Here is a 144,179-nt window from a genome sequence, read left to right as displayed (position 1 = left end):
ACATGTCCCCCCATGCCCATGCTGCCCATGCATGCGCGCGTAACTCTCTGCCCCCCATTTTGGGCCTAGCAGGCCTCCATGCAGCCTCATGGGTCCAAAAATGGGCTGTGGGGGGTGCACACTCCCCCCACCCCCGCACATGTGCACACAGACCAACATGCGTACGTGACCCCATGCACATGGGCAGGCATCTCCCACATGCGCCCCACTCCTGCACATCCTGAGAATCAGCTGGTCGGCGGGAGGCACACGCACACATGCACAGTGGAGCTGAGCTGGGTGACGGCTCACATGCACGCAGAGAAGGCTCTGCATGCCAGCTGTGGCACGTGTGCCATAGTCTGCCAACACGTCTCTATACCATTTCAGACAAATGGTTGTCCAGTCTCTTTTTGAAAGCCTCCAGTGATAGAGCACCAATAACTTCTGAAGGCAAGCTATTCCATTGGTTGATTGCTTTCACCATTAAGAATTTTCTCCTTAGTTCTAGGTTGCTTCTCTCCTTGGTTAGTTTTCATCCATTGCTTGCCTTTTGGTGCTTTGGAAAATAGTCTGACCCCCTCATCTTTGTAGGAGCCCTCAGATATTGATTCTAATTCTAATTCTTTGGCACCTAAGGAAAAACACCACATCAACTGCAACTACTAGTCCTTTCCTCTGTTTTTATGAATTTCTTCACAGTCTGCAAAAGAGGCATTGCTTGTCAACTTCTCTTGTAGGTAGCTGGGGAGAATTGCAAAGTAAGAATTGAAAATTGATTGTTCTAGCCATAGGAAGTAAAAGATGATTATCAAACACTGAGGAGAAACTATATTAAGTATACAAGGTGGTAAAGAATTTGGCCCTTTAACAAATTTTTCCTGGCAACATTGCAAAGAAGTTAGTCCAGGAATTTGGTGCCAGAACACAAGTGTGTGTGTGTGTGTGTGTGTGTGTGTGTGTGTGTAAAACCCTATGCCACTGCAAGGATATTTAGGAGATTTTTTAAAAAAAGACTGAAATGTCATCAACCACATAACTGGAGAAGAACGATTAAGTCATAAAGGTTTCAAACCTCCCTAAACAGTAGTATAGCTGGAAGTAGTATTAAAAATCTTTTCTATATAGATTAGATAATATTAGGCGAAGTTACTTTAATTAACTTTCCATTATCCACAGAGATGTCTTAATAATGAAGTGTCATAGTAAATAGATAAGTTTAGTATTCCTTGTTCCAGAGCTGTAGCAATCTGTTCTTTTCTCCTCCCATCTGCTCTAGTGATTGAAACTTAAATTAATCTGTTTTTTTTCTCCTTACAGAACTCTCCCTCAGAAACCTAAAGAAATGAAGCTTATATTAATAATATAACTGTTGGTACTCAAGAGCTTTGTCACTTTGGAAAAGAAAGATGGGAAAGGAAAGACTTTTGCAATATTAGCCTATGTGGGAAAAGATATGGGGACCCTGATTAAGATAGAAAACCTATGCATGTTTCTCTATAATTATTACTAACGTGAACATCCACACCTAGCAACTCTGACAATGCAAATAGCAAGGTAAACCATTTATCAGGATGGCATGCAATACAGGAAGTTCTTGACTTACAACCTTTTGTTTAGTGACAGTTCAAAGTTACAAGTGACTTACGACCGCTTTTCACACTTATGGCTGTTGCAGCATCCCCATAGTAACATGATCAAAATTTGAATGCTTGCCAACGCTCATATTTATGACGGTTGCAGTGTTCTGGGGTCATGTGATCTCCTTTTGCGACCTTCTGACAAGCAAAGTCAACGGTGAAGCCAGATACACTTAAAAACCATGTTACTAACTTAACAACAGAGGTGGGTTCTAATTTTTTATACTACCGGTTCTGTGGGCGTGGCTTATTTTGTGGGTGTGGCTTGATGGTCATGTGACAATTCTTTAGGATTTAGCAGAGGTACTGGTCTACCAGGCTTTTAACTGCTTGCAGAGCTGTACCAGTCTATCTATGTATTTTGCAGGCACTGATCTACTCATGTATTTTTGCAGGCACTGATCTACTCATTTGTTTTCTTTTAACATTGATCAGCTGTAGGGTGGCCCTTTGAAGTCCTACTGCAAGAGTTTAAACAGTTTTTTTTCCCTCTAGCCGTCAGCTGGGACTCAGGAGGCAGCAATAGATTGGGGGTGGGGCCAAATAAAAGGTAAGAATAACGCGGGGGGGCACTGGGGGTGGGGGGGCGTGGGGGGCAGAACCGGTTTGGTGACATCATATCGTCACCACTACCGGCTCAGGAGAACCGGGAGGAACCCACCACTGCTTAACAAGTGCAGTGATTCACTTAACAGCTGTGGCAAGAATGGTCGTAAAATGGGGCAAAGCTCACTTAACTGTCTTGCTTAGCAACAGAAATTTTAGGCTCAATTGTGGTCGTAAGTCGAGGACTACCTGTATATTTATTTTTCAAGTTAGAAGACAATGGCATATGTTAGCATTATGCCAATGTATCTTGCAAATACTGAATCTGCTATAACCATGATTGTATTGAATATATTTTTAACTTGTATTCACTCCATCTGCTTTTTGACTGTATGTATGGGTTGAAGAGGGATATTTAATTTTCCTAATTACATGTCAGACTTTACACTAGGCATTCAATAAAATTTGATTTTCCAGACACTCAAACCCATATCAGGAAGTTGCTTACAGTATACAAAAACTTTATAAGCAGAATACAGCTAGATAAATTGCTTTATTACAGACAAAAAAATTAAAAAAAGCATATACTAATTATCACTAGGTATACATTTTAGGCTTTTTCCTTCTGCCTTTTCAAACCAACTAGCTTTCGACACTTCTTAAGAATAGAAGACAAGATGCTTTATGATTACATAATGATTTTTTTTTTTTTTGGCCTGAGAATCATTGGTTCCTGCAATGCAATTTCAGCCTCTATATTAGACTAGCCTTTCTTAACTGTTTTTTTTTTTGTTTTGTTTGTTTGTTTGTTTTTTAACTATAGAGAAAGCCTTGAAATAATTTTCAGGTTTCAGAGAATCCTGCATAAAAATCATGTACAGCTCTTGGTACATTTGTATTGTAGTATTAGTATTACATTAGCAATGGGTGGAAACTAATCAAGGAGAGAAGCAACTTAGAACTAAGGAGAAATTTCCTGACAGTTAGAACAATTAATCAGTGGAACAACTGATGCTCCAACACTGGAAGTTTTTAAGAAGATATTGGATAACCATTTGTCTGAAGTGGTGTAGGGTTTCCTGCCTAAGCAGGGGGTTGGACTAGAAGACCTCTAAGGTCCCTTCCAATTCTGTTATTCTAGTATGATTAGTATGACCTACAGATACAACAATATGAAAATTTCAGCATACCATTCACTTCTAACCTACACAACCCATGTTTTCTAATGTTTACAGTGACAACAATGTCAGTCAGGCAACTGAGTCATAGCATGTATAAATTCCGATTTAGTACACTGCAAGTGCTACACTACTACTGCTTAGCACAAGAGGTTTTTTCCAGTCACAATCTCTAGCAGAACCCTAGCAACCTCTCTGCAGCATCCCAGTTGAAAAAGACTGCATTAGACAATGACAACATTGTTAGTATATATTCTTCTAGTTGTGGTTAAGATTCGATAATCAACAAGTCTTGAAAATAAATGGGGACTATACTATAAAGCAAAGTTGCTGTAGTATGTTAAAGTTTAGGAGAGGAGGAATAATTCAGAATATTTTTTTTTCTTGTTTATATATTTTAAGATTTGATATTTGAAAAAAAAAATCAGTTTTCACTATGTACCTATGTCATCTCCTCTTTCTTGTGGGCTTGCATTGCTTTAGATATTGTTAATTATTAAAATGCTAATTTCGCTCTTAAGTTGATAGCATCCAGTGGCATTGCAAGCTTGTACTGTAGTGAGGTCAGGTTACTTGTAGAGCAGAATTCCCCAACATTTCTGGTTTTGCAGACCGGCGGGAGAGGGGATGGTTCTGCACGTGCAGCCGTCAAGCGCGCACATGCATTTGCACGAGTGGCAAGCACGCACGCCTGCCACTCATGCAAATGGAGGGTGCATGCATTCACCTGCTCTGGCACAAGTCAGGATGCGAGTGCACCAGCCGTTTCCATGGCCTGGTTGCAATCCCCTCACGGCCCACAGGTTGGGGACCCCTGTTGTAGAGGATGAGATCAGCAAGGGGCTTACTGTATAGGCCATTTCAAGGTAATACAGGTCTTTATAGTAGTTCCTAGGCTGCCTGTCCTATTCTATTATATATGTTTTTCCATTGAAAGAACTGGACATAGGTAGTTTAGTATGGGAAAACCCCTTTGAGAAAAGTATTAAAAGATACTTTCTTAGTTGTGCAAAATGGTTGGTCTAACAATGGGGTCCCCAATCCTCAGGCCATGGCCTGCTACTGGGCTGCAGCCCATTTGGAACTGGGCCTCACAAGTGGTGGGTGAGCGTGTGTGTGATGCTTGCACTTAAGTGTGCCACTCCATTAGTATGAGCGGCAGGCACCCGCGCCCACAGCTTGCACAAATGGAGTTGCACACATTCACACATGCTCACACAGAACCTGCTCTCTCCCCTCCTGCCGGGCTGCAGGGCTCCCCTCCTGCCGGGCTGCCAAGGCAGAATAGTTGGGGACCGTTGGTGTAATATACTGCTTTTTGCAGTTAACAGGAAGATCTGGAAAGCAAGAGAAATAGCTTAGTTTCTCAGAGAAAACATTCTTCCATAAGAGAAAGTTGTTGAGCGGACCAACAAGAGAGATCCTTTTTTAAATTGTTCACTAGGAAGAACTTTTGGAACTGGAGGAAGATGCAATGGCAGGCAATCCAAGATGGATCTAGACAATGCAGTCTGCTGAATAATTGTTACTGGTTTTCATTAGCAATGTAGGCTAATGGTCTTGAGCAGGACTGGGCAGTGTTATATTTTTTAGTTCAAGTGGGGACTGAAGTCTCCTAAAATGGAGCTGAATGAGATCCAGAGAAGCTTGTCTACTCTTTGCAAAAGGTCTCTGGGGAGGCTGAAGTGACAGAAGGTATGAAGTTCTCTCAACCAAAGAGAAGCCTCAGCCAGCCTGGAAGAGAGTGCTGGCCACTATATTTAGCCTCTTTTTTTTTTTTACCTCAAAATAGAAAGTAGGTAAGGTATTTAGAAATAGGGCAGTGTACATATGCATTAAGTCAGTATTATGGGATGCATAACACACAGGCAGAATACACTTAGGCTGCACATTAGTTAGAAGTGGAAAGCATCCACTTTACAATGAATTTTAAAATTCAATCCATGGCTGTGGTTGTCCAGGCAGAGAATGGAACATAGTTACCTAGCTGTAAATAATTCTTGCCCATAAAGGTTGTGAAAGCCAAACATAAATGCCGTTTGATATCTTAAGGGGGAAAAAAAATCACGTTCTGATTTGTATCAAACCCTGGAAAACCCATTGCAGTCCCGTGACATGAGAGTTTCTTTCCTTTTGTCAAAATTCACGCTAGGACTCAGCAATAAATCATAAATCTTCAAATTGCCTCCCACCGACCAATATGCTCCCACAGAGAGGGCCTCCTCAGGGTGCCGTCAGCCAAACAGTGTAGGCTGGCGACCCCCAGGGGGAGAGCCTTCTCTGTGGGAGCCCCGGCCCTGTGGAATGAACTGCCCCCGGACATACGAAGGATCCCCGACTTCCGTGCCTTCCGTCGTGCTCTGAAGACCCTATTATTCCAGCAAGCTGGACTGACAGGATAAAGGTTTTTTAAATTGGGTTTTGATAGGGGTTTTAAAATGATCTTAGTTGGATGTTTTAAATTTGGCCGAATGATTGAATTATTTTAATAAGGTTTTAATTTTTGCTGTACATTGTTTTTATCGTGGCTTTCACCGCCCTGAGTCCCTCGGGAGAAGGGCGGTATACAAATATAATAAACTAACTAACTAACTAACTAAACATTTAATCCTTAATTCTGCTCTCAGCTAGGCTTGGCAAGTTTCCAGACATGACTTAGCTCAGGATCTTTCCTGCAGATGAGAATGAAACCTTAATGCAGCCATTGATTGCTTACTTCAGAACAAGAATGCAGGGCCTTTAAATATCCACGATCTAGTCTTTCTTCCTCCTGCCTTCTAAGTTAATGGGTATTTGGCAATTCACTTGGCGGTCTTGGGTGGTTGAGGTATGTTTACAGAATGGTTCTCCTAGCCTGGGAACAACTGGTTCCTTCCTTGCCAGCCTATGCTGTCTTTGCTTCCAGTTGTATTTTTACATTTTAGAAAGCAGTGCAAAGGGCAGCACATGGACTTGGCATTTCCACAGATGCCTCTGTTGTTTATGGAAGACTGGCAAGGAGCCACTGCTGCATAAAGCAGATTTGTGTGGTTGCAGGATTACATAAGGGTACTTGAGCTACCCTATGCTCTTAAGTGCACTCTTTGTATGTTCATGCAGTTGTGTAGATCCATGTGCAGCTTGACTCCCTGTTCATCTCTCAGAGGTTAATATTTATTGGTGCACAGAAGCACCTTACGCTAGTGAAATCTGAAGAAGGGAAAGAGTTTTCTGTCGCCTATGTTACAATTCAGCAGTTGGGAAAGACTCTTGAAATAGTTCCTGTGAAATTAATTACTTAACTTAATCAGGATTAACAAATTCCAGTGGTTTCAGGAATTGTATTGTTGTTTGGAGTTGCTTTAACGCTCATGTTAATTAAGGATTTATTTACTCCTGTGTTTGAAAACTTGAGGTCCCATCAGTAGAACACAGAATTTCAAAACTTGATATTCCTTTGGAGAAAGTTTAAGGTAGATTTTTAATATATGCAGATTTACATATAGCACCAAATCATCTTGATAAATTAATTTGACAGTTGATAGCACCCTTATATAAAGAGGTATCTTTTTAGTTTTGTTTATTGAAGCAAGTTCACATAAGGTCACATTAAGCAAACCTACACCTTCCTGTATGTGTCCATGTGTACCATATCTTCAAATCAAAACAGTATTTCTAATTGTGTCCCAGTTCCTGTTTTATTGCCAACCAACATGATAATAAACATAGAAGAACAGGCTGGGTGGAATAGAATCCCAATAATGTGTTTGACTTCTGCCATTATTCTTGTAGCTTCTGCTATTACTGTTAGTCTTTTTGTTTGACTCGAAATCATTGTGAACAATGGGATTGTTTGGCTCGAGTAGAGGAAGGAACAGAAAATGCTGGCCCCCTTCCAATGAATTCCATGAATGAAGTTTTTTTTCCATCCCAGCAGGAATAAAACCATTTGGGACTATTCCAATGATCCCATTTTACTAAAGCATTCATTACTGATGAATCAGAAGAACAGGATTGTTTGGTACATATAAAGACCTCAAGCATGGGTTCTAAAGGTAAAAGGTAGCCTCTTTATGCTCTGATGTGGATTTTTAAAAATTCATTATATAGAGAGAGTCTGGGCAGCTGAATGGAGCTAGCAGAGTCCTTTCAAGACAAAATATTTAGCATTTCCTTCCCTGATTTTTTTTTTCCTTTGCAACACTTTTGAGATACGTTGGTTTGAGAAATAGGATGCGTGATTTGTGGCAATCTGGTGGAATGAATATACAGAATGACCTTGAAGGTCAAAGGAAAGATTCATTACCAAGGCAATAATCAGATAAACGAGACTTGAGGATAGACCAGGAAAGTGGTTTGTGGAAATGCCTAAGACAGCATCCTCACTCCCATCAACTTACACAAAGATTAAAAAAAAAATGAAAAAGGGAAGCACATTCAGAACGATTCTGTTCATACAACGGTTCTTCTTAGCCTGGTCTACCTTATAGAATGGGCACCATAGTGCTTCTGTGGCAGAGGGTGGACTGAAGAACTTGGGTCTCACTGCTACTAGGCCAGCACCTTCAACACTGTAGCAGTCTGACTCTCAAATACCTATATTTTAGATACTTCTTGAGCACCTCTAAATGTGGGAAAAGATCCATTGGCAAGACTTTTGTCCTGGTGATTCCTGCTGTTCAAGGGAAAAATAAACACATTTTTTCCTACTCTATTCCATTATTTAGCATATTCCAAATGGAGCTTACAGGATGGGAAAAAAAACCACACACACATTAACCTTAAATGGGATGTTGACTTCCCTTACATTTGAGTATTATGGCTTGTGCCATACGCTTTTACAATAAACACAAATGATACAAAACATCAAAGTCATCCTGTCTTGTTGATAAGACAACTTCATAACAGAAACAATTTTAACACAATCTTTTTTGAATGTTTTGTGTGTGTCTAAAACTATACAGGTAATCCTCGATTTATAACCATTTGTTTAGTGACAGTTCAAAGTCATAATGGCACTGAAAAAAGTGACTTATGACCGTTTTTTGACTCTTACAACTATTGCAGCATCCCCATGGCCATGTGATCAAAATTCGGGCACATGGCAACTGGCATGTATTTATGATAGTTGCACTGTCCTGGGGTCATGTGATCAACACTTGTTATCTTTCCAGCTGTCTTCTGGCAAGCAAAGTCAAGGTAGCAAAAACATCATAAAATGGGGCACAACTCACTTAACAACTGCATTTCTTAACAATGGAAATTTTGGACTCAATTATCATCACAAATCAAGGAGTACGTGTTCTATTGAGAATGCCATTCCAAGATTTGATGTGGGGAATCATAAAAGGTTTTGTTGCTTCCCATTTGAAATGTTGGGTAGGGTAGTGTCAGCCTTTTGAGATAGGCCAGATCAAGAATCTATACCACAGAGATTCCAGGAATATAATCTTATTGTTGTAGAGAGTAATAACAGAATCTTGAAAACCTGCCCAAGTTTCTGCCTGTTCTCCCCTTAGAGCAATAAAATCAAGGCAGAATAATTCTGAATTTCTTTCTCCCACTTGCTTCATCTTCTGGCCTGTGTAATAGTTTTGCCAAGTGCCTCCTTAATGGTTCTTTCAAACCAAGGTCATATCAAAATTCTTTTACAAGTATAGGAAGAATCAAAGCCCAGAACATAAGGCGGACAATGAATAGAGACATCTATAAAACAGGATAAGCCTAAGAATTAATAAGCTCAGTCAACTTCTCGCATTAAAAAGTTGATAGGTAAGTGATTAATCAGAGCGAAGATTAATAGATTGATAGCAACCAAGAGATGGTTTATAGCAAAAGGTAGACCAAAGCACATATATATAGTTTGGTCTAGTGGTTAAGGCCCTAGGCTAGAAACCAAGGGAGTGTGAGTTCTAGTCATTGTGGTGGCGCCGTGGTTAGAATACAGTGTTGCAAGCTAACTCTGCCCACAGCCAGGAGTTCAATCTTGACCAGCTGAAAGTTGACTCAGCCTTCCATCCTTTCAAGATCAGTACAATGAGCCAGATTGTTAGGGGCAATATGCTGACATTGTAGGAATAGTATATAAGTCTAAGTGCTGCTGCTACTGCTAGTTTCACCTCAGGCCTGAAAGCCAGAGGGTGACTTTGCACCAGTAACTCTCTCTTGGCCCAACATACTTCACAGGGTTGTTGTTGTTTCTTGACAGTGAAAATACAGGATTCCAAGGAGGATTGCTATCTTGGATCGCTCCTATTCACTCCCTGCTCTGTCTTTCCATTCTAGAATATGTAGCAGACTATTTGCCTTTCTGCTTATCAGGAGCGAACAGCAACAAGAAGAAGAGCTGGAGAGAGTACTAATGTTGACTGTCAACCTTATCTTAAGATAAGATGCAGATCTGCAAATTGCAATGCAGGTGAGGATGTCATCTCTCTTGCATTTCAGTTATGCATTTCACTGCAGAAAAGATATGTGACGGGGCTGCCATATCAGGGCTGTAAAAATTCACATCTACTGCCATCTACTAAATGGCAGCAAGAAAGCAGAGTTTTCTCTACCATGCATTGACTGTCCAGTTTTGCAGCCAGGATCTCGTATCTCTAGGAACAGCTGCACTTTAGGACAAAATACTGAAATTACAAAAATCAAATGAGAAAGTATTTTGCAATATGTTACCCTTTCGTTTGTATATTCCAAAGTTGGGGAATCTTTGTATCCCCCATGACCCCAGGGCTAATCAGATTTAAAGCTCTTTGAACCTATCAAAATCAAAAGGTTCTATCATTGGGCAAATCTGAATTAAACCAAGTATTTGAAACCCAGAAGGAGCTTGGAAATCTTTACAGGGAACTCAGTTATATGGGCAGAGATAAGCTGCACAAACTAACAATAATACTATGCTACCTCAGGAAAAAAAGTGTGCTCTCATTAGCAATAATTTAGTTTTAGGGCTAGGGATGGCTACAGAACTATTTATCAGACAAAAGGTCAACATTTCTTTATTGGGCAGCAAGACACAAATCACATTATTGCTTCCCTTCCACTTTTTATTCTCCTTCCCTCCTCACTCCAGAGTATGTAGGGGTTCATATTGCTTGTTCAGAAAATAAACCTTCTTTGGCTCAGTTTAATATCAGGAATTAAAGACACTTCTGAAATGATACACATTCTTCAGTGCTGGTGCTCTTTTAATTAAACATAAAAGCATAGTAATTGTATAGAAAGTTTAAGAGATCTATTTGAAAAGATTCTATACTTGTCTTTCAGATGTAGTAGAGCCATTTGAACAGAGTTAATGTTGACAGGTTATGCTAAATGTCCCCAGATTTCTTTTATCTCAGGTTCAGAATTTCATCCTTCTGATCAGAGAGCATGAAGCAACATTTACAGGCTGAGCCAATCCAATCCAATGTATTTATTTTGAAATACCCCAGATATTATATAACCACTTGCAAAATTAGGTTGGTGACTTCGCTGTGATTGCACAGATATGCTGGTGACACAACAGAATTTGTGAAACAGTTGGCACCCTTTGTAACTTGGTTTTCCACAATACAAATCAAGGCACACTGCAATGTTGTAGAGCTGGTTTTTCAAACATCATCACAGGAATGTAGAAGGCATTCTCATACTGAAACTGCTGAGTATGCTCTCAGACTGTTCTCATTGCTCCAAAAATCTCTTTTAAGACCAGGCTCCTTTCATAGTGGCAGCACTGGCAACGGCTCCATGGACCTTGTTCTACCTGTCTAGCATTATAAACGAGGGCAGAAGCTACACTCAATGGAAGTTCTTCTTTAACAATGTATGTGGCAATGGTGCATATTATAAAAGGTTGATTAGAAGGCAACTGCAGAATTTATGTGGGGTGAAGACCATGCGTGCTTCTACTTTCTTAATAATATATAACAAGAGCTCTGGTGCAACCGTTCTTCAGATAATTTTTTTCACACATATTCTCTTCCTTTCTTATATATCATATACGGTCATAAGCACACAATGTCTCATATATGAGTTAGGTTTGTAGAAACATGTTACAGCATTCAACAATCATTTTAAAAAATAGTGGTAAACAACAGAAGTTTTAAGTGAATGGTGAAACTCAAATTTTAAGGAGTTACTAGCAGTTTAAATCAGCATCAATGCTAGCTTAATCTAACTGCAACTCAGAGTTCAACCAGACTCATCACTTCACCTCTGGTTCAAAAGGAGTTTTCCTACCTTAAATTAACAGGACTCTACTATGGTCACATTTTGGGATGGCTAAACCAATAGTGTTGCTCTAGGTCAGGGGTCACCAACTTTTTGGACCTCAGGGACCAAAAAATTCATAATTTTAAATCCCGCGGACCACTAATATGAATTTTTTCAAAAGATAAATAGTATTTAGTGCAATATAAAAATGCAAATAATTTTTCTGCAGACCACCAAAATTTTCTCACGGACCACCATGTGGTGGTCGGTCACCAGTTGGTGATCACTACTCTAGGTAAGTTAAGACAGCATGGTTATTGATACATGTCTATATATTATGGCTATACAACTTTTTGGATTTGATTTGGGAGATGTGTTTCAGAATGCATGAAGTGCAAAAGCAACTTTTGCCTACCATGGATAAGATGCAGCTGCTTTAATGATCCATATCGGTAGATAGATAATACATTGGCACTCCTGTATTTCCCAAAGACTCTTGCTTCAAATCCTTTCCTGCTGCATTCCTTCTTTTAAAATGAAACTTGTATGCGGTGTTAGTGCTTGACTGATAGTCTTTCTTTAATACTGTTTTTCTGAACAAAGAAATACAGTATGTATCATGCAATTAGGATATTTAACTGTATTCTTCCAATGTGCTTATCTTTCACTGCTCCACCATTAATCCAATGCATACAAGCACAATATCCCACTGCATCCCCTTTCCCAGAAGCAATGAAGTATAAAGTTAAGGAACAAAGAAAAGGAGAAATATTTCAAAATACTCAATCTCCTTGTCAGTGATGTTTCTTTACAAGCCCTGTCAAGTTCAATTTCTTCTTGAATATTTTAACCTTTTGCCTCCATGTAAACTACCATATCAGGGGTGGGTTCCACTCACCTTTACTACCGGTTCGCAACGGGAGTGTGTGCATGCACTCCTGCGCATGCACAGATCATCCACGATGATGTCATGGTGGGTGGGCGGAGCCTCCCACCAGTTTTACTACCAGTTTTATAGAACCGGACTGAACCAGGAGCAACCCACCACTACCATATGCCCCTAAAAACAAGATGGATGGTGCAGTAGTGGGTTTCAAATCCCATTGCTACTGGTTTGCTCGTGGGCGCTTGCGCACTCATACATGCGTGTGATGCTTCTGCGCATGCGCAGAAGTGTCCGGGGGGTAGGCAGAGCCTCCCGGGGTGAACCGGTAGCAACCCACCACTGGGACGGTCTCTATATTTAATAAATGAATGAATGAACAAACAAATGAATGAATAGAAAGGAGGAGAGGGAAACAGAAAGCCACTTTGGGGGCAAAATTATATAATTCTGCAGTGGCAGATTTGGTCAAAACTGAATTGGTGCAAAAATGGTGATCTGGTGAGGTGGCTCTATTACTATTAACATTCCTTCGCCTATTAATTTTGTTTTGGCTGTTTTTTTTTTACAATTTTTAATGTTTACATTTTTGTTATAGGTAATGATTTTCTGATATTTATTGCTTTAGCCTTATTGTACATGGCCCAAAATCACTTGCTCATGAGATGAATGAATAGATGAATAAAAGTGAAACAGCACAGAAGAAAAATGTTATCAAGGTTAGACACAGCAGGATTACAGCATTCAGATGTCTCCCTATATTTTTTTCTAGCAGGTGGCAATGACTAAGGGGAATAACAATTACACTCTAGGGGAGGGTATATTGACACATTTCCCCATGATAAGAGCACAGTTTGACCGTGAGCTGCTAAAGGTGCTCCAGTTCTGTGTGCAATGGATGTCTGGAGAACTTAATTTATGGTAGCAAGCTTTCTGCTGACACAGTGAATGGTAGGTGGCATTTTATATAGGACAACGTCCTCTGTGAACTATGTTCCTCCACCATTATGCAAGTCTCACTAATTGGGATCATTTATAAGGGCAATTAATTCACTACAGACATGTTGTCAATACAAAGCACCTGCTTTAACTTGAACCTGTGCAGCTGGGTTCACACATGGCACTAACCCACAGCATGCTTTGTTGACTAGATTGGTCCAGTATATTCTATGAACTAAAGCATTGTTACTGAATGTATTCTATGAACTGAGGCATTCCCCATATTGATTCACAACTGGAAAAAAAATTGACATAGTCTTCCCATTGGCATCCACCTCTTTGAGAGGACAATTACATGGTCTGACCATTTGCCGAGGTCCTGAATTTTAATCACATGACCATGGGGATGCTGCAACAGTCATAAATGCGATGTCTGGTTGTAAATCACTTTTTTCAATAGCGTTGTAACTTTGAACAGTCACTGAACAAATGGTTGTAAATTGAGGATTACCTGCACACACAAAAAGAATGGGGATTACTGAATCGTATTCATTCAGCCAATACTTCTCCCTTTGCAATCTAACCAGAGGTGGGTTTCAGCAGATTCTGACCAGTTCTGGAGAACCGGTAGCGGAAATTTTGAGTAGTTTGGAGAACCGGTAGTAAAAATTCTGACTAGCCCCGCTCCCATCTATTCTCTGCCTCCCAAGTCCCAGCTGATTGGGAGGAAATGGGGATTTTACAGTATCCTTCCCTTGCCACACCCACCAAGCCACGCCCCCCAAGCCACACCCACAGAACCGGTAGTAAAAATTTTTGAAACCCACCACTGAATCTAACCATAAACGGTTAGATCCATCCATAAAAAGGTCATCCATCCGTGCATATCCAACCTCTCGATCTCTTGCCAAAATAACAGTGTGGGACTTACAGGACAGGGTTCCTACTTTTGGAGAAATTTTGGAACTATAGTACAAGCAAATTTATCCCCAGAGCCCGACTGAGAAATTGCCACTAATTCAAAGTACAGTGTCAGCCAGTCTGTTGAAAAAGGTGCTTGAATGAGAATATTGGGGGGTTTTTTTTACTTGTTATTTGCGTGACAATGGCGTCGCAGGCACAGAAGGGTTTTTTTTTTTAATTGTTTTTGGAAGCTAAAGCTGAATGCCAAATCAGGCTGTCTGAACCATTTGAAAGGCTGAGGATACTGCTTCAAGTTATGAGTGCAGGTCTAGAGAACAGCATCACCCCCTGAGCTTTTCCTTCTCGCTCCCCCCCACCCCAGACCTTTCCTCTGCTCCATTGCCTTCCAATGAAGAGGAGGCCCTGGTCCACTCACCTTTATTTCATGCAGTAAAACTGATCTAGAGTGGATATGGAAATTAACTTTGTCCATGGATGCTTTGACCTTGAAATGGATGCTTATTTAAATCATAAGCCATGTGTTTTATATCACCAGAGTGCTAGAAAATTACAGTGCCTAACATCTCACACTCTATTTGCAATAAAGTCCAGTGATCCCTGGGCCATCCATAACAGATTTTAAGGCAATAATGTTGGCCCATAAGCATTTCTAGCAGCATACTGATGAATTTGCAAATGTAAAAAAATACCGATAAGTGCTAAACCTGTCTAGTTAGCACATTAAAAAAAATACACCACATTAAAATAAACAGTGTTCACAAGTTTGACTTTTAAAATGGCTTTAATTTGTTCATGCAGTGTACCTAGAAGATTATTGATGAACTTTAGGTCCTGAATCTGCAGTTGGGTTGAAGGTTTCTTGGCAAATGAAAACTATGTTGCTTTGCTAAGTAGCTGTCTTTCTGGCCCTTTTATTACAATGTAGGGGTTTGCCTCTTTCCTTGTTGAGCTGTTGTAACCCTTCCTTCATCCCTTTGCCTCTTTGAAATCATAGCCACTTGAAGGGCGAATGGGTTGTTTTTACTGAGTTTCTCCCATTGTTATGAGCTACACACTTTTTCCTCCTGAATTTTTTTTTAGGTTGCCCTACCTTCTACAAAAATCCCAGTGGTGAAATCCAATTGTTTTTTACTACCGGTTCCGTGGGCGTGGCTTGGTGGGCATGGTGTGGCTTGGTGGGCATGGCAGGGGAAGGATACTGCAAAATCTCCATTCCCTCCCCATTCCTGGGGGAAGGATATTGCAAAATCTTCATTCCCATCCCACTCTGGGACCAGTCAAAGGTGATATTTGCCGGTTCTCCAAACTACTCAAAATTTCCACTACCGGTTCTCCAGAACCTGTCAGAACTTTCTGGATTTCACCCCTGAAAAATCCCTGCTATAAAACCTCTTCTAACACCACTTCCTAGGCTAGATTTGACAAATAGGTGGCCTTATGTTACAAAAGTAAGACACACTTGCTCGCACAGAGCAAGTTAGTTATCTAAAATTTGATTTATTTTGAAAGTATAAAGAAAAAAAACAAGAAAGTAAATGCTTCAAGGATACACACAATGACAGGAACAGAGGAGATTGAAAGTTAACCCAAAGTTAAAACCTCCAAAGGTTTCCATTCCTTCCCAAGGCAGGATTAGCCGCATGTGGTTTATCCATTTCTATAATAGAAGAGAATGGAATGCATGGTATCATTTATTTTTATCTTCAGTAATTGAACTTCAAAATAACTTTTGTCTGAAGGTGCTAAGCTTTATTGTTTCCTAACCTTTTCCTAGAATAATGTCAAGGGTGATTTCAAGGCAATTTGTTGGTTTTCCAAATTTTGCCCAATTTTACGACCTTTCTTGCCATAGTTGTTAAGTGAATCACTGCAGCTGATAAGTTAGTAACCCAGATGTTAAATGAATCTGGCTTCCCCATTGACTTCGCTTGTCAGAAGGTTGCAAAAAATGATCATATAACCTCAGGACACAACAACGTTCATAAATATGAACCAGTTGCCAAGCAGCTGAATTTTGATCACATGACCATGGGAATGCTGCAAAGGTTGTAACTGTGAAAATCAATCATAAGACACTTTTTTCAAAGCCATTTTGTAACTTTGAACAGCCACTAAATCAGTGTTTCTCAACCTTGATAGCTTGAAGATGGGTAGACTTCAACTCCCAGAACCCCCAGCCAGCGCTGCTGGCTGGGGGATTCTGGGAGTTGAAGTCTACCCATCTTCAAGCTACCAAGGTTGAGAAACACTGCATTACATGAACGCAAGTCAAGGATTACCCGTACTGTACTGCTGTTCTGGATGTGTTAATTTTACTACTGCTGTGATTTCCCCAATTTTGATTTCTCAATCTAATATTGTCAGGTAAGTATGTCTTTTACAGTGTTGGGTCAAATTTATCTTCATGGTCATCAGTACTGTATATATCTTAATATATTGTGATATTCATTATTTATTTCTCTGGAAAAATTCCAAAGGTTTCAGTTCAAGCTTTGCTTTTAACTTTTGTTTTAAATAATGCTGTATATTTTTTCCAGTAGTTTTGAATTTTTTTTCACCTAAGCCACCTATGGATCTGATCTTACCTTACTCCCCATTTAGGGAGTAAAGTGTTTATCCATTTAGTGCCAACTCAGTTGAAAACTCAGTTTCTTGCAGCAAGATGGCAATGTAGTTATGAACCTTAGAAGATTATCTCCACATTTTGACAATGAATCGGCCACATTCCAACTAAATAAGGTATTGTAGCTTTGTTCTAGTGGGCCTCAAGTCAGTGTTTAATAGGGACGTATGTTGTAATGGCTCTGTTTGGGATTTTTGATTTTAGTCTTGTTTTTCTCCCCCTTTCCAAATAAATTTGCTGATTATTCTTTGCTGATCTTGCAGAATTGTTTCTGGGATTAAGACTGATGCCATTTGAACTTTAAAAATTAATCTCAGTTAATATAAGCAATATATTTAACAACTGCAATTGATCCTAACCTGGAGTTTTAAAATTTTCCACCCTTCAAATTAAAAAAAAAATATATCACAGAGAAAAAGGATTTACTTTATCTCACCATGCCATGATGCCAAACTGTCAGCACTCTTTGGAGTAGCTTATTCTAAATAAAAGGGCTTTGGGGCTGTTCCGTGTAATATATAGCTTGGCTCTTAAAGCAAAAGACAGTTTATGGAACTTTTCTGTTCTGCTCTCTGAAAAACGAATTGCTCTATTGGGAATGGCAAATGGTTTTAGATGATGAGGATAATTACAGCTGATTAACAGATTCCAGTCCACAAGCAGTTTCTCCCCAAGTTCCAGAAGTTGGCTGCATGCAACTCTGCATACAACTCAGCTGGAAAGCACAGGTAGTGCCTCCTAAAAATAGCTTCTTTCCCATCATTCTGGCATTTAGGAACTGACCTTCAAAGTTAGCGCCTCTCTTAGATTCCTCACCAGTTGGCTTTGTAGCATGGATTAACAGGAGTTGATGTCCATTATATAAGTTGTAGTGAAAATGTGAGACTTCAAATATATTGATATCTGCTGGAAAACTTACTCCATTAACAATGGAACATCCAATAGATTGCTGCCTCTTCCATCTGACAATGTTATTTTTCAGAAGAAATAAGGAGTCAGCTATAAGGGGCCTCATCCCGACAACTGGTATTAACCAATAGATTGAAGAAAATTTACACATTGTGCAGAAATGGATAGACTAACGTTGAAATTGAAAGATAAGGAAAACTCACAGTATTTTAAGATATCGGACAGTTGGTATGAGTGGATAAACCAGTGGAATAGATGGTAAAGTCAAAATTTAGTAAGAAAATAAAAGTAATAATTATACACCGTCATTAAGGAAAAAAAAGGAAAATAAGTTTTTGTATATATTTGTACTTATATATATTATATATACTTTGTTTGTTGTTTGTTGATACTGTTGATTGTATTTTAAGGTTGTGTATTTTAAGGTAATAAAGTTTGTTTTTTAAAACCAAAACAACAACAATGGAACATCCAACAGATTGCTGCCTCTTCTGTCTGACAATGTTATTTTTCAGAAGAAATAAGGGGTCAGCTATAATGGGCCTCATCCCGACAACTGGTATTAACCAATAGATTGAAGGCCTTAAGTACCTTGGATAAAAGCAACTGTGTGAATTCATGTTGGAATTCAAGGGAACTAGAAGAGGAAAATCTGAGAGATGTCAGTCAGGTGTCTAGGACTTTGCGAAGGTGTCTGAAGAAGGAGAGGCAATTAGGGTGGACATTTGTGTTGTTATGTTGTGATGCAATCCCCATGATTTATGCATTTGTGTTGGGATCCAAGTATAAAAGGGTGGGAGTTGCAAGTTGAACATACTCAGCTCTTTTACTCATTAGGAGAAAATGGAGACCCACCAATATCCAAAAGCTGTCCTGTGCAGATCTGTTCTTTATTGAAAATGAAGATAAGACAACCAATTAAAAGAAGGAAACATCAGATTGAGTTTTCTGATTTTTTAACAGCGATGAAGCAGTAAAATAGTTTGTCTAAACATTGATAGGTTCTCCCTCACTGGAGATTTTTTTAAATAGGCTGAATAGCTATTTGCCTGGGTGGTTTAATGGTTTTCCCACTGCACTGTAGTTTAGAATAGATGATCCATATATTGTATGATGCCACGCAACTGATTTGGTCCAAGATTTCTGCAGACCTGATGTGTTTTGCAAATGCTTAAAACAGGAGAATTCCAAAATGTCTTCAAGGAGGAGAAGAGACACAGTGCATAGGTCTTCTGAAGTGTTTTGCCTACAGATTTCTGCCAGGGATATCCTCTATGATTTTAAGGAGACACATTCCACTGTTTATTAGATTACAGTCATGGTTATGTATTACACTGCCACTCGACTATGGGTTTGTCAGCATTTCCATAATAAACCTTTAACTTCTATGATTTATTGCCTAACTATTAAAAATCTTGCTTGAGCAGAAATTTGGAAGCCTGAATGTTTTGGGAACACAGTGAGGGAAATCTGTAGCAGGAATCATCACTTAATTCTATGAGTATTTCATCATGGATATTTTATATTTGAAGCTGATGTAAGATTGAGGTATATTTTAGGCGTCCTTTGATAATATTGTCTATAATTCTGCCAGATACATTTCTGGTATACCTGTCTCTTCGAGTAGAAAATTGTATATTAAAAAATAAAATACAGTACAAAAATAGATCTCAGCATTATTTTTCTCAACTATGTTTTATCTATATACTTAATAATGGTGAGATCTGTTTTTGTATTCTTTGCAATTTTGCTTCACAACTCATTTTTATTTTAACTTATTAGTTTATAGAAACACAAGGGGAAATATAGAACACCTCCTCCTAGTCTCCCCCGCAACAACCCTATCAGGTGGGTTGGGTGAATTGCTTAGTGGGTTTCCATGAAGAGATTGGCTTGGAATCTAGGGCTTTTTACTCTAATTCAGCGGTTCCCAACTTTTCTGGTTTCATGGACCGGCAGTGTGTGTGTGTGTGTGTGGGGGGAATGGGGGACAAGAGGATGGTTTCACGTGCGCACCTCTGCAAATGGAGCTTTGTGTGCTCATCTGCTGCTTGGACGGCCCGCTTCCTAATATTGGGCCAGGGGTTGGAGACCCCTGCTCTAATTTATTATGTCACTGGCTCTCTTAATAAGTGACAATTGCGGTTCAAATCAAATCAACACTATCTTCCTCCTCCCCCTATTTCTCCTTTTTTTTTTCATTTTACAAAATGTGCCTGCTATCATCTTAAACAACTTTAGCTGGTTTACGGCAAAATAAATAAAGGCAATCCTTGCTTAGTGACAATGGGGACCAGCAAACTCAGTTGCTAATCGTCATGGTAATTTGGAAGATCGTATTACTACAATGGACTAACAATGTCAGTTCCTTTCCCGCCATTAAACAAGTCACCATAGTTGCAAAATGAGATGTTAAATACCAGTAGGTTTTGCCCCATTTTACAATATTTGTTAAGTGAATCATTGCACCTGTTAAGTTAGTAACACAGTTATTAAGTGAACCTGGCTTCCCCATTGACTTTGCTGGTCAGAAGGTTGCAAAAGGTGATCACGTGACACCCCCCCCAACCCCCCCCACTGCCAACCATCATACATTCCAGTTGCCAAGTGTCCAAATCTTGATCACATGATGCTGCAACAATCAGAAATGTGAAAAATGGTCATAAGTCACTTTTTTCAGTGATGTTTTAATTTTGGAGGTTATTATAATAAATGGTTGTAAGTTGAGGACTATCTGTACTTGGAATGAAGGGGCCCACTTTTCAATAGTTTTGCTCCTACCATTTTTGAGCAATTTAGGTTAATACACATGTGTGTGGGGGGGGTGGATGTGTGGTGCATTTTCTCATGTGAATTGCTCTTCAGAGTCCCATATTCATCTTGCATGCTTCTTAAAATGGTTTAGAAACAGTTATTTTTTTTTACTGTAAAATCAGTATTACTATACTGATCTTTTAAAGTTCCTTATTGATTTTTGTTTTCTGATGCAATGGTTTCCCCTTCCTGTTTTTTTTAAAATCAAATTTCTTTTTTATCCTTGAGTCGTAGAGATATTGACTTTACATTGATGAAAGTATCAATTTCAAAAAGCAGCTTTATTTGGAACAGCTGAGATCTTGCAACAATACCTTTAATATCATCAAACAGCAATATCTCCCTATCCCAGGTCCTTGGGCATGACTTGGTAGGTAAATAAAAATGCCAAACAGTCTATCTATCTGATAAAAAAGTCATTTTTTAGACTAATTAATATCCACTTACATCTGCTGCCTGCAATTACTGCAAGTTCAAATCTCACCGGGCTCAAGGTTGACTCAGTCTTCCATCCTTTCTAAAGTAGGTAAAATGAGGACCCAGATTATGGGGGCAATAAAATGACTTTGTATAAATATATAAAAGTATGAAGGCTATTGCTTAACACATTGTAAGCCGCCCTGAGTCTCCGGAGAAGGGCGGCATATAAATCAAATTAAAAAAAAAAATCACAAAAAGAAGTGAGTTACAAAACATCAATTTATTTAATTTTCCCCTCCTGCAATGCTCTCTCTGCTACCTATTTATTTAACATTTCAGATGGGTTGAACTTCCTATAATCTAGCTGGAAAAGCCAATAGCAAATATGCAAGGAATCCCAGCCCAGGAAATCAATCGCTGTGGTATAGTACAGGGGTGTCCAACCTTGGCAACTTTAAGCCTGGCTGACTTCAACTCCTAGAATTCCACAGCCAGCAAAGCAAAGCTGGCTGGGAATTCTGAAGTCTGCCAGGCTTAAAGTTGCCAAGGTTGGACACCCCTGGTATATTTTATTTGGCCCAGATAATCTTGTTAACTCTTTGGAACTAACTTTCCATCTGTATTGGATTGCTAATAAGCTTTCTTTTCCATTTAAAGTCATTACATCGAGGACCAAATTATTTATTATGCTTAGTTTGTAAAAATATAATGCTACCCATATTTTCTGATTTTCCTAAATTGATTTAAAGGGAGGAGGATGTTTTTCTAATTGTGGTATACAGAGAGGTGATCTGAAATTAAGATGTCAAGTACCTTCTCTACACCTGTCCTTTATGTATTATTCCAATTTGTATAGGAGTCCTCTTACCATGTGACACCTTAATGCAAAAGTTACTGCTTATAGAAATATTTTTATTAGGTTTCATAGCAATTTTGGGGTGAGGGGGAGGTGGGGGAGAATGCAGCTTCCTTCCTTGTCATCCCAAGTGATTTCTATCTTGATTGACTCCTACTGCAGTAGAATTCAGGTAATTCTCGACTTATGACCACAAAATTTTATGGCGCCCAAAATTTCCTCGGCTAATCGAGGTATTTGTTAAGTGAATTTTGCCGCATTTCTTGCCACACTTAAATGAATCACTGCAGTTGTTAAATTAGTAACACAGTTGTAAAGTGAATCTGGCTTCCCCATTGACTTTGCTTGTAGAAAGTTGCAAAAAGTGATCACATGACCCTGGGACCCTGCAATGGTCATGAACCAGTTGCCAAGCATCTGAATTTTGATCACATGATGCTGCAAAGGTTGTAATTGTGAAAAATGGTCATAAGCCAATTTTTTCAATGCCGTTGTAACTTTGAACGGTCACTAAATGAGTGGTTCTAAATCAAGGACTACCTGTATTCCCTTAATCATATAAAACAATACAATCTACCAATGATTTTTAGATTTTCATTTTGGCTGTATATAGCATCCTAACAAATGTTCTCGGCAATTTAGTGGGGGAAGGATATATTGAGCTGGGCTTTTACAGCGTTAGTCCCCTTGAGGCTAGTGATGACACTATTAAAAATAAATATGAAAGTACAGTATGAAGAAAACTCAGAAGCTATGACCCAAATATCACTAGCCATGTAAACCATCCCCCACGGCAATCCGAAATGAGTTATAATCCGCGGAAACCGAGGTCGCAACCAAGGCGTAAACTTTACAAAATCTTTGTTGAATATTTTTTTTTTCAAGAGATCCAGAGTTTTGTCATCCTGTATTCATTTAAGTTACGAGAGCTGCGGAAGAGAAAGCGTTCGCCAAGCTCCGTCGTGGGAATGGTCACGCAGGGAAACTGGCCGATGGCGGAGGCAGACCAGCCGGCTGTACCAGGCAACGTACCTCGGTCTCTTCCTTTCAGCAGGGCAACTCGTCTCGTTATGAAACTGCCAACTGCTAGATAGAAGATCTTGCAACGTGGTTACAGGCGAAGTCTGCTCTCAATGCTGCCTCTTTAGCCGCCGATGGATTAGAGAACAGAAGGGAAACAGAAGCCGTTTCCCTTTTGCAATGATAGCGGAGATCAAAGCATTCAACCAAATCTATCGATTGCCTCCAGGTAGATGCCTCCTCTTGCACACCTCGTCGACTATGAAGCCGATAGTCTTTTTAAGGGACACCCTCGCGTGAATATTCGGAAGAACTACATTACCCAGAAATCAACGCGCTAGTCGTGCAAAGGACGTCTGCGCACTAAGACACTCGGATCCAAGTTTGGAGCTTTTAGCTGCCAGTCCTGGCCCATCATGTAGGTGCAGCACAGCTTTCCTTCCCATTGCAATAGCGGGAGAAACCCCACTTTGCAATCTGTTTTGCAAGGCGTGCAATTGCAGCTCCTTCCTCTGCAAGGAAATCTGCTGTGAGAAGTCAGAAAAACTCCAGTTGCATGAAGATTGAGCGCTTGCAGTTTGCATCTTTGTTGCAAAACTAGCTACAGAAGGCAAAGTCTTTTGTGTTCCCCTCCCCCATCAAAGCAGAGGGGAAAATGTCTCAGAGAGGTAAGGCTCGGACTTGCGTTATTTGCAGATATGCAAAAAGTCGTTCATGCATTTTGGAATTGCATGCATGCAATTTGCGGGATACCATTGCATTTTGAAGTTTGAGGCGCTGAATAGCTCTCAGTTGCATTTCCTGTTTAGTATCTGTGTGCTTTTTGCAGGCACACAAGCACACACACACGCGCGCACATACTCGGGCGCGCGGCGTGCACGCACACCCAGAGTTCCTGTAAGGCAGGGCTTGCAGTTTAGTTGTGCATTGACGTTATTTGCATTCTTTTGCTGGGATTCCTGAGCTTGTGCCCCCCCTCCGCCTTTTGCAGTCTAGATTGATAAAGGGTTTTGAAAAGCTTATGCATGAGCAGCTGTACCAATTTCCCCCCCCCGCCCCCCCCCTTAAGGCCAATGCAGATAAATCTGCAGACAGTTTTCAATGCAGATTTAAATCCTTGCGTGCGTTTTAAATCTCCGGAGGAAATGGAAGGTGAAACTTGAGTGGAGTTAACCAAGAATTAAATATAAGTCTCGGTTTCTATGGGAAAGTATTGTTCTGATGCCCAGTGTTGAGCTCATTTTCCATAGACTTGGCTCCCTTCCCCTCGTCGCAAGTAGTATGCGTATTGCAAAGACTAGATTTGAGAAAGTTACGCAGGGGGCTCGCCTGATCTTACTTCGGAACGCGGTTTTTGAAGATGAAGACAGAGCAGAGAGGCTTCTGTGAGTCTTACGTGAGAGTACGGTTAAAGGTTGGGAGAAATGGAAAGCTTGCATTTGACACGAATGCGGGAAGAAGTGCGGCTTGCCGTGGCTCATTCAAACTTTAGGGAGAATTCGCTGAACGTAGGAGGAGTAGTTCTTTGAATCGGGGGCCCCTCTCGTTTCGGGGGTGGTATGTTCTTGGAGTTTTCTTGGCTGCATCTTGGGGGAAGAGTGTGGATCCGGGACAGAGGCTGCGGGATGAGCTCCGAAAGGCCACTTGTAAGAGTTGCTCGGTGAGTAAACAGCGCCTAAACAAGACAAGGACAGAGACAGGCGTCGCGGTTGCTGTTTGGAAAGGAAAAAGCTGGTGGCCAGCCCTCTATTTTCCCTTTTCTCTCTCTCACGCGCACACACACACACACACACACACGGCAGGCACACAAACGTTGCTGCTTTTCGGGGCGGCCGAATTGCATAATTGATTCCCCGTTTGCTGCAGTGATCTCTCCCAGCCAAATGGAGGTTTTGGTCCTATAAAAGCTCTCATCTCAGTCCTTATGGCCAGGCTGTCTACACAGGCTTTTTCATCCAACGGGCTAATTTATTGAATAGTGAGAAAGGAATCCGTCCTTTGATACGTGGAGGAGGAAAAGTGGTGTAACTTTTTTTTTAACGCCTCTCTCCAAAGCCTTGGAAAAACCGATGGAGGGCTGAAGTAAAGATGCGGTGATTTCTCACATTTTATTCCCCCCCCTCCCCCCGCCTTCATTTACCGCCAAACACAAAGGTAGTCTTTTGCCTGCCTCTAGATTTCTGGGAAAAAAGATTGCTTTGGCCACTCTGGTCTTTCTTTGACTGCTTTCCAGCACCATCCAATCTCAGCTTCCTCATATATTTAAATGTACAATATAGCATTTTCAAAGAGAGAGAATGGCAGCTATTTGGACATTGTAATATGGGAATGGACATCCTTACCTATGATCTCCTCCCCGCTTTTGAAGAAAAGTGCAACTTTAGTAGTAGGTACTGAGAACCGGAAATATGTCACTATAAAAGTATCTCACTGTTTTCTGGGCCTTGATTGAGTGTGGTATCTGGGCTTACCAGTTTAATATTTGTTATATTCCGTATTTGAGAACTAGTGTTAAGCAGTTTTGAGGATGTTCCAGATCTTATTGGCATCTGAAGTGCCCCCCTTTCTCCGGCTATATTGGCATCTATGATGATGACATTTTTCCTTGACTGCCATATTTATTTACTTTTCTATTGTGTAGTAATTGTTTTTAATTGCTTTATGATTGCTCACAGCCCAAAGTCACTTGTTTGAGATGCATAGCTATAGGAATTGAATAAATAATTTAAATAAATAAATAAATATAAAGTATTTTTTTTAAAAAAAAAACGTGATTATGAGCTGATTTGCTATGTGGTTTAGTTAGCACATGCATGGAACTTTACAGAATAACATGAGCTACAGACAAATTCCTTTCCCAAAGATCTTACAATCAGCACTTAGGTAGAGAGAGTTGAGGCCTCTTAATAAAGTAAAAAACAATGGAATTTTCTCTGGCCTCGCAGTATTTTTCTGAACGGAAAGACTAGGATTTTGTAAAAATGCAAACTGTTGATTGTCCTGAGGAATATATTTTAAAAAAGAAGCTTGGTAAGCTGAACTGTAAATTTCTAACAGTGGTTGATTAAAAACATAAAAAAGAAAATAAACCTTGCTAGCCAAAAATAATATATAGTCAGACTTGCATAAAATGCAGTGGGTGTCACACTTCCCAAGAATATCTACGATATTAGTGAAGTTGTGGTTATATTTTGAGGTCAGTATTGTGGAATTTACTTTAGTCCACAACTCTATTTTCATCTGCAGAAATGGCTTGCCTAGATCTATATGGGAAAAAATTAATTACAGTACTAGTAACTAATTGTGGCTTGATCTTTCTTTATTCCATGTCCTGTCATCATTCCAGTGCTTAATTACCTGATGTTCCAATACCTCTGTTCTGAGAGTCATTTTTGCTCATAATGCAGACTTGTTTTAGAAAATCTATGGCTTGTTTCATTTAATAAATACTTAAGGTATGCCAGCTGGACATCCAGCTTGGCTCCTTCCTTATAATGGATCTCTGTGCCATCTTGTTCTCATTTCAAGAAGATTTGGCAGGAGGTTGGAGACAGATTACAGAACGAGAATTTATCCATGTGGCATGCCATGTGTAGACTTGGATGACAAAGCAGTTCTGGGTGGCCTCCAACTACCAGTATTGACTTCAGTGGTACTATTTTCCATCAATCATTTGAATAGTTTTCAATTGTGTCAATGATTGATTGATTGGTTGCCTAAGTGTCATTGTTGAATGTTAGTAATTACATTCTGGGGACCTCATCAACCCCTTCATGAAATTTCAGATTGTTCGTTGATCCCCCAAACATTGTATTATATGAAAACAATTTACTAAACACTACTTAGAGTAATAATATTTTCGTTAATAGGTTCCTTGGGTGCAATACCAAAATCATTGGAGTGCCACCTGAACACTATTGGCATTGATAAATTCATCATCAGTCAATTGCAGAAGGCAATTGGAACAACTTAGATTCTGCAATAATATCTTGTAACATCATCAGACTTCCACATCTGCCTAACCCTTGGGAAGGACTCAATAGGCAGATAAAAATGTCAAATCCAGTCTGAATATATGGATGACTGTGTGACAAACCATAAGATTGACCCCTTGGATATTCTCATCGACCCTTGGGTATCAATATTGACTCCTTTGGAGAATGCTGACATAGACAGATTTTCTCCAGGTGGATCTGATCTGCCTCCAACCTGATTCTTCAGGTTTTCTAATGGTGCATCCATCATTGCAATTATTTATTTAAAACATTTTTGTAGCCGCCTATTTTATATTGAACTCTGTGTAGCTCCCAATTAACAATTAAACCTCCATCAATAAAACAACATAATACATATACCTATTAAAACTATAAACTTAAAAAAAAAACTTCGGCACTGAAACTAAACTTTAGTGCTGTCCTTCATTAAATTCTTTCATCCACCTCACTCTATCCCAAGTGCTCAGGGAAAAGATTTAAGTGCTTTTTGGAAGGCAAGGAGAGCAGAGACCTACCATACCTCAAGGAAAAGGGTATTCCACAGGAGAGGGACTGCCATGGAAAAAGCAGGCTTCCTAGATTCCATAATATAGCAAAGGGAAGGGACTAGGAATGCGCCCAATGCATCTGATCTGAGAGGACAGGTAGATGTCCTTTGGAAGAGATGATCCTGCAGATAACCTAGCTTTGTGCTATATAGTAAAAGTAATAACCAGCATCTTGAACTGCACCTGGAAGGAGACTGGGAGCCAGTGTTTGAAGGGTTCTGAAGACCTGTTCAAATTACTGTAATGTGCTCTACATGAGGCTGTTCTGGAAGATCACCCAGAAGCTACAACTGGTTCAGAATGTGGCGACGTGTACAGTGATGGCTACTCCTAGGTTTACCTATGTAACGTGATTTCATATTCATCCTTAACAAAATTATTTAAATTCCACAGTTCCTCTCGTTCCAGAGCAATAAGGTTCAAGCAAAGTGATTCCTGAAGTTCTTCATGAAGATGGTGGGAATAAGCTCAACTTCACATTGTGACAACTGGTTGGCTTTCTGCTTTCACTTAACGATAGCTTAACTTGAAAGTTTGTGATTTGTTCCTCAATCAGCCGCTGACCGCGTATTTGCTGTTACAGTAAAACTGAGCCTTTCTACTTCTTTCTACTAGTAATACAGTTAATTTGATTTGGTGATATTCATCTGTGTATGCATGTATGCGTATGTAGACACAATTCTTTTAGTTATTTGAAGATTGTGTTGGCAGTGAAGAAATCATTGGATTGCCAAAAGTTTGTAAGAGAGTTCTGAACAGAATATGAATTCACTGCCTTACAGCAGTTGCGTCTTCTGATAGACTTGTATACCTGCTTTGCAGTTTGTGCTTTATTTTGCCTGTGACCTCAGTAGTAATGCTGTCTGCATGTAGATGTCTGTGTAGAAAACCAAAGACAACTTTGAAGCAACAGAGCTTTATGAGTGCAGATGTTTTAATGTTTCAAAAATAGAAGTTTTGTTTCAATTGATGTGCTTCCATAACTCTCATTCGTTCATTGTTGGACATTGGAAAACTTGATGTTATTTCAGGATTCTGGGAACTGCAGTGTAATGCATCTGGGAGGTGCTTGATTGCGACAGGTTGCTATAGATACAACTTTCATGTCTTTTCAGGATCAGCTCAAGTAATTTTCTCCGTGATGCAGGTTCAATGAAGAGTGATGTAGATAAATATTTGAACTAATATTAGGTGTGTTTTGAATTAGTTGACACAGTTGTTACTGCTATGATTCTTGACTGAGCCTGAATACAGCATTGCATGGGGAAGAATGTTAAATAATTGGGTTATACTAATAACTAGAATATATTCTGTGTATCCCATCTGGAGGTTTTGCAATCCCTTAAATCACAAGGAAATTAATTTATGAGGTATCACTTTACTCAATAGCTGAGGAACATATAAACTATTAAGTTTACTAAGATCTATTGGTAAACCACATTTGCTGCTTTTCCACTACATACTAAGCTGTATAAATCATGATTTTACACATTGCAGTGGCTAGGTTTACCCCAAATCAACCAACCTACTTTATGTCTTATGTTGTCGTGAACCCAGTTAGTATTTATCTTACTGTTATTTTGACCTTTGGATAGCCTCTATGCTATCTGCAGCTATCTGAATGTGAGAATTTACCTGTACTCTTTCGTTCTGTTTAAAAAGGCTTATTTGAAATAATCTCCATGGTGTTAATTCCAAAGAAAACCTCATGAGAAATAGCATGCATGACTTCTGCTAAGTGACTGTGCAAGTCCCGTGCCCTATCTTGCAACTAAGGTATTAGTTGAATGCCACTCAAGAATTAAAGTGAGTATTTGAGCTTGTATTTTGTGAGCGGGTGAATTCAATCTTTTTAATGAACAGTCCTTTTAAGTATATCACTGTAGAGCAATTTACAAAAATCTCACTTTTTCTTGAAAGCTTATTGAATATGGACCTCTTCAGAATGGAATTCCACAGGTATTTGATCACTTCTGCACCACAGGGCCTGGGAATGAAACAACACTTAATAAAATTTCTACCCAAAGATGTCAGGTCGCAGTAACAATATTTGCTCTGCTTTTTGTGTTATCTCAGTCATGTTGCTGGTGTAATGCAAGGCAAATAACTTTTTACAGACCCGTTAAAAAGGATATATACTGAAATAACACCAATTCTGTTTTTCACCAAAGGATAATTAGTTCTGAGTGCTTGCAAATTAGTACTTGGTTGAAATAAGTCACTGATAGTTATATTCAGTTAATGAGCATAACCAAGGCCAAGAACTTGAATTCTCTCTGCTGCAGTGGAAAATGTAACAGCACTTTGATGTTCAAGTGAAGAGTCCTTTTCTAATTCTGGTTTACCTAGAGCAGGGGTGTCAAACTGGCGGCCTGCAGGCTGGATGTGTCACATGCAGGCCATGCCCACTCCAGCTCTGCGAATGGGAAAAAAGTCATGAAACTTCACTTGATAGCAATGTAATGCTGCAAGTTTGACACCGTGATTTAAAGTCTCTTCCCAGAGCATCCACTTGTTTTCACAAATAGCATTTTATTTATTTGTTTGCTTGTTTGTTTGTTAAATTTATTTGCTGCCCATCTCAATATGGGTCTACTGTGGGCTACCTGCAACAATCAAATATGGGGGGGGGGAATGATTAAAAATGTAAACAATAACAAAGGAATAAAACAGTAAAAATAAACAGTGGAACATGAAATTAAACATTTAGAGACAGTGGAGCCATTGGGGGATTAAAAGTTTTCCCTGTGCATACCAGGTAGATAAAAAGTTGACTTAACCTACACGGTAAATAAAGTTTTTTGACTAACTAAAAGAAGTATTTCTTCTCCTCTGACAACCCTAAATACACAGAAGGGCCTGCCTCTTTGATTATGGCTGTGACTTCATTCTGGAAACTGACTTTCAGATTTCCAAAGCAAAGCAGAAATCTATAAGCTTAAATATAGAGGCTATATAAATCCTTCCACTTGTCCAATGAACATAGACTTTTTGTACATCACTGAACTGTATGTTGCCTCCATGGTAAGTGATACTTTCTTAGTATCATGGCTAGTTGTCTTCATGCTGCTGTATATTTTGGTTATATGGCCACCTGATTGTGATGGAAGATTTTCAATTTATGTGATGTGGTCAAGAAATTTTGTGGCCATATTTCAGCTAATTGTATACTTCATCTCTGCCCTTTTTTGGTAGATTAAGTCTTAGTTGAATGGGTGAGGAAAGTCTCTTAAAGGAACACATAGCAGCCATAGTAAATTACCTACTAAAAACACTTGGAATTAAACTGTGAGATCTAGCTTTTCATTTCCCATTTTATAGAATAAACTACAACTGTATATATTTTACTACATTTTCTCTCTTGTCTTTCCCCTTAGATGTTGTTGGTATGTCAGTCGTTCCATTCTCCAGTTTTTATATAGCTGCCATATGCTTTACCTGCTGCTGACTTTGAAGGCCACTCAGCCTGTAGTTGGTACAGAACATAGTCCCTAACTCCTGACAGCTGAGAGCCAAATATTCTGTACAGATAGTCCTCGAGATATGACCATAATAGAGCTTGCCCATTACAGTTGCAGTTGTGGCAGTTATTAGGTGAAACGTGTCACCTAACGCCACACCCCATCCTCCCTGCTATCTCCAGTGAAACATAAAATGAATGTATGGGTCATTAAGCAGCGTATGGGTGCCTCCTGGGTGGAAGAGATTGTTGGAGGCCTAACACAAGCCCAGGCCCACTTGCCCTGGGATTCCCAAGATCTCCTCCACCCCCGAGAGACCACATGCTCCACTTCCCATGCCTTGGGACCCCTGTAGGACTTTTTCCACTCCCACCAGATTCCCCAGTCCTTAGGCCTGATTCCTACCAGGGGTGAAATGCTCCCAGTTCAAACCGGATCGGGCAATCTGGTAACGATTGTGGCAGGTGGTTTGGAGAACCGGTAGTGATGGTGGCGTGAGGCTCCGCCCACCCACCCGGGTGTCGTTACTTTCTGGTTTTAACCAGGAAGTAATGTGTTTTTTGCCCTCTGTACATGCACAGGTTTTGCACATGTGCAGAGGGTCTGCGCGTGTGGGGCGTGTGCACTTCCGAACCGGTAAGTGGAAGGTAAGTGGATTTCACCCCTGATTCCTACTCCAAACTCCCTCCTCCTCCCTTATCTTTTAAAGAGCTCTGAGACCTTCCAGGGCACTGGAATGATTTCCTTCTGTGTGCAACCTCTTGGCACAGTTCTGAAAGCGGCCATCATTTTGTCCCACTGTAAAATGGCGGTTGCATTTGGGTCGCCCCCGCACAGTTCGGGACAAACTGCTTTGTTTTGCAGTCTTTCCAAGATCTGCAGTGCTGGAAAACCTTTCTGCAGTGTATAGAAGCTTCCTATATGTGCAGACCACTCTAAGGCAGCAAATTGATGCAATTTTGCTGGCAGCCACCATTTTGGCCTACCCACAAATGAGCAGGACAAAATGATAGCCACATTTAGACTGTGCAGCCCGGGTACATACGGCCTTCCGTCCTTCCACAATATGACGTCCAGAGAGCTTCAAAAGGTAAGTGTGAGGCATGATGGGCATTTGGAGAGGAGGCCCCAGTCCTCCAGGGCTCCAGTGGGATGGAATGAGAGAGAGGCAGGAGTGTGTTGTAGCGACCCTGTGGTGAGTCAGAAGAGTGAATAATTGCAGGACCACTGCAGATATTGTAACCTTGAAATGGGGTTGTATTTAGCTTTGGGGGTGGGGTGGTCTGTTGTATCTCGACAGTTACCTGTAATAGATGTTTCATTAGCTCCTAGTAGGCCTCTTGATCTTTTAAAAGGTCAGAAGGGGGGGGGATTTTACTTCCTTCAGGCAGAACCAATAAATCCATAGGGATTGATGCATTATTTGAACTTCTCTTGAGGAAGTCAGTGGTGCCTAGGACGGGTCAGCAACCTGCGGCTCTGGAACCGCATGTGGCTCTTTACCCCTCTGCTGCGATTCCCTGTCACTCAAAATATGCATCATAACTGCCAATGTGCGACACCCGCCGGCACGCTATTAATTGAGCTTTTCAAGTTTCAGAAGAAAACAGAACATTTCATTCAACTACATATGCTAGTTTTGTGGCTGCTCAAGAAATAGCCAGGCACGATATGGCTCCCTGAGTTTTCTTTTCTGTGAGAAACGGGTCCAAATGGCTCTTTGAGTGTTTAAGATTGCAGACCCCTGGCCTAGGAGAACTTATGCCTTAAGTACATCACTTTTGGCTTACGGTACCAGAGTGCATTTTCATGGGATTATGAATGTATCAATAAGATTGTAGCTCAGAATGCAGTAGTTCAGGTTAAGATCTTAGTTTTTCAAATGTAAAACGGCTTGGATATCTGAGAATTATCTCCTTCCTTGCATCCTCTCTCTCTTCTGGGATTCTTGTTTTTTACTTCCTAATTTAGCCCATTGCCTTGGAGGTCTCCCATCAAAGTATTAACCAGACCCAGGTCTGCTTTTTTTTTTTCTCTAACTGGGACAAGGCTAGCCAGAGGTTTACTGCCTGTCACTGAACATTGATGTGCCTTCTCAGATTTTCTTCTGGGCAGGTTTTGGTTGGTTTAGTCTGATTGATCTGTGATCTCTGTTTTGATTGGAGTTTTATTACTGTGTTTTACCTGCAGTTTATTCTTGTAAGCTCTCCCGATTAGTCATAGACCCTGCAAAGCCTACTTGATAAAACACTTAATACTGTATAAATAAACAGATGCCATGGTGAGGAAGATATGTCCCTAGATACACACACAAATCCCAGTGTATTTATTAGCATGATCCTTTAGAATCCCTAATTTTCCTGCCGTTTTGAAAGGGAGGGGTATAAGGGACAAGGAAAAGATAGCTTAAAATTAAATCGCCTCCCTTTTTCTCTTTCCAGCCTAATACAGTATTGTGTGTCTTCTAAGGTAGTACTCTTTCAGATCTCGATATCTGAATCATATGTTTCCAATGTGGAATTAACCTGAGAATTGGAATGCTATGAAATCTAGTACAAAATATCCACTCAACCCTAGCTGGGCATTTGTTGCACTGAAGAAGGTATAATGATTTATATCTATTGCATGGGTTTTAGCTGGTTGGGAACAAGATGCTCCCTTTTGTTCAGTATCTGGGAGAAGTGGTAATATGACAAAGGGGGCTAGTGGTTTTTATTGTTATTTGGGCCATGAAGATAGTATATTTACGTTAGAGATATGAACAATCTATTCACAAAATAGGTATGTAAAGGTGGAGGGGAAAAAAAACCTAATATAATTTCCGTATTGCTGATATTGTGTACAAGAGTTATGTAGACTGCCATTTAGGTTTTTGATTGCTGTATTGCTAGGACTGCTCTTTCCTATGGCTCAGGTTGCTGCTGATTCAGGTGATGTTTAGCAGACCGCGATGTCAAAAGTACATCCAGTTAAGATTTCTGCACTCTTTATCATTAGAATGAACAAACGTTACATTTCTATTTTATCTTCTGTTTCATAAATACAGAATTTGTTAAAAGTCCACAATGTTAGTCATATTTTAAATAGTATATCATGTACAGGTAGTCCTCAACTTACAGCCATTCATATAGCAATTGTTTGAAGTTATAACAGCACTAAAAAAAAAAGTAAACTTGCAATTACGGCCATTGCAGCATCCCCATAATCACATGATCAGAATTTGGGGGCTTGGCAACTGGCATGTGTTCATGATGGTTGCAATATCCTATTTGCAACCTTCCCAGATGGTTTCTGACAGGCAAAGTCAATGAGAGAAGCCAGATTTAGTTAAGGATAACTTACTTAACAACAACTGCAAAGGAAATTCTGGTCCCAATTGAGATCGTAAGTCAAGGACTACCTATGTAGCTTCTGTCTTCAGTGTTTTTAATTAGCAACTTAAGCTAATACTACAGTCAGCAGAACTTGACCTACATGATATTACAATATGTACACCATTACACAGAATAACACTTGATTTATTATAGGCATTCCAACAAGACAAGATATTATAACTATTCAGGGCTTTAACCCTATGGTTTTACATTTAGCTGTGCTTTCATTAGTTTGAGGATTTCTAAAATACATAAAGTGGGATTGTATACTATTTATCCAATATCTTTTTAGTTGAAAAAGTTCTGATGGCTTACAAAAATTTGAAGAATAATAATAGCAACAACCTTAAGTTTATAATCTGAAGCACAACACGCATGAGGAAAAGACATGTGGGAGGGATGAGGAAAACCACCCAACAAATGTAAAAAACTGTTTCTATGATACAAGTAATCCTTGATTAATGACTACAGGTAGTCCTCGACTAACAACCACAATTGAGCCCAAAATTTATGTTGCTAAGTGAGTTTTGTCCCATTGTATGACCCTTCTTGCCACAGTTGTTAAGTGAATCACTGCAGTTGTTAAGTAACAAACACAGTTGTTAAGTGAATCTGACTACCCCATTGACTTTGTTGTCAGAAGATTGCGAAAAGTAATCACATGACCCCAGGACACAGCAACCGTCATAAATATGAGCCAGTTGCCAAGCGTCTGGATTTTGTATTTCCTCATTCCTTTTGCAGATCCTGATTTGATAATAGACTATTTTTGTCCAAAACTGTGCTCAATACATTACAGGCTACTTCCCATAAGTCCCCTGATATCGGATGTTAATAATCCTTGCAGTATGCTGTGGTGACTGATCAGTTGTAATTGAATTAATATAGATGTTCACTAAAAGGGTAGGTTTGGCTCAAGAATGTGTGAGCTGCTGAACTTTTGTTTCTTTTTGTGACATTAATATTAATATAATATAGTAGGTAGAACAATTTGTGCCAGCTTGCTGTGGGCTGTAGATGGTGAGGTTTCCTTTCCTAAGAACAAGCAGAAGGGACCAAACCAACTCCATCGGGCATGAAGGATGGTTGGCTGTCATTGCCAACACTTCGGTTTGGGGCAGGAGACCAATTAACAAAGCCACTCTGGCTTCATCCCAGACAAATATTGCCCTCCAAGAGGATATAGTTAATTTACAGATTTTTAAAACGGCAATATTACATCTCTTATCAACATTTTGTCCAGGAGTTCAAAACTAAATCTAAATCTGAACATTAAGGACTTTCCCCTTCCGTTAGCTATTTATTACTTTTTCTGGGCTGCCTAGACTCTTTTAAGCCTTTTAACTTCTCTGTGATGTTTTCCATGGATCAAGTTGTGGATGTGTATTGTTATCTATTGTTGGGATCACAATTCTGTAAGTGGAATCATTAATTAAAAAAAGAGTTCTTTTGTTTCCCCTCACCCCAAAATGCATTATGCATATATGATCCCTCATGTGCATAGTATTTATAATAGCTTTTGTATCTAACAAGTCTTTTTTTAAATAGCCATCATACAAATAGTTTTCACAGCTTGTTATCCCTTAAATTTTATTTTCCGCTAATGTCTCCTTTTACTATTCTTTCCTTTTTTTATCTTCTCCTTCAACAGTTGATGGATATATAATACGTGTCCTGGAAGAATTCATCTCCATGCATCTGATGAAGCTGATTATTGCCACAGAAATCAAAGTAATTTTTTTTAGACTAAAGAGCCAAAAGACACCTTATTTAAATAACAAAAGAAGTGCATCTGTTGTCTTGTTATTTTTTTTAGTGAAAAGTGTTGAAATTTCTATAGGCAATGCTTTTGTTTTTTTAATATGGATAGGCTCCCCATGCTAGAAATGTTGAACATACTGCATTTTATATTGCAGCCTACAATTTGCTTTTTATCTCTCAATGATGTTACTCAAAGATTACCACTTAGGTGTTCAAAGAGATTTGAAAATATCGGTTGTTCATTTTAGACCATCCCAATACTAGCCTTCTCCAACTGGGCATTGGAGTTTCCCCAAAAGTGTTCAAATTGAAAAAATAAATGTATGGGGGTGGGGGTGAAATCAATAGAAAATGCACTTACTGAATAAATCTTACAGTTCTTTGTTCTAATCTTTCTCCTTGATAGACTGAGAGATATTTGTTTTGGTCTTCTTAGAAACTCATGCTCCTTCACATTTGTGGAGGTTGAAATGAGGGCAGATTGGATGGCTTTAAATTCAAAGCTTCCAAACTTTTCACAGTCTTCAGTCACATTGCCGATCCAGAGGAAAACGTATGTCACCAGCATAAATGTCTTTATTTGTTCTATTGGAAGAGGATTTTTTTTTTTTTTTTAAAGTCAGAAGGTAAATTTGTCTTTGTAAGTAAGCCCCTGCAGGGGCTAAGATAGCAGAAGTGGCTTTTTCTAGCTGTTTAAGAAAATTGCTTTGCATAGTTGCAAGAACTGTCAAGAGTTAGAAAGTGGTGGAGAATCTGCAGCTTCTTTAACAGCCATTTAACCAGGGGTGAAATGCTCCCAGTTCGGACTGGATCGCCTGATCTGGTAGTGATGATGGTGAGTGGTTTGGAGAACTGGTTGCAAAAATCTCTGCCCACCCCCCATGCCCAGCTGAGCCGCACGATCATCAGAGACTATTTTTTTTTTTTACTTTTGAAAGCAATTTTCTTCGGCCGAAAAAATGCTTTTAAAAGTAAAAAAAAAAAAAAAGCCTCTGATGATCGTGTGGCTCAGCTGGGATCGTCACAGCCTTTTAAAAGCATTTTTTTTACAACTTTGGCCGAAGAGGTTGTAGAAAAAATGCTTTTAAAAGTAAAAAAAAAAAAGCCTGATGATCGTGCGATTCAGCTGGGATGGTCAGAGCCTTTTAAAAGCATTTTTTCTACAACCTCTTCGGCCTAATCGTCAGAGCCTTTTAAAAACATTTTTTTATAACTTCGGCCGAAGAGGTTGTAGAAAAAATGCTTTTAAAAGTTAAAAAAAAAAAGTTGGCCATGCCCACCCAGTCACATAACCCTCCCCCCACCAAGCCACGCCCACAGAACCGGTAGTAACAAATTTTACATTTCACCACTGCATTTAACTATTCAGAATAAATCAAATGCATAACTTGGAAATCATTTAAGACTACAAACACACACACACACACACACACACACCAGTCATGATGGTTGTAAAGCGGTTCACCATATGGCTGGATCCAATTTTATTACCTTTATTGTGGTGCTGGTAAAGCATACACTGGTGATTAAGCAAACGCTGCTGCTGTTAAGTGAACCCAATATTTGCTATGGGTATTTTTTTTGCTGGAAACAAGATGTAAATGCCTATTTCTGGCAAAACAGTCGTAAAAGATGGTCATGTAATTGTAGATCAGTTGCTTAGTGCCCAAATATGGTCACATCAGGCCCGACATCTGAACTTTGAAATTGAGTCATAAGGAGCTCTTTGTGGGTCCGTCCTAACTTCGAATGGTCACTAAGCCACTGGTTATAAATTGAGGATTAGCTGTATACATACACATAAACAGCAACCTAGGGAAAGTCCTTGGGAACTCAGAAAGACATTTTTGAATCAGGCCTATTTTACTATATATAATATAACATAACTGAGGAAAGTTCACTATTTTTCTCTCCTAGTAGCCTAGAGTTAACTAGCTTAGCTTCAATTCCTTATGTGAAAGAGAACTATTTTCTCTACAGGCTTGCTGTAACTGACAACACCATGCTCCAAACGTAATATTCTTATGACAGAGCTGTCTTTTACTTTTCCCTTAATAGCTCTTGCATATCTTTATCAAAAGGGATGCAGTGGCTCAGTGGCTAAGATGCTGAGCTTGTCGATCAGAAGGTTGGCAGTTCAGCGGTTTGAATCCCTGGCGCTGTGTGACAGAGTGAGCTCCTGTTATTTGTCCCAGCTTCTGCCAACCTAGCAGTTCGAAAGCACGTAAAAATGCAAGTAGAAAAATAGGGACCATCTTTGGTGGGAAGGTAACAGCGTTCCGTGCGCCTTTGGCGTTTAGTCATGCCGGCCACATGACCACGGAGATGTCTTTGGACAGCGCTGGCTCTTCGGCTTAGAAATGGAGATTAGCACCATCCTGTAGAGCCGAAAACGACTAGCACGTATGTGCAGGGGAACTTTTACCTTTATCTTTATCAAGGTTATTATCTCCATATTATTCTACAGCAGCTTATGTACATTCCTTTTTAGAATAAAAGGGTTAAGATGCAAAAATATATACAGGTAGTTCTTGACCTACATCCACAAATTTCTGTTGCTAAGCAAGACAGTTGTTAAGTAAGTTTTGTCCAATTTTAAAACCTTTTTTTGCCACAGTTGTTAAGTGAATTACTGCATTTAGTAAATTAGCAACATGGTTGTTAAGTGAATCAGGCTTCCCCATTGACTTTGCTTGTCAGAAGGTCACAAAAGGTCATCACATGACCCTGGGACATCGCAACCATCATAAATTTGAGTCAATTGCCAAGCAGCTGAATTATGATCACAAGATCAAGGGGATGTTGCAATAGTTGTAAGTGTGAAAAATGGTCATAAGTCACTTTTTTCAGTGCTCTTGTAACTTTGAATGGTCACTAAATGAACTGTTGTAAGTTGAGAACTACCTGTACCGCATTCTAACCATTGAGCTTCCACAGTCATCTACGTTTTGACTCCCTGGTCTCTGTGATACATTAGATCTTTTTGTAAAAAGTGACTGCTATGGAGGAGACAGGGATTATGATAAAGACAAGAAAAATAGATTTGGTTTACTCAGCCTTAGCACCTTTAAGATGTGTGGATTTCAACTTCTAGAATTCCCCAGCCAACAATGCTGGCTGGGGAATTCTGGGAATTGAAGTCCACATTTCTTAAAGTTGCTAAGATTGAGATACACTGGGTCAGGGCTTCTGTAATTGACTATTTTGGCACACCTTTGCATGTATAATGTTTCTGGTACAGCCACTTCCTTTTATACTCCAGCTTTTATGGTTGAGATGGGGTGAGGCGTTATAGATTGTCATGTGTATTACTTTAGCTGTAAAGCAAACAACTCATTTAGAATTGGGAATTGGCACTGTTCTGTTCCAGGAAAGGATAATTTGTTCTTACAGAAAAATAAGAAAAAAAAAATCAGCTTGTGGAGCTAGGCAATAAAACATTATGAAAAAGAAAGAAGAAAGGATGTTACAGCGGAGAGTGCAACCCCAGTCCAGGTGTTGATGCAAAAGGTTCTTGCAGGACCACTATTGTCTTTTAGCTTTTTGGAGCTTTTTAGGTTGATGGATTCTGAATCTCCTCCATGGGTGCCCTATTATTTGCAGGAATACAATTTTCAACAAGGTAATTCATTGCAATACTGTTCATCCTTATTAGAAGATCAGACGAACATACAGCATGGATCCTGGGTCTTGCTAAATTTCTGGCATTTCTTTTAGAACAAAAATCAGTTACCTGCTTCGTCCAGTTCCAAGTGGCCCTCAGTAAGCAAGCAGTTCAGACTTCAGGGAAAGTAACCTGCTGGCTGTGTTGGGGAAGAAAGATTAGTGGAGGGAGATACAGGTAATATTTGAGTGGAGCCTTCCCACCATGATCACTGTGGACATAAAATGCGTCGGCCACATGACCAACCCAATTTTACAACTTCTTTGTGGTGTTCATGTGAATCCATAGTTGTTAAGCAAAGATCATGGTTGTTAGGGTTACCTTACAAGTGCAGTTTTGTTAAAAATGAGAAGTAAATGCCAAGTTTTGGCAAAACTTGTGAAATATAGTTATGTCACCATGGGAGCAGTTAATTTAGTGACCATTCAAAGCCCTGAAAAAAGTGACTTATGACCATTTTTCACACTTATGACCAGTGCAGCATCCCCATGGTCACGTGCAGTGGTGAAATCCTCTGAAGTCTGCAACCGGTTCTGTGAGTCTGCTACCGAGCGTGCGCTTTGCACGCCCGAGGCGCGCACAGCGCTAAAAAAGGAACATTTTGAAGCCTTCCGAGTCTGCAAAGGTAAGTAGAACAGTGAGGGGGAGAATCCGTTGTGCCATGTGATTTAGATTAGCTAGAAAGCAGGAAATCCGACGATTCTAGCTAATATAAATCGCGCGTCACAGCTGATCGTTGCCCAGCTGATAGTTGGAAATACAGGTTTGCCTGAATCGGTAGCATTTTTTACTACCGATTCGGGAGAACCGGTCCGAACTAGTAGCATTTCACCCCTAGTCATATGGTTTACATTCACATGCTTGACAACTGACTCATATTGATGACTGTTGCAGGATCCTGGAGTCATGTGATCCCCTTTTGTGATCTGACAAGCAAAGTCAATGGGGAAGCCAGATTCACTTAACAACTGTGTTACTAATTTAAGAACTGCAGTGATTCACTTAACAAATGTGAGAAAAGTCATAAAATGGGGCAAAACTCACTTAACAAATTTCTCACTTAACAACATAGATTTTGGGCTCAATTGTGTTTGTAAGTGGAGGACTACCTGTATATATAAAAAAGTGTCAGAAAAGAAGGTTGCCAGAAAATGAGCAGGGAGCTGCATTCATTTATATGTCATAAATCCTTAACCCTTATTCCCCAACAGATAAATATTCCAAAGAGTATGTAGACCCTTAATGAAAAATGTTTCTCTAATTCTGTGTTAGGCTGAAGTGATACTTCCTACTACAGCCATTTTTTTCAGTTGTTGCTTTGCATATTCTGAACTTCAGATACGTTGCTCATAAATTAAGTACTTTGTTGGAATTGCTTGAACATAGTAGAATTTGTTTCCTAGCCCTCTGTCCAAATATACACTACTCAAAAAAACAAAGGGAACACAAGCAGAAGACATCCGAGATCTGAATGAATGAAGTAGCCTTATTAAATACTTTGTTCATTACATACAGTAGTTTTGTGTTCCCTTTAGTTGTTTGAGCAGTGTATAAACTACTGTATGTAAAGAACAAAGTATTTAATAAGGCTATTTCATTCATTCAGATCTCGGATGTCTTCTACTTGTGTTCCCTTTATTTTTTTGAGCAGTATATTGGAGGATGGGGCAGGGAATGGGGTTTTATCTTATGCAAGGAAGAAGCAAGCTTTTTTTTCTTAAACTAAATAGGGAAAAGGCAGTCTAGGGTGCTTTTCCTTCTAGCGAGGGCCTAAATTGAATTTTCGGTACAAACCATGTGAATATGATTATAGAGTTTTTCTTACATAAATGGAAGTTGTAAGAGGACTTGAGTGGCTTTTATTTTATTTATTTATTTTATTTATTAGATTTCTATACCGCCCTACTCCCGAAGGACTCAGGGCGGTGCACAGCCAGACAATAAAAACACATACAATACAAAATTTAAAAAATAGAATAAAATCAAATTAAATAATTTTGGCCCCGACAAATTTAAAACCCCAAACTTTTAAAACCAATTTAAAATTGAATATATAAATACTAAAAGATATTTAAAATTTTAAAAATCTTTTATAAAAGAGGGGGAAAATTAGGCCAGGCCGGCCTGGTGAAATAGTAAGGTCTTTAAGGCGCGGCGGAAGGTGCGCAGATCCGGGATCCTCCGTATCTCTGGGGGGAGCTCGTTCCAGATAGTAGGTGCCCCCACAGAGAAGGCTCTCCCCCTGGGGGCCGCCAGTCGGCATTGTTTGGCTGACGGCACCCGGAGGAGCCCCTCTCTATGGGAGCGTACCGGCCGGTGGGAGGCTATTGGTGGTAGTAGGCGGTCCCGCAAGTACCCGGGTCCTAAGCCATGGAGCGCTTTAAAGGTGGTAACCAAAACCTTGAAGCGCACCCGGAAGACCACCGGGAGCCAGTGCAGCTCGCGCAGGAGAGGTGTTACATGGGAACGCCATGTCGCTCCCATTACCACCCGCGCGGCCGCACTCTGCGCCAGTTGGAGCCTCCGGGTGCTCCTCAAGGGGAGCCCCATGTAGAGAGCGTTGCAATAGTCCAGGCGGGAGGTGACAAGGGCATGAGTGACCGTGCGTAAAGAGTCCCGATCCAGAAAGGGACACAACTGGCGAATCAGGCGAACCTGATGAAAAATCCTCCCGGTCACGGCCGTCAAGTGCTCTTCTAAAGACAGCCGTGAATCCAGGAGGACGCCCAAGTTGCGAGCCCTCTCCGTGGGGGCCAATGATTCGCCCCCAATAGTCAGTGATGGCGTCAACTGACTATATCGGGACGTCGGAAACCACAGCCACTCAGTCTTGGATGGGTTGAGCCTGAGCCTGTTCCTCCCCATCCAGATCCGTACGGCCTCCAGGCACCGGGACATCACTTCAACCGGGACACTTTGAATGGTGTATGGGGAAATAATATTTTCGTTTCATGGAATTTTCAAGAAAAGGCAGAAGAAGGAGAAATGAAACCCATTTTCACTTAATTGATTCTTCATTGTCTCCTTTTCTCTTTTGGGGGAGCTTTTCTGCATTGCCAGCAGAGGGAGCAAATAATAGAAGAATAGAATAACAGAGTTGGAAGGGACTTCTAGTCCATCTCGTTTTTTGTTGATGACCCTGATTGATCATAGCTAACACTGAAGAACAACAATATCAAAGAGTTTTACGAGAAAGGCGTAATGGTGACCAGCATCTGGCATGATTTACATCCCACCTCTATTTTGCTTAACTATCTATGCTGGAGTTCAGTCCTGCAAATATTGTACGGTCACTGGATATTCTTACGGTTTTTATCCTGGTTAGTCCAACTCCTTTAGTATCCAAATGGAACTTTTTCTATCCTCAGAAAATTTCTACTTCCATTAGATTCTTGAAGTTCACACATCTTAAAGTGGCCAAGGCTGAGATTGTAGAAGGAGAGGTAAACAGACCAAAAGATGAGTTCAAGTCCTGCCTAAGAACATAAAAGCAAACTGGCCAACTTTGGGCCACTCTCTCAGCCCAACCCACCTCATAGGGTTGCTTTTGTGGGAAAAATAGGAGGAAGACAGTGTGTTGGATATGATATGTTCGCCTCCTTGAGTTATTTGTAAAAATGATAAAGGTGGGATAGAAATCTATAAAAATAAAAATGTAAATGTCCGTTTGTACATAACCGCACATCTCCGAAAGTTCTTCACCGATTGCTTTCAAATTTTGACACAACGTTCCATTTGACTACGGGCGTGTTTTTATATACCTATATTATATATATATCACACCTGTGACAGGTAAAAACATGAAAAACATTGGAAAACATTGAAAGACATTGACAAACACTGAAAAACATTGAAAAACTGCGCCACCTGCTGGACGTAAAACCAACACATCAACATTTTACCACATGACTTTTGAAAATTAAATCACAAATTTTTCACTAGGTATAATTCCAAAACATATCAACAAAAAATATCAGCAGTCCAGATACAGAAGATTCAGGTAGCACATACATTTACATGTTTAAAAATGCTATAAAAATTGTTGCTCTGTTCTCTGAGGAAACATACTACACCACAGCTGCAGTTGTGTTTTTACTGAATGAAATGTCTAAAAATGGGCATTTGCACATATATACCTGAATACTTATAGGAAGCACAGATGAAGGGAATTTTGGGGAAAAGCAGACTGGTTATGAAATGTCACTCCATCAATAATTTCCAGGATAGATAAATCACTTAGTAACAAATCTTGGCAATGCCATGAAAAAAAAAATGAACATTTTACCACATGAATTTTGAAAATTAAATCACAAATTTTTCACTAGATATAATTCCAAAATATGTCAACAAAATAATATCAGCAGTCCAGATACAGAAGACTCAGGTAGACCTCGACTTGCAACAATTCACTTACTGACCATTAGAAATTACAACAGTACTGAAAAAAGTGACTTATTACCATTTTTCATGCTTATGACCATTGCAACATTCCCATGGTTATGTGATTTACATTCAGCTGCTTGACAGCTGATTTATATTTATGACGGTTGCACTGTTCCTGGGTCGTGTGATCACTTTTTGCAACCTTCTGACAAGCAAAGTCAATGGAGAAACCAGATTCACTTAACAACAGGGTTACTAATTTAACAACTGCTGTGATTCACTTAACAAATGTGGCAACAAAAAAAAGTGATAAAATGGGGCAAAACTCACTTAAGAAATTTCTCACTTAGCAACGTAGATTTTGGTTTCAGTTGTGGTTGTAAATTAAGGACTACCTGTATTAAAGATTGATTGGATTCGATTGGAAAGATTTAAAGAGCTCAAAACCAGATAAGAAAAATATAGTGCTACAAACATAGCAGTAGAAACTTAGATATAGAAATTCATAATTCTATAAAATATAAATAGTTGCAAATTAAAATAATGGGGGAGAGAGACACATACAGAGATACAGAGAAAGAGGGTAGGAGAGAGAGAGATACAGAGAGGGGGAAGAGAGATACAGAGAGGGGGAGAGAGAGATACAGAGGGGGGGAGAGACATACAGAGTGGGGGGAGAGACATAGATACAGAGGGAGAGAGAAATAGATACGGGGGAGAGAGAGATAGATACGGGGGGGGGGAGAGAGATACAGAGAGAGGGGGGAAGAGAGATACAGAGAAGGGGAGAGAGAGACATAGAGAGATACAGATGGAGAGAGAGACAGATACAAAGAGAGAGGGGGAGACGGAGGATTTTGTGGTTCCTATTGTTTTTTAGCAACCGGTTCTCTGCCCTAATCACCAGCTGCGTAGGCGTGGCTCAGGGGCTGTCTTATGACTGATGAAAGTGAGTGACATCGAGTTGGCCACGCCCACCAAATGTTCGTGGAGAGTTTGGAACTTCAGCCTCGCTCTTTTAGCCCAGTGGAAGCACCAGTCTGGGCCACAGCAATGCGTGGCCGGGTACAGCTAGTACATAATAAAATAAATAAAAGCTCTGGAGTCAACTGTGAGATCTTTCCCCTTCTTTCCTGCCCTTCAGATGAAAAGTGTCCCCACAAGGCAGGTTTGTGAAAAACTGCCTTCCTAAATTATTACAAAATATGTGAAGTGGAAATAGCTGGCGTTTCTTTAAAGAGAATCCTTTTGAATTGGAAAACAGTCTCCAACTTCTTACTCACTTGGAAGAAGCCGCCTTAAATACAGCAATTCAGGCTAGATGTGGGCAGAATTACATCAGTATTTATTTTCTACTTATCCACAGAACCTTTAAGATTCTAGTTTGACATTTTAATGCATTGACATCTTCAATGGATTTTGGTGAGGCTGGAGATACTCTGGTGAAATGAATTGGCCAACCTGGGCTCACGCTACCTCGTTCTCCCTTTAGGGGAGAATTATAATTTTTTTTACTCCCGTTCATGTCAAAAAATAATAAAGATAATTTGTGTAAAATTAAATGTCAGTTCATTTTTAGCGTAATAAAAATATATATATAAAAAATTGTTGAATAGACTATAAGCAGCTTCCAAACACTTTAGGTATTTATTCTTTGTTGGTCTTCCTGTTTTGCCTGGCAAACAATACTCCAAAATAGCCATAATTTGATGACAGTGTTTGCATAATGTTTGCATAATATATTAAGTGTGGTTTTAGGTTGACCACAGTTAAGACCAATAGATGCATACCACATAACCCATCTTACCATCGGCAGTGATGCAATAGCACTTCTCCATCTTTGTTCTGACTATCACTTCCTGGTTTATTTATAGGCAGTCCTTGACTTAAAAACATTCATTTTAATGACTATTCAAAGCTACAACGGCACTAAAAAAAAGTGATTTACAACTGGTCCTTGCACTTAACGCTTGTCCCAGCATCTCCAGTCATGTGATCAAAATTCAGGTATTTGACAACTGGTATGTATTTATGACAGTTGCAGTATCCTGGGGTCTTGTGATCGCCATTTGCAAGTTTCCCAGGGGCTTATGACAAGCAAAGTCAATGAGAGAAGCCCTGAGCACTGGTGGCGCAGTGGTTAGAATGCAGTATTGCAGGCTAATTCTGCCAATTGTCTTCAGTTCGATTCTCACTGGCTCAAGGTTGACTCAGCCTTCCATCCCTCTGAGGTTGGTAAAATGAGGACCCGGATTGTTGGGGGCAAAACCCTGACTCTGTAAACCACTTAAGAAAAAGGGCTGTAAAGCACTGAGAAATGGTATATAAGTCTAAGTTCCATTGCTATTCACTTAACAACTGTGCAATTCATTAATAACTGCAGTGATTCACATAAAAGCCACTGCAAAAAGGGACATGAAATTGTGTGCAACTCATGTAACAACCCTTTGCTTAATAATGGAAGTTCCGGTCTAAATTGTGGTAGTAAGTTGAGGACTAGATTTCCTGCAGAATTGGAACATTGAAGCTGTAGTGGTTTCATTCTTGACAAAGCCAACATGTGTAGGACAGAGAAAGCTTAATTTCCCCAACCTCCTTGTTTCAAAAGAAAGTTCTCATGAACCCACGGGATGAAGAACAAAGCAGGAAAAGTTTTATTTTATGGTGGCTTCATTTTGTAAATATTTCTGCACTGTGAACTGTTTTCATGGAATTCCAATAAACTGCTGGTTAACCATTAATAAAACTAGTCATTAATCTGAGTTTGGACAACACTCTAAATTAGTATTTGGGTAAGTAACCTATAACAAGGTTTGGTTACAGATTGTAGCTAGGGAGAAAGGCTTCATTGACAATGTGGCTTCATTTGGTTAACGCATAGTATATTGCTTTAGGTTTTGTAGATGGCATCTGTTCACTTGAATGAAAAAAATGATAGACAACTAGTTTAACAACTAGGACCGAATGCTACATTTACAAGAAATAGCCAGGACTGTCTGTTTAATTCATTTGTACTCCAGAAAGATGAGCTGCTAACAGCATGAGAGAAACTCAAGGCTTTTACATATTTGTTTTTGATATTTGTGGCTCAGGGTTGAAATGAGGGGTTCTTGATGCTCTCTGAACTTGGTTGTATTTTTGCAGACGTCTCATTATCCAAACTAGGTAACCTCATCAGTGCTAGTAAGGAATGGAATTTATATTTTAGTAACTCAATTTGTATTCTAGTGGCTTGCCTTATCAGTCGTGGTGGGCTGAAAGGTTCTTTGGTTGGGCTGTTTAAGTGGAGCAAGATCACTCTGGGTTACCAAGAGCCCGAATCACCATGTGACCATGGGGATTGATTGATTGATTGATCGATTGGATTTGTATGCCGCCCTTCTCCCAAAGGACTCAGGGCGGCTCACAACAATAAGAAACAGAAAATACAAAAGTTAAAAGACAAATTAAAGCAGAATATCCAATAAATAAGATTAAATGTGGGAATGCAAATTCAAATTTAAGATTTAAGAATTTAAAAAGCTACAAAATCAGAGTCAACCCAGGCCTGCCCGTTGGAAGAGCCAGCTCTTCAAGGCTCGGTGGAAGGTTTGGAGGTCGGGATTATCCGGAGCTCCAGGGGTAACGTATTCCAGAGGATAGGAGCTCCCACAGAGAAGGCTCTCCCCCTAGGGGTCACCAATCGACATTGTCTAGCCGAAGGTATCCTGAGGAGGCCAATTCTGTGGGAGTGAACTGGGCGATGGAAGGCTACTGGTGGCAGGAGGTGGTCTCGCAAGTACTCTGGTCCTAGGCCACGTAGGGCTTTAAATGTGATCACCAGCACCTTGAATTGCACTCAGAAGACTACCGGGAGCCAATGCAGACTGCGAAGGAGTGGTGTGACATGGGAGTACCAAGGTACCCCCATGACAACCCACGCGGCCGTATTCTGCACCAGTTGAAGTCTCCAAGTGCTCCTCAAGGGCAGCCCCATGTAAAGTGCATTGCAGTAGTCCAAACAAGAGGTGATGAGGGCATGAGCAACTGTGAGTAAGGCATCTCGGTCCAGAAAGGGGCGTAATTGGCGAACCAGATGCACCTGGACAAAGGTCCCCCTGGCTACGGCAGTCAAATGATCTTGCAAGCTAAACTGTGGGTCTAGGAGGGCTCCCAAATTGCGTACCTTCTCTGAGGTGGTCAACACCTTCCCTCCTAGGTATAGCGATGGAACATAGTGGACAAAACGGGGTGCCGGTAACCACAGCCACTAGGTCTTGTCGTGGTTGAGTCTGTTTGTCCCCATCCAGACCCGTATGGCCTCCAAGCACCGAGACATTACATCAAGGGCATCGTTGGGATGATGCAGGGTGAAGATGAAAAGTTGGGTATCATCAGCATATTGATGATACCGCACCCCGAATCCCCGGATGATCTCACCCAGTGGCTTCATGTATACGTTGAACAGGAGAGGTGAGGGATGCTGCAACAGTCATAAGAACTAGTCATAATTCATTTTTTTCAGTGCCATTGTGATTTTGATTAGTCATAAATCGAAGATTACCTGTATTTTACTCTTATCTTTTGTAAACTGTTCAAAGTTTTAAGTAAGTAAGTAAATATAGCTGCCTTTTTGCATAAAAAAACTCTAAAGATAACTGCATCAGCCACCTAGTCTATTAATAAACTAAAATATTAGTAATTTTGGCAGTATTTATTAATTTTATTTATTAATTAAATTTGTACTGTCTAAATGGTTCTGAGCGGTTTACTAGAAAAAGAAAACAACAACCATAAAATCGTTACAAAATTAAGAAGACGGAGAGAGAGAGAGAGGAAGGAGGGTGGGAGGGAGAGAGAGAGAGATTGAGAGGGATTGAGATTGAGATTCTTGGATCTCTCATGCCAGTTGACACATTCTGGTCTTAATGCTTTTCCAAAATGCCATCAGAATGGGCCAACGTTACCTTGGGGCAAAATGTTCTACTACAGGGTGGGGCAATGGCAGAGAAGGCTCTCCTAGACACCACCAGTTGACATTCTTTAACCGATAGGGTCTATAACAGTGGTGAAATGTAAAATTTGTTACTACCGGTTCTGTGGGCGTGGCTTGGTGTGTGGGGGGTAATATGACTGAGTGGGCGTGGCCAACTTTTTTTTTTTACTTTTAAAACCATTTTTTCTACAACCTCTTCGGCCGAAGAGGTTGTAGAAAAAAATGCTTTTAAAAGCCTCTGATGATCCCAGCTGAGCCACACTATCATCAGAGGCTTTTTTTTTTTTTTTTTTTTACTTTTAAAAGTCATTTTTTTGGCCAAAGAGGTTGTAGAAAAAATGCTTTTAAAAATAAAAAAAAGCCTCTGATGATTGCGCGGCTCAGCTGGGCAATCGGGGGTGGGCAGGGATTTTTGCTACCGATTCTCCGAACCACCCGCCTCTATCGCTACCAGATCAAGCGATCCAGTCCGAACCGGGAGCATTTCACCCCTGGTCTATAACATGTCCTTCCTGCCTGACTGGGTGGGATGGCTCAATAGAACTGGGATGAGACGGTCCCTCAGGTCTTGCCAATAAACATAATTGCAATATATTGGCAAAATTACTAATATGGTCCTTTTGAAATCTAAAGCCCTTATCACTGATAATTGTAAGGACCAGCAGCTCTGATTGGAGAATTGCAGAATGCTTTACTATTTGCATTTCTTTCTAAGGCGACTTTTTGTCCTGGAAATAGAATTTGGGATGGAGGCCTTGTGAAGGGAGACCAGAGGAAATGTACTGATGTTTGCTTGCTGGGGAGCAAAGCCAAGGGTCATTTTCCTAACTAACCAGATTACTAATGTAAAGTTACCAATGTCACAGACAACAAGAGATCTGTTTCGTAGAACTTCAAAGACAGTTTTGGGGGAAACATAGCTTCTTCTTTTTCATCTGTGCCCCAGGCCGCTGCCCTAACCCTGAAAGCATACCAGATGGCATTGCATTTCTTTCTAAAATTAGACAGCTTTGTGACTTAGTAATTATTGGAATGCTTAAAAAGTGCACTCATTTTTAGAAATCAGCATTACAACATCAACTAAAAAGTAATCAAGAGTGTAATTAAAACTACTACCAAATACTGCAAGCCACTTTTCATTTCATCTTCAACTTCTTTCTATTTTTTTTTTCCTCCAAGCCTGCAGATGTTTGTGGAAATGAAATTTGTAGTCAAGTCCTGCACCGGTATATGGTAATCATAAAATTTCCTTTAAGTTTCTGCTGAGGTAAACACTCAGATATGTTTATTTTATACTTTAGAAAAAAGGAAGGGATGAGGATTTGTGTGTGTGTGTGACAGTGCACGAATATAAATTATTTTTAACATGAATATATGTTTGTGTAGCTAAAAACCTTGTATAGAAACATTTTAGAAATGTAATGCAGTATCAGAATACCAAATTATAAAAGAAATATATGTTATTGGTAATTTTTCCTCCAGATAAAAGTTTAATCAGCCGAGGTCTAGATAGATCCTTTATTCTTGCAAGTAATGAAATACTATTCCCATTATATTCAAGTGAAAATTTTTCTCAGTGTAATCAAGGCAAGCCAGGATATAGAAATTGGGTTCTAAAGCAGTGGTCAAGTTTGCTTGGAAGCTATTAATATTGTGTGCGTGTGCATGTGTGTTTGTAGAAGATTAAGTTGTTGGAGTAAAATTAGGAAAAATTAGGTTTGAACCTCCACTCAATTTTGAAGTTCACTGATTGATTGGAGGCCAATTGCTATTTACCCTTCAACCCATCACACAGATTTACTGCTGTGAGGACAAAATGAGTGGAGATCCATGTGTGTTACTCTGAGCTCCGAAGGCAATAAACAATACAGTTGATAAAGCTGTGCTCAATTATACTTTATTGCAAGAAGTGATTGCTGGATCTTTGTTTACTAAACTGAGTTTTGATAGCAACAGCCAGAATGTGTTCTGAGTTTGCAAATTCTCTTTAACTTCTGTAGATTAAGCATTGCTGTAGGCAAAAGGAGGGCTGGGCTGAATCCATCAACCACAGCTGTATAAGTTGTTCTTGGTAGAACACTGTGGTAGAAACTGTGTAGGCAGTAGCAATCAAATGAGGGAGAGGTATAGTGCAATGCTGCAATTGCTTGGTGATTAGGGCATTCAGAACTCATTCAGAGTCCAACAGTGGAATTTGGGGGACATTTACCTCCTAGAACGATGTTTCTCAACCATGGCAACTTTAAGATTCAGAAGGCTCCTGATAGAATTCAGCTTTGGGCTGTATCCAACAAGATTCAGTTCTGTGATGAGAAAAGTAAAGTACTGCACTTAGGCAAGAGAAAACAAATGTGCAGGTATAGAATAGAAACAGTACCTGGCTCAGTAGTGCCTGGGAGAGGGATTTAGGTGTTCTGGTGAACCACCGCTTAAATATGAGCCAGCAGTATTCTGCAGCTTTGGAAAAAGCCAATGCAGTCCTAGGCTGCGTCAACAGAGGCAAAGCATTAAGATCAAGGGAAGTGATAGTTCTGCTTATACTCGCTAGTGAGGCCAGATTTGGAAGACTGCAACCAGTTCTGATCGTGATACAAAAAAGATGCCAAAGCCCTAGAAAGAATGCAGAGAAGAGCAACAAACATAATAAAGAATCTGGAGGCTAAATTGCATGATGAATGACTAAGGGAACTAGATACGTCTAGTCTGACAAAGAGAAGTCTTAGGTGAGACCTGATAGCAATCTTCCAGTACTTGAAAGGATATCATAGAAAAGAGGGTGTCAATTTATTTTCCAAAGCACCCAAAGGCAGGACAATATACAATTGGGAGAAGCTCATCAGAGGGAGATCCAGTTGGAAATGAGGACTTGCCTGACAGTGAGAACAATTATCAGTGAAACAGTTTGCCTCCTGGAGTTGTGGGTGCTCCATCACTGCATGTTTCCAAGAAAAGATTGGACAATCATTTGGTCCAGGATGATCTAAGGCCGTGATGACGAACCTATGGCAGGTATGCCACAGGTGGCACGTGGAGCCATATCTGTGGGCACGCGAGCATTGCCCTAGCTCAGCTCCAGCGTGCATGTGCGCACTGACTAGCTGATTTTCAGGCCTTCCAGTCCCACCGGAAGTCGGGAAACAGGCCGTTTCCGGCCTCTGGAAGGCCCTCCCCAGGCTCCTAGAAAGCCTCTGGAAACTGGGGAGGGCAAAAAATGGGCCTACTGGGCCCACTGTGCCATCGCGTGCCAAAAGCGGGGGTCGTGCGCGGGGGTCATACACGCATGTGCGGGAGGGCAGGGCACATTGAATTATGGGTGTGGGCATGCACGCACGTGATCCCCCCACACTCCCCCCCTTTTAGCACGTGATGGCAAAAAGGTTAGCCATCACTGATCTAAGGTCTCTAAGGGAATTCTGGGATTTGAACTTCTCATCATAAAGTTTCTGAGAATCAAATCTAGACTTGATTTACAATCACGTAACTATGAATTGGACTTCAGCCTAGTCCTGTTTTATATTGTATCAGAGCACATGTCCATCTGGGTCCTAAAAGGAAACATAATATGCAAACAGCAAAAATGTTCACAGCTATAGAGGTAGTCCTCGATTTATGAGCACAATTGGGACCAGGATTTCCATTTCTAAGCAAGGCAGGTGGTAAGTGAGTTACTTTGCTAAAATGTCCAGCTAGAGTGGGGAAGGAGTAAAGGGATTGGCGAGTTTAGAGTCCCTGCAGAACAGGAAGTGACACAGACAGTCCCCGAAGCCCATATCTAGCTGTTCCCAAGAGAATGTAGTCAGTATGGCAAGATTCTTGTAAATTGGTGTGCAGTGATAAAGATGCAATTCTGATCAGCTCATCCAGGTGTTATTCTGGTTTCTTGAATCTGACAGTTATCCCCTGATTTTGTTATCTTTTTTTTTGCCATAGTTGTTAAGCAGTAGGTGAGGATACTGTAGAGGTCATGTGAGAATTGATTGTAAGTCACTTTTTCGGTGTTGTTGTAACCTCAGATAGTTGTTAAACAAATGGTTGTAAGTTGAGGACCATGTGTAAAGCATAGTATATAATAGAAATGAAATTGCCTGGACTTCTTTTGGTATACAAGCAGCAGATAATTTTATCCCTTGCTTATTTAAGGAGTGAAATTGGTGATAATTTCTTTCTAACTGAAATAGGTATTAAACTGAAGTTGATTATTTACTTGATTTATATGCTTCTATTCTGCTCAAAATGAGCATTAAAGGTGGCTTTCAGTTAAAATAATGAAAAGATGGAATAAGTGAAATAGAAGGATTGAAGTTAAAACATGAATAATGAAATAAACTAAAAATAGAATTGAGTTTCAGAATTTCATGCCAAACTTAATTCTTGACCTCTCCATGTTCATGAAAGAAACATTGCTAAATATGATTAAAATACAAGGTAGCAATCAGTAATTGAAATCAAAAGTGTAATTGTTACCATTCAGAGGAATCCCTGGGACTGGAAGTTTTTAGCAAAAGACAAAATGAGCAAGTTCCACCAATGATCTTTGTAGGTGCAATGTCACAACATGCTTACAAAAGGGACAAAACACTTTTTTGTCATTTGCCTTCCTGCATTTCTTGTTCCCCACCTACCCAAAACACTTGTGGCAGAATTCATGGGTTCACTTGCCTACAGTTTATATTTGGCACCTTTCTGATGCATTATTTTTTTTAAAAAAATAAAGTTTGCCTGCATGCAAGTTAACTTCTATCAACAATATTCAGTTTTTTAAAACATGTAATTTTATGTAATAAAATTGTATGTAATAATATGCGGGCAGAAATTTGAAAATGAGAGAATGCTCGGTTGTAAATTAAAAATAATATATAATTTTTCTGTTTGATTTTGTTTTCAAGAAAAACATGGATCTATGGGAAAAATGGAATATATGCAGTAATCATTTCTATACATCCTTTATTATCTCATTGTGGTACCTTACATATGATTAATTTACTCTACAATCCTCAGTTTTTTTAATTATATGCAAAAGTACACTTAAGTGAGACAACAGCAACATTTTCTAATTAAATTCATTTCAATTTATTTATTTAATATTTATTTAAAATGTTTTAAATTCTTTCTTCTGCTGTTTCTTCGGGCCTCTTCTCCCCTTTGAGACCTATTGAAGAATAGAGCCCTAATCTCTAAATTAAAAAAAAATCCACAATAGGCAGACTTACAAGTGTGAAATTGAATCTTCCTTCTTTTGATGAACATGTCAGTGCCCCAGGGTGTGTATATGTGTGTACGTGTGTGACAGAAATGCATATTGATCTTGCATTGGGCAGTTTTTCTATACTATTTGCCCTCTGTATATAAGAATTGCAGTGCTTTGATGCAGTAGAAAATATGTGGGATAGCAATTTATGAACCTTGCATGTTGTGTCACCCATTAGGTTAAAAGGAAAATGGGATTTATTATTTTTCAAATGTTTTTCAGTTTCTTCTATTTCTTGGGGGGAAAATGGAAGGGAAAACGGTATTTCCTCTCATTATTCTCTCTCTGTCCCTCCACCACCCCCCCCCCTTTATATCTAATCACAAAGGTTAAAAAATGTAAACAACCACTAAATTAGACAAGATGATTTCCAGTGAAACTGAAAGTTTCAGAAAGTTTCCCATAAATTTTACAGTGGAATTCTTGTGGGTTTCCTTGTTCCAGATAAGCAGTTAGGGAAACCATATTTGTGGGATGAGAAATAATTGTTTGCCTTTGGGCTGCGCTGGAAGGGAAATGCAAGTGTGATTTATGCTCCACTGGGGAATACTCTTGAGTCCTGTCCCAGCTTACTCTTACCGCTGATTTTTATAGGCATTGATGCAAGAGACGACCCATGGCAGAGGTTATTGTACATGCTTTGTGATGCCCAGAAGACCCTGGATGTTTTCTTTAGATATAGAGGGGAAAAATGTGTGGTATGTTTTGGGAGTAGAATAGTAGTAGTAGTTGATGAAAAAACTTGATATAGTCTTTGATTGATGGCCACAATTGAGCCCAATTTTTTTGTTGTTAAGCAAAAAGGAATTTTTGCTCATTTCATGACTTTTCCTGCCACAGTTGTTAAATAAATTGCTGTAATTATTAAATTAGTAACAAGATTGTTAAGTGAATCTGGCTTTCCCATTGACTTTGCTTGTCCGAAGGTTGCAAAAGGTGAATACCGGAATACCATCCTAAATACATGTCAGTTGCCAAGTGTCTCAATTTTGTTTACGTGACCACGGGGAAGATGGAAGGGTTATAAGTAGGAAAAACGGTCAAAAAGTCACTGTTTTCAGAGCTGTTGTAATTTCATACAGTCACTAAATAAATGGTTGTATGTCAAGAACTACCTGTATTCCAAACCAATTGTGTTTCCACCTGATAGCGTGCCTGTTGACTGCTAGTCACTTGCTGAGTGCCTCTGTTGCTGAAGCAAAACTGCTTGCCGGCAGCCATACCATTCTGCATGAATATATCTTTACAGGTAGTCCTTGATTTATGACCACAATATGACAGTTTTGGTCATAAGGTGTTGCGGTTGTAAGTCAAGTCATGGCAGATTCGATTTTTATGACAGTTTTTATGATGGACGTAAAGCGAGCCATCATGGTCCTTAAATGAATCACATGGTTGTTAATTGAATCACGAGGTCATAGGTCCAAATCCAACTTACCTGGAAAATGTCAAAAAAAATGTTGGAAAACATGACCACATGACTGCAAAACACTGCAGCAGGTCATAAATATGAATGGGTTGCCAAGTATTTGATAATGTGACTATAGGGATGAAGCAACAATCATAATTACGAGGATAAGTGGTAACTTTGTTTCTGATCCCATTATAACTTTGAACTATAGTTGTAAGTCAAGAACGACCCATATGCCCTTTCTGTGCTCATCCCTCCTGTAATGGCCAGTAGCATGTTAAGATCAGAAAAGATCAGAAGAAGTAGCAGCTGCACTGTGTTGTTGATGTTATACTAATTAACTCATCCGTGACCCAAGTCCCTGGTCTGAACATATACTGTACACTAATTTTCACAGTCATCGTCATCATCATTATCATCATCATCATCATTTGAAGGGGAAGAAAGTTTTGTGATATTTTGTTTGGAGATACTGTTTCAATGTAACATTTGAAATGAGTGAAAAGATTTGCTTTTGCCCTGTGTGTTGACTTAGTGCATCTGCTACTTTTCTATGATGCCTTTGGTGTTCATCTAGATCAGTGGCCTCCAACCTTTTGGGCACCAGGGACTGGTTCCATAGAGAGAGGCTTTTCTGTGGACCAGAAGGGGTGTGATTTTGCATGCTGCTTGTATCCCGTGGATGGGCTTGTTGTCGCAGACGGTTGCTGGCATGCCACAGAACGGTGCTGGTCCATAGACCGGGGGTTGGGACCCCTGATCTAGATGATGATTCTTTTTGCAAAACTGAGTACCGTAAGTAGAAATATCCGATAACACGACATGTGGTGATGGAGCTTCTTATGCAATTATGTCACCCTCATACTACTTACAGCAAATATAAGCGTAGTTTTCCAGTGCGCTGCTCCCACAATCCATGGCTGGGTTTATTCTCCAAACTTCTGACTATCCCTCCTTACCTGGGCAAAGGTAAAGGTTTCCCCTGTCCAGTCATGTCCGACTCTAGGGGGCGGTGCTCATCTCCGTTTTTTAGCTGAGGGAGACAACATTGTCTGAAGATGCTTCCATGGTCATGTGATTTTACACCAAGGCATATGGAATGCTGATTTCCTACCGAAATGGTTTCTATTTATTTACTTGCATTTGTATGCTTTCAAACTGCTAGGTAGGCAGGAGCTGGACAAGAACAGGAGCTCACCCCATCATGCGGTACTTGGGTCTTAAACTGCCAACCTTCCGGTCAGCAGCCTAGCATTTTAATCGCTAGGCCACCATGCCACCTTACCTGCTTTAAAATTTTAAGCTTTAAAAATTTAAAGTTCTTTTTTTTTTATTGAAAAAGTTTTAAAGCAAACACAATTTCCCCACAACCCTCCCACCCAACCCCCCTTCCCCCTCCCCGACTTCCCAGAGCAGAACACAAGGTATTTCTATTGACTTTTAACAATAAACTAAATTGCTTAGCCAATCATTAAACTAACACCCCCTAAAAAAAAAATTCTTAACCCCCCATGTATAAAATCCTGCTTCTTAGACATAAAACTTCTGATATCACTTAAAAAATTTAAAGTTCTTGAAGTGCGATAATTTTGATATTTAAGCATTCCCTAGTTTTCTAAAAACATTTGGTAGTAGACATTCTGTGAGTATCCTTATGAAATGGCTATTGTTTAAATAACTGTAGGATAAATAAGCTTTCAATTCCTAGAGAGTACATAACTTACCTGCCTCTGTATTTTGAATGATATGGCTATGATTCAGGAGTTTAGGGAGCTGCAGTTGAAAACATTTGGAGGGCACCAGATTGTCTATGGTTTCAGGACAATAAAGTTTATTGTCTCTTGTTTGACAACATGAACACTGCTGAGTAGATATATTTAGTGCCTTCTCGTTCTTCCAAACAATTTCAATCTGAATCATAATATATTCCCCAACCCCCATTTAATTAAAGTTTGTTTCTGATTGAAACAGTCTGCAAGGTTTATCTTCTGTAAAGATGTCCCTGCACCACGTCTGTGAGTAACACTTCATTCTTGGCACGGGAAGAGGGTTGTGTGTGGAAGCTGCCTGTCTACAGTCCTCTGTTTGGCCATTAGGTTGTTTTCCCATTTATTCCTTACTGTCCAGGGACTGATGGGACCAGGCTTGTACTCCACCATTCAGATAACTTTTTCTGGAGGAGGAGACATTTTTTATCAGAACAATCAGTCTTGTTTTTGCAGTTCCACACAGCCCCAACTCTATGCAACAATTTGGAAGCTCATAATGTGGTGACAGTTTCTTTTTCTCACAGTACTCAATTTTTTTCAGAGGCACCAGGGTGAGAAGTCAAGCATTGCATAATTTGTCAGTGGAATATATAGAAGAAATGTCTGGAAATGTCAAGACTGGTTTTCTAATTCTAATCTAATATGATTTATATGCCGCCCTTCTCCGGAGACTCAGGGCGGCTTACAATGCGTTAAGCAATAGCCTTCATTCTTTTGTATATTTTATACAAAGTCAGCTTATTGCCCCCACAAACTGGGTCCTCATTTCACCTACCTTAGAAAGGATGGAAGGCTGAGTCAACCTTGAGCCTTGGAGAGATTCGAACCAGTAGAAATTGCAGGCAGCTGTGTTAATAACAGGGTGCACTAAACCCCTGTACTATCAAGGCTCTTGATTTTTGATAGACCCAGGGATTTCTAGAACCAATTAATTTGAATTTCTGATGCTACTGATAGTTGTTCTGTGATTTTCCAAGTATGAAACTCACTGAACTGTATTACTGACAATTGGCTCTGAGACAAGCATTTAAAATGTTGAGTTCTTTTCAGTCTCAGGTCTGTCTGTCTGTCTGTCTATTTATTCTATCTATCTATCTATCTATCTATCTATCTATCTATCTATCTATCTATCTATCTATCTATCTCATATTTAACAGCCCCTCTGAGAGGTGGTGTACAATTTAATTGGGAAAGAGGAGGACCCTGGCTTAGTGGCAGAAGAGATGACCGCAGGTTCCACCTTGCCTCTCCTTAAAATAAAACAGAATCTAGATGCTTCTGTGAAACTCATAGAGGGAATCTAGAAGAACTTTCTCCTTAGACCTCACTAGAAAAACATATCTGAAAATTGATAGGCATGGAAATGTTTCTTTAGTTTAGTCAGTAAAGGCAATAAGAAAAATGGAATTTTCTGCAACAGGGCTAGGAAAGGAAGTAGATAATTTCATCTTCCTCTCTACTTCTCAAGAGGTTCTGGGCAGCCAACTCAGATGCCCCTGTGCGGTTACAGCACCATTGTAATTTTGGAAGATCCTTGCCTATAGCTTTCTCCGTTCAAAGCATCTGCTTTTCCCTCCGTGTGATCATCCATTGGCATTTGCCAGCTTCTGTAGTTGAATGGAGTGTGTTCATTTATTTGAAGGATGTACTTAAAGAAACTTCTGAGCAACTTCTCTGTTGTACAGTATAGTACCTGATGAATCACTATGTATTGCTTTCTTGCTGTTTGAAGATTATTATTATTTTTGTGAACTTTGCCTGTTCCATGAAATGCATGCCATTTCTTTCTCTCTCTCTTTTTTTACAAATGCACTCCTTTCTTTATGCCAAAGAAATGAAAGGTCCTCCCACGTTCTCTTGACTGCATATGTAAGTGGTGGGTGTGGAAATGCGTCCAGTATTTAGTCATTCATGCCTCCGGCAGTTTCTTCAAGGCCCGATTTTCATTCAAAGGTGAAGTGAAAATATTAAATGCAACCGTGTTTGCAGAGTGGCTTAAGACAAACCAGAAGAGCTAAGCCTTCCCTAGTAACACGGGTATTATGTTTTAGTAGAATTTGGGACTGTTGTCAGACATGCTGTTGGAATTAAACATAGCCACTGTTCAACATGACAGGAAGAACAACTATTTTGGAAATGCTTCAGTCATTTCGCTTGGCGCTGTTGACCCCACCGTACTTTAGAGGTAATACAACTCATTTGCTTCTCTGGAATCTGGACGGCTCTGAAAATGGTGAGACAAACAGGCAAGTCATGACACACAATGGAAATTATGTTTGGAAGGAAGTCTCTAAATAAGTACATTTAGATCCATTTGTTGGATTGGATCCATTCACTGAACTCTGGGGAAGAGATCACAAAGCCAATTGATTTCAGTGGAACTTAAAAATCATGCTGTGTTGAAGCAGATATTTTACTGTTGGAAAGTTTTTTATTTTTAATAAACCATTCATTTATATACAGGTTGTCTCCAGCTTACAACTATTTGTTTAGCAACTGTTTGAAATTACCACAGCACTGAAAAAAGTGACTTACTACGGTCTTTGCACTTATAACCATAGGCATCTCCATAGCCATATGATCAAAAATCTGGGTGCTTGGCAACTGGCATGTAAATACACTGTTGTTACAACATCCTGGAATCACTTCTCAGTCAGCTTCTGGCAAATTGGGGGGGGGGGGGAGAGCCAGATTTGCTTAACAACCATATGATTCACTTAACAGCTGCAGTGATTCACTTAACAACAATGGCAAAAATGGATTTGCACAGTACTGGAAAAATGAGGAAACGCCTACAGAGGATGATGTAATAAAAAAATTTTTAGATTACGCAGAAATAGACAAATTGACATTCAAAATAAAAGAAAAAAGATACAGAGTATTTTCAAACATGAGACTTGTTTTATAAATGGTTGGACAGTAGAGGTAAAAATTGGGAGTGGGAAAAGTATTATTGTATATAAATAAATTGATCCAGACAATAGGCAGTTCACTAAGCACTTATGTATGTAATGTGAAAATATATAAATAAACTGTTTAAAAAAATGACAAAAAGCCATAACATTGGGCACGATTCACTTAATAACTGCCTTGCTTACCTTGTGGAAATTCGGATTCCAATCGCAATTGTAAGTCAAGGACTACTTGTATGTGTACCTGTCACTTGTTCATCTATAAGCGTCTATCACACTCTGTGCTTCTTTTCAGTATTAGTTTTTGAGCTGATCTTTTTTTGCCAAAAGGGATTTAAAATAAAAGTTCTGATGCTCAGCTTCACACAGAAAGAAAAGATAATAGGAGGAAAAAAGCCAGGAAGAGCTAAACGAATGAGGTACCCCAGCCATGGTTTGTTTAGCTTTATTTGTTTAACCCTGATTAGCTCCCTTCCTAGGTACTCTCATAAACTCAAACTGAATCATGCTTCCTTATTTGTTTATCAGCATCGTCCAGTGAAGAAAAAAAAAACAAGCAGTTTTTATCAGCATTTATTTATTTATTAAGCAAATTTATATGGCCACCCAACTCCCACACGGTTGATTCTGCATGGCTTAGTAGCATACTTGTTGCCAAACAATGTTGCTCAGGAATGAGATTTCTTCCTAAGGATATTTGCTGATCCTTTCAACATCTTCAGCCACTTCTGTTTGACAGCCAGATAGCCTTGAGCAAACCGCTCTCTGCTGTAGATGCAAAACTACACTTGTTGCTAACTCTGTGCCAGAAATACTAGGGGGAAGGTTTCCTTCCACTGTCAAGTCAGTGATAAACACGTCTTCAAGTTGGACTTGCCTCTTGCTCATTACATTGCAGCTTTTTTGATATTAATATAGAAATGACTCACTGCTGCCTTCTTTTTTTCTTTTGACTTCCCAGTATAACCTACAGCTCTAGTGCTGTTTCCTAATGGTTTTTCATTCACATATTGTCCTAACCAGAACCGACACTTCTTAGCTTCTGTGTCCTGAGGCATTTGTCTGGGCAGATAAGAAAGCTAAATGGGGCCTAATAATTAAGGTCACTATGGACATATCTAATGAGAACCAGTTTAGTGTAGTGAGTAAAGGCAGTGGGCTAGAAACAAGACCATGAACTCTAGTCCTCCCTTAGGCATGAAGCCAGCTGGGAATCAAGAATGGTTTGAAGGGAAACACCCTCACCTTCCCCCAAAAGGCCACTTTTGTTTAATGTCATTATGTGTATTCAATAGATACACCACCCTGTGCCATCTTCATTCTAGGTATGAATATGCCTTTATCCGTAGCATTTCCCAGACAAAGAAAGTTTTGAGAAATTAGTTTCTCCCCTTCATCCCTTAAATTTTGGGCTCTCTCTTAGTTTCTCACTGTGCGTGGCAGTGGGAATTGCTTTAAAGGTATTTGGTTCTTCATTTTCCTCATTACAAATCGCATGATTTGCTTTGAGATGTGTGTGTGTGTAAGGAGACTTGCTGCTGTGATTTAGAAAGCACTGAATAAATGCAGGAATCATTGAGTCAATGGGCACCCCAATGTTTTCCCAAGTGCCTCTCTTTGTGTCTACTAGCCCCTCTGACTCATTTGACATTTTAAAAACATTGTTTTAATAAAAAGAAATTAGTGGAACAGCAAACCAAAGCAAGAGCGCAACATTTGGTATCTCTCTCTCTCTCTCTTTTTTTTTTTTGCAATAATGTCTCTTATTCCCATAGTGGATCCACTGAGGGTCTGAAGCATCCTGGAAGCTAGTTCACCTGACTAATACGAATTTTATGATTAGTTGTGTCTATCATGGCAGATCCTTTGGGAATACGTCCACCATAAGCTCTCAAAATTTCAGATATGTCTCTCCTCTTACACTTCTGACTCTGGCTGTTTTCTAGAGAAGAGCCATATAACTTCATTGGAGAAGTTGAATATTCATATTCAGGGGCAATAAAATAAGTTTCTCTCTTTCCTAATCTGACATTAATTAAAAAAAAAAAAGTCTAACTTCAACTGATTTGATGATGACGAAGTTCCTACTTCCAACGGACCGATGTATATAGCACGCTATCATGCTTGTCTTTTTACACTATACAAAACGTAGTGTTTTCTTTTACTTTGAATCTGCTTACATTTCTATTTTTCCCACAGCTGTCGATTACTATTAATATATTTAAGTTTAAATATTAGATATTTTAACATTTAAAATTTAAATATTTAGATATTAAAATCTTTGGATGTGTCTTGCTGTGCCTGGTTACTGTCTAGAAAATTGCGGGCTTACTTTATTAGACCAACACTCACTGACCTGAGCCAGTATTAAAAACTTTCTTTTTAACACATTAAGAAAAAGGGGAGGAATTCAAACAAGGTGAAATAAGTGACTTAGGACGGTAGGCAAAGTAATGAGTTTACCTTAAACAGTTAAGCACTTCTACATTTTCTCTCAGACACATTCACACATCCTTGTATATTTTTTCTCTCTTCAAGGAAATAGGAAAAGAAAGGTCACATTTTATGTTTTTCATGTTAGTTTAAAAGATCTCATTCAGGTATGTGGAGCATCAGATGACTGAACCTGAGCTAGTAAGAATGGTGCAGCCACCCGAAAAATAGCCTATTTGAATCAGGAAATGGAATTCTTGATTGGAATTACCACAATATGACATCTGTTGAAGTGGGAGGAAAATGTGCAGTAGTAATTACACTATTTGGTGATAGCCATTCCCTTCTGGGACTGAATGATTAATGGAACAAGTCACCTCTGCAGGATTTCCTGGCTTGCATTGAAGGAGTGGAGTTTTTGTATAGCTGGTTTACGCTTGTGGATTTTTAAAAGACACTGGAGGCTATTCTGCAACATATGTTGGGGTGAGATTAGTTGAATGTCAGGAAGTAGCAATTGTGACTTGCAACCGGTGCTCAGGTGAAGGGGATGGATTAGGGGAAACATCCATTGACCTCTTTCTTGACATACACATTCTTTGGCATTAGAACAGTTTTGTCATTGGACTTTCAGCAAATCAGAACATTGATTAAAATGATAGCGGAGGATAGAAAATGTTCTTTCTCTTAGAGCTGATGAATGGGCAAGTGGATGGAAAGAAGACCAAATTCCTTAACGATAGCACCGCTAGTTGCAAATGAATCACAATAACAATATTTACACCAAGAGTGGGCAAAGTTAACTTTTCAGATACTACACTCAAGTCCCAGTATCATTAGCAGAATAATAGTTGTGAAGAAAAATAGAAACTTGAGACCAGCCTCTTCTCCATCTCTACCTCACATAGTAAAATGGGATAAAGGGGTGGTAGAATCAGGGAGTAATTCCAGTTGAATGCCATTGATTGCTAGTTTTCCTTGCTAGGTGATACTGTTGGTTCAACAATGCAACCTGTGTCAAATCCCTGGTCTGTATATTGTGAAACAGAAAGCCACCATAACCCATTTGTTCTACTAGCTGAATATGGTCTGCACTGGCTAGATGCCATGTTCCAGACTTTGAGGGAGCTGCTCCCCTGCCTACATAAACACACATGTCAAGAATTTAATCTGGAACTCAAGCCATCTGCTTTTTGCTGAGCTATTCTTCTGTTTAAACCATTTCTGTCCAAGAGCCTAAGGGCATCACCTTGTGGTATAAATTTCTCCAAAGAAGAGAAGGGTACCTTCCCATGTCTCATAGTACCTGGAGCAGTCTATGAAGATAATGTTCAGTCCCAAAGAACATGATTATGAGTTTTATCTTACTTGGTTAGGAATTATTTAGCAAGGTAAATTAGGTGATTTCACACATAACTCTTACATTTTTACTGTGGCATTTTCAAGCACGTTGAATATCAAAACAGTGGATTTTACCTAAGTGGTCATTTTTTCACAGCACACAGTAAGAACAACTCAGGAGATTGAAGGTTAATATGGATAATGTAAGAAAACAGATGGTTCTCCATTGCAAATTTAGATTATTATTAAAGCAGTGGATGGAGATTTGTGATTGCTACTAAAATTACAATATTTTTAAAATTGTGTCTTACTACATTTAGATGTTATGATCTACTTTTGTATAAATTGCCACAAGGGGCATTTATGCTTGAAAAGACAGGGAAATTCAGTTCTCTGTCTTTAGAGCAGGGGTGGGCAACTACAGCCCCTTTACGACATATGGACTTCAACCCCCAGCATGGTCAGGAATTCTGGAAGATGAAATCCAGAAGTCGTAAAGAGACCATAGTTGCTCACTCCTGTTTTAGAGGATAATTTAATTAGAGCATTTAGTTTCATTTTCCCATAAAATATTTTCCTTTACCATTTCACTCTTTGCACTGTCGCACATTTATTACATATAGATTTTCCATGTGTGTGAGTATTTTTAGATATAAAATAACAGTAGCATTTCTAGAGTGTGAAACACTTGTTAGATCCAAACTGCAGAAATATAGATGTATAGAAGCAGAAAGATACAGAAAAATCTAATCGTTTACTGCCATCTGGTCGTTATGAGGATTTTTGCAGCTCTATACAAAACAGAATGTAATGATAAAATATGAACCTACAATCTGAACAGAATATAAAAATCTGGTCGTTATGAGGATTTTTGCAGCTCTATACAAAACAGAATGTAATGATAAAATATGAACCTACAATCTGAAGAGTATATAAAAATCTTTCATTTTCCTTACAGAATCCATACTATTTCAATTCTTAACACTTGCCTGTGATTTTAGTTTTGCTTGCCTTCCAAGCACTTATCCACCAATATATTATTACTTTTGTTTTCAATGGCTAATACAGCAACAGCTTTGTAGGCAATCTTTTGATTTAATAAACTAGATTCTGTTGTCTTTGGAGACAGAAATAAATGTTATTTGATTGTTTTTTGACATGGTATCTGACAGAACAATCAACCAGTGGAACAGCTTGCCTTCAGAAGTGGGTGCTCGATCACTGGAGGTTTTTAAGAAGAGATTGGATCACAGCTTGTCTGAAATGGTAAAGGGTCTCCTGTTTGAGCAAGGGGTTGGACTAGAAGACCTCCAAAGTCCCTTTCAACTCTGTTATTCTCCCCCCCCCACCCCAAATCTGATGTCTTTCAGAAGAAATTTTACAACAATGTCCTGACAGAATTTTTGCTTAAAACCAGGAAACGCTATGTACTTGGCCTTGTTTCATTAGGGCAAGGAACTTCACATGCCCAGGGGGAATGCACACCTGTAATTTGTCTACAACTGTACTTTAGACTTTAGTGTTTGCTAAGCAGAAAATTGTAAAGTGTGACTTCATTGTCTGGACTGAAGTGAAAGAGAAAATTGAAATTAGATTGCTGATTTTTTTCCCCGTCTGCTCTTTAAGAAGCATGGGTCATTATTGTAACGTTTCTTTTAAACATCCAAACTACATCTTCCAAAACTCGGGTGTGGCATTGTCCTTTTTGGCTGTAGTTGCATACTCCACATCTAGCGAATTGCATGTTTGAATACACCTGATTTGAACTAATCTCCCCGACAAGCTAATTTTTCATGGTGCCGTTTTGCTTATCGGTTTCTATGTTTTATATCATGGTGTGGTTGGATGGAAGAGCCATCAGTTGGCCAAGAGAGACGTTCTTGAGGCTCAAACATTGACTCTTCAAAGGCAGCCCTTTAAAACCTGACTGTAAGAATTACATGGATGATTCTTGGTAGCAGCATTCTACTCTGTTCTGCCCAGCAGACTGCGATAACAATGAGTATGAATGAATCGTGTAACTAACCAACGTCCTCCAGAACAACAGTAGCAGTGCTATGTTCTGGAAGTTGCTAGGAGCTGTAATGCAAGCCTGTATGGGTTGCAGAGTTCAGAAGGAGGAGATTAGTATTGAAAACAGAGAACTGATTCTAGCAGAGTACTATGTAAACATCTGGGATGAGAAAAAGTGATCCTAGAGATTGCAGACAGCAACACTCCTTAGTAACACAGTGAAGCAGCAATGTCTTTTTAATGTTGTAAACTCCTCCCTTTTGCTTTTCTTCGTTAGCCAAATGCTGGTCCTGCAAACTAAGGCCACTACCCACTCTTAAGTAACACCCCCCCCCCAGGCACCCTCCCCATATTATTTCTTTTAACTTGGCATGAGAAAGGTTATTTGTTTTGTGGTTTGAAATGCTATAATTCACCTGAGATCAATTTAATGTTCCTGTACCCTAGCAGTAAGCTTTATAAGAATTCATTTGGCCTTATACTTCCAAGAGCTTTTGGCAATCTGTTGATTTTTATAACCTCTTGGAATGCATGTGGGATCAAGTGAAAAGCTAGATGCTTTTACAATAATTCCAAGGGTCACCATGAATTTCAGCTTCACCTTCATCATAAAACATTGTGCTAGCTTAGCCTTTTTCTATATCATTCCATGAATCCTCCTCTTTTTTTGTGTCATTCTCTGCCTCTGTAATCCTCTTTCTATGTTAATAACAATAGCACTTAGACTTATATACTGCTTCATAGTGCTTTTACAGCCCTCTCTAAGCTGTTTACAGAGTCAGCTTATTGCCCCCAACAATTTGGGTCCTCATTTTACTGAACTCGGAAGGATGGAAGGCTGAATCAATTTCTCCAATGCTTTAGGTGCCCAGCTGAGAGTGATCATTTGCTTGTCAGCGAGGATTGTGTCTGGCAGTCTGAGTGAATGGGGAAAATCTTTTGAGGCCAGCTCCCTGGATAACAGAATAACAGACTAATGGAGTTGGAAGGGACCTTGGAGGTCATCTGTCCAACCTCTGCTCAAACATAAGATACCTGAATAGCTGAATTGGTCTGTGCACAGAGAATTGGGTGCATGGACAAAATGAAGAGGAGAAGGAGGAAAAAGTAAACGGAGAAAACATTTTGTTGCTTTCTCAACAAGCATTAGAATGAGAGGCTGTTTAAGGAAGTGCAAATTACATTTGCACAGAGCATAATTAATCTGGCATTAATTACCATGAGAGATGGTGATGCCCCTAACTTGGATGGCTTTAAAAGGGAATTATTTTAAGCCCAGGGCTATTAATGTGGAAGACTTCTTATTTACTTTCAAGTTGGTGGCAACACATGATTTGCAGGGGAACAACCATGAGAGGACTCTGCTTGCAAATACCTGATGGACTGAGGAAGGTGATATACAACACAAAATACTGGATAAAATGGGCCTTGACCTGGTGTAACAAGTTTTTTCTTATGTTTTAAATCTCCTGTGGGACTTAGCAGTCTTGTCTTTGCTCACCTTTCCTGCAAATGTACTTCGTATTGTGCAAGATTGAGAACTAAAGGAGTAGCTGCATTTAAATCATGCCAGTCACAAATGAGGTGCTTCAGTTTAGAACCAACTGGGTTCCATTATCTTTATGGATCCCAGTGTGGCTTGCCAGCCTCTGTCACAGCTATAGCCTTTCTCCTTTTCAATTTCCAGGCTCCCTGATGCTCTTGACTGTCAATCATACATAACGAAAAGCTATTATGCTGCAAAACAACATCCAGCATCCTCTGTCTTTAGCACCAAGCAGACCATAAGACCCCCTATGAAAGAAAATGAGGGACGGTTGCAGCCAAGTGTCTGTCTGCCTTAAAAAGGGAAAGAAAGGAATGTCCTGTCTGAGCAGAATGGTTCCAGAGGGATGACGGCATGATAAATTGGTGCTTTGTAATTGGTTATTCCCCACAGCAGCCATTCAGGACACCTCAAAATTCTGGATACGTTCATCAGTTCTAAATGGTTGGACACCCTGGGCAGCCTTGTAACTTTTGAGTTGTGGTTTTTTTCCTGGGGAGGGGGGAGCGGTGAAGTCAGCATTGATTCTTGGCAACTGCCTTGACCAGTGATGGCGAACGTTTTGCGCTCAGTGTGTCGAAAATTCAGACAATGCCTAACTTGACTCTGGGCATATCACATTCCCAAACAAAAAAGAAACAGTTCTCTACTGTCTCTCCCATCTAGGCCCTCATGAATTACTGCTGTCACTCAAAAAGGTTACCTCAAACTGTTCTCTAAGGTATGTTCTCCTTGCAGCCTATCCAAGGCTGCTCTGGGTCAACAAGGTCTTTGTTCTTGAAATGGCTTGGGAGAACGCTCTTCCATGGCTTTTGCAGCCTCCAAAAACCATGCAAAAGTATGCCCTGTTCTCATGGGCCTCTCAATATTCAGAGGTTCCGGAGGCCACATGAGAGAGTGACCCTCAGGTGCAACTTCCTGAGGCTGCACAGAGCACATTTTATTTTATTTTATTCACATTTTATTTCAGGGCCCCATTCCCACATGGACCCTGAAAATTGCACAAGAATGGGTTGTAGTTTTGAGAATAGTTGTTGGATGTTGTTGAATGCTGGCATGTCATCTGAAATGCCGTGTGACACCCTTGACACGTGTCGTATTTCTCAATCACTGTCTTAGACCTTACCGTTTTCTTGGCAAGATTTTAAAAGTAGTTTGCCTTCCCTTTAGGACCAAAAGAGGCTGGCTGGCTGAAGGGCACCCAGCTTAATCACTTGACAGAGGTAGTTTGTTTAAATGGGTCTCAGCATTGGGGCCTAATAAAGAATGGTTTCATGAAGGAGTTTAACTTGAAGAAGCAACTCAATACATGAAAATAATGTAATTCAGTAGCATGAGAAGACTGGATTACCTAAAAACCCTGCATATGTCATTCACTTCAGGTGTCAGAAGATGATATGCCAGAAGTACTATAAATGAGATGGACTAGGCTGCTATTTGCTTTATTTCAGAAGAATTAAAGCTCCATTTGGATCCTTAGAGATCTGAGAGGGAAAATACATTTGTGAGGCCCAAACCTCCAGTCATCCTGTGCCAGATTCCTCTGAAAGACAAATGGCTGTTTTGTTTCTCAGTTTATTTTATGTGAGTGGAGATCTGAAGATTTGGCTAGAAAACACCTTTCCTCAGAGGCTCTTGTTTAGTCTAAGGGTGTAAATGTTTGAAATGAAAACTGAAGGAATGCAATAAGTCTTGCAGATTTAGCTAATGGGTGTATAAGGGGCTCACTGGATCAGACTAGCATTCTATTACAGACATTGGAAAGCAGCTTATTTAGACAGCAATCCTTCCTTATCATCTACTTCTCAGGAGAGGTATTGTCAGCCTTTCAAGGTACATCAGAGTAGGAAGCCAAAGTCATGTAGCCCAGAGTTCCCCAATCCCAGTTCTGTGGACTGGCACCGGATCTGCAGTATGGTCTATGCAAAGAAGTGAAGCCCCATCCGTGAGATGCAGGAAGCATGGAAAACCACACCCACTCCAGTCCATGAAAAAACCTTTCTCCATGGAACCGGTACCTGGTGCCCAAAAGGTTGGAGGCCACTGATGTAGGCCAATACTACTTACATTGTAAAGCTATAGTAAGAAAATCATATAGGACAGTGATGGCTAAACTTTTACGGACTGAGTGCCCAAAGCATGCATGCCCAAACTCCCAAAATACAATGCATGTGTGGTCCCCGCACATGCGCCCCCTGCACATGCACGTGCACCACCCCTGGACATGCACGGCAGAGACCCGACCAGCTGGCCGGTGGGAGGCACGTGCACATACGCAGTAGAGCTGAAGTGGGCCAGCAGCTCGCGTACCCACAGAGGGCGCCGTGTGCCACAGGTTCACCATCACGAATATAGGATATTAATACAATCATCAATTCTGCCTTGTAGAAAATCTCCCATTTAAGAATCCACAAGATTCCAGAGTAGATGATATTTCCCTATAGTTGGATAATGATGTGAGACCAAATTTCATCAGAGTGCGATATCACAATGAGACAGTGGTCACTTTACCAATATCAAGACTGCTTATCTCTTAGTCTGAGATTAAAGGCTGTATCCTGTTCCAAGACCGAGTGGCTGTGGCTTCCAGCGTCCCGATATAGTCAGCTGGTGCCATCACTGACTATTTATTTATTTATTTATTTATTTATTTATTTATTTATTTAATCAAATTTCTATACCACCCTACTCCCGAAGGACTCAGGGCGGTGAACAGCCAAGATAAAATACAGATAATACAAATATTAAAAATCCCTTAAAATTATTAAATATTTTGGCCAAAACACAAATTAAAACACCCAATTTATAAAATCACGAATTAAAAAATTTAAAAAATAATTTAAAATTTAAAAGAGGGGAGTTAGGCCAGGCCAGCTTGCTGAAATAGAAAAGTTTTGAGAGCACGGCGAAACGTGCGCAGGTCCGGGATCTTCCGTATCTCTGGGGGGAGCTCGTTCCAGATGGTAGGTGCCCCCACAGAGAAGGCTCTCCCCCTGGGGGCCGCCAGTCGACACTGTTTGGCCGACGGCACCCTGAGGAGCCCCTCTCTATGGGAGCGTACTGGTCGGTGAGAGGCTATTGGTAGCAGAAGGCGGTCTCGTAGATACTCCGGTCCGATGCCATGGAGCGCTCTAAAGGTGGTAACCAAAACCTTGAAGCGCACCCGGAAGACCACCGGGAGCCAGTGCAGCTCACGCAGGAGGGGGGTCACATGGGAGCGCCACGTCGCTCCCATAACCACCCGCGCGGCTGCATTCTGGACCAGCTGGAGCCTCCGGGTGCTCCTTAAGGGGAGCCCCATGTAGAGAGCATTGCAGTAGTCCAAGCGGGAAGTAACGAGAGCATGAGTGACCGTATTTAACGAGTCCCGATCCAGAAAGGGACGCAACTGGCGAATCAGGCGGACCTGATAAAAAGTCCCCCTGGCCACGGCCGTCATGTGCTTTTCTAAAGACAGCCGTGAGTCCAGGAGGACACCCAAGTTGCGAACCCTCTCTGTGGGGGCCAATGACTCGCCCCCAATAGTCAGTGATGGCACCAACTGACTATATCGGGATGTCGGAAACCACAGCCACTCGGTCTTGGATGGGTTGAGCCTGAGTCTGTTTCTCCCCATCCAGATCCGCACTTCAAGGGCATCATTGGTGTGGTCCGGGGTGGAGATGTACAGCTGAGTATCATCAGCGTACTGATGGTACTTCACCCCGAAACCACGGATGATCTCACCCAGCGGCTTCACATAAATGTTGAACAGAAGGGGCGAGAGGACCGACCCTTGTGGAACCCCACATACAAGGGGCCTCGGAGTCGACCTCTGCCCCCCTGTCAACACAGACTGCGACCGGTCAGAGAGAAAGGAGGAGAACCACCGTAGGACGGTGCCCCCCACCCCTAACTCCTCTAGCCGGTGCAGCATGATACCATGATCGATGGTATCAAAAGCCGCTGAGAGGTCTAATAGGACCAGGACAGAGGAACAACCCCTGTCCCGAGCCCTCCAGAGATCATCAACCAACGCGATTGGGGGTGAATCTCTGCCCCCCACAGAGAGGGCTCGCAAGCTGGGTGTCCTCCTGGATGCACAGCTGTCTTTAGAAGAGCATATGACGGCCGTGCCCAGGGGGGCTTTTTATCAGGTTCGCCTGATTCGCCAGTTGCAGCCCTTTCTGGACCGGGATGCCTTGCGCATGGTCACTCACGCCCTTGTCACCTCCCGGCTGGACTATTGTAATGCTCTCTACATGGGGCTCCCCTTTAAGAGCACTCGGAGGCTCCAACTGGTCCAGAATGTGGCCGCGCGGGTGGTTATGGGCACAACCTGTTGTGCCCATGTGACACCCGTCCTGTGCGAGCTGCACTGGCTCCCAGTGGTCTTTCGGGTGTGATTCAAGGTGTTGGTTATCATCTTTAAAGTGCTCCATGGCATAGGACCCGGGTACCTTCGAGACCGACTTCTGCCACCAACAGCCTCCCACTGGCCAGTTCACTCCCACAGAGAGGGTCTCCTCAGGGTGCCATCAACCAAGTTATGTCGGCTGGCAACACCCAGGGGGAGGGCCTTCTTTGTGGGAGCCCCTGCCCTGTGGAATGAACTGCCCCCGGAAATGCGTAAGATCTCCGACCTCCGTGTATTTCGCTGTGCCCTCAAGACCCTGCTGTTCCGCCAAGCCGGGCTATCAATGTAATGATTTTTAAATTGGGTTTTAAATTTTGGGTTTTTAAATCTGAGCCGAAATTATGTAATAATTTTAATTATTTTTTAACTGATGTTTGTCTTTGTGTTTTTAATAGGCTGTACACCGCCCTGAGTCCTTTGGGAGAAGGGCGGTATAGAAATAAAATTATTTATTTATTATTTATTTATTTATTTATATGTTAGCCTATGTTAGTTGGGGCTTTAAATTTTGAAGGGTCTTTGAAAGTTGAAGAAATTCTGGGTTATCTTTCTCCCAATGAGCATGCTGTCACAATGAGAAAGTATAACTCTGGAGTTAGCAGTTACAGTGTGTGATGTCCTAGTCTTGTTTTTTTTCAGTGCTACCTCTGTATAAAATCAGGAGGGGTGGCCATTGAGAATTTTGGGGTTAAGTGTCATTAATGCATTACGAACACTTGGCTCTGGTCTTTTGCTGACATTTGAAGCAGCAGTTTACATGTTCTGAACCAGGGTTTGAATGCAGTGATGAGTAGAAGAAGATTAAAAATTTTTTTTGAATCTTTACAAAATGGAGACCTTTTATCAGTTGGGAATATTGACCATGTGATGTTTCTGTGTTTCCATTATGTAATTGAGGCTCAATTTACTGTATTTTTCGGACTATAAAGTGCACCAGTGTCTAAGACGCACCAAGATTTCAAAGAGGTAAGTAAGAAAAAAAAAGGTTTTCCCCAGCCCACAGGAGCACTCTGCAGGCCTCCCAAAGCCTCTGCTGCCCTGTTTTTGCAAAAAACAGGCCCGTCTTTTTGCAAAAATGGGGCACGTGCGGCGAGGCTTTGGGAGGCCAAAAATGGCTGTATTCGGGTATAAGATGCACCAACATTTCCACCCTCTTTTAGGGGGGAAAAAAGTGCATCTTATACTCCAAAAAGTATGGTATTTTTGTGATGCTTATTACATGCTTATTACACATATGGGTAACCTCATGCTTAAGTACTGTAGTGTATTTGCACTTGGTCTAGAACAGTGATGGTGAACCTTTTAGGCACAGAGTGCCCAAACCGGAAGGTGTGCGTGTGAGCACCAGAACACCGGAAACCTAACGACCAGCTGGCTGGCATGCATGCGCGCCTCAGAAACCCGATGACCAGCTGGCCAGTGCGCCTGCACACATTGGAAACCTGACGACCAGCTTGCTGAGCTGGGGCGACAGCGCACGTGCCTACAGAGAGGGCTCTGTGCCACCTCTGCCATGCGTGCCATAGATTCGTCATCACGTGTCTAGAAGCTCATGAAAAATGTAGCAATTGATTGTTGATGTGTACATGTGACTCCCATATAGAAATAAATGTCTTAAAGGCCTATTAATCCACTGAGTCAGTTTTGGAGTTTTCCTTATGATATAAATGGCACTAAATACTGTACAGTAAATCCTTGACTTACAATCATTCATTTAATGACTGTTCGAGTATCAGTGGCACTGAAAAAAATTTCTTATATCTATTTTTCACACACCCGTTGCAGCATTCCTGCAGTCAAGTAATCAAAATCTGGACACTTAGTAACTGGCATGTATTTATGACAGTCGCACTGTCCTGGGGTCATTGTGATCATCTTTTGTGAACTTCTGTCAAGCAAAGTCAGTAGGGAAGCCAGATTCACTTAGCAACTATGTTACTAATGTAACGACTTGGGTCATTCCCTTAACAACCATGGCAAGAAAGGTCATAAAATGGGGCAAAATTCACTTAACAACTGTCTTGCTTATCAATGGAAATTTTGGACTCAATTGTGGTAGTAAGTCAAGAAATAGTTGTAACATGGAACCAGGGAGGTTGAAGCTGGCTAAAGTGGAAATAAGGCATCGTTTTTAAGACCCTGCAGGTGCTTTTCATCTCCAGAGCTGAGAAATGAGTGGAATTTCACTTATGAATAAGATGTAGAATTTACACCCTTGAATCGATGTATAAATATGGTTAGATTCCCAGATTCTGTAATGACTGATTGTGATTATAAGAGTTTCTCTCACATCTGCCTAAAAAAAAAAAAGAAACAAACAAACTTATCTATGGGAAGCTGATCCATGGCCTTCAATCATCTATAGCTATGCTCCTGCGTGTGTGTTTGTGTTTCTTGAAAGTGATTTATTGCCACACTTAGGGTAAAGCCCAAATTAGTTTTGTTTTCATTTTCCTCTCCTTCCTGTACATGTTTTTAACAGTTTATTATTTTTCTGGTGCATTTTATGTATTCTAAACCGCTTGAGATACTGTAATATTGGAAGCAATATACCGTATTTTTCGGAGTATAAGATGCACTTTTTTCTCCCCTAAAAGAGGGTGGAAATGTTGGTGCATCTTATAAACCAAATACAGCCATTTTTGGCCTCCCGAAGCCCTGCCTCGTGTGGGCCATTTTTACGAAAAACGGGCCTGTTTTTCGCAAAAACGGTGCGCAGAGGATTTGGGAGGCCTGCAGAGTGTTCCTGGGGGCTGGGGAGGGCAAAAACCTTTTTTTCCCCCTTACTTACCTCTTCGAAATCTTGGTGCATCTTATACACTGGTGGGTCTTATAGTCCGAAAAATACGGTAGTAAACTGAGTATTAAGAAGAAATAGCCCTGACAATCATCGTTGACATTTTAAATATGTTCCCCAAAGCTGTTGGAAGAGAGAGTGACCTAGTTGCATAGATCACACTTCTCCAAATAGCTCTTATTATTTCCCCCTTAAAAGCCACAGTCATTATAACCATGATTACAGATCTTCTAACATAGTTACCCTGTTGGTCTAGGACACCCAAGTTAATTTTCTAATCATTTAGTTTTGTGTAACTCTTTGCTCGGGCTTTTGAGCGCATGGCAATAAGGCCAAGCGCTTATTTCAGGGTTAAAAAAAAAAATATAAGACAGGGTCTTATTTATCCGGGCTCAGCTTGGATGTTTTGCTCATGATGCTCTCTCTTGGTCTTTGTCTTTTCTTGTAACTTTTGTAGTTTTTTACTGTAATCCATTGTTTTATTACAGATAATCCTCAATTTACAACCATTTAAAACAATGTCCATTAGAGTTAAATGGGGCTGACAGCTTTAATGAGTTAACAAGCACTTTCTTGTTTAACTTTCGCTTTCCACGCCCTTAACAAGCCAGCACCATTTTCTTTCAATTTTTTCCCGTTCTCATCAGACCCAGAAAGAAACAATATTCAGCTGGAGTTAAAGTTTGGTACCTGCAGTTATAATGTCTCCTGTCTTTGCTCTGCCTGCTTTTAATCCAAATGTTGTTAAGAAGTTGCTTGCAGGGATGTTCGCGGCGTCTTGTTCTGCATAAAGCAGACACGTCCCGGATTCAGAGCTCTACCAGGTTCCTGGGGAGCTCTCACCCTTCGAGCTCCAGGATTGTTCCTGGAGCTCTTGGGGAGCTCTACCCGCATCCAGCTGCTCTTTTTCCCCTCTTTTCCTGAGGGGAAAGATTCCAAGCCGCTAGACAGCTGATTTTCGCTGTTCTAGCGGCTTAACGAAATCACGGGGCTAGTGCTCCCAAAGGAGCGACCGCCGACGCCTGCGGAGCCACCGGAAGTCCCGCAACTGGCATTATTTATGACAGTTGTAATATTCTGGGATCATGTGATCAATTTTTGTGATCTTCTGACAAGCAAAGTCAATGGTTCCCCAGAAGATCACAAAAGTTGATCACATGACCCAGAGTCACTTAATAACTGTGATACTATTTAAGAACTGCAATGCTTCACTTAACAACTGTGGCAAAAAGGGTTTTAAAATTGGACAAAACTTACTTAACAACTGTCTTGCTTAGCAACAGAAATTTGGGGTCGTAAGTCAAGAACTACCTGTATATATTTTGCATTTTAACCCTTTTATTCTAAAAAGGAATGTACATAAACTCCAGCAGCTTATGTAGAATAATATGGAGATAACCTTTATAAAGATATGCAAGAGCTATTAAGGCAGTGGTTCTCAACCTTCCTAATGCTGTGACCCTTTAATACAGTTCCTCATGTTGTGGTGACCCCCAACCAGGGGTGGGTTCTAAATTTTTTTACTACCGGTTCTGTGGGCGTGGCTTATTTTGTGGGCGTGGCTTGGAGGTCATGTGACTGGGTGGGTGTGGCTAGCTGGTCATGTGACCGGGTGGCCATGGCTATGTGTATAGGGACTACTCAGAGGGCTGAAAAAAGTCATTTCTGACAGGTCCTCGCACTTTTGACCGGTCTTCGCACTTATGACTGGTCATCATTTATGCCCATTGTAGCATTCTTAACAATGTGTCACTCATTTCACAACTGCTTCTCTTCACCATGGTGACAAGATAGGGCAAAAACGTAAAATGTGAGGACAGTCATAAGTTCGAAGACTGGTCAAAAGTGCGAGGACCAGTCAGAAATAACTTTTTCTGCCCTCTGAGTAGTCCATATGCATAAAAGGATACAGCAGTAGAGAGGGATGAAGGAAGGGAAGGGAAATTAGAGTAGGAGTGAGGGTAAGAGAGGGAGGAAGAGAGGAGGAGAAGGAGAAAGGAAGAGGAAGTAGGGAGGAGAAGAAGAGGGGGAGGAAGAGAAAGTAAGAAGGAAAGAAAAGAGAGAGGTGGTAGGTTTGAGGAGAAAGATTGCTGTACAATAAAAAAGATGAAAGGGAAGAAAGCCAACCCCAAACAAATATAAAGATATTAAGATAAAGAATGAATTGTTAAACTTTAAAGAATAAAAAAGAACAAATATGAATAAATAATAATTAGAAACACACATACAAACATACAATGTATTTTCTTTGAACAGAGTATTTGGCCGGTTCACAAATTTAACCAGTGTTTAGTCATTTCAATTAAATTTACAATTTCTATATTTCCTTTTTGCCATATTTATTCCTCATCTATTTTTGTAAAAAAACAATATTACCCTTCATCCTCATCTCTAATCTTAATCAAATTCAATTTTTCCCTTCTATTCTATATTATACCCCTTCCCATTGTCATATATTTTTATATCCATCCTTACATTGGTTAATTATGTAATATTACAGTTGTTTAATATAAATTCAACATTTTAATATAAATCAATTAGTTATATAACTACCTTTTTTGTATATTAATCAATATGAACATGAATATTCCAATTATTTCCATGCAATCCAATTTCTTAAAATCAATTAATTATATTTACCAATAATAATAAACCAAATAATTTCCCCCATATATTCCTCCAAACCACAACTTAACCATTTCTGCTTTCAACACAATATACAATTAATCGTATCTCAATTATTACAATTCCCTAGTTAAATGGAGCTTTTTTTCTTTTGTGTTTTAAAATCTCCTCTTTTTCCCTAAATTTCCCGTTGTTTGCACCTACCTTTTTTGGTGAGGAAAAAGAAATCTGCCTGCCTAATTTTCCAACGTGCAAAGCCAACAGCCTGCTTTACTTTCTCTTTCGTTTTTCAGTATAGCTAGGGGGAAAAAAATCTGCACTCTTTCCAAGCAAGCAGCAGAGCTCTGAGCAAAACAGCTGAGAGCAAATCAGCTGGGGGTCAGGAGCAAGGGCTAATTAGCCTATGCTGAAGCTCCGTGGGCCAATACAATTACAAAAAAACACCGAACCGTTTGTTAAATTGCTGGCTCGCCCGCCCCTCGCCCACCACTATTTATTGGCAATAAATAGTGGTGCGGAGGGGCGGGGCAAGCCAGCAATTTAACAAACGGTTTGGCTGCACCACTGGCTCTAGGGCGGCCCTTTGAAGCCTGGGGGCAAGAATTTAAACAGTTTTTTTTCCTCTAGCCATCGGAGGCAGCAATAGATTGGGAGTGGGCGGGGTAAACGAACGGCCGGCGATCCAACAGAGCAGAGAGTGAGGGTGAGTGAAAGTGTGGGGGGGGAGAGAGGGCTTTGGCGACCCCTGTGAAATGGCCGTTCGACCCCCAGGTTGAGAACCGCTGTATTAAGGGAAAAGTAAAAAAAACAGCTCTATCCTGGGAAAGGGGAAGACTTGAGAAATTCCTCTTAAAGTGTATTTATTTAATCAAATTTAGACGCTGCCCATCTCACTATCCAAGTGGGTGGCTTACAAGTAAAGATCATGATGATGATGAAAAGGTATAGATCATAAAACCATGTAAAGAGAGACAATTAAAATAGACTAAAAGAAAGACAAGGAACAAGGAAAAACAAACATTAAAAAGATAAGTGAAAACGCTGAGGGAGTGCCTTCAAGGTGCCAATCACTTCCAAGGATACATGGTGCTGTTTGATCCCCATATGAGTTGTCAGTTGTCAGAGCCAGGTCTTCATGCTCTTCAGGAAGACCAAGGGAGTGGGAGGGTCAACATCCCCCCTGGGGCAAGGATGTTCCATAAGGCAGGGGAAACAGCAGAGTAAGAACCTTTTCTTAGACTTCACCAAGAAACTAAGTTCTTTAACCGATAGGGTCAGATATTGATCCTGCCATTGCCTATTGGATTACTCATCAGAATTTGCATGCTGTGCCTTTAATATTGTTCTTACTGTCATAGAAGGAAGCCTGTTGCTATATATAAAATGATGAAGGCACAGGTGTCCAAACTGCGGCCACAGGTTTTTCAGTGATAAACCAAATAAACTGTCCTTCTTCCTACCTGTAGAATCACAGCAAGATGTAAAATGATTTAATTTTGTTGTACGTGGTGCAATTACAATAAAGTGAACTTAAGAGATTTTGGTAGTTTGCTTGCTGAAATTGCCTTGTTTATTTTTTTTGGCTTCTGGGCTATCTTGTGTTCAAATTTAAAGTAATTGGGAGTCACCTAGTATTTTTTTTTTTACACTATTTGAGTAAAATAGACTTACGCAGTGGTGGGCTGCAACTGGTTCTGTGAGCGTGTGCATTTGTGTGCCTAATGCGCTTGCGCGCAGTGTTCAAAATGCAGCAATTTGAAGCTCAGTTGCTTACCTTCTAAGGCAGCCCACGTAAGTAGAACAGTGGAGGCGCAGAAATCAGTTGTGCCGCGCGAATCAGCTGAGCCAGAAAGAAGGAAATATAGGACAGGATAGGGCGGGGCCGGGGCCAGCTGATCATCGGAACTACCAGTTTGCTCGAACCGGCAGCAGCCCACCACTGGATTTACGGAAGCATTCACATGGATACTATTAGAGCCTCACACTTTTGTGCAAGCCAATCAATCTTGACTAATAAAGGTTTCAATTTTTATGCTTGGAATAAATTCCATTCATGCAATTTTAAATAAAATATGTAATTTGGTTCCTTTGTGGTATCCTAGATGTTAAAATACATTAGGGTCAAGAAGGGTCAGGGTGAGAGATTCCAAGCTATTAAAAGGCTCTTCACAAAAGCTCTTTTCTTTGAAGACTTGCTAAGGCAACCATATGGCTTTTCAGATTTACCACTTGCAGGGTTCTCTCCAGATCATTTTAAGGCTTGGATTTCTAAGAAATGATGGGTTATGGTGGATCATTCTGCCATCCTGAATACAGTATTGAGAATATGCAGATAGATTCCTAAATATATTAGGACTTATTGAGGCAGAAAGTAAGTTTCAGCAACAGACTTTATATGCTGAACCTTGCACTCTGAAGTATTCCTCAAGAAAAGTGATTGATGTCTGTGGCAGACTTTGCAAGATGAAGCTTAATAAAAAATAAATGCATTTTTTTAAAATTTTTCAGGCAAGAAGAAAAATCCAGGTTTGAAAATTCCTAAAGAAGCATTTGAACAACCACAGACAAGCTCAACGTATGTATATCTTAATATTGTTATGGTGGGTGGATGAGGGACACGGAGAGGGGGCTGGAGCAGTTCAACCTCAATCCCCTCTTAATTCCATGAGTTTCAGCAGATTTTAACAGATCTGAAGGGTGACTGCTAGAGTGGCTTAGCAGCTCTCCTTTGTTGCAAGTGCTGTGTTTGATTAAAAGTGAGAGCAAAGAGGACCTTTGACGAGAACTAAGGTAGTATGTGCTAATTCAGTGGGCTTATATTGCACAGAATTAATAACCAGCCAGGTGGTGTTGCCTGCAAAACCTGGACTGTGATACTGAGATCTGGAAAATATGTTAATAAGTCTTTAACTCCTATGAGCCTGTCCTTACATCTTTAGGACAGGCTCATAGGAGTTAAGGGCCAGTGGTGAAATCCAGTTTTTTTTTTTACTACCAGTTCTGTGGGCGTGGCTTGGTGGGCGTGGCAGTGGAAGGATACTGCAAAATCTCCATTCCCACCCCACTCCACGGGAAGGATATTGCAAAATCCCCATTCCCTCCCCACTCTGGGGCCAGCCAGAGGTGGCATTTGCCAGTTCGCCAAACTACTCAAAATTTCCACTACTGGTTCTCCAGAACCTGTCACAACCTGCTGGATTTCACTCCTGTTAAGGGCTTATTATACTGTAGGTTGCTGGACGTTTGTGGAAGTGACAGAGGTTTGATAACTGGCTGGAAGTTTTTCAGGTCTGTTCAGAGTTTCAGGAATCAGCGGATTAAGAATTGTTTGGAGCGAACCTCTGGATGATTCAGTAGGTCATGGTTGTCAAACTCGTGGCGTCATGTTGTCGACTTTTCCCCACTTTGCTAAAATGGGGGTGGGCGTAGCCAGCGTGTGACGCATCTGGCCCATGTGGCTGCACGTTTGACACCCCTGCAGTAGGTAAAGTTGCCTGTCTCCTGTACTTGATCAAGGGCCAGCTGGAGCTGTATAGTCAGGTGTTGCCATGCTCTATCTGCCCCAGTGCTTGTCCATCAGACCTAATTGCCCTAGTTTCCAGCTGTTGGTCCTGAATACATGCTTGGCTTGAAATAAAGTTTCCCTCATCTACAATCTAGCAATAGCACTTAGCAATAGCACCTAGATTTATATACCACTTCACAGTGCTTTACAGCCCTTTCTAAGCGGTTTACAGAGTCAGCCTAATGCTTCCAACAATCTGGGTCCTCCTTTTACGAATCTCGGAAGGATGGAAGGCTGAGTCAACCTTGAGCCAGGAAGAATCAAATTGCTGAACTGCAGACAGCCAGCAGTCAGCAGAAGAAGCCTGCAGAACTGCATTCTAACCACTGCGCCACCACGGCTCTAGTTGTGCATGAGAGAGTCAACCTTGCATGTATTAAGTGAACCTGGCAGGACATGGGGCAGAGGTGGGGTGCCCCTCTTGGAAATGTGGCCATCAATGTTTTGTTTGGCAGGCAACACTGGGGTAGGAGCAGTGGTGTTGCGATTGTCATTTGAAGGGGCTCCAGTGGCTTCTGGGGCTACTGCTCTGTAGAAACCGGATATGAGATATTTCTCATGAAGTTAAACTCTAGAGATCAGCTAGATCATTATTTTTAAAATAATGACAGAGTAACTCTCAATATGTATGTATGTATGTATGTATATATATATATATATATATATACACACACACACACACACACACACACACCACACACACACACACACACACACATAAATAAATATATATTGTCAAAGAAAAGAAAAAATACATGAAAAGTGTTTTTCAAAGGTATAATACATCATTTTAGCTGTAAATAGTTTACAATACATGAAAAGTGTTTTTAAAAGATATAATACATCATTTTAGCTGTAAATAGTTTACAAATCTATATATAATTATATATCTACCATAGTACATATATACTTTTGAAGAGTCCTTGGTGTTCTCCCCTCATTTTAACCCTGAGCTACAAATATTCTGTTGATTTTTTTTTTTGATAAGCAAACTGGTAGATTAAAAAGCAGAACAAATTATGCACAGAGAGATATCCTTTCATTGTGTATGTGGGAAATCACAGCACAGTTGGTGAGTGCTAGCTTTTGCATCACATTTTAGGATATTGGGATCATTAAACTGTCATATTCAAGAAGCAGTTCTTGGATTACTTTTACTGTACATTGCATTCTAACAAGCTCACTGTTTGAACTTTTTGACTCTTTTAGTTGTGGAGTTTTTATTCATTTCAAAGCTGTGACATAGATGAAAATGTCAGGCAGCATTTTCTTGCTTGATCTGCAACGATCACCAGGAGGAAAACCAAGTTTCTCTTTGCTATCTTGTCTCTTGTTTTCTGGGTTTGTGTGATGTCTTCCGTAACCGTTAGCTTCAAAGTCTGATGGGGCCTGGAAAACCCTTAAAGTCCTTTCCACAGCTTCCAGGAAAAAGATAATGTTTGCCTAGTGTGCAGGGTCATGGAGAGTGACTTGGAGCCTTGACATTTGCTGGATTAATGATTACTTGAGGATACCTTGGCAAATTTGTTAGATAACACAGAGACTTATTTCACTGAATTGTGTCAAGCTGTCCTTTCTTTCTAATTTGGCAATCAGCTAGGAAAACAACCTTTTTTTCCACTTGCTCCTGACTGTGTCTGCTGTATTTCCTTTCAAAAAGGAGGTCTGTTTTAGCTTATAACTTCCTTTGGATGCAGTTTCCAAGACTTCATATAGTATCTGCTTTTTTCCCGGGCTTCCCTCTTCTTTCAATTGATAACAAGGCATCCAAAACACGCAATGAAAGTACAGTCTCCACCAAGAACCTGATAGTGCTCTAGCAATCAATAGAAGGACTTCTTAAGACTGAATGTTCTCTTGTGACCAATTTCCTAGAGCAGAACCTCTTCTCCTTTCTTTAGCTTTCAGTTGGCCATACCTACATCATTGACAAATGTCTGGAAATTAATAGCAACTCAGGTGTGACTGTCTCACCAGCAGATATTAAATAAGCCCACGGTAGGGAAGAAGTTACCAGTTTGGGAATGGGGAAGGTTTAAAGCTAATGTAGAACGATCAACGGATAAATTGAGGTAGACAAGATTATTTATGAAGACTATGTAAAAATAACGCTTCGATAAAGATACAGATTTACAGGGGCTTCCACTGTAAATAAGGTCATATGTATAGTTGCATTGTTCCGGTGTTCACATGTTACATTTCTGGTTATTTGATGTGACCCATCACAAGAGTCTACTGCTGTTTCTATCGTCTTGTCCTAGTGCCTCTTAGCGTTATGATAGCCCCTAACAGACTATTTTTTTTCAAAGTGTGTTTCTTCAAGGTTCAGTGACTGTCCTCTTTGACCAGAAACCAACACTCACTGCCCTAGTTTTCTGCACTATAATCAATATGTCTTGCAGATATAGGGCACTAAATAAAATCAACATCAACAACATTAATAAGTCAGGAAAGTGGGAGAGGGTCTTTAACCTTCCCTGCTTATTAGTCCTAACCTATTATCCTATATATAAATGTATGCATGTGTGTGCAGGCTGTCATTTATTACTCCCTCATATAATGTGACCGTTAATGTCTTAAAACTGGTCCATTCCAGCTCTGTGGAGTATCTGCTGGAATTCACCGCACGTTGTGATGACACAATATTTTCCCACTTCACATTATTAACTGCTGCTGATTGGGAACTGGATAGGGAATAATGATGATCGATAGCTGTTCCATATTTACCCCAGTATCAAAATTTAGCTCTGAAATATTCATGGAAGTTCTAAAAATTATTCTAATGTTATATGAGGCAAACCATTTAAAACAGACAGCGAATATATTTTCAGAACTGTATTGCTATTTAGGAGTTCTGAGTTATTTAAGCAACCTTTTTTTTTTAATGAACAATTTAAGAAAAGGAAATACCTATTTGAAATTTGAAATACAGTAAGCAAGTTTCCATTGATATCAGAAGTTGAAAATTCAGGAGAAGGGAAGGGGAAGTAGAGAAGAGAAGAAGAAGGTGGGGAAAGAAATTTGGAAGGAGAAGAGGGAAAGGCTAGTTTGAGGAGAAAGATTGCTGTACAATAAAAAAAAAGATGAAGTGGAAGAAAGGCAGCTCTGAACAAACAAATATAAATATATTAAGAAAAAGAATGAATTGTTTAAGAATAAAAGAGGATAAATATGTACAAATAGTAAAGTTAGAATTTAGGGATAAATGAAGAAGGTGTTTATGTATGCAAGTATAGAAATACTGAGGTATATTCAAAAAAAGGAAAGGGGGGAAGACGATGTTGACAAAAATTGTAATTGAGTAAAATTTGAATTTGACTAATTGTATAAGATAAGAAACAACCAACACTCTGTTTTAGAAAAAAAAAAAGGAAAGATGTGGGTGAAGGTGGGAGAGGAGAAAAGAAAAAAACCCAATAAAACTTTTTTTTTTTTTTAAAAAAAGTTGAAAATTCATGGGCACATGGATTTTGGATTACGTTGAGGAATTCAGTTTAACATCTTCTGCAGGATCCAATCTGGGTCGGACTCATGCTAGAACCCATCTTCAGGGAACTTCTCTCTAGCAGAGTGTGTGCTGTTCTGTGTGTGGTATTTATAGTTGTAAGTGGCTTTTTAGATGTTGATTGGGGTGTGTTGATGGCTGGCTTTTAAGTCATTAGCTTTTGTTTGCTTGTGCTGCCCAGCCCTTTCCTTCTAAGTACTTGATAGGCTGGTGGTAAATCAGCAGTCCTGTTGACAGACAAGGGACCTGTTTCCCAGGCTTCGATCACTTCCCTGGCTGTTTTTGTGCCTGCTTGTCCAACAATCTTGGTCGCTGCAAAGTTGAATGTGTGTCCTTGTTCATTGCAGCGTGAGGCTACCAACAAGTTCGGGTCTCCTTGTTTGACCACTTGCAGTCTGGTCTTAAAGACAATGGTCCCGGTGACTGACCCACATTGGATCCTGCCTTATTATACTGGGACACATATATTCCCTTCATTTGTTAACATCTTCTGATTTTTCTGTGTTAAGTTGTAGTTGACTTAAGCAGGAGTTCTTTTAAAAAGAAACATTGCTGGTCTTTTATAAAAGAAGGGATTTATGACAAAGTTCATCAGTGTTCAGGTTAGTTGGAGCTATTTCTGTCATGGATAATGCAAGATAAATAAGGTATTTTCCAGGTAAGCCTACTTCTCTGTGTAATTCATCAGATCAGATTAAATGAGCAAACTTGAAGATTTACAGTATATCTCTCTAGGCACACAATTAAAATAAAACAGAGTGTTAGGAGAAAGAAGTCATAATGAACCCTAACTTCAGCAGTAGATAAGAAATGAAGGCCAAACATGATATGTGGATCTTTTGTGGAGAGTAAAAGTTATTTTGAGGAATTCATAATTTAGAGGAATTATTTATTCTTTCTTTATTTTTCAGACTATAAGACGCTCCAGACTATAAGATGCGCCTAGCTTTTGGAGAAGAAAACAAGAAAAAAAAATCTGCCTCTGCTTCCCAGCAGTTTGCCTCCTTGCAGCAAACAGCAAACAGCCTGGTCAGCTTCAGCACAGCCTGATTTAGCACTAGCAGCTGATTGGCGGTTGGATCTGCCTCCTGGAATACCATCTATCAGCTGTTCCAGGCTGTGGAGATTGCCACCACCCATCACCACTGCCTCTATCCGCATGCCCCATTTTTGGCCTCCGTGCGTCCCATTTTCGGCCCGTTCCAGGAGGTGGGGATAGGCGGTGGGGGCAGTGATCCCCGCTGCCTGGAACGGGCCGAGAATGGGGTGCGCGGAGGAGGCGATAGGCGGCAGCAGTGATGGATGGCAATGACGGTGAGGGGCGGTGGCAATCCCCGCAGCCTGGAATAGCTGATAGGCGGTATTCCGGGAGGCAGATCCAACCGCCAATCAGCTGTTTGTGCTAAATCTGACTGTGCTGAAGCTGACCAGACTGCTGGTTGCTGCAAGGAGGCAAATTGCTGGGATGCAGAGGCCGGCGGGTGGGTGGGGCTTCGGCAACATTCACTGTATAAGATGCACAGACATTTCCATCCACTTTGGCGGGGGGGGGGGGAGTGCAACTTATACACCGGAAAATATTGTAAACTATACTTTGGAAGTCCTTTGAATAATACAATTATTGCCTTTTTATAGTTGCTGCTGCTGCTGCTTTTTTTTTTAGTTCTTAACATTAAAAAATGTTCAGTGTTTTATTGATCATTATACATATATTAATTAAAAATATTTTTAAACCTTAAATAAAGATAAAATTTCTTGTGATAACTAATTACTGGCAACCCCTAGCCTTAGATTCATATTTTAAAAATTACTAGATAGGAAATTTACATACACAAGTAATAGTTTCTTTAAAGAGCAATATTTTCAAAGTATACAATTTAAAAATGTATTAATTTCCAAACTCTCTTAATACTTTTTTTAAAAAATCAGTCCAAATCAGCATTTCTTCTCTAAGTAGATTAATGCATTTTTCTATTCAGGTATTTGTAGGTGTGAATTTAAGTGCAAATCAGATTATTTTCTGATTTTACTTTTCTTAATTTCACAGGCCGCCTAGAGATTTGGATTCCAAAGCTTGCATTAATATTGGAGACAAGGTATGGTCAAGATAAATTATGGTGGGCAGGTCTGTGTGTTTGTTGGAGGACTAAGATGGAAATTAATGAGTAAGTGAATAGGGATGAATACAGTAGTCCTATAAATGTGTGTGTGTCTCTCTCTCTGTATGTATGTAATTTTATTTCTCTGTTTTGTTATTTACATTTTTATTTATTATATCCTTTATCCAGTGGTGAAATCTAAAATTTATTACTACCGGTTCTGTGGGCGTGGCTTGGGGGGGGTAATATGACTAGGTGGACGTGGCCAATTTTTTTTTTTAACTTTTAAAACTATTTTTTCTACAACCTCTTCAGCGAAGAGGTTGGAAAAAAATGCTTTCAAAAGGCTCTGACGATCCTAGCTGAATTGCCTGATCGGCAGAGGCTTTTTTTTTTTAAATGCCTCTGACGATCAGGCAACTCAGCTTGGATTGTCAGAGGCATTTAAAAGAAAAAAAGGCTATTTTTCTTTTAAATGTCTCTGACGGTCCAAGCTGAGTTGCCTGATCGTCAGAGGCATTTAAAAGAAAAAAAGCCTCTGCCGATCAGGCAACTCAGCTGGGATCATCAGAGCCTTTTGAAAGCATTTTTTCTACAATCTCTGAAGAGGTTGTAAAAGAAATGCTTTTAAAAACCTTTGATGATTCCAGCTGAGGCGCGCGATCATCAGACTTTTTTTTTAACTTTTAAAAGCATTTTTTCAGCCAAAGAGGTTGTAGAAAAAATGCTTTTAAAAGTAAAAAAAAAAAGCCTCTGATGATTGTGCGGCTCAGCTGGGGGGGGGGGGAGGCAGGGATTTTTGCTACCGGTTCTCCAAACCACCCGCCTCCATCGCTACCGGATTGGGCGATCCGGTCCGAACCGGGAGCATTTCATCCCTGCCTTTATCTGTTTAATCCAGCATTCAAAAAGCTTTAACATTTTAACATGATGTGGGGTGCTTTTACAGGCATTGAATTAACTTTCTTTTAAGAGCATCAATATAGGTAGACACTCATTGAGCAACCATTCATAGTTACAATGCTGATGTTTATGGGGGACTTAAAAATGGTCCTCAGAGCTCTAGCTTTGCCAGTGTCACCACGGCAACATGATGGCCAGTGCCCACCTTGCAATTATGACATTACAGTAAGCCATGATCAAATGATTGTGTTTTCCAACGTTTTCTGATGGCTTCCTATAAGCAAAATCAATGGGAAAGCCATTGGGAAATCAAAAGTTCTTCCTGTTCCTGCTGCTTTTTCACCCACCTGTATTCTGCAGTGCCTGCCTGGACCTTGGCTGTGATACCTCCCCCCACAGCATCCACACACTTGCCCATAATCCAGAGTGCTTGTGTCAGCACTCCAAGCTGCATTCACTCCAGTGCTGACATAAGAAGGAGAAGGTGGGGCAGGAGGACATAAGAAGGAGAAGGCATCTGGCAAGAGGACCATAACCCCCCTCTACCTGCATCTCTCACCTGTGGTGAAATCTGGTGCTGAATTACGTCTGAAATGATCTGGAGAATTGAAGAGGGATAAAAAAAAAACTATTCTTTTGGGTTCCAAAGAGAGAATATCTCTTGTGCAAACCACTTGTCTAATCTAGTGAAAGGAGGGGAAAAAAACCTATGCAAGAGATCAGGTACATTATTTAATATGTGAAAATCAAGTGTTTAATTATTTCCCTTTAGAGAAACAACGTTCAAGAAAATGAAGAGTTAAACAGCTCACCTGTTTTGGCTGAATTGGAATGAAGATCTGCCTTTTAACTTCTGTTTTGTTTTCTTGATTTTATTTCTTCACAGAACTTTGAAGTTAAAGCCGATGACCTGGAGCCAATATCAGAATTAGGACGTGGTGCATATGGGGTGGTAGAGATGATGCGACATATGCCCAGCGGGCAAATAATGGCAGTGAAGGTAGAGTAAGATTCTCTCCTGGTGTGCATTAACCGTCCAAATTCACCCCTGCTGTTCTTCAGGATTTTGAAACAGCAAGGTGGATGAGATCAGGCCAAAGTGCAATGGTCAAAATTTAATTCAGTTTTGAAAGCTCCAAATGGCTCATTTGTATATTGGCGAATCGTAGGTTGTGTAGTTCTACGCATATGCAGTCATTCATAAAATTTGATCCAGTATCCGCATTATAAGTCCTGCTTCCATATTTAAAAATCAAAAGTTCCTTTATATTTTTTCTCCCTTTTGTGATAGATTGGCACATGGGAATAGGCTTTAGAAATTATTTGTGGTTCTTTTCCTTACCAATTGATATATAACTGTTATCGTGTTGGCTTTTTTCTAAGCCTTTGGCTGCTTATATTGGAAACAGTTTTTTCTTACCATGACTCGAAAGAGTTCTGTAATTTATTTATTTATTTTTTGTTGGAATGAGTGGAATTATATCAGGTACTAGCAAACTACATTTCATAAAAGCTCATAAAATATATGACTTTTTGTAACTGTTTCCTTTGTTAATAAAGTCATCAATGGATGATCCAAATTGACATTTTGGGATTGATTGTCATCTGAATAAAGGTAAACAATATTTTAAATATGAAAATTTAAAACAGAGAAAGAGAAAGAAACATTGTGTCCCCTTTCCACTTAATTAAAACACTTGAAAAAGAATTTCCTGCATATATTGATGCCAGATTCTACTGAAACTGATTAGCATACAAAATATAATTGATTATGACTAAAACTTCCTTTCTAAAAGCTGTGAGAATGGTAAAGTATGCCTTCGGGGAACAGACTAGGCCTTGTTTTTAAGCAATTACAATAACATGAAATATAAATTTTCTATGGAGTGCCAAACTGCCTATCAGTTATATTAGTCACAGATTCCAGCTGATTTGACAACTACTAGCCTGATACAAATATATTATTGAATCCAAGTTACTGCTAAACCATAGTGTAATTTCTTAATATTTTGGTAATATCCAGCTATAGAGTCAAATCATGGTTTAGCTTGTTGAGATAACCAATGCCTAATGGAAGATACTGAGGTCAACAAAGACCTGCTTATCCCTAGTGAGCACAGAGACTGGAGAAGTATGAGAGCCCACTCAGTTGAATCATGGATAGCAAGGATTCGGCACCTAACCCTAGATACACTCACACACACACACACACACACACACACACACACACACACACTCCTTTCCCATGAAAACAAATGGCAGAATCCTGGCAGACTGCATCAAAGCTGCCATGCAAGCAAAGAGCTGTGTTGGATTGGGGCAGGTGAAGAATGCCTTCCTAAACCTGGTGCTCTTTCTGTGGTCCCTCTTCACCCAGTGCTCTGCCATTGTTGCTTTGTAAAGGATAAAAGTCCCAAGAAAGCAAAAATAAATAAACAGAGAGGGGAAAAAGACAGAAAAGCACTTCTGTAATAACGATCATCCTTTGCCCTTCTATAGCACCTCACATCCGAGGATCTCACAGTTCACCCCAGACATAAATTACGCCTGTGAGGTAGGTAAGTGTTAGCATCCCTATTTCACAAAGGCACAAAGAGGCTTTTTAAAAAGCTTCATATTGGAGTGTCTGTTATGGGGCACTTGTAGCCTAAGCTTATGTTTATGCACTCAGTAGTAAGTTATACTGGATTTCAAAGAATTTACTCTCCTCCACCACCGGGTAAGTGTGCCGAGGACTGCAGCCTTCTTATTTAAGGCCATAAAAACACTTGAGTTTTGTCAAAGGATGCTGGGATTCGGGGGATTAAAGACTCCTCTAAACCACAATGTTGGTTGAATTTTTGTTGCTGCCATCTTTAAACTAACCTAATTTGAAGGCTTCCTGCTTCTGAGGATGGGCCAGCAGGTATTTATTTCTGCTTGTCCTGCAATAAAAAAGATGAGCTACTAGAAAAATAACTGGTTAAATTTGCTTGATAAAATAAGCCAAACTGCTAAGTCTACCAATGTAATGCTACTGCTGTGAAAACAGCATTGGCTGCCCGTTAATTTTGCGGTGTGATCCAAAAGGTAGTTATTTTCTTTAAGCACCTACAGGGCTAATGGCCTGGGCATGTCTGAATCTCTCTCTTTGGTTGATTCTATTCATCCAGTAAGATCAGGAAAGAGATTAGATATAAGCAAAATGCCCAGATATTCAGAAATTTTAGATAAACAGGGAAAGCTTAAAAACAATCAGGTACTAAAGGAACAGGGAATATCTGTCGACTGGTGGCCATATTTACAACTGCAATCTAGAGAGAAGAAAGACATGGAAGAATACAGAATTGACATAGAACCAAAACAACTAGATAAATTGTTGATAGGCCCCAAAGGAAAATTAATATCCAAAATATACAATTATCTATTAGAATTTGATAGAGTAGAGGAGGTGGTGAAAGAACCAATGATTGCATGGGATAAAAACATAGGGCATAATATAGATTTAGAAGATTGGGAAAGAATTTGGAACAAAAATTACACTATAACAAAATCTGCTGCTTATAAGGAAAATCAATACAAAATGCTTTACCGTTGGCATATAGCTCCAGCAAGGCTGGCTAAAATGTATTTGAATCTAAGCCCAAATTGTTGGAAATGTAACCAAAGTCAAGGTACCTTCTTTCATGCTTGGTGGCTATGTCCTGAAGCGAAAAAGTACTGGACTAAAATACAAGGCTACAAGAGCTAATAAAATGTCAAATAGAATTAAAACCGAAAACATTTCTCCTGGGAATACTTAAAATAAAATTTGATAGAAAGATAAGATATTTGATTCTACACATATTAACAGCGACAAGAATTGTGTTTGTGCAATACTGGAAGGAACGCAATACACCACCAAAGGGATTGATCATTCAAAAGATATATGAATGTGACAAAATGGATAAACTAACCCTAGAACTAAAAGAAAAAGATGATTTGGAATTTTACGCGGTTTGGGAAAAATGGTATACCTGGATAGACAATAGAAATAAAAATTGGAAATATACATAAGGCTATTGAGGTTTAGATATTGAATGTATATAATGTATATATTGTATGGAATGTTGATCTGAAGTATATAAAAATGACACAGTCTGTTGATTATGTACTAGAGTTGTGTAAAGGAAAATTGTAATAAAAATCATTTTTTTTTAAAAAAAGGAAAGAGAAGGTTTGCATCTGGTAAGATCTCTTTGAGGGAATGTCATCATTATGACAGCCAGGTTGTTGTCTGATAAAGCATCCATGATTAAGAATAGGAAGAGTGAACATGTAAACTGACTCTCTTTTCCAGCGAATCCGAGCAACCGTGAATAGCCAGGAACAGAAGAGGCTATTGATGGACTTGGACATTTCTATGAGAACCGTAGACTGTCATTTCACTGTCACGTTCTATGGTGCACTATTTCGAGAGGTAGGACTTATGACCGTGTCACACTTTTATCCAGGACATAGAAAATTATACTAGATTGACTGGATGGTCATTTAGCCTGGGAGTGGGCAACCTGCTGGACTATTTCTAGTTTTGTCCTTCATTTGACAACTGGTTGGATCTAAAACCAAATAATGCATGGATTTCAGTTACTCAAACTCCATCCCATCCTATTATTTAATATGCCTTACAACAAACCAAAATACTCCAGTCTGTAATTGCTAAAGATTATTCAGAAGTGGGGCTTGTACCTTGTGAAAAAAGCTTTAATAACCGTCAGAGAGCTTGCTGTGGTCAAATAAAGCCGAAAGCTCTTCTTTAAATCATTTGCAAACAGCACACAACCAGTTGTTACAGTAAGACCCCAGGAGACAATTCAGTTAATACAAAATATCTTCAGTATATACAAAAAAACAAAACAAAACCAGGCACGGACAGAAGGTTCTGAACAACAAAATTTCATTTGACCTAGAAGATGAAAAGCTCAGTGGAGAATAGTATGTATTTTCATCCAACAATGAAAAATAGCAAAAGAGGTATTGGAAGGATGTGTAATCCCTAAAGAAGAGTTATGCTGTTGGCAGATCTGCATGACATTTGTTGGGCTGCATTAACTATGGCTGTCTTAATGTACCAGACTATGATGCTAGACCAGTGATTCCCAACGTGGGGCCTACGCCCCACAGGGGACAATTTGATTTTTAATGGGGGCAATTTGAACCTTGTTTAAACCAAGTTAATGGCCTTTTAGGCTTCCTCCGTGTGAGTAGAGTTCACTTTTTAAGTAAAGTAAGAATTATATGTCAACGGGGAGGTGGGGGGGGCATCAGGATTTTAGAGATGCTTAGGTGGGGCATGGCCAAAAAAAAAGGTTGGGAACCACTGTGCTAGACTTTTAAAATAGCCAAATCCTAACAACAATAACAAAAATGGCCAGCAGAACTTTCTTTCTGTATCCTTTCATTCTTTTCAGAAACAATCAAATTAAGCAGTGGTTTAAAAGGTAGACCTCTCTCTGGTTGAATTTTATTGATTAGATAGAGTTTTTAATCTGACAAGCAGCTTGTAAATGATTTATTTTCTCTTTGTACTGTTATCTAATTTCTGGTGCCTTTCCCCCACACTTCTATTGCTCATTGCTTCCATCAATCAATCAGTCAATCTAAACAATTCACATTCCACACAACAGGAAAGGAACCTTTAACACATTCCAGCTCCCCACAGGTCACTCTAAAGACTACTGTGTGTGGTAGGAGGCCTTATTAAAAATCTAACCTAAGTCGACAATACATTTTTGGAGGCAATGCATATGTGTTTTGGTAAGGATGTGTTTTGGTGGTAGAAACTGGTCAAAGCTCAAGTTCTCCCTTTCACCAATTCCCATTTGTCTAGGGCGATGTGTGGATTTGTATGGAATTGATGGATACCTCACTGGACAAATTCTACAAGCAAGTGATTGACAGGGGCTTAACGATTCCTGAGGATATCCTAGGAAAAATAGCTGTCTCTGTAAGTGCTCTACTTTTTAAAAATTCTCTTCCAAAAATGATTTAACATCGCTGTGGTTGTAAGTCAGGGAAAACAAACAATGTGGCCACACTGCTTAGCAACAGCAGTTCTGGCAGTCCCAGTTGCTGTTGTTATTAAATGGGGATCATGCTTACAGTGCTTTTTATGGGATCGTTTCTTTTAATTAGTAGATCAGATATTGAAGATAAAATTTGATTTGGGCCTTAACTTTGCCTGCTTCAGGCATGAACCACTTCAGTTCAAATCCAAGGCAGAGTCCTTGTACAGAAAATTGCCTGCCAGGGGTTAGATAAATGATACAAGAGTTTCTGCATTAAATACCTTGATATTCTGAGACTTTTAAAAAAAATGTTTGTAATTTGTATATTTTGGGCCAGAGTTCTATGAAATAAGAAGGCATTTCTATTTGTTTTGTAAAAGTAAAAACCCCAAACAAATAAAAAAGTCTAAAAAAAAGGATTGTATTTATGTTTTGCTTAGCTGACTCCAATTGAGGTTGTTACACCTTTTCCAAAACACTGGGGCTGAAAGTGAAAAAAAGAAAAGAAAAGCTGTAGGTTGGAAGCCAGAGCTGTCAATCACAGAGCTAGATTTCCTTCTTCTCTTTCTTCATACCTCTAAGGAGCATGGAGGGAAATGTAATTATTTGGTTTTACTAGTCTATCTTGTCTGCAATCTGCAGTCTGCAGCTTCTTAAACCCTTGAGGCAGGAGAAAGGTTCTGGGTGCAGCCTGATCTGCTTTGAGTCAGTTTACAGACAGTCTGCCTCAATAAAAAACAAACAAACACATTTGAAAATGGACTATAGTAAAAGCAGGTGCACAGAATTATTATACAGCTATATTTCCTTAAAAGTTTCCTGGAATACATTGATGGAAGTGGTGGCAGTATTTTTGCTAATGGGGAAGAAACCATTCTCATGAAAGGAGAAGGTCAGGACCAACTTAGGAACAACAACAACAACAAAAAATCTATTTGACCTTTTGACCTTTTTTGTGTTTATACAGGTAGTCCTTAATTTACAACCACAATTGAGCCCAAAATTTATGTTGCTAAGTGAGAAATTTGTTAAGTGTGTTTTGCCCCATTTTACAACTTTTCTTCCCACATTTGTTAAGAGAGTCTCTGCAGTTGTTAAAATAGCAGTTGTTAAGTGAATCTGGTTTCCCCATTGACTTTGCTTGTCCTGGGACACTGTGACCGTCATAAATATGAGTCAGTTGCCAAGCGGCTGAATTTTGATCAGGTGACCATGGGGATGCTGCATTGGTCGTAAGTGTGAAAAACGGTCATAAGTCACTTTTTTTCAGTGCCATTGTAACTTCGAACGGTCACTAAGCAGACTGTTGTTAAGTCGAGGACTACCTGTACAGCAAGGTAACTGACAATGGGAGGCACATATTATTTTATTGCAATCTTTGCTCATGAGATAGGGGGATTTTTAAGCTTATCTTGCTTGGTAAGCAGCGCGCTCTTCATCCCCCAGCTCTTTCTCTTCTGCTGGGGAAAAATAATCAGACGGATCCTTGCTGTAAAAAATATTTGATTCATTGGGAGACAGTTGGAATTCTAATCAAAAAAATTTCCCCCATAAAGGTGCAGAAAGGATGGGTAGAATCTGACCCTTGGAAAAAGGACTCATTATATCAACCTTTAGCTTGGCCACGCTGCTAAGGGTGTTTGGCATGAATCATGTTTTATTACGTTGGTATTAGACTGCAGGCTCAGCATTCTTCTGCTGGTTAATTACCAAGATGCCCAACCCCAGACTGTCTCTACCTGAGGTTAAGTGTTGAAACTGGGGGGGATGTGTGAAGTTGTGTGCTGAAAATAACTATTTCTGCTTCAGCAGCTGCAGCTCATTCTCTCGCTTGTGTGTTTCAGATTGTAAAAGCATTAGAACACCTACATAGTAAACTCTCTGTAATTCACCGAGGTAAGTAAGCACGGACTTGGTGCTTCAATTCTCTTGCTTATTTCTCAGCTGTGAAAGAGGGGGCAGGGCTTTTTGATCTGTGTCATTTAACCCAGAACCCACAGCTATTTGTCTCTGTCTCCCCCTCCCCCCCCTCTCTTTTTTTCTTCTTTGCCTTCCAATACTTCTTGGGTCTTGCCATTGACATTCAGCTCTGAAAAGCCATGATTTCTGTTTGTTTTAAAGAAGCAGAATCATTCATTTAACTACTCTGGGTCCAAAGTGAACGATAAAGAAAACCCCCAGCCAAACATTTTGATTCGGCCCCCTTCCCTATGGGGATGTCACTGCAGCCCTAGGGCACTGGGCAGTAGTGCTTTTGCATAATAGTGGCTTCCTGTTTTCCCAGGTGTTTTTTTTTTTTTTCACCTATAGCCTTTGGACAGACAGTGGAATGCCATGCTATTATTCTAAGGCGACTACTTTGTATTACATGGTTTAGAATAAGGGATTTTATTTTATTTTATTTTATTTTATTTTATTTTATTTTATTTTATTTTATTTTATTTTATTATTTTATTTTATTTTATTTTATTTTATTTTATTTATTTATTTTATTATTTTATTTTATTTTATTTTATTTTATTATTTTATTTTATTTTATTTATTATTTTATTTTATTTTATTATTTTATTTATTATTTTATTTTATTTTATTTTATTTTATTATTTTATTTTATTTTATTTTATTTTATTTTATTTTATTTTATTTTATTTTATTTTATTATTTTATTTTATTTTATTTTATTTTATTTTATTTTATTTTATTTTAAAAATTATATTGCCGCTTACTCAGTGGTGGTGCGGTGGTTAGAATGCAGTGCTTCAGGCTAACTCACTGCTCACCCCCAGGAGTTTGATTCTGAAGGTGGACTCAGCCTTCCATCCTTCCAAGGTGAGTAAAATGAGGACCCAGATCGTTGTGGGCAATATACTGACTCTGTAAACTGCTTAGAGAGGGCTGTAAAGAACTGTGAAGCAGTATATAAGTCTAACTGCTAGTGCTACTCACAGTGACTCAAGGCATCTTACAGGAGATTAAAAACACAATATAAAAGAAATACCTCCCCCGCCCCCCCAATCCCAGTTTGCAGACATCCAGGACGGAAAGATTTTCATTGCAGTAGCTTGATGAGCAGATAGTTACCAAATTAAGAGCCAGTTTTGACCTCAAAGCTCTGTGAAATGCTTCCTTGCCTTAGTGCTAATCAGAGGTCTTGTTTGTCTGTTTTCACAATAAGGCAGTGGTGGACGTTTTTCATATATTACTTTAAACTATAGGAAACAAACTTACTTGCTCCTGCCATCTTTTCTGTCTGAATACTGTAATAGATGGTGAATCCAAAATAGATAGATTAAGCTTTGCGACTGCCATGATCTCAAATCAGTGCTTATGTCATGTTACGCAAATCAGTATTGCAGAGAAGGAGGCCTCAAGCATGTTCATGATGATTATATACCACTAGTAATAGCACTTATATACCACTTCGCAGTGCTTTACAGCCCTCTCTAAGCAGTTTACAGAGTTAGTATATTGCCCCCCCACAACAATCTGGATCCTCATTTACTGGCCTTGGAAGGATGGAAGTCAACCTTGAGCCAGTCAGGATCGAACTGCTGGCAGCGAGCTGAATTAGCCAGCAGTAGTGCGCCATCACAATTTTATCGGTAGCCCTGACTTACCAATTGCCTTGTTTAGCTCTAAGTTATAATAGTGTAAAAAAAAAAAAGCACTGCAACCAATCCTTGCATTTTATTTATCTATTAAACAAATTTACATAGCCTCCCAACTTACACGTGGTGACTCCAGGCGGCATTTAAAATTTTTAAAATTCACAATTTAACCCCACCCCCCACCCCCAGTTGACTTCAGAATCAAACAAGCCACTTGATTGGCTCTGAATGGAGTCTCCAGGCCCATTAATGACCCTTGCAGCGTCATGCGATCATGTGATTATCATTTGCAGGCTTCACAACTGGTTCGTGACAAGCAGAGTTAATGAAGGAGGTGGAAACAAAATAGTTCATCGCAATCACATGGGATTTTTTTGCTTAGTGACTGTGGCACTTAATGACCAAAGGGGAAATGAATTTATAAGCCCGTCATGGGATATGCTTAGTGACACAGCACTTAGTGACTGAGTTGCTGGCCCCATTTGTGGTTGCTAAGCAAGGACTACTTGTATTATTATGAACTGTAGTTTAGTATGACATGTGACATTTGCTAGTGGATATTAGAGGGCCGCTTTTAAAGTTAACTGCTGTAGTGTTTAAGAAGTTGGCTTAGGAGAGGGAGGAGACCCAGGTCCTCATCCTTCCTCAGCCACTGAAACTCCCTGGCTGACTTTGGGCTGATCTCTCAGCCCAATCTGCTTCACAGGGTTCTTGTGGGGAAAAAAGTATAAGCGAGTGTTATGCGTGCCATCTTGAGCTTTTGAATGCAAGGCAAGGTATAAATCGATTGGCCAAATAAGTAAGTATCAACAATTAACCATGTTTCATTTTGCTCCATGGAGAGAAGAAATTTTAAAGAAAGTACGTCTTCTCAGTGCCAGTTTCTAGGTTTTTCATCCTGATTTAACACATAGCTAAAAGCATTTGCCCTTCTGTTTCAACTCTTATTAGCTGTTTCCTCTGTGTAAATTAATAACAGAATTATTGGTTGGAATAAATGCCAGACTACAGTCTATGGAAAAATACATTTGTGTGTGTGTGTGTGCGCATGCATTTTGTGTGTAGAACCTTTTATTTTAAGCCAACAAATAAACTGTGTATTATTTTGGGTGCCCTCTGCTGGTGACAACCCATGTTAGCCTGCTTCCCTTTTCACCGTAATCTGCAACAAGGGAGGAAAAAACAAAAAGGAGTGCTTGCAAGCAATGACTTTCCGATGTAATTTATTTTGCAGATGTCAAGCCTTCCAATGTACTGATTAATACACAAGGACAGGTGAAAATGTGTGACTTTGGAATTAGTGGGTACCTCGTTGATTCTGTGGCTAAGACAATGGATGCTGGCTGCAAACCGTATATGGCAGTAAGTGCAGTGAATCGTGAAACCTCCAGGGCAAACTGTGTCACATCACTTTTTATGTACACAGTGACAGATATTTGCTTTGTTTTATTAAATTTAAGATATATGTGTGTGTGTTTGTGTGTGTGTGCGTGCATTTGTATGTGCATACACATATGGTATATACACACATACTCTGGGTATCTGTGTATTGTTCAGTCACTAAGTCATGTCCAACTCTTTGCGACCCGTGTGTGTGTGTGTGTGTGTGTATGAGTGTGTGAGCTGCTTGGTAGTCTAGTGAAGATACTTGCCTCCCATTTAAAATTCACTCCTAGGTAGTGACAGATGTTTTTCAGGGTGCAAAGAAAAGGTATCTGCTGCGAACTCCACGTGGCATCAGGAAGGGCATCCGGCCAGTAAGCACTCAGCTGTATTCAGTTGCCCTGACTCTAACCTGAATTAAGAGATTACAGAGTCGTAAAAAGGGAGTTTTTATGTATGTACATATATATTCTATATTTCTAATGTATTCAAGGTTGCTTTGCAGCTGAACACCAGGAAACACCATAGAAAAAGCAGAAATATCAGAAAAGCAGTAAAAGAATAAAGGTCTAAAGATTTGGCTTGATGAAAACATGTTAGAATGACTTTGGGCTTATTTTGTAAAATGAAGCAATGTTTTAGAGTAGCTGTTTTGCTCTAAGGTGCCAGGACTGAAAAGATTGTGTCTCAGCTCAGAACCTACCACATTCTGTCAACGGGAGGGTCTGAAATAGAGACTCACAATATGACTTTAGAGAATGTGACTTCCTGATGACCATTTCCAGCCAGTGATGTTGACCAAGTTCATAAATGACCTGTTTCAGAATACGGTTTTCTACAGCTTGTAATGTTGAGATACTTCACAACTACGGTAGTTATGATTACCTCTAATTCTTCTACAATGAACTTCTAAATGTATACTGCAAAAAACCAAGGTACCACCACCAATCTTCGGTCCCATGTCCTCCTAACCAATTTTCATGCTAGCACTGAAATTGGAGACATGGGAAGGGATTACTTGGACCTGTCAATTCCCAGTCTTCAAAACTAGGAAGAGGTCTAGTTATTATTCGGAACCATCATAGAGTTTGCAAAACATGTTAAACTGTTGTGGCTGGCTGGTGTGCTGCTTTCCTGCCATACATTCAGTCATAGGACTCTTCATTGGTTTCACATTCAAGTAAGTGTTCTAAGTACCTCTCTAGGATTAGATGATAGACCCAGATAGAAGCTGCTGCAGTAAGAACACTGGAGATAAAGAGCCACATACACATGTTCACTTTAAGCAGAAAAAATAATTTGAAGTATCACCCAAAAATAATTTGGTGGCGAACCTTTTACTTACTGAGTCCTGAACAGGAACGCGCTTTGCGGGCTTTGTACACCGCGCACCCTTGTGTACCATCTGTGATAATGCGCGGCTCCTCCACATGTGCTGCATGCGCAACCGCACCATCTGTGCATGCACACAGCTTTCACGCATGCACACTAGTGTGTGCTGCTTGTGCAGTATCACCATATGCGCATGTGCACAGATTTTGTGCATGCATTGCATTCACGCAAACGCTGTCTGTGCATGTGCACACTGCGCACCAGTCATCTCACGCGGATGCACAAATGCGCATGCACAGGAGAGCTTCGAAGACCAGTTGGGTCCCCTGAATTGCGCGCATGCACACCAGAGGCCTGAACACCAGCTGGGGTGCGCGCGCATGCGCAGTTTCAGGTGAGCTTGGCGACGGCTCGCATGCCCGGAACAATGGCTCTGCGTGCCACTTCCGGCACGTGTGCCATAGGTTCGCCAACATGGTATTATTCAAACCAGAATGAGAACTTTGACTGTACGCAGACAAGGTGACATATCCCCCAGCCTTTCCTTTTCAGAGGCAGTATAACAGCTGGATTGGGACTCTTGACCTTTCCTTTGGAGACCCTTGAACACAGGGAGATTAATCGCTGTGCTCCATCATGTCATAGTGCTCCATGTACCTTTAAAACCCCAAAGAGCATTTAAGATTTACAGTATATCCCCCAACCCAACTTTTCATCAAGTAAGACTGGCTCAGATGAAGCGTGTTAGATTCTGTCGCAGTACAATGCAATAGGTGCCTTTGAGCAGTGCTGTAGCACTTTCTCAGCCTTCCTGAAGGGAATGTCTGGAGTTAGGTACATACATTAACAGTTCACACGTGGTCTGGTAATTACAACTTCTATTCTGGCAATTAAAGTCAGCCAAAAATGGTTGAAACCTGAATGAAATGGAAGTGAGATACAGAATGTGTGCAATCTGCAATGCATATTTTATTGGAAGTAAACTGCCTTCAACATCTTAGTAAAAATCTTATCTGAGAGTGTCATGAGACTCGGACATTAAGTATAGTTCAAAGTTGAACAAGTATATCCAAATAATGTTGATTTTTTTGGACTTAAGAGCAAACTTGGAGATTCTCATATTCCTTGGGAACAAGGAAGCAGTCTAATCCGCTAACTTGTCTGAGGAAATAGGGAAGCGGTCTGATCTGACTAAACTATAGTTTAGAGGAAAGTAATTAAATATTGTTTTGTAAGTCTTCTAGTTTCCCTTTTCTTGATTTTTTTTCCTATGTTCTTAAGAACTTCCCTCTAAATACCTTAATAATAATAATTAATTAATATTAAACGCATTCTGACACGTAACTACTAGAACTATAGTGCCGTATAAGCTTCTAGTTCATATCTTACAGAAATACATACACTTTCCTACATTTGCCTATAGATTCCTGTGCCTTTGGCTGGAACTCTTTCAGCTTGCATACACTGAGCCAATTGAGAATTAAGCAGAAATGAATTTGTCAATGTCTCGGCTGCCTTCTATAGGTCGTGCATGGGTGGTCATGCCATCTTAATACTATAATAAACTTACCAGGATTACAGGCGAATCTGCAAGGATCTTCTCCCATCACAATTAAGCAAAATGCATAAACCTGTCAGGGAGGATGCTCTGCTGAGAAATTTACCAAGCCTGCAGGGCTTTGGAATATTAACACTGTTGTTTTGGCTGCCATCTGTGATTTCTTCCCCTTTGAGGAGTCTTTGCAAGCTGCTGCTTTTTTCTACTAACAAGATGTGATTATTGGCTTCAGAAAACCTGCATGCTATCCCATTAAGGAAGACAACAGCATTTTTGGTTGCATTTTTTGGGGAAATACCCTCAAACTGGAGAATGTATAGGATGGGAGTTGTGCTACGTGTTTTGTTAAGATTGGCACCAGCTTCTCAAACCAAAAGCAAGATTCTCACACAGCTTTGTTAACAAGATTTGTTGAACTGAAACTAATTCGTACAAGAATTTCAAGAACTGATCATGCAGAACTTCTTTTTATCTCCTGGAATATCTTAAGAGTGGAGACTTACTCTACTTTCCCTTAATGACCTTCCCATAAAGTGGTGAAGAGGCAGATATCTGTGCAGAAGATGGAAGACCTTCTATCTGTCTTTATCAAACAATCTCCTGAATCTTTATTAGCTTGTGATGATCTTTACCTCAGGCTTTCTTCACAAAATACTTTACCCAGTCATTCTGGCAGCACACTTTCACCTTAACTGTTAAAAAAATCATGAGTTGGAGGAACGCAAGATCTTGCCCACTTCTTCCTGGTGTCTGATAGCAGTGGCACTTAGACTTATATACCGCTCCACAGTGCTTTATGGCACTCTGTTCTGACCCAACCTTCACGAGCCCCACTCAACAGCCTACTCCCACTCAGCAGCCTACTTGTGAGGAGAAACCCCCTTTTTTTTGAAAGGCAGGAATATGCGGCATTCACTGACAAAACTCCAGGTCGCACATCTGTAGGTGATTCACAAGCTATAGTGGTCTCTGAGATCCCGGGAGGGAGCCTCAATTAGCACTTCAGTCCCAACAAAAAGAGTCCTGACCAACCTGGTTAGTGGCAAGGAAATCCTGGCAAGAAATCCACCGGAGGGAACTCTTCTGGAGCATGAACGAATGTCTCCGACAACCACGCCTCCCACACCCCTCCTCCTTATATCCCAGACAGGGAGGGCCTTGTTAACATCTCCTTTTTTTCCTGGATAGCTGGCCCTCAGTCCTGCGTTGATGTCCTCTCTGCACTTCTCTGTGCATATGTGCATCTGGGACAGGACCCAGCTGTTCCTCCCCCTTGTTCAGCTCAGGCCCCGGCCCCAAAAACAGCTCTCTCTCTCTTCTGAGCGTGAGTAGATGGGCCCTGCTCTGCGTCTGACTGAGACCTCCTGCTCCTCAGAGCCTTCTGCCGGCTCCAATGATAACCCAGGCACTCGCTCCATCTCCTCTGACTCGACTGCCATCTCGTCTGGCAGTCGAACCACGGCACATCCTCTGAGCAGCTTAAAAATGTCAGCCCCCAACAATCTGGGTCCTCATTTTACCAACCTCAGAGGGATGGAAGGCTGAGTCAACCAATCAGGATTGAACTCCTGGCGGTGGGCAGAGTTAGTCTGCAATACAGCATTCTAACCACTGTAGCACCACAGCTTCCTTCCACCAAGAATCATGTAATAAGCTTCATTACATTGTCAAGTCAAACATGGGTCCTTTTGACCAATCAGCGCCAAGTATGCAGGTTGTCTGATTTCCAGGATTCCCTCAATGAATACTATCATGGAGACCTTATTATGCCATTCTTTAAAGTGCACTTTCCCATTGGCCCATTGCCAGTATGGGCCAATCACAACTTCCCAAGCCTAGGAACAAACGTCATCCCATTGCCAGCCAATTACAAATGCATTTCATGCCTATTTCTTCTGGTTGCAATTCAAAACTACTGTTTTTTTTAAACCATCCTTAACTTAGGCTGTTGAGAGATGATGATCTCCATGCTTTATTCCATTTCAGTTAGCAGCCCCAGTTCTACAGCAGCTGGCATGCCCACTACCTTTCCAGCACTCGATCACTGTCCTGGACATCCATCTTCTGTTTTGGTTGGCAGGTGCTGGTGGCTTGCTTTTTCTTCAATCATTTTTCAGTTGATTCAATAATGGCCTGCACCTCAATTAATCATCCTTTCAGATTTTGCCTTAACTGGGTGAAGTATGCACCTCTTGCTTTCTTAATCCCGCTCGCAGTCCTGCAGAGTTTCTCTTTGCGTTATTTTAAAAACAACTTTAAGTTGCAAAGGTACATTGTTAATTTTATTTCTGTGACGCTCAGTTACTCTTTGCTGTAAGATTTTTGCAGACTGAAAGAACAACCTTCTCCCTATTACTTTGATTATTGTAGCATAAGGGAAAAAAGAGAAAAAATAATGCCTTTGTTGATGTCAAAAGTAATATGGGGAGGGATGAATCTGTCCATTTGTGCAAACTTTGGGGTTCCAATGGCAGGCATTTGTAGATCAGTCCACACTGAACCCAGCCAAGCAAGGTATACTTTTCCTGCATAGATGGGATGGGCAAGAAGCAGAAGAATGACCAGTCAATTCTAGTGGTGCCCCAGTCTAAGCCGAACAGTAGGCCATCCATGTTACCAATTTACTGCAATCCAGATTGAAGTTGGTTTAAGAAACAGAACAGTATGGGGAAGTAGCCCGCAGTCCAAAATTGCACTTTATCTTCAGCTTCTTTTTGAAAACTGATTAATCAGGGTTTTAGAAGTGCCCTATTTTTGACTGGCTTTGTTACACTGACCAGCCAGACATCTGTGGGCATGGTTTGCATTCTTATATCCTAGAAAGTGATACAAATTGCTGTTGTAACTAACCTGGCTGTTGTAAAGCAAACACTCTCCTGTGCTGTTGCCTAGTAGGTTATAATACAATTTGGCTACTTTGCCTTTGACTCAAAGCATATTGTATAGACTCAGACCAGAGGGAGTTTCAGCAGGTTCTGACCAGTTCTGGAGAACCGGTAGCGGAAATTTTGAGTAGTTCGGAGAACCGGTAGTAAAAATTCTGACTGGCCCCACCCCCATCTATTCTCTGCCTTCCAAGTCCCAGCTGATTGGGAGGAAGTAGGGAATTTTGCAGTATCCTTCCCCTGGAGTGGGGAGGGAATGGAGATTTTGCAGCCTCCTTCTCCTGGAGTGGGGTGGGAATGGAGATTTTACAGTATCCTTCTCCTGCCACGCCCACCAAGCCATGCCATGCCCATCAAGCCACAACCACAGAACCGGTAGTAAAAAATTTTGATACCCACCACTGACTCAGACCCAGTTTAAGTTGATCTAATAACAGTTTGGGCTGCGTATATGTTACTTTTCTCATAGCAGATGTAGAACATTCTTCCATTCCCCGAGTGAACACTTAAAACTAACTATATATCAGTTTAATTTTATCTCTCTCTCTCTCTCTCTTTTACTCCCCATTCAAGCCTGAAAGAATCAACCCGGAACTAAACCAAAAGGGCTACAGTGTAAAATCTGATATTTGGAGTCTGGGGATTACAATGGTAAGAATACATTACTGAGGAATGATGCTGGGATTAATTTTATTATTTATTCTATTCTGCTGACTTTTGCAACTCAAAATCCTTGTAATCTGAAATGGGTTTAACTGCATTTAAATTAAGGAGGCCTGTAGCCTAAACATATGGGTTCAAAAAAGGGGGAAATTGCATGGAAGATTCTTGAGTGAATTGATTGTGTTCTGTTGGCAAGTCATTGTAAGAGAATTTAGAGCTGACCTTGGAAAAGGGATGAGAGACAGACAATAAGGGGAGAAGGAGAGTGAGCTTTTCAAGGGGGACCTGACCTTCTAAGAGCTTACACAGTCCCATGTAGAATCTTGAAAATTGTTTTCTGAGTCCCATTTTATATGAAATCAAATCAAGGTGGGGATATTTTGAGTTTCTTTCACATACTTCCTTCTATCTTTGGACTGTATAATCTCTTGTCCAGGTTTCTCCGCCCTTCATGATTTGCTCCTGCCTTGCTCCGTCTCTCATGATTTTCCCCAAAGTCCGCTCTAAATTCCTTTAGGGTCATAGTCATGAATCCCTATAGTTTTTTACGCCCTTCCAAAGAAACAGTTTTCAAGATTCTACGGTACCATTCAACAATAAAGCAGCATTCCTTGAACCCCTACTGCACGGGTGTCAAACTCGATTGTGTCGTGTGAGATATCGCGACTTTTTTGCCTTTGCGGAGCCGTGGTGGACGTGGCCTATGCATGACGCATTCAGCCCGTGGGCCGCCAGTTTGACAGGCCTGCTACTTTTCTTCTTGAAAAGAAGCTGAGCTGAGTCTTGAAAACCTCTTCAAGTTTCTCTCTGTCTCATTTTATACTCCACAAAGTCAAGGCAAGGTTTACCTTGAGTTTCTCTCTCACACTTTCTCCTTTTTTGGGACTGTGTAGGGTAGGTAAGCATCCTTTTAGAAAGCATCCCGACTGGCTCTTATTGATTGATTGATAAACGAGTATGCAGTTAGTTCCTGACCGATTCCCCCTCTTCCCATAACTGTTTGAATTCAGCTGCATATAGAAAGAAAATGTTTAGCTTGTTTTTATTTTGCTTGTCTTGTTTGTGTTTTGGGCACCTGCCTGAGTTGTACCCTTTAACTGATTTCACGACATGGTCCCCTCCATCCATCCATCCCTCTCTCTCCCTCCCTTCCTCCCCCCTTATTGATTTTATTTTTTGCTGCAAAATGATTTGATTTTCTGGCCAAAAGCCAGCTTTTATTTTCAATCACCCTCATGAAATAGGAGTGAAAGAATAAACAGTTCAGGGAAGCCTGAAAAAAGGCTTCCCTGGTCAGAAAAAAGAAAAAGAAAACCAAACCAAACCCTTTCAGAATCAGAATTTACTCAGCACTACGTTAGCTATAATAGCATAATTTATAAACTAGTCCCCAATTGGTCCATGTGGTTGGCAAAGAGTTTATCCATTTAAATTTAGAATGAGCTTTTTATAATTTCTTCAGAAATGGAAGAATCTTAGCAGGTCCAGCTGTCGTCCTCAGCCATGGTTCTGCATTGCTTGTGATGAATATTGAAAAACCAGGCAGCAACATACGTGGGTTGCGTGTCTGCAAACAGAAAAAAAAAAAGCCCTATAGCAACCATCCATCACAAAGCTTGTTCCATTGGCACCATGCCTGCAGGAGGAAAATACGCATTCGGGATGAACATTAAGGTTTCTGCTAGCAAGTCAGAATCATTCTCTTGGGAATGATTAGTCCCCTTTTGTTGCAACAGCTCTCTTAGGCTGGGCAAAGAGAGGAAAGCAGACTCTCCCCTGGCACCCTGTGTCTTCTGGAGAAGCTGTGGGTACGTGGCACAAACCAGAAGAACTCGCCTCACATATTTAAAAGCTGCAGCTTTGAAATATTCCCAGAGACATGCTGTCTCCAGAGACTTGCACAGGCTGTGCCTCAGAGGCACCAAATGAGCCCAGTGTTTCTAAGGAAAAATGGAAGAGGGAGGGGGGAGAAAAGCACAGCCTCCAGTGCAGAAATCATTAAAAAAAATAAAATAAAAAATGAAGGTGTAATTTCAGCTCTCAACCTGCAGGTGGCAGCATGCAACAACATTGGATTGAGTTTGTGTTTCTTTATGGCAGTAGCCTTTTCATATTTTTCTTTGGGGAGAAGGGGGGGGAGGAGGGAGAGAAGAGTCACAGGAAGATGCCTTGATGTCTCCCTGTCTTTTGTTTTTGGGCCTAGATTGAATTAGCAATCTTGCGGTTTCCATATGACTCCTGGGGGACGCCGTTCCAGCAGCTCAAACAGGTAGTGGAAGAACCATCACCACAGCTCCCTGCAGACAAGTTTTCAGCTGAATTTGTTGATTTTACCTCACAGTGGTAAGAACATTCTCCCTGAATCATGGAGAAGTCAGATATCGCTTCATTAACCTTTGAATTTGCTCACATATTATTGGGGGCATATAGGCGTATGCCGACATGCTGACCAGAGATAAACGCAGCTTAAAATCACGCAGTTGCTTCCAAAATGCACTGCAATCCCAAATGGGAGAGGATGCCTAGATTGTCTGTAAAATGAGTTATTTCTCACAAAAGGAGAAATTGGCAAGGGGGAAAAAAAAAACCCAGTTGCTTATGAATTGCTTTCTAACTGCAACCCAATCAGTCTTTTAATACAAATATTGGAATAGGAGTGCAGTCATTGTTCAGGAAGGTAGTAAACACTTAATTTGAATCTCAGTTACACATGGTCTTGTTTTTAAGTCCTACAACACTTATCCTTTAAAAATGAAACATGGATGAAAATGGGCACAACACCAATGGTCTCTGCTACTCAAACTAATATTTATTGCACACAACTAGTCCTAACAACCACGCTAAAATTTCTTGTTGTGTCCCCTTCCTCTTTCTCTGTGCTTTACATGTCTCGAGCTACAAACTGTAATGTTCTTAGGGCTGGGAACAGATCTGTTAACTTGTGTTTTTAAAGCATTGGCTTTACATTATGTGATGGGTTGAATATTACTTTTGAATGAGAACAATTGGGCATCCACATATCTGTCTCTGGTCTTCACAGTTTTCTCTTTTAAAAACAGCAGAAAGGTGGGTGGGCTAATTGCTTTTGCAGTTCTGCTCAGATCTCCAGATGTATTGGCGCTTAACTCACAATGCTGCAGACCTGGCCATCCCATTGGACTGAGTTTCTCCCAGGATCATGAAGGAGAAGGGAAGGGCTTTGCTTTCTTCCAGATGTCCGGCTGCAGCTGTATCATTATTATGTCTTGTAAAAACTCTTTCCACAAAAGTGTCTTGCTCTTTTTATTCTTTCCAACCCAGAAATCAAACATGCTGAAGGCTCTGCCTGTCTATCAACAGAATAACTCTCTGAAAAACAGAACAAATGCAACCAGATTTGCAGGGGGAAGCCAACAAAAGAAAGGTTTTGTTTGAAATTGGCTGGACTTGTCCAGGGGATGCGAAAAACAATTCCCAGTAGAGTTATGTAGCATTTTGGAATTCTGCTGACTGCTTATTTCTGTCCCCACTTTTTAGGTGACACAGTGTCACATTTGCAACCTATCAGACCCAACCCAAGGAAAGAGTAAAAACCTAGGAGCTACACATACACACCTGTCCTCAAAACATACAGAGAGAAAAAACACAGGTGGTTCTCGACTTACAACCATAACTGAGCCCCAAATTTCCATTGCTATGCAAGACAGTTGTTAAGTGAATTTTGTGCCATCTTGCAACCTTTCTTGATACAGTTGTGAAGTGAATCTGGCTTCCTCATTGACTTTGCTTAATCAGAAGGTTGCAGAAGGTGATCACATGACCCTGGGACACTGCAACAGTCATAAATCCATGCCAGTTGCCAAGCATCCAGTTTTTTGATCATGTGACCATGGTATGCCCCAATGGTTGTAAAGGGCCTGGTGGCTCAGCAGACTTGATAGCATTGTGATTAACACCAGCTGTCTGCAATTACTGTAAGTTCGAATCTCACCAAGCTCAAGGTTGACTCAGCCTTCCATCCTTTCTAAGGTAGGTAAATTGAGGACCCAGTTTGTGGGGGCAATAAGCTGACTTTGTATAAATATACAAAAGTATGAAGGTTATTGCTTAACGCATTGTAAGCCGCCCTGAGTCTCCGGAGAAGGGCGGCATAGAAATCAAATTTTTTTAAAAAATGGGAAAAACAGTCATAAGTCACTTTTTTCAGAAATGTAACTTTGAACCGTCACTAAGCAGTTTTAGGTTGGGGACTACCTGTACTTTATTATGCTGAAGAAATACTGTTAGAATATTCATGACTGGGAGGACATGGTTACAAGGTCAGCCAATGAATAGGCATAGCAACTAAGTCAGGCAATGGGAGCGGAGACAGACTGGAGCCAGGGCGTGTCTTAGTCTGCAGCTTCTGAGTCTGTGCAGAGAAACGAAACTGAAACCAGTGTGTGTGTGTGAACTCATCTGCTGATCTGAGCTGAAATGAAATTGTGAATCTGCTGTTGGTATTGTAAACTTACTTCATGTATTATTGTGGATATAAAGAAGTTAATGAATCCAGCTGAATCAGTTATCTGTGTGTGCTTCTGGATTTGATTTTTGCAAGAAACACTGACAAATACAGACACCTCCTATGAATGCCACTACTAAAGATGTTGGAAAGAATTCCAGCCTCTTCATCTTTCCCTCCATTTATATGTTTATTAAATATGTTCATTGGAAATATAGCTGACAGATATTTCTAATGAATTTATCATTTTCTATGCTAACCTTGAGGGAAATGAGCAGTCTAGAAACATGAAATATAAATAAATGAAATAAAATAAATGTTGACACTTGCTTATAAACTAGAAATCCCAGTATATAAAACAAAGCTTGCAAGGGGCAATAATCCATGTTACATTAAAAAAAAAACTAAAGTATTGAATACTGAGTATTCATTCAGAATTACTCCTAACCTTGTAATAAACATTGCCAAACAAAATAAACAAAGGAAAAACAGATGAATGTTGTGAAATACAAAATCTCAAACCTCTTAGTGTTTCAAAACTGTTTTTAGCATAGCAGGTTTCCGTATCCTTTAAGCTTGGGTGTCATACAAAGTCTTCTGTTCATTTTCTTGTTTGCCAAGGATAAAGTGGTCCCAGCAAGAATCAGTAGTTGAGAGTTCAGATTGGATCAGCCTGGAATTAATGGGAAAAATGTAACTAAACAGAACATGAGAATCCTAATCTGTGTGGCCTGTGATCATTGCCTGTTAATAGTAACTGTTAAGTTTAGTGGATCTGAATTTAGGAAAAAGGAAATATTACCCCAAAAACTTTTGGAGAAGGGTCTACAAATGTTAAGATGGAGTGAAAATGAGGTTAAAACAATAGAGAAAGAACAACAAAGGGAAGTAGAAGCTATGCAAAGAGAGAGAAGGAAATAGAAGTTGGTATCTTACATCAAAAGTAGTTACATATGTTTTTAATTTCCCACATAGAAGGCAAAGAATTGGCAAAAGAGAAAGTAGGGTTAAACTATTGTGCTAAAATTATGAGCTGGCCTCTCTAACTTGGGCTTCTTCTGAAATCCTGATAAACCTATTGTTCTCTAGAGTTGTGGGTTGATTTGTTACTATTGTTACTATTTGTTACTATTGTTATGTCTGTGCTGGTTTCTGTAGGCCTGTTGGGTGTGTTGTAATTATTTTCTGCATAGACTTACTCTCATAAAGTTATTTTGTATTTTTTAAATCTATATTCTCTGAGCCTAGACAAAATATATCCTTTGCCTAGAATAAAATTACTTTCCGAGATCTCTAAATAGTGAGGTGGCCACAATAAGATTGCAACGATAGTAGGTCTTACTTATGTTATCCTGTCAGTCTTGGAAGGTGACACATTATACCCAATCTTTGCAAGTTTAGCTTCCTGAGTTCTGATTGCTTAAGGAATTTGTGTATAAATAAATACAAATAATTCTAAAAAAAGAAAAACAAGGAAGACAATTTTTCCGGTCTGGTTATTATATATATATATTTTGTGGGTTTTGGAAGTGGGTTTTTTAGTGGACATTCATTCATGACTATTAAAGAACCATCCTGAAGCTTTCTATAAAAGCTTCATTGTTTTGAAAACAGGCAGAAGCCCTCAAAGGAAATGGTCAAGGTACAGTAAGATTGTCCTTTACGCAAATTGGCTTTACTTCCACTGCTTTCTTCCTGAGCTAAGCCATGTGGGTCTCAGTGAACTTTTTCTAAAGGACTATTCAGGAAATGTCACGTTGACCTCCCAGAAGTTTATGGAGGAACTACGATTGGTTTCTCAGAATTTTAAGCCATTTTTGGGGGTGGGCAAGATACCCTCAGAAATAAAATTGTGGTAAGAAATAGGGTCAGGGAATTAAAATTAGTGTGGAGAAAGCAATGTAGTTCTTTCATTTTTTAAGTTTGTCCATAAGAGTGACATTAAATGGAATTCTGCTCTTTTGTCAAACGATGCTTGGCAATATTCCTCGTATTGCTTTGGAGGCATTTATATCTATTTGGGAGCATTCATCTGGAACTGCGGAGCAGCCCTTTCACTGAGAATGGAAAAATAAAAAGCTTGATGGCTAGCTTTTCTATAATATAGCTCAAATCTGTTCAAAGTAGTTAGTAATATGGTGGTAGTTGCCTGAATCCTGTGTCTCACAGTATGCAAAACAATAAGGTATCCAACTTCATTTTGTTGTATTTCTTTTTCTTTGTTTATCTTTGAACAGTTGTTTCCAGGCTATATCCAGGAGCCTATTAAAAGTCTGTGAGATTGCTGCAGTACGAACACCAAAATAAAACGTCTAGAGAGCTCACTAGAGCTCACAAAGTGTTGCCAGTATCATTTGAAATGTCATAAGATTTAAAACAAGAACATCAAAGTGTCACAAGATTTGGTGATTTTACAAAATTTTCAGCCTTTTTATAATAAAAAAAGGCTCCCATAGACACTATCAGGAAGGTGGCATTTCCCCTGAAGCCCACTAATATGTGTTGCCAACACTTGCTTAAAAAGAAGTAACTTTTTATCTGTTTAATTTTAGCAGCTAAAATAGTTGTCTAACATAGGTAAATTAGATAATGTAACAGTTGAGATAGGGACTAACAAGGCTTCTTAAATTGCCACACTAAAAAGAATCATGTAAAGTTAAAAATATCAAGATATCAGAAGCAGGAACAACTACTATTAAATTTGGAAGGGCTTTATGGTTTACCTTGATGGCAATAGATCATAATACTGTATACATATGGTAAATTTGTGTACTTTGTCTTTACTGATTTTTTTTAGATTTTTTTTTTTTTGCATTTTATATGGTTTTTTGTTCTCTATGCATCCTGAATTTTAAATTAGGTACTTGGTAATGTATAAACTTAAAGATACCAAATCCTACAAAAACATTATCCATATAGCATAAACCAAGGGTCCTCAACTCCCAGTCCATGGACTGGCAACGGGCCGCGGCATGCCAGAAACCGGGCTGCGCAAACAAGCAAAGCCCTATCTAGGGGAAGCAGGCACCACACAATACCACACTCTCTCCGATCCATGGAAAAACTCTCTCCATGGAACCGGTCCCTGGTGCCCGAAAGATTGGGGGCTACTGGCATAAACGGTCTTTGGAAAGCAACTGTTGTGACTCCGATCCCCGAGCCCGTCTTATCGGAGGGAGAAGACTCCGAAAGTGAAGGAGAGGAGTTGGCAAGGCCTCCCTCTCCAGGACCCTCAGGTGTCTTCCGCAGGAGAAGAGATAGGCCAGGAGCCAGGCATTTCCGAGCAGCTGCAGTTAGACAGCGATGGAGATAAGTCTTGGCTGGATCCCCGACAGTGTCGGAAGGACAAGCGCATGCAGCAGAGAAGGAGGCGTGCCAGAGATTAAGCTGAGTCACTGGACCACACCCCACAGGGGATAAAAGAGGGTGTGGTGGCCATTCAGGCTTTGTGACGGACAAAACTGAAAGCTAGCAAGTCATTCTGTATTTCTGGAACTTTGTTATATGCTCTGCTTAGACTGATTTTTTGGACTAGACTTGACTATTCTTTGGCTTTTGTGGACTTTGATGTTTTCAGTCGGAGGAGATAAACCTCCCTTTGTAAGTAAAAACTATTGGCAAGCAGCCACTGGGTTGCTGCCAATTCTGTTATCAAAGGAAATTCTTGTCTGTTGGTTTCTTTTAACTCTTGGTTGACTGCTGGTGTGTGAGACAGGGACAGAACAGCAACAAACCAACAAGCATTGGTCTACATTTCAGGGTGAACTTGGATAGGATTCAATGCAGGTTTTAAAAATAATCCATTTTGTCCATGCATGGTCTCTCCTGTCAGTTTTGATAAGCCGAGGCAGCGTGTGCATGTGTGACTATGTGACTCATCGGCTTTTGTTATTACACAGCAGAAGCGCTTCCGTACACCTGAGCTCTGTGATGAAGCAGCAAGAGATTATCAGGAAGTACCCATTCAGCAAGCATCCTTCATTTCTTCCGGGCCTGATAAATCCCAGCAGAGGGTGTGTGTTTGCTGGAGCTGATGAACACGCGTTGCTTTCTCATAATGTGACGCTTTATGCCTCCTTCCCCCTCCAAGAACGCACACGTATGTGTCAGGATCTTTTTCAAGTTGCTCCAAGCATCTTCCCCATAAATACCCTGCCAGGAAGAGAGTGGCTATTACATCCTGTCTTCAAAGCTCTTTTTTTTTTTCCTTTGGTGGAAAGAGACTGAAATAAACAGTCTTATACCTCTTCATCTCACAGCCCCGTAGCTGTCAAATGTTCCCAGCCAGCCATTGTAGTAAAGCTATTTTCAGAAAAGAGGATCTTCACAAGCATCAATAATAACAAACTCCATATTTAGTCAGTAGGTTACACAAATTGAATGTGGAAGGCAAGCCTGCACTGTATTTTAGAGTCGGCAATGAAATGTTAGATGCATCAGCTCAGTGCATAATCAAATATTTGAAGACAAGCAATATTGTGTCAGATTTGTACCTGTTTCTGCAAGGCATCTTTGGAACTGCAATTTTCAAAGAGAGATCTATTAGTTCTTTTACAGAATGTAGTTCATAAAGCTTGTCTTTACTTTCCATCCTAAGCATAGCCTGCAGTCCCAACTTCTTTTTATCCATTATACACATGAAAGTGTAATTGTAAACTCACCGGCGAGCTAAAGTTCTGAAGGCTTTTCTTGCTGTCTACCCTGATATCCTTAATTGCTGGGCATGAATACCTGTTATAAGGAGGCTTGCTTATATAATCTGCCCTAGAAGTTAGAACTTTGCGCAATCAGGATTCCATCTCGGGGTGTTGGGTGGGTGGGGGACATATATACCTAAGTTTCTGCAGCAGATATATGGGCCACACTTCAGCCATGGTTATCAATGATAGGAGAAGCTGCATGACTTAAGTGATGCCACTTTGCTCCCTGGCAATGATGGCAAACGTGTCATGGTTCTAATAGGTAGGTCAAAGGGTTTTAATTTGAACAGCATTGACTTTATGAGTGAATATAGGATGGGGACTGGAAGTCATCGTCTAGGACAGGGGTGTCGAACTTGATTTCATTGAGGGCCACATCAGGGTTGTGATTGACCTTGGGAGTAGATGGGGTGTGGCCATGCTGAGCATGGCCAGCTTGACATCATTCGTGTCGGGGGCACCTGTGGCGGCCAAAACGCTGTTTTCACTGGCAGAGTGTTGCTGGAGGCTGTCACAGCCAAAAATGGAGCTCTGGGTGGGGGGGCGGGGCTATATGTATGGCTCTCCCAAGCTCCGTTTTTGGTGGTGGTGGCAGAGGCATCGCAGGCTGGTCCTTCACTGTTCCCAGGGCAGCCCCGCAGGCTAAGCACCCCGTGGGATCTGGCCGGTGAGCCTTGAGTTTGACACCCCTGCTCTAGGAATTCAAGTAAACATTGTTCCATATCACCTGCATCAATTGTGAAAGACATGCAGGGAAAAGAAGAGACTAGACGAGCTTTCCATTTAGTATTGCTAGATGTCTTTGGTCTCAATCGACTGCAACTCCAAAATCAGAGCATACATTAGTAGTATGCCAATCAAGTGATTTTGCACGGATCTACTCCTTGATTTCATGAAGAAGTAATCCTCGATTTACAACAGTTCTCTCAGGAATGCCGTGCGAGACGCAATCAAAACACAGCTACAGCCTTATTCAGCTCTTTTGGCACACTGGTTTATTCGCATCCGCATCCGGCTACACGCTGTGATTCGTAAACACGATTGAAATCGGCGCTACATTACACCAAGAATGGGGCGTTTATATAGTCCATCTTTCCATTAACTCATTAGGACCGCGCCCTTGTTTGTTACCACGCCCCTCGTTTAGGGGCGTAGATCGCGCCCTTGTTTAGTACCACGCCCCTCTTCTAGGGGCGTAATTGGTCTTCAGCGTGTTCTGGAAGGTGCTGCCGCTGTGTCCTCCGGAATGGCCCTAATCCCGTCGCACCCGATACCACCACCCCACACCCCGCATACGGCCGCCTTCACCCAGTGCCACCACCACCAAGTATGTATATGTCCCTCGATGCTTTCAGCACGCGTTAGCGATGTCGAGCAGGTCGACAAGTTCATTTACTGACCGTTTAAAGTTACATCGGCACTGAAAAGCGTGACATGATCGTTTTTCACACGACCATTGCACAGGTCCTCTGTGATCATGCGATCAAAATTTAGATGCTTGTCAACCGATTCATGTTTGTGACGGTTGCTGAATCCTATGGTCACATGATCACCTGACAAGCAAAGTCAATGGGAACGGCAGATTCACTTAACAACCACGTTAGTAACTTAGCAACTGCAGTGATTCACTTAACAATTGTGGCAATAAAGGTCATAAAATGGGGCAAAATTCACTTAACAAATGTCTCGCTTAGCAACATAAATTTTGGGCTTAATTGTGGTTGTAAGTTGAGAACTACTTGTAAAATCTTTTCTTAAAATTTGGTCAATGTAACAAATTACCTTTCATGCCAGATCCTCAATCCAACTAAAATTTGCAACAAAGAATATTACCAAGGAGCAAAATAAATAAAATTTGATGTAGTTCAATATAATTTTGTTTTCTCTCCCACCCCCTTAGCCCTGGCATTAAATTTATTTGAAAGCTATGTTGATGTTAAGTAATTAAGCATACGAATATCAATATTCATAAAAATGGTACAAATACTTTTTTAAAGTTTGGTTCTGTGTTTATAATTTATGTATATTGTGATGAATATTACAAGTAGATAGGTTGAGGGCTTCATACAGGGAGCTGAAAGGTGATAGCAAGGAATAATGTCGCCCTTTCCTGAATTTGGTGAAGCTGAATTTGTTGTGAGGTGTAAGAGATTAACAGATCAATTTTTCCATTAAATCAATTGTAGCTCTTAAGATCACAGCAACATGTTTTTTTTATTTCAATGGATAAGATAATTGTAAACTGCCAAGAACCAGTGATCGTAGATACTTTTTTTGAAAGGATTGAACAAGCAGTGGTAATCTAGTCACAAGGATTACTCTGACTTAAACGCAGAGTGGTCAGTTGTTAGATCCAAATGAGTTTTACTTTTGAGCATATAACGGTACTCTCAAGTTCTGTATTAAGGGGTAGAACGTAATAAAAAATTGTGAACTGAGGCCAAGGTTAATTAGAGCAATCCATCCTGTTGCAGTTTATCTGAAATTGAAATTTTCTCAATCTATTCTAGGTTTTGGGTTTGCATGGAGTCAAATGTAGCTCTTGTCAGGGTGGATTTGATTTAAATCGAGTCAATTTAAATCATGATTTAAATCATGATTTAAATCACTAGTAAAAAGACTTGATTTAAATCAACTCTATTTAAATCATAATTTTTAAAGAGCAACTGTCATCTCTGCTACTCCTTTGACCCACTGTTGATTCACTGATAGTCCCAGTGTTGCAGAATATACAGCCTCATGCTACATAACTAAGCTCCATTTCATGTTGAATAAACTAAATTATTTATGTATCTTAAATAGAAAACTATCTTACGATAGATTTTTACCCCAAAAGTTTTTTATTAAAATAAATTCAATAAAAATAAAAAAAATCTGATTTAAATAAAAAAAATCCAATTTAAATAAAAAAAAACTGATTTTTTTAAAAAAAATCATTGATTTTTATCCACCCTGGCTCTTGTTCTCATTTTTAAAATTTGGGAGTAGTGTCTCTATTGGAGTAAGTAGGATACCTCAGTTATCTTGCATCTTTTATCAGTAATGGTAAAGTAACTCATATCTATAGATGTTTTACCCAAAAATCTATTCTGTTCATTTTGTGTAACATGTAAAGCAATTTGATACCAGTTTCTCAGTTCTTGGCACTATTTATATTGACTTCGCAGATACAGTATTAAGCACACAGAAGATACCAAGATACTAAAATTGCTGATTTTCTTTCACCTTCACAAATATTAGCAGATATTAATAGCACTTGAATTATTGTTTTTACCTAGGATTTGAATGTTAGTTCTTCAGATACTTAATCCCTTATTCAGGACTTGGCTTCTTCTAAGAAGCCTCATAGGCACAGTTTCAGAAGTTAATAGTCTTGTTATTGCAAGACAGAGTGCAACCGTATATTGGAATCACAAAAGTCAAAGCCTTAATAAATGTCTGTTATAGAGTTCAGATTCTAGACCAGTGATGGCTAACCTTTTCCGGACCGAATGCCCAAAAAGCGCGCATGGGCAAACCCGAACCCCCCAAATGCAATACACGTACAGGCAATGCTGTGCATGTGCCCCCCGTGCATGTGTGTGCACCCCCGGCACGCGCTCCACCCCCGTGCATGTGCGGCAGAGATCCAAAGACCAGCTGGCTGGTGGAAGGCATGTGCGCATGTGCAGTGGAGTTGAACTAGGGTGACTGCTCGCGTGCCATAAGAGAGGGTGCTGCTTGCCACCTCTGGCACACATGCCATAGGTTCCCCATCACGGTTCTAGACCTTGTCAGAATTAAACTCAAGGCTGTGGGCAGAATTAGCCTGTAATACTGCACTTTAACGACTGTGCCACCAGGACTCATTGGATATGTGGCTACAATGATGGCCTTGGGAGGTATTCAACCTATTTTAGCATAACATTTCTTTCTAGCCTGGGAACTGCTAGTTCCTCCTTCTTCAGCTCATTTCTTACAGAATTTCCCTTTTGATTTAGTAAAACTGGTCATAGCTGTTATTGGCTGGGGATTGCGGGGGAGGTAAGCAAATTCACTTTATATAAGTAATACACCATATAAATGTATCATTTTTTTAATTATGAAGAGTCTTGGTATGGAAAGTATCAAGCAAGGTAAGGGTATCCATTTAAAGCCAGAATGTATAACATAAAATATAAGGGTTTCCTTATTTTCTGAATTACATTTTTGGAGGTAAAAAAAATACCCAACTCTAAAAATATTTAGCCAGTAAATTAAGAAAATGAGATTCTGGTTGCCATATTGAAAATTTTAAACAAGCCAGAAATTTTTTCAGCATTAGTTGTCTACACGTAGCTGACTGACTAGCAGCATTTTTGGCTTTTTAAAAATGTTTGACATTTGTTTGTTAAAGCACCAAATAATTGGCATAATTTCTCTTACATTTAAAGCTATTTTTGGTTAAACTTGAAAACCCATAAAACTACACAGTAAAACATTCACCAAGTATATAAAGCAGAAGCCAAGCTTTATTAGAAATTTCCACATTATATTATTTATAGCATAAAAACATAAGGATGATATTACCATGAAAGCAGCCATTTAAAAAAAAATGAATAAAAACCACTTTTTAAAAATTTTGCCATGTTGTGGATTATATTAACCTCTATTGAAATGCCAGTTTTGTAAGCAGAATTGAATTCCTATTTTAAAATCAATTTAATTTTCAGAAGTTTCAAAGCAGTTACCCCTGTGAATTCAGAAGGAATCTTTAAAAAGTTTTCTTTTTTTCCTTTCCCCTAACCCAGTAAACAAAATTAAAATTTATGAGTAGCTTGTATAATGTTACCTGGGAACTACATTCTAACTCATATTTTGTTTAAAAGGAACAAAAATGAGCAAAAGGTCTTCCTTTAAAACTTGATATAAAATCAAATGAATATGGTAAATCACATTTAATTTGTATGGATATGATGTACTATCAGTGGATACTTTTAAAGTTTACTTTAACCTCTTTTATATGAGATTATAAATTTATATTAATGTTATTCTGTCTTACTCTTGAATTTGTAAACTCAAAGGTACAGACCATTTCTGCTTAAAGAAGCTACATTTATTCCATTTACTTGTACTTCAGCCAGACACAAATTAGATTTTACATGTGGAATTTAATTTCAGTCATATAATTCTGCCTTACTCCTGTGCTTGTGAGATGTGGTTACTGCATATAAGCTGCTGATGCTCCAGAACTGCGGTTAGAGGGGGTATGCATCAGAACATATATTTGTTGTGCTATTAAATTTCTGCAAAATAGTACGATTGCTTTTTTAAAATGTTCATAGCACAACATTCTATATCAGGGGTCCCCAGCCCCTGGTCCATGGACCAGCACTGGTCCACACCATGCCAGAAACCAGGCCATGCAAACAAGTGAAGCCCCGTCGATGGAATGCAGGCAGTACACAAAACCACGCCCCCTCCAGTCCACCGGAAAACCTCTTTCCACAGCAACAGTTCCTGGTGCCCAAAAGGTTGGGGGCCACTGTTCTATATTAAAATAGTGAAGCCTTTTAATCCCCCTACTTTATTTGAAGATTTTTGGAAGAATTTATTTATATTGTTAATGACTCATTAGTTTGGTTTTGAACATAATCTCTATCCATCCGCCTTTAGAGAGATCTGTCTGTAGCTTTTGTTGGGTTGGATTGGCATTTGCTTATATACTGAACATAAAATAATATGTATCTTTCTTTTTCTTTCAAAGCTTGAAGAAAAATTCCACAGAAAGACCCACATATCCTGAGCTAATGGTGAGTTTATCTTGTTCAGTTCAAGTGTAACATAGATTTCACTCAGGCTTTTGAATAAACATGAGGCAAGAAGAATAGTGCCATCCCAATATTTCTGTTCTCTGCCTTCAGCCTTTACATAGCCAAAAGAAATGTCAGTTATAGAGTTGGTGCCTGTAGGACCATGTCATAGCTTGCACCTAGCTCTCCCTTGTTGTTTGCCCATGTATATTCATCTGAATGCAGAACACCCAGGCACAATTTTGAAATCACTGAATGAGGAAGGAATGGAGGGGAGAGGAGGGGAGGGGAAGGAAGGAAGGAAGGAAGGAAGGAAGGAAGGAAGGAAGGATTCCCCTTCAAATGCTAGAGTTGTTTGATGCAATGTTTTATGAATTAGCATCAGGGATGGATGAATCAGTAGGTTTCTAATCCAAGTGATTTTTTGCTTCTGCTTGTCTATATAAATTGAAATACACAAACACACATATGCTCACACACACACACACATACATACACACACACACAAAATCAAATGGAAAATATGAGCTCTGTTTTTCATTATTGCCACAGTTTTCAGTATACATATTGAGGTATCTTTTTTTTGGGGGGGGGGTAGCTTATCAAGACTTTCCAGTGACTTCATTATGAGTTCAGTATTCTTTAAAAGAGAGATATGAGGTTGTATTTTAAAAAACAAACAAACAGCACAGCCTTTTTCTATTTTGCCAGTGAACCTGTTTGAGTCATTGCTGTATTGCCAGTGTTTCATTGGAAAACACAAAATACCTATAAGGGCAAGCAATAAGAGTGGTCAGCAGCCTATAGTGAAATGAAGCATAGGAGGCCTGAGCCAGCAGAAGTCAGGAAATGCTACTTTTGATGGGAAGGAAACAGTAGATGGAGGTTGTAATCTCAGTAGGCTAAGGGCAGTAGAGAAGCAGTTATGTGTTTGTGCTCTCAAGAAACAATAGCCCATACTTGCCTTGGGGCAACCAATGCCGACTAAGCACTCAGTCACTATGCTGAAAAGTAAAAAAAAAAATAGTCTGTGGGAAGGCTGCAAACTGATCATGAGGGGAATAAGGTTCTGTCATGGCACTCAGGAAGTGTCTCCCTAGCCATTTAAGCCAGTTTGGTGTGATGCTTACGGCTCCAGTCTAGAAAGTGAGAGACTGAGTTCAAATCCTGCCTTAGCCATGAAAGCCAGCTGGGTGACTTTGGGCCAGTCACTTTCTCTCAGCCCAACATAGGAGGAGGAAGGTGTGTTGTATATGTTCGCTGCTTTGAGTTATTTGTAAAAATAATAAAGGCAGGAAACAAACAAACAAATTAAAAATACGGATTTTTATTGGGAACTTTTGTCGCCTTTCACTCACTGCTTTCTTTTCTTTTCTTTTTTAGCAACACCCCTTCTTTACCTTTCATGAATCCAAAGAAACAGATGTGGCTTCTTTTGTCAAACTCATCCTGGAAAACTGAAAAAAAAATGGACTTGTACATTATTTTATTCTTTGATGGACTGGTGGAATTAAGGAGGAGGGGGTCATGGTAGGACAGCCTTCATTACAGGAAAGCCAGAGGAGAACTTAACTGGTGGCCATTTTCCTTTTATTTTATTTTTTTGTAAGATCCTAATCTCCTTCCCTTGAAGGCTTTTTTAAAGGGTTCTTTGGTATTCATAGTGATATAGAATGAACTGATTAGTGAAATGAATTTTAATAAGATTGTCAACCATAAACAAAAAATACACAAAACAACGAGTGATTTAAATGATGATATTTTAGGGCTCTCTAACCAACCTCTCGACTAGCCATACTTAATTTTCTGTCAAATCAGATTTCTTTTGTTTATGGTAATAGGTGCTACGGTAGTTATGAAGTTCGATATAGAGTTATATTTTGTCCTTACTATTATTTTAATATTTATGTTAAGCGCTTGATTTTTAATAGAATTCTTGTTTTTGTTCTTATGTGAGACAGTGGATAATAATGACAGCTAAAACAGTGAAGTTACAGAAAAGAGTATTTATAGTGCTTTGTAGGAAAAGGAAGAGGAGAAGGCATGGTCCATTTATGACATGGATGACTAATTTACATTGAAATAAGAGTTTGGTTTGTATGTTACTCCAGCAATGTATGAGGAAGTCTACATCATTCCCTAGGATATGTCTGAAGATTGTTTTGGCGAGAACATCAGCAGGATGCAAAAAGAAAAAAAAGAAAGAAAATGATTTGTTGGATGAGATTATTATTCCAGTGGTTTGGTTTAAAACTGCAGTTTCTATAAACAATTATATCCTTAAGATTAAGATTCTATCTCAGTATCAGGATCTGTGGGATTAACAGTGGGAGTGATGTATTTAAAAGTTAGTGGAAAATCAAAAGCAGCTTTAGACATTTGATTGTTGCTTAAATAATGATGTTTCTCTAGATCACGGGTGTCAAATTTGATTGCGTTACATAACGTACCACGTCATATCACGACGTTTTTTGCCTTTGCAGAACCTGGCTGGGTGTGACACATCCAGCCCGCAGGCTGCCAGTTTGACACCCCTGCTCTAAATCATGGCCAATCAAGGAAGAATTCTGTCCCTATTGGCTTAGTAGAGAGTTTTGTGCCTTTGAATGGAAAAAAAGGCTTCACAAAGGAAAGTGGAACTGAGGAGGCATAGAGATGTGGGTTTCACAAAAGGGAGGGGGGAGAAATGAGCAAAGTTTTACTAGTGTTACATTCGCTTGAGAACCCTTGAGTTTGCTTTGGACTCTCAGGTGTCCCATAGTGGTCTTCTTTTTCACCTATATGAATCTTTTTTTCCTTACTCCTTCTTATATCTTTGGCGGGTCTATGACAATTCTCCACAGCCAGCTTGCCATGACTAACCTGCCACAGCCAACTCATCATGGCCAACTTATCATGGCCAACTCGCCACAGCCATCTCGCCACAGAACAGCTCGCTGCGGGACAAGAGTTACACTAATATCAAAGAAATGGTGGAATAGAATCATTAAAGAAAGGATGCAAAAGAAGGTACAGAATGAAATGTGAATGGAAAAAATTAAAATAATTTTTATTTATTTTAAATAATTAAATAGAATTGTTGAAATGGTTCTGCAATGAGCTGTCTTGCAGCGAGTTGGCCTTGGCGAGTTCGCCCCACTGCAAATTGGCTGTGGCGAGTTGGCTGCAGTGAGTTTGCCGCAGCAGGTTGGCTCTGTCTGAAAACAAAAGCTAGAATAGAAATGACTTAATAAGCATTATTTCCCTCATCTAACATGAGCAACAGCAAAAAAACACTGGTAGGGCTAAAACTACTTGATTTTTCATTCAGAGGTGGTTGTCATAGATTTTGTTTTAACATATGGAAATGGCAATTTGTGTGTCTCTCTTGCTTCAATATACACTATTTTTTATTGGGGTTGTTTTAGAAATAAGACCGGATCTTATCTGATGAAAATAACTGCAGTTCTCCCATGATTTCCAAAGCAACTTTTTGTTCAAGAAGCATTTTTGTTTCTTTCTGACAATATTAATTCTTCCCAGTGGTTCAAGCAGTGATGTTTGTTCACTCCAAATCAGAGATGGTATTCAGCCAGTTCGGACCAGTTCAGGCGAACCAGTAGCAGAAATCGCGGGTAGGCCTGCCCCGGCTCTATGCTGTCCTATTTAGGCACATTTTTGAGGCCGGGTGCATGTGCAGAAGGCGCGCATGGCGGGCGAACCAGTGGTAACAAAATGTGAAACCCACCGCTGCTCCAAATGGAGGTTGTGGGTATAGTAGGAATGTATCCAGGGTCTTCAAGGTGTGCTGGGCAATATTTAGTAGACACCATACACATCTGGAGAGCATCAAATTGGGGAAGACCAGTATATTAGTATTGATAAGGTGGCTTTTTGTCAGACATTTTGATCTTGCTTTCCAGCAGTCCATATTTTACAGTGTAGCTGGTCTTTTTTGCAGAAGTCCACTGGAAGTGATTTAGAAGATGTTTAATTGCAGATAAAACACTTAAGATCCTTCCCTTTCATTGTACTTTTTCAAAAGCAAAGAATGGTTTGTAACTATTTTACATGTCTGGTTACCTTCCCTCTCCCCCCTAGTTGAGTCTTAGCTGCTGTGATTGATTGTCTTCAGCTGCAGCTAAAGCTCAGCCAGCCAGGTTTTAGAACTAATTCCAGCATCTATTCTCACTTTGGAAAAACATGTCATTTAAAACCCACTTTTGCGGTTTCCTATAAACGGATCTGACACTTGCCGTAGAGATTGTTTTACTGCCTTTTTTTTTCCTTCTTGGAATAGTGAAGCCCCATTGGATATTACATCCTCTTGACCTCAGAACACCTTTATCAGAGTGCTATGGTAACAGGCAGGCTGGATTCAGGATATCAAACTGGGCTTAATAGGCAATATTAATATTCCCATTGGTTTCCAATAGCTGGAGCATGCCAGTGATGTCTGCAGTTATGTCTGACTGGAAAGAATAACACTAAACGCCTCATGCTTTGTTTTAGGAATTAGAATGTGGTGTTTGTGAGCTCTTTTGTCAGGTCTGTTCAAATATAATTCATCTCTTGGCAGGTACACGAACCCTACCACAGTTATAGAATAAAACGTGCCTAACATCTGTATTTTCTATTCCAGATTTAAAGCTTTGCTTGTCTTTGTTATTTAAAAGTTCTCTCATATCATGTTAGTGAGCATAATTCCCCTACAATGTTCACGGCCCTTGCAATGCAGTCTGAATTCACGTCCATTTTCTAAAGGATGATAGGTAAAAATGGAAAAGAAATAACTGATCAGATTGTCTCCTGAAAATAGGGTAAGAAATAACGGGCTTAAATTACAGAAAAGAAGACATCGCCCATTCACATGTATGATATTTATGGAGAAAACCGAATCCTTCATCTGATGTTTTCCAAGTCTTTCAATATTTGAAAATGTTTCTGGGTTCGGCAAGGCTCTATTAGTACAATTCATCTGTTCTAGTAAATGTTAACAGAGCAGGAATCCATGGCTGCTGTGACTGATCTTTAATTTCAGCATTCTCTCTCCCTTTTTTAAAAGTTTTTTTATTAGTAATACAAATTTCAGGATTCTCAGCTGTCTTAAGTTTGTTAAGTTACTTTGGAATAATTATTTTTAATGGTATGTGGATTTGGGGCACGACTATATGCACACTGATGATCTCCTAGGTTTTGTTTTTTTCCCCCTCCTCTGTAAAACAGTGCTGAAAAATTTGCCACAATGGCATAGATTCTAGAAATGAATATAGAAGACCGTTGAAACCATTTCTAAGCAAGAAGTAGCTGGCAGAGACTGATGCATGAAGCAAAATCCTATTATTAACACCAGAACATTTTGCCATGCATGATAGCAAGCTAATAAAACACTGCATTGGATATTTGCAATAAAGTTGTGTGTCCAACTTCGGATTGTGTATCCTAGAAGCTTATGAAGCAGGAATGCCCATTTTCAGTATTGCTTGGAACAGAGAAGGAAAAGGGGTGGCTTTGAGGCATGCATGGATGCGCACGGACACACACTGTGTTGCCCTCTTGTTTGAACTGAAAGGTAATTGTTGAATTCTTCTCTACAGGGTATTGCTTTTGTCATCTCATGCCACACTCTACTTGATGATTTCCTACTTTCAGATGTAGACCATGATAGCATAACTCATTCCTCCATTAAAAACAAAAGAATCTTAAGTTTTTTTTTTCCAGCCTCTTAATTACTTTGGGGTTCCTTTATTCTAAATGCTATGAATTCTTCCACTGAGGTTCCTCATCACACACAACTTGTTCGGGAAAGCAACCAATGAATTAAAGACAGCCTGGTGTGCATTTATTTAGGGAATGAAGGAAATATTTTCATGGATTCTGATTTTCATACAGTCTCCAGGCAAACCTCAGAAAAGGCCTTAGAAATTATGTTTGTGTGATTTCCCCCCCCTCTTATAATGTGGAAAGTCTTTTGTTTTCTTTTGTTTTAAAGGAACATTTCTTTAACTAGAAAATCTATCTTTCCACTGAAGGAAATGATGCAGGGATGAGTTGCCGCATTTTATGTTTTAAACGTTGACTAATATTTATTGGTCGATGTTTTCTTTTCAAAATAGGAAAATTAAATGCCCATTCTTATGTCACAAAACTATTTTTTTATGTCATAAAACACAGCCTAATTAACTCCAGACCCTGGAGTTAATAGTCTAAAATAAAATAAGAGATAGAATAAATCCATTGAACTGTGAAGCTTCATATAATTATGAGTAACTTAATCCATGATTCCATGGGACTAAAACGGATTCTTTTAATTCCATTTAATTTCTTCCTGAAATTAAAATTTTGATTCTCGAATAATGTAATATTTTCTGAACCATAACATTTGCTGTTTGTCAATGTACAAATATATCTAGTTGTTGTTATGTGTGTGTATGTTCTGGCCCACCTATTCTGCACCTCAGTTTGAGTCAGTTGTTGATGATATTCAGCCATAACGTTAAGGCCTTTTAATGTTAGTATAGACAACAGCAGATCTTGGCTAGTCTGCTGTTCACTCTTTGTGGGATTTGGAGCCTGTAAATTTGCCATCTTTGCATTTTCCCAAACAGTGGTTTCATAATGGACTTGACAGATTAGCTGAAATAGTGCATCTGATACAATTGACTGATCTACTGGTTTCTCTTATTTTTCTTTCCTAATTGTGCGTGAATTGAAAATATACCCTACATAAATTTGTACAATTGGTATTCAGAGCTTCTCAGCTCTGACCCAAACCAGGGCATCTGTGTGTGAGAGACTGCAAATTGACACAGGAAATGGAAAGTTTTATACAGAACTCCTAAGCAGAGTTTTTAGTTACCTCTATGCTGTATGTAATGGAGTGAAAGCCCACAATCTGTTCCTTATGGCTTTCTATTGTATGTAGTAAGGCATTGCTGAGTGATATGGGATAGTTTCCTCTATAACATTGTGAAAAGAAAAAGCCAGTCTCCACTCAGTAGCATAGCATTAGCAGATAGTGGCATCATATAATACATTATATATATGATATTATATTACATGATAGCAGTGTTCCAGTATTTGAGGGGCTGCCACAAAGAAGAGGGGGTCAATTTACTTTCCAGAGCATCAGAGGGCAGGACAAGAAACAATGGATGGAAACTAATCAAGGAGAGAAGCAACCTGGAATTAAGGAGAAACTTCCTAACAATGAGGACAATTAACCAGTGGAACAGCTTGCCTTCAGAAGTTGTGGGTGCTTCATCACTGGAGGTTTTAAAAGACCGGGCAGCCACTTGTCTGAAATGGTATAGGGTCTCTTGATTGAGCAGGGGGTTGGACTAGAAGACCTCCAAGGTCCCTTCCAGCTCTATTCTGATTGATTGATACAACAATTTTTTCATAAACATCTGGCTTTGTTTCAAGGATGTGTTGAGAAGGCCAACACAACCATCATCACCATCCTTGAGATTTTGCTAGTCAATATACAGTGGCCATATTTAGTTACAGAAAGATGAGGATTTGATGTATCCTGGTTTAATCAGAAAGTAATAGTTGACTGTCACAATTCCTAGTTTCTGACTCTGCCATACTAGAAGAGCACCCATAACTAGATTTCTGACATGATAGACAGTGACAGAGCTAATACTGGGAGAAGGAATTTACCAAGAAACATCAATCTGCGTCCACCATTTGTTAATTAGAAAATTGGAAATCTGAAAATTGTCTAGGAATTGTTTTTTGAGGATTGTATCAATTTTGTTTTTTATTGCATGGGAGGAAGATCGTTTCCAATTTGTAGGAAAATGGTTGAATGCAATACCTATTCTGGGTTAACAGAATAGACCAGATTAGAAACCTTGAGTTCAAGTCTCATCTTAGGTACAAAGCCAATTCGTTAATGGACAGTCACTCTTTCTCAGTCACGAAGTAAGAAGGCAATGGCAAAGCACTTTTGAAAAACCTTTCCAAAAAGACTTCAGAGGATTAGTCCGGACCATCTCCATGTGTCAACACATTACTTGAAGACACACACATATACAAAGACAATTTATGTGTCTGTAAAGTGCTTTTCCCAAGGCTGTCATAACTTCTAATATTTATTAAGCAACCGGTTGTAAGTCAAGGACTCTGTTGTAGTCCGCCAGCAGCCTGCGGAGCTGGCAGCGGAGTCAGTGAGGAGGAACATGGGCCAGTCCTGGAGTCTGGAGAAGGCTCGGATGAGGGCTCTGCGTCGGAGGTAGAGATGGGGCCAGGGCCATCCGGGAGTTATGCGCAGACTCCGGAGTCTCCAGAGCCGGACATCAGAGAGGCAGAGGAACAGGAAGAGCCTGTTCCTAGTGCGCGCATGTGCAGAACTGCCAGAAGGCAAGAACAATTAAAACAGGCCTGGAGATGATTGACCCCTCCCATAAAGCTTAAAAGAGGAACAAAGGCACGTGGGCCCTTTGCAGGAAAGCAACATTGTTAATTATGTTCCCAGTCTGCATCTCTGTTTGATTCTAGAATTCATGTGGCTTTGCCAAGTAGGTCTTTGGCAGAGTGTCAAGGGAGATAAAGGTTGGTGATTATCCTGAAGGACTTTTTGTGATTAATTGGGACTCAGCTGTGAATGAACGTAATTCACAGCTCTTGCAATAAAAGAGGTTTTTGGGACTACTTGTGTGTTTTAATGACTCAGGAAGCCTAGATCACAACAGACTATCTGTTTCTCAACCTCAACTACTTTAAGATGTGTGGTTTTCAACTCCCAGAATTCTCCAGCTACCAAGCTCCTTGGGGAATCCTGGAAATTAAGTTCACACATCTTGGTGAGGTTGAGAAATACTGCTATATTCAGTTCTGTGGGGAATACCTTCCCATTGAGAGAAAATCAACAATTTTACCACCCACTCTTTATACACACATACACATGTATATGTTTATATTATATTTTAGTCTCTTAATAATTGTTTTCATATTGTACGGTTTTCACCTTTCCCCCCTCCATTATCCCATTTTTGGATGGAGGTAAACCAGGTTCAGTCAGTTTTAATTTTGCTTCCCCGTTCTTTGAGTAAGACAACCATTGAATCAACATGCAGCCTGAAACAGAAAATAAAGGCTTAGCATAGTTTGTGGATAGGCAATAAAATTTTATTAGCCAGGAAAAAACCTCTTTGACTAGACTTTTATACTACTTTAAAGACCAACACCAGCTGATAAATGTTAGTCCATGATGGAAACACATAAGTTAGTGCAATTCATCACCATATTATTTCCTACAGTGGAAAGACGGGTTTTCTGGTTAATGAAATGTTCCTTAAAAAAGAAAAGATTCCACACTATAATGAAAATATTGTGCAAATTTCAGAATACATTTACAGAGCCTCATGAAGTTCCACGAATTACAATTCACCCAATTTGCATTTCTTCACTGCATAATTGCAATGAACATAGTAGAGCTGAAAATGGAGAAAGATCATGTGATGATGGCCCACGTCCAGCAGTTCAAAACCCAGTAGAAATGTAAGAAGGTCAAAAAGGTAAATAATAAAAAAGTTGAGCCAACCAAATATTATGTACAGCTGTTCTGTGTACAGTTGAGCCAACCAAATATTACATACAGCTGTGGATGCCCTTATGGCTCCGGAGCCATAAAACCATGAGGAAATGTTAAGTCTGAAAGAAGATTGGGCACTTCCAAAATGCCAAAATATACAGGTAGTCCTTGACTTACAACAGTTCATTTAGTGACCATTCAAAGTTAACTTTAAAAGGTGACTTATGGCCATTTTTCACACTTAGCAACCATTGTAGCATTCCCCATGATCAGAATTCAGTCACTGGGCAACTGGCTCATATTTATGACGGTTGCAGCGACCTGGGATCATGTGATCAGCTTTTGCGACCTTCTGATAAGCAAAGTCAATGGGGAAGCCAGACTCCCCTAACAACCATGTTACTAACCTAACAAATGCAATGATTCAGTTAACAACGGTGGCAAAAAAAGTCGTAAATGGGGCAAACTTTATTAACAAATGTTTCACTTAGCAACAGAAATTTTGGACTCAATCATGGTCGTAACTCAAGGACTACCTGTATTGCTAGCTGCAGATTCAATCTCTAGGGTTTAACATCATTACAGATTAGAATTTTGCCATTCAGCCTTGTGGACTGAATGATCAACTTGATCATCGCCTGGAGATAGCATAAGACAAAAGTTAGCAGTTTATCCACCCAGTTCTTTTACCAAACAATAAAATGCATTAATATATATTAGTGGAGCTAGACTCACTGAGCAGAAGTTAAGTTTCAAACGGAGATTACTAGACAAGAACAACATTTTGGACAAACCTGTTTTAAGCTACAATATAGCTTTGAGATGAAATTGGGCTTTGATGGTTCTGTCTGAACTCAGAATAAAAGTTGAGCCAGGAACAGCCTTGCATTGTAGCAAGCACATCTTTTTAGGAAAAACAATTCCTGTATAATACTTGTACTTTTCTAAATAGTCTGCAGCATGCTTCAAATCTGCAGTCTCTTCATAAGGCATAGAGTACAGCCCCCAGACATTCATTTTACCTGCTCATTGATATTGGTTTGGATGTTCCAGTTACTAATTTTGGGGGGCTTTTGGCAAAGAGCAAAATCTGTCATCTGGTAATTAAACAAGAGGTGATTGTCAGTACTGTCTTTAGAAGGAGCCCTCCTGAGGCAATCTGGGATTTTTGATAAAATCACCACGACATGCGTATAAAGCAGAGGGGGGATTCACTTACTTTCCCTACTGGTTCTCAAATGTGAGCTCGCTTTGCTTGCATGCGACACCTCTGCGCATGTGCGGTAGTCCCACATTACATCTGGACGGGTGGGCAGAGCCTCCCGCAGTCGCCACTACCGGTTCATGCGATCCGGAGAGAACCAGCTGAATTCCACCACTGGTATAAAGTAATTTTGGGTACCTTTGTCCAACTAAGTTTTGCGAGCTGCTGATTAATACAGAATTGCAAAGGATCAGGAAACAGCTATGCATGACCCTGACCGAGTTAGAATACAATTTGTAAAACTCCCCCTTCTCAATGTGGCACTAAGTATGGAGTTACAAATGGAACAGAAGTACTATGTTGTGGGCAGTCACTGACAAATTTGCATTCATGTGCAACCTATAAATGCAGTATGAAGGAAGCCTTAAATTTGCCCTGGAAGATTCTGCTAGAAATAAAAAGTCCAAGGTATATTTAAAATCAACAAATGCTGCATATAGAGATATATAGAACATGGGCGCCTGCTCATTAGAAAAAAAAATATCTTCTGGAGCTATTCTCATTGACTTCCTAATGTAAATGGGATATTTTTTTAAAAAAACCACTTTTCTAAGTGTTGGAACTTTGGTAATATGTGCACTTAACTAACAAAATGAGTGGCTTGCCTATATTTGTTTGCCTACTTTTGTTTGTTATGTTGTATATCATTCTGCAAACACAATGGGAAGTTTTCTTTCAATCTATGTATAACTTTTCATCCCGAACAGTTATTTTTTTATTTTATCTCTTAATTTTATTTTTCCTTCTGTTTTCTTTCAACTTGTTCTTGTTTCTCTTTTAAGTTATCAACAGTACCTTGTTCAAATTTTGTTCCTCAATCTCAGTTCCTTTGGGAGTATTTTTTTTTCTTTTTTTCCCTTTCTTTTTTCTTTTTTTTGGAAAACTCCTATTTTCTTCTAGTATCTTTAGTTTTGCTCCTGAGTTTGAATATTTTCAGAACACTCTCTGAAGGCTATGTATCAGTACTTGCCATCTGGATTTGCTGAAATTGTTATCTCACCTGAATTTCTGGGTGCAATTCACTGCTGAAGCCTAATAGGGAAAGAAAAAAGAAAAAGATATCAGTGACACTCATACATTGTACTTTCAGTTTATATTTATGATGTTAGCAATCTGAAAATCGTTGTCAGAGCAATTTATTTATTTTTTAAAAACTCCATGCAATTGAAATATATTCGCTACAAACAGAAAGCCTTTAAAAACTACAGATAACCAATTATCATTAGTATCTTGGTGGCATACCCATTAAGTCCCAGTTATTTGTCTCACAAAGGATGAGTGCATCTCATTCATATTTCATCTGAAAATGGCTTGGAGGTCATTGAAACAGATCTAAGTGTACCTTCTGGTCGAACGCAGCCTGTCACACCTGCAGTCACAAACCTGAGGTTAGGAAAAAAAAAACAACCCAATTCTTTTGCCGTTGGCAGAATGGAAAACAGATGGTCTTCTTGATGAAGCAGACATCAGGGTCTTAAATGCTTTCCCATTTTTGTCTTAGTTGTAGATTAATTCCTTCCATTTTTCCTTCTGGAAAAGCCAAGATTATTTAAATTATTAAATTGTGGTGATCACAAAAAGTTGATGAGTTTACACAGCCAGATTTGAGGTCTCTGAATAAAGCAAGTTGTAAAAGTCAGTACTGGCAGACTGAAAAGATTGGTTCATACACAAACTCATGAATCTTGCACATGGAATTGATTTTCAGTGAGGAGCCCCATTTCACACTTCTTGTATAGATGTTCATTGTTGAATGAATGCACATTTATCTTAAATGTCACAAAGGTGCTTTCGTTTTTCATCCAAGAAGCAGCGAAACGTCTTCAAAGAAAAAACAAGAAAGTTCAGTTGCCTCTTGAAAAAAGCCCCTTTGGAACAACCATGACCTGGATGATTGAGAATCTCCGTAGATATTTATCTTAAATGTGTGCAGAAACTATCAAAGTAACACATACACTTGTTACACACTTTTCTTGTATAGATGCTCATTGTTGAATGAGTGCACATTTATCTTAAATGTCACAAAGGTGCTTTTTCAAGAGGCAACTGGACTTTCTGGTTTGTCTTTGAAGACGTTTCGCTTCTCATCCAAGAAGCTTCTTCAGCTTCTTGGATGAGAAACGAAACGTCTTCAAAGACAAACCAGGAAGTCCAGTTGCCTCTTGAAAAAAGCACCTTCGGGACAACCATGACCTGGATGATTGAGAAACTTCATAGATATTTATCTTAAATGTGTGCAGAAATCATCACAAGTGACACGTATATCTCCTATCATAATTTCAAGTGAAAAACTTTGGTGATAATATTCATCTTTATATGCTGATCAGCCCCACAACTTTAGTTACTTTTGGAAGATCTTGGCTTATTAAACTGGGACAGAGCTCATTTGCTGACCTTATATTCCCCTCTTTGTACAAGCAATAGAAGAAGTCAGGAAACTGGAATTAATCCCAGTTTTCATTTATAGGTCAACTGGGAACTGTAGCTATGGGCTCCAGAAAAGCAGAACTCCTAGGATAACTTTCCTAAAATAACATCTAAGACAATGTTCATTATCCAACTCTTGGTTTATTTGCAAGTCCATCTTGGGCTTATAAATTCAAACTGGAATAATATATAATGTTTCAACTACAGAAAATTCAGTTCTAGGAATGAACAATAGTTCTAAAGAAGCAGCTGCATTCTAGTAGAGAAAAGCTTCCCTGAAGGTCCCGGGAAATAAATAATTCCAAAATATCATCTTTTCTTTTTTCTTTTTTAATGATCCAGACTTCTTCAAAAGCTATGTTTCTACAAAGGTTTGCTTTCAGTGTCTTTGGGAACTTTGGACAATGAGAACTGTACTCCAAATACTTAGTAATTTTGTGGCTCCTATACAATTACTTTAAATCTAGCCGTCATTGAATTATGCAACAACTGTTGACGCTTTAGTTTATACAAATTATATAACTGCGTTAACTGGAATGTCCAAATAATAAATATGTGATGTAAAATGATATGGCTGTTTGAATTTCAGTAGAATCCATAGGAATTATACCAAATAGGGATTCAGCCTTTTCTCTAATATGTATGCACTATGGCAGCTAATATATATATGTGAATATGTGTGGGTATTAAAAGAACACAAAAGTGCCACTCCTAAAAGACAAATGACTAAACAAAAACCAATAGCACAGAAAAGAAACTTTTTTCTAATACATGATTTTTGAACCTGTATACTGAATTTTGAACTAGCCTACCTGTTTTGTAAATTAAAAAAAAAAAGAACATAAAAGAAGCACCAAATTTTAGAGAAACACGTTCTCAATGACTGACTATATTTTAAGAGAACAACAGAACAAAATGAACAGTTGGAAGGGACCTCAGAGGTCTTCTAGTCCAACCCCCTGCTCAAGAGGGGACCCTATACCATTTTAGCATGGTTATCCAATCTCTTCTTTAAAATACCCGGTGTTAGAGAGCCTACAACTTCTGAAGGCAGGCCGTTCCACTAATTAATTGTTCTCACTGTCAGGAAATTTCTCCTTAGTTCTAAGTTGATGCTCTCCTTTCCATGCGTTACTTCAGGTTCTGCCTTCAGGTGCTTTGGTTGACTCTCTCTTCTATATGGAGGCCCTTAGCTATTGAAACACTGCAATCATGTCACTGCTTGTTTTTCTTTCAGATTAGTTATGCGTAGCCGTTACTTGGTCTTAATGATCATGTTTTCTCTCTTCTACCTCTATTTCTAATAGAAAATGTTGTTCCAGATTTAAGTATGCAAAGAATCTACCTTTTTAATTAATAGCCCTTTGCATCATCTCATTTGAGCAATCCAATTGGAGGAGATGCCTTGTTTCAAGAAAATAAGGTTTTGTGACTGAAGCCCTCCGATTGAGACCAAGCTGTGCTGAATCTGCAGTAATAGGCAATCAATCAATCCATCATTTTTTATTATGGTCACAGACCAGCATTCTGAATCTCCAGTAATAGACAATAATAGGTCTCTCAACAATCAGAGCTCACTTTTTGACTTCTGATGCCCATGAGTTGACCTGAATAGGTCCATCACTCAAAATAAAGTAATCAGTTATAAGGTTTACATCAGGAAAGTGTTACGTGCATACTTCCAAAATACTGAGGTCGCAGCATAGAAATGTAATATTTAAATGACCAAATTCTGATACAAAAAAAAAATCAGTTTCTTCTCAATGATTGGGAATAATAAAAGTACAAATAGGAGTGGCTTCCTTCTGTGAGACTTGCTTCCATCCTCATACCAAACCCCACAAACTACTCAAACATATGGAGAGTCCTTGGCAGATCCAACAGGGTAATAAATAGTATGTTTTCATTTGTATTCCTTCTGGTGATGTCATTGCTTCATCAGAGGGCTTCCTGCAGCCCCAGACCCCTGAAAAGTTGCCCATCACTATATAAATAGTATCTAATATCTCAGAATTACTGTATATAGTCAGGGACCTCTGTGGGTTTTTTTCTATAAATGAGACAGTATAGCATTGTGAAGGTCTTGGAGTATTTCTTACAAAGTTTGGCTGGAGTTTCCAAACAGTTTTACACAATCATAACGTAGATTAGGTTCTGAACCCTGCATGCTCAAAACAAGTGGAAATCTACTTCATAAAAAGATTTAGATTTTTTTTTTTTCAATAGAAAAACCACAATCAAACATGAGGGCTTGCAAAGTTCCACAAGGGTTTGGAAACGTCTCTCAACTTTAAAGCATCTCTGGAAATATCAAACAAGATCAGGCATCAATTGGAGATTTCCAGTTTTTTGTGGCTTTGGCTAGGCTGGGAGTAGAAAGAATTATGTTTTTTAAAACTTTTTTTTTTTTTTTTTGCTTCTGTTTGGGTTTTTGGGTGTGTGCACACACTCACACAAGCACTCTCTGGAACTTTACTTGGCTGAAGATTTCTTTTGAGTTAACAGTTACTGAAGTCTGATCATCTTCCAATATCTATTGTTACTGTTTCTCTTCAGCTTTCTTTTCATGTAAAAGAGAGTCTGGTATGAAATGGCGTACTTGGCCAAATTCTATAGTTCTGAAAGGTCTTTAGTGATGTACTACTCTGCCTCATAATATTGGCTGTTTTTACAGTTTCACCCCTCTCCATCTACTAAATTCACCAAATATCAAATAGCCAACAATTGCCTGAAGGTTACATAAAGCAGAATGAAGAGCAATTTATATCTGTGTGTCTTTTTGTGATCTATTAGGGAAGGCCTCAAGATCTTCTGGATTCCTCTTATTTAAAGATAACTGAGGGGAAATGTCTATAGGGAGTCTCAGTCATCCAGGTCATGGTGCTTTTTCAAGAGGCAACTGGACTTTCTGTTTTTTCTTTGAAGACATTTTGCTTCTCATTGAAGAAGCTTCTTCAATTCTGACTGGATGATGGGGAATGGAAGGATTGATACTCCTTGCAAGACAGCTGCATTCTCTTAGCGAGTAGTTGAGGCTGCCCGGAGGTTTATCTGTGTCATCAGGGTCACCTGAGTAGTGCAATTGGGTGTGGAGCCTTCGGACTGGATGATGTTGCATCCCCTCCCCCTCTGTTGAGAGAGGGCTGTTCAATTTTCACATAGATGACATAGATGGCACTGAACCATGTGCAGATCTGTACATTGGGGAAACAAAACAACTACTTCATAAACACATGGCACAACATAGGAAAACAAATCCATCAGGACAAGATTCAGCAGTCCATCTGCATTTAAAAGACAATGGCCACTCACAGCAAAGTCCACATTTTGGACAGAGAAAAACCAGAAAGTCAAAGAAAAAACAGGAAGCCCAGTTGCCTCTTGAAAAACTTACTTAACTGTAAGTACAGATAAATCCTCAACTTTAAGAGCCTTGGTGGCGCAGCAGACTAAAGTGCTGTTAAATAGCACCAGCTGCCTGCAATTACTGCAAGTTCAGATCTCACCAGGCTCAAGGTTGACTCAGCCTTCCATCCTTTCGAGGTAGGTAAAATGAGGACCCGGTTTGTGGGGTCAATAAGCTGACTTTGTATAAAAAAGAACACCATTGGGGGGGGAGGGGGCAAAAGCCCTACTAAGCCGGTATATACAAAAGTATGAAGGCTAGTGCTTAACGCATTGTAAGCTGCCCTGAGTCTCCGGAGAAGGGCGGCATATAAATCGAACCAATAAATAAATAAATAAATAAATAAATAAATAAATAAGTAAATAAACTTGCGATTGTAAATACAGGTACTCCTTGACTTGTAGCCACAACTAAGCCCCAAACTTTGTTGTTAAGCGAGACAGTTGATAAATGAGTTTTGCCCTATTTTATGAATTTTTGTTCCATAGTTGTTAAGCGAATCACTGCACTTGTTACTAATACAGTTGTTAAGTCAATCTGGCTTCTCCATTGATTTTGTTGATCAGAAGGTCACAAAAAGTGATCACATGACCCCAGGACACTTCAACTACCATAAATACAAGCCAGGGGTGAAATTCACTTACCTTCCCTACTGGTTTGCAAATTTGCATGCGCCGCAAAGCCGTTGTCCGTGCATGCACAAAGCCTTCTGCTTTGCGCATGCTTAAGCCTGCTTAGGAGGCTTAAAATTGTCACAAGAAAGCGATGTCATGATGTCCGTGTGAGTGGGCGGAGCCTCCCACAGCCGCCACTACCAGTTCGCCCAAGCTGGATAGAACCAGCTGAATTTCAGCTCTGATACAAACCAGTTACCAAGCATCCAAATTTTGATCACATGACCATGGGGATGCTGCAACAGTTGTAAGTGTAAAAAACAGTCATAACACACTGTTTTCAGTGCTGTTGTAACTTCAAACAGTCACTAAATGAATGGTTGTAAATTGAAGACGACCTGTATCTCTGGCTGCCACACAACCTTTAGTGAACATACCCAATGCCTGCTGCATTTAAGTGCTCAGCTGGATTGCCTAGCAGGAAATGAAGCTTGAGCTTCCGCTCTGATAGTCAGTATAAAGTATAAATCTGACAGTATACATTTTCAAAAACTTTTTAGAAGAAACCTTCTAATTATCAGGGTTGATAGAATTCTCTCCCCATCTCCACAACATTTGATCTAAGGACACACAAACTGCCTCTTGGATCAGAACAAGGGACTATGTAGAGCAATAGCCTGGTGAGCCAGATAGCCTTGGCAAGCTGGAAGAAGAATAACAACGGATAGTCAGATGAATATAATGGAACAACTGTGAGCCAAGCAATCAGCGTGTGTGAGAGAAATCCAAAAGGATATTTAAAAACAAAAAACAAAAACCCTGCTGCTTGAAATGATTTCTTCTAAAGTAGTTCAGTTGAAAGGAACCTCTGGTCCAGAGGTGGGTTTCAGCAGGTTCTGACCAGTTCTGGAGAACCGGTAGTGGAAATTTTGAGTAGTTCGGAGAACTGGTAGTAAAAATTCTGACTGGCCCCGCCCCCATCTATTCTCTGCCACCCAAGTCCCAGCTGATTGGGAGGAAATGGGGATTTTGCAGTAACCTTCCCCTAGAGTGGGGAAGGAATGGAGATTTTACAGTATCCTTCCCCTGCCACACCCACCAAGCCACACCCACCAAGCCATGCCACGCCCACCAAGCCACACCCACAGAACCGGTAGTAAAAAAAATTGAAACCCACCACTGCTCTGGTCAGATGCTTGAACATATGGAGAAGCTTGCACAATCAGCAAAATGTGAGGCAGACAGTAGGACCGGATCGACGGATCCACTGCCTTCCTCCATCTTGCTCTCTACATTAAAGGATGAGTATCTGAAAGGAAAGGCTGCTTTGTCGTTTTCCAGCCCAGCTTATATTGCAATGATGCTTCTCGCAGGATGGAACTTCCTACTTTAAAAATTACTTCTGTATTATGTGGAGCAGACGTGGCTGAGCAAGAGGAATAGAGCAGGAGGTTTGGCCAGTAGGGGACGATCCAGCCTCCTCTCATTCAGTTCTCGTAGTTTGGAGAGTAGATACCCAAGCAGAGTTGGTGTTAGCAACTTACCTGCTTGTGGACTTGAAGCAAGTATGAACAAAAGGGAAACTTGGGAATAATACAAGCAGTCCTTGACTTACGACCACAATTGAGCCTCACATTTTTGTTGCTAAGCAAGGCAGTTGTTAAGTGAGTTGTGTCCCATTTTACACCCTTTGTTGTTAAGTGAATCATACGTTCATTAAGCGAATCTGACTTCCCCCATTGACTGTGCTTGGCAGAAGCTGGCTGGGAAGGTTCCAAAATGGTGATCACATGACACCCTGCCCCCAACACAGGGCAACCGTCAACATACATGCCAGTTGCCAAGCAACTAAATTTGGATCACATGACTGTGGGGATGTAAGTAGAAGAATTGGTCCTAAATCACTTTTTTGAATGCCGTTGTCATTTTGAACAGTCACTAAATGAATGGTTGTAAATTGAGGACTACTTGTATTATGTATCCGCTTTGATTTTTTTTGCCTCCAATGGATGAACCTTCTTCTTTTGTATTTTGGGTGGCGGGGGGGGGGCTTTAAGGGGCAATATGGGAAGCCATGCCTATGCTTAAGGCACTCATTTGAAGGTACTCACCCTGAAAGTGCCTTCAAAATGGACCCTGTCTCCTTCACTTTCAGATTATGAGCCTCAACCTGCCACCAGAGTGTGCTGGCACCATCCAATCGACAAAAATTGTCCATCCCTGATTCACAAGATCACTGTCTATTACAGGAAGGGAAAGTTTGTTCCTCTTCTGTGTCATCTTGGAGGACTGGGAGACCTCCAAGGTTCCTTCCCATTCTGTTATCTTCCATTCTCTTCTGAGAATTCTTTCCACCCCTCTAAAGTCCCGTTGGGTGGTTTTTAATCTGGAAGTGAGGTAAAAGCTTTTCTCTTTGCCTGATTTCACGTTCCTAGAGCATCATGGGAGAATTCTGCTTCTACAACAGAAGGCAAGATACAGTTAGAAGTCTCATCTGATGAGACATGTTTCAAAGTGTGGTTTGTTTTTTTTTCCATAGCTGTAAGTAATAGAGCAAATGTTCGCATCAACTCTGCCACAATGCCAGAAGTAATAAAATCTGAATATCTTGATGCCTGTACTTTATTTCACATTAGATTATTTTTAAAAACCTAATGAATCGTTTTATGGCAAAAGAAAACCTGATTAAAGAATGAGGTTAAGCCACGGGCCTAAAAGAGCACAAATCCAAATACTTATATTCCTTGAAAAACTTCATAGAAAAGAGGAGGAAAGTATGGCTTTCCTGGAAGTCATTTTCCATTGTTGAACTATTCTTAAAATTTATGCTTGCCCAAGGTTTAACCCAATTCTTCCATTTTATAATGTTAACATTTTTAAAAATCTGGTACAGCTTCTTTCAACCTGATGCCCTCCAGATGTGTTGATTTAGAAATCAAGACTGGGGAGCCTAAAAGTTGTAGATACAGGGACAAAGTTGAGGAATGAGTGAGACCAATTGAGATAGATAGATAGATAGATAGATAGATAGATAGATAGATAGATAGATAGATGATAGAGATAGATAGAGATAGATAGATAGATACAAACAGACAGACAGACAGACAATAGATAGATAAGATAAGATAAGATAAGATAAGATAAGATAAGATAAGATAAGATAAGATAAGATAAGATAAGATGATAAGATAAGATAAGATATTATTTGTATTCTTGGAAAACTGAATATACTGCAGAAATCTTTTTACAGAACAATATGTGGAAGGGAAATAGAATTTTGTTTTTGGTTCTCTGAAGTGGGATATGAAGGGACAAAGTCAGCTGTTCCCCTAGGCATCTACAAAGCAAACTGGTAAGCAAGGAATTGTTTAAATATGAACAATGACATTGTGCCAACACCGGAACTTAATTGCACCAGATGTCAGACACAGGTCCCAAATGGCAACATTTATGAGATGGTACTGCATATGCTTATTGGCATTTTGGCATCTTAGTTTGCTATAGATGTTATTAGTTAATGACTAAATTTTATTATTTTTGCTAGACAGAGGGATGTTTTATGAATCATGAAAGCTCTCAGTAGCATAGGTATGCTGCTGGCATTTTGAGATACTGTTGAAAGTCCGAGGCATCTTAATGCTTCTCTTTATATGCAGACATTATAGATGGAATCCATAGTCATGAGCACAAAGAATCTGGAAGATGGTATGCCTGAAACCAGAGGGTTGATGGAGGTGTTCTATGCTATAAAGTGATGTTTTCTTCCATTCCCATTAGTGAGAAAAATTGTTGTCTCATAAAACCGAGATAGCCAAAGTAGAGAACATTGAAGACTATACACTATAAAAACAAACAATATAAACACACTATAAAAAAGATTTGAGAGTCTAGAAAGAGTGCAGAGAAGAGCAACCAAGACGATTAGGGGACTGGAGGCTAAAACATATGAAGAACGGTTGGAGGAACTGGGCATGGCTAGTCTAGTGAAGAGAAGGACCAGGGGAGACATGATAGCAATATTCCAATATTTGAGGGGCTGCCACAGAGAGGAGGGGGTTAAGCTATTCTCCAAAGCACCTGAAGGCCAGGGTGGAAATTGATCAAGGAGAGATTCAACCTGGAAATAAGGAGAAATTTTCTGACAGTGAGAGCAATCACCCAATGGAACAGCTTGTCTTCAGAAGTTGTGGGAGCTTCATCACTGGAAGCTTTCAAGAAGAGACCGGACTGCCATCTGTCAATGCTTGGGTGGGTGTGGGTGGGGGTTGGACTAGATGACCTACAAGGTCCCTTCCAACTCTGTTAATCTGTATCTATATCTGAAGAAAAAGGGCAATATGCTGTTTTGCTAATCTCTCTTCGTCTTCCCTTTTGAGAATGCACATAGTGTGTCTTCTTCTCTACCACCCAACAATGCTTCTCGGTCTCCAGAAATTAATGTACCCACAGCCATCTCCCAATTTTATCTCTCTTCTCACTTTGCAGCATAAGATAAAGAGAGGATGTACCAGTTTGATCTCAATTTACTGGGAAGGTTGAAGACCACACATGGCTTTTGAGTGACTTGTTGGAGGCTGAACTCTAAAATAAATCGGAGCAGGTTAAAGTCTAAATAGATGTGTGATATAAAGATGTGTGAAATGTGATAAGTCATGTGTAAATCATACATCTATTTATGATTTATCATCTATGACTTAGCACTTTGTTGTTTGTATGTACCCTGAGAGTTTATGCACCAGAGACAAATTCCTTCTGTGTCCACTTCCCCAATAAAGAATTCTATTCTATGCCATTTGATTTGATTGACATTGAAGATGGATTAAAATTCAATTACAGATAATTAATTGAATGACTGCATACTTCATATATTCCCAACATGAAAAATTGTAATTTGGATGTTGCTTTTCCAAAATTGCATTTAAGACCCTAATGTGGGATGCAGCTCATGCTTTGGACTTTGGCTGTTATTGACAAGTATGTTGCAACCATCATATTTACAATTTCTTTCTTTCCTGCCCCCTTGTACCCACCCATTATATATTAAGCTGTAAAATCATTTGAAACAATTTCAAAACCAATAAGAAATCTTCTGATACTGAGCGGTTTCTTCAGCAATCTGCAGTGATGCCAATTATAGGAACAGATGTTTGTAAGATTTATTGTCTTTGCTAAAACAGAATAACATGGTTTCTTGACATGGATCTGCCTTCTCTCCTATCAAACTTGGTAGGGAATTCTGGAAGAATTCTGGAAGTTGAAATCCACAGTTACTATATGGAGGGCACCTGAGCCAAGAAAAGCTTTTTCTGGATAGTACCTGTCCTACTTTTATACAGTAGTTGTAGTAATTTTCCCCCATATTCAATTTATACTGTTTCTAAATTATAGCTGCAAACCACAGGGCAATTTCTATTTCTGTGATCAAAGAATAGATGGAAAAGTGATGTGTCAGATTAATTTTTTCCATCAGAGATGCAATAGATAGAGCATGACTGTGTACATTTTTTCATTTTTAACAACAAGAAGCATCAAAACTCTCCATAAACCCAAAGATTGTGTGAAAAACAGCAGCATTCTTGAACCTTTAAAATCTCTGCCAGGTCAAAAAGTTTGGCAAGGTCAAAAAGTACAATAAGAATTTACTCTGTAGTGTTATGCCCAAGGGTGGGTTCTAAATTTTTTTACTACCGGTTCTGTGGGTGTGGCTTACTTTGTGGGCGTGGCTAATGTGACTGGGTGGGCATGGCCAACTTTTTTTTTTACTTTTAAAAGCATTTTTTCTACAACCTTAAGAGGCTGCAGAAAAAAATGCTTTTAGAAGCCTCTGACAATCAGGCAAATTAGCTGGGATCGCCAGAGGCTTTTAAAGGCATTTTTTACCTCTTCGGCTGAAGAGATTGTAGAAAAAATACTTTTAAAAAGCCTCTGACAATCCAGCTGAGCTGCGCGATCATCAGAGGCTTTTTTTTTTACTTTTAAAAGCATTTTTTTGGCCAAAGAGGTTGTAGAAAAAATGTTTTAAAAGTTTTTTTAAAAAGCCTCTGATGAGGTGGGTAGGGTAAGCAAGCGGCGACTGGGCAGGGGACCGGTACAGGGGCATGGCCAGCCAATGTTATTACCAGTTCTCCAAACTACTACAAATTTTTACTACCGGTTCTTGCGAACCGGTGCGAACCAGGAGCAACCCACCACTGGTTATGCCATTCTCTTAGGAATGCCCACAGATTAGTAAAATATATTTCTATCAAACAAAATTCATTTTGCTTTTTCAATAACTTTATTCACAAGCACAAAAGAAGATATTTAAGGGATAGGAGCAATATTCTTTGCATTTTGATGTGAATTTAAACTTTGTATTTCCCATTTGTACATCCCAGATGTATGTGTGAAATAAGACATTCTCATCTCTTTATTTCCAGATGTTATGATGTGTGTGTGTGTCTGTCTGTGTGCAAATATTCAAGGAGCAGGTGGCCAAATAAAGGAGAAAAAAAGAATGAAAAACTCCATGCTGTCATTCTAAAATGGGACAATATAAAGGCAGGAAAACGAGATATTGAGTGAAATTAAACTTGCTATTTTATACGGAAGAGTAATGCATATGAATTGTGGCTGTAACAGTATGAGCTGTCAGTGAATTGAACAGACGGTCACATGAAGTGATATGTTCTCCTTGCAATAGAAGAGAATATTTGTACCTCAGGGTTGAATTGTGGGGTCCTTAGTACTTTCTAAGCCTCATTGTTCACTGGCAGATGTTTCATTACCTAACTAGGTAACATAATCAGTACTAGTCATTGTGGAGTTTGCTCCCTCTTTATAGCAGCTTACTTTGCCAGTGTTGATGGGGGTGTGATTTTCTCCTTGATAGTTCCTTGATTAGAGTATTATTTTCTCATTGATTGATTG

General features: G+C 39.8%; 1 protein-coding gene across 2 annotated transcripts; it reads left to right on the top strand.

Annotated features, from left to right (window-relative positions):
* The first annotated feature begins 23,329 nt into the window (after window positions 1-23,329).
* On the top strand, window positions 23,330-122,918 carry MAP2K6 (mitogen-activated protein kinase kinase 6). Of its 2 annotated transcripts, XM_070937710.1 has the most exons (12): window positions 23,330-23,574; window positions 80,067-80,133; window positions 86,676-86,724; window positions 88,517-88,630; window positions 91,949-92,068; window positions 93,479-93,595; window positions 95,501-95,552; window positions 98,499-98,626; window positions 104,996-105,073; window positions 107,289-107,428; window positions 119,994-120,039; window positions 121,423-122,918. In XM_070937710.1, exons 1-12 carry the CDS (start codon window positions 23,562-23,564, stop codon window positions 121,498-121,500), a joined length of 1,002 nt encoding a protein of 333 aa, XP_070793811.1. In that variant the 5' UTR covers window positions 23,330-23,561; the 3' UTR covers window positions 121,501-122,918. The 2 variants fall into 2 exon arrangements, with proteins under 2 accessions (XP_070793811.1, XP_070793812.1); XM_070937711.1 differs by lacking the exons at window positions 119,994-120,039; window positions 121,423-122,918 and adding an exon at window positions 108,386-108,546.
* The last annotated feature ends 21,261 nt before the right edge of the window (window positions 122,919-144,179 follow it).

Source organism: Pituophis catenifer, unplaced genomic scaffold (genome assembly GCF_029215685.1).
Source record: "Pituophis catenifer annectens isolate HBS135680 unplaced genomic scaffold, rPitCat1.0.hap2 SCAF_2, whole genome shotgun sequence".
Taxonomy (NCBI): domain Eukaryota; kingdom Metazoa; phylum Chordata; class Lepidosauria; order Squamata; family Colubridae; genus Pituophis; species Pituophis catenifer.
This window is presented reverse-complemented; position numbering and strand designations above follow the sequence as displayed.

Excerpts from the sequence above, each read along its gene's own strand:
- MAP2K6 (XM_070937710.1), top strand. Across the intron at positions 95,553-98,498 it reads ACTCTCTGTAATTCACCGAG|ATGTCAAGCCTTCCAATGTA; the intron begins GTAAGTAAGCAC and ends TTTATTTTGCAG. Across the intron at positions 98,627-104,995 it reads GCTGCAAACCGTATATGGCA|CCTGAAAGAATCAACCCGGA; the intron begins GTAAGTGCAGTG and ends TCCCCATTCAAG.